This window comes from Perognathus longimembris, chromosome 23 (assembly GCF_023159225.1).
Source record: "Perognathus longimembris pacificus isolate PPM17 chromosome 23, ASM2315922v1, whole genome shotgun sequence".
NCBI lineage: Eukaryota > Metazoa > Chordata > Mammalia > Rodentia > Heteromyidae > Perognathus > Perognathus longimembris.
The window spans coordinates 36,645,209-36,789,387 of NC_063183.1; the positions used below are offsets into that span (position 1 = coordinate 36,645,209).

General features: G+C 40.8%; 8 protein-coding genes across 8 annotated transcripts; 1 reads left to right on the forward strand and 7 right to left on the reverse strand.

Moving 5' to 3' along the window:
- Positions 1–591: 591 nt before the first annotated feature.
- On the reverse strand, positions 592–1,563 carry LOC125340464 (olfactory receptor 4F15-like). Its single transcript, XM_048332080.1, has one exon. It carries the CDS (start codon positions 1,561–1,563, stop codon positions 592–594), a length of 972 nt encoding a protein of 323 aa, XP_048188037.1.
- A 19,406-nt stretch (positions 1,564–20,969) lies between these two features.
- LOC125340465 (olfactory receptor 4K3-like) lies at positions 20,970–21,905 on the reverse strand. Its single transcript, XM_048332081.1, has one exon. It carries the CDS (start codon positions 21,900–21,902, stop codon positions 20,970–20,972), a length of 933 nt encoding a protein of 310 aa, XP_048188038.1. The 5' UTR covers positions 21,903–21,905.
- Positions 21,906–27,021: 5,116 nt separating this feature from the next.
- LOC125340466 (olfactory receptor 4F15-like) lies at positions 27,022–27,957 on the reverse strand. Its single transcript, XM_048332082.1, has one exon. The coding sequence runs from the start codon at positions 27,955–27,957 to the stop codon at positions 27,022–27,024; it is 936 nt and encodes a 311-aa protein (XP_048188039.1).
- Positions 27,958–43,746: 15,789 nt separating this feature from the next.
- Positions 43,747–44,685, forward strand: LOC125340680 (olfactory receptor 4F15-like). Its single transcript, XM_048332439.1, has one exon. The coding sequence runs from the start codon at positions 43,747–43,749 to the stop codon at positions 44,683–44,685; it is 939 nt and encodes a 312-aa protein (XP_048188396.1).
- Positions 44,686–56,116: 11,431 nt separating this feature from the next.
- LOC125340467 (olfactory receptor 4F4-like) lies at positions 56,117–57,052 on the reverse strand. The gene has a single exon (XM_048332084.1). The coding sequence runs from the start codon at positions 57,047–57,049 to the stop codon at positions 56,117–56,119; it is 933 nt and encodes a 310-aa protein (XP_048188041.1). The 5' UTR covers positions 57,050–57,052.
- A 7,721-nt stretch (positions 57,053–64,773) lies between these two features.
- On the reverse strand, positions 64,774–65,697 carry LOC125340468 (olfactory receptor 4K3-like). Its single transcript, XM_048332085.1, has one exon. The coding sequence runs from the start codon at positions 65,692–65,694 to the stop codon at positions 64,774–64,776; it is 921 nt and encodes a 306-aa protein (XP_048188042.1). The 5' UTR covers positions 65,695–65,697.
- A 537-nt stretch (positions 65,698–66,234) lies between these two features.
- LOC125340469 (olfactory receptor 4F4-like) lies at positions 66,235–72,520 on the reverse strand. The gene is made up of 3 exons (XM_048332086.1): positions 71,531–72,520; positions 69,174–69,251; positions 66,235–66,315 (listed from the first exon to the last, which is right to left on the reverse strand). Exons 1-3 carry the CDS (start codon positions 72,443–72,445, stop codon positions 66,235–66,237), a joined length of 1,074 nt encoding a protein of 357 aa, XP_048188043.1. The 5' UTR covers positions 72,446–72,520.
- Positions 72,521–80,686: 8,166 nt separating this feature from the next.
- On the reverse strand, positions 80,687–81,616 carry LOC125340470 (olfactory receptor 4K14-like). The gene has a single exon (XM_048332087.1). The coding sequence runs from the start codon at positions 81,611–81,613 to the stop codon at positions 80,687–80,689; it is 927 nt and encodes a 308-aa protein (XP_048188044.1). The 5' UTR covers positions 81,614–81,616.
- Between the last annotated feature and the right edge of the window lie 62,563 nt (positions 81,617–144,179).

A 144,179-nucleotide genomic window follows, 5' to 3' on the forward strand; every position in this document is an offset into this window, starting at 1 on the left:
CTTAAGGAACACTGTCTTTCTTAGAAATCCTAGAGGGTCTATCTATATTTTTATTTACCTTTTTGGTTCAGTGGGAGTTGAGTTGTGCAGGGAAAATAAAAGGTGATGAAACTGAGAAAAAAATTGCAGGAATACTTAAGTGTTGACTTAATAAGTTATAATACAAATGCTTTGAATTCAACCATTAGAATTTCATGCTACCATGTAACATAAAGTATATCTCAGACAAGAATTATTTCTTCACTAATTTAAATATCTGTATTTAAATCTGTATTTTATCCATTGGATCCACCTGTTTCCTTAGGAAACACTTATTATTTTCTAGTGAAGTATAAAGATGCTGATAAAGTTACATAGATATTTTTATATGTTTATGGAGAGATAAAAAAACATAAAAAGCAAGTGAATTCATTGCCAGTAGCTACAATTTAGATACGCAGATTATACAGAAAAGTATAACACTTTATTATTTATGATTAACAAATAGCTGCAGCTTGGAATATTTTGATTGAAAATCGCCTTGTCTGCCGCTGTCTCAGAGTTCTACATGCGTGCATGTGTGTGTGAAGGTGTGTGAACTGTCCTGCATTTCTAGTGATCATGGCGGTGCTGATGCAGAATATATGGTGACATCTCCCTAGAACTTGCCACCTGTCTACTCAGCCTTCTTATGGCCAGCTTCATATCTTTATCCCTTAAAGTATAGGTGGTAGGATTTAAAACAGGGGTCACAACAAAGTCCACAATAGCAAAAAATGTATCTAGTGACTCTGTAGGGAAAGGCCATACATAGAGAAACATGCATGGAGTGAAGAACATGATGACCACAGTGATGTGAGCTGACAGAGTAACGAATGCTTTGGACAAATCGCTGGAGGAATGTTGCCAGACAGTGACCAGGATAAAGATGTATGATACATCTAAGGAAAAGAAGGTGCCCATTGATATGAAGCCGCTGTTGGCAGTCACCACAAATTCTAGTTGGTATGTGTCCATGCAAGCAAGTTTCATAACTCTAGGAAAGTCACAATAAAAGCTCCCCACATTGTTAGGGCCACAGAAAGGTAAGTTTATGGCAAATACAAACTGAGACGCAGCATGAATCATACCAATGGCCCAGGCAGCTGCTACCAACAGCATGCACGTTCTGGAATTCATAATGGTCAAGTAGTGGAGAGGCTTGCAGATCGCTGTGTATCTGTCATAGGCCATAGATATGAGCAGCACCATCTCCACCCCTCCCATGACGTGGATGAAGAACATCTGAGTCATGCAGCTGTGGAAGGAGATGACGGTGTGAGCAGTGAGAAGATCAGAGAGCACCCTAGGGACAGTGGTGGATGCAAGGCCCAGGTCAACCAGGGAAAGGTTGGCCAGCAGCACATACATGGGGGAGTGTAAGTGAGGATCAAAAATTACTGTAAACACAATGAAGAGGTTCCCCAGAACAACTCCCACATAAAATAAAGAGAAGAAGAGGAAAAGGGAAAACCTCATTCCCAGGGATTGTGCAAGCCCCAGCAACACAAACTCAGCCACCACAGAGTCATTCATGTGCTCCATTGAATCAGACAGAATGGAAGATACTGAAAAGACCTGAAAGACAAGAAGACACCATAGGGGGTCACTGATTCAAAATCAACAACCAGACTGGGGTGTAGCTCAGTAGTAGATCTGCCTGCCTTGCATGCACGAGGCCTGGTGCTCTATGTCCAACAGCATAAAATATGTAAGCAATAAGTAAATGTAAAAATATTTGCCAACCAATGTTTTATTTAGTTGTTAGGAATTATCTACAATATAGTAGGATGCCAGGGTAGGAAAAATTCAGACACAATGAATAAAACTGCATTCAGAAGTGATCTATTGTATTAAAGGCATTCATTTGCGCAAATATCCAAAGTTATAAGGCAATGCAAGAAGTTAGAAAAGAATACATAAAAGCAAGTTATTCAGGAGAAAGAAAAGATAAAGGTTTGAAAACATATGAATGAATATGGTGCCCTAGAGACATCGAAGAGTCTTCATAAACACGTAAACAACTTCTCTTCCTCCTCTTCTACTTCCTTCTCCTCCTCTTTCTCCTCCTTCTAATTTTCCTCCTCCCCCTCCTCTTCCTCCTCCTCCTCCTCCTCCTCCTCCTCCTCCTCCTCCTCCTCCTCCTCCTCCTCCTCCAGCTTCTTCTCTTCCCCTTCCTCTCCCCCCTCCTCTTCCTGTTGATGGTTTGAACACAGGGCCTTGCACTTATCAGGCAGGAGCTCTTCCACTTGATCCATGCCACAGACCTTTATTTGAGTTAGACAGTTTTTCAGAGCATCTCAAAATTTTTGCTGACGTTTTTGATGATGTTCCTCCAATCTATACCTTCACATAGCTGGAACCATAGATGTGAATCACAAGGTCTGGCTTTATGGTTAAGATGGGGTCTTGGCCCAGCCATACTACTCCTAGGCATCTATCCTGAACAACAGGTCTCAGGATATCATAAAGACATCTGCACATCCATGTTTATCACTGCACAATTTATAATAGCCAAAATATGGAAACAACCCAGATGCCCCACTACAGATGAATGGATCCAAAAAAATGTGGTACCTATACACAATGGAATACTACATAGCGATTAGAAATGATAAAATATTGGTATTTGCAGGGAAATGGTCAGAACTTGAACAAATAATGTTGAGTGAGACAAGCCTAGAATACAGAGAACAAAGGGGCATGGCGTCCTTGATATATGACTGTTAGGGTGGGGGGACAGGGCGACAGTAGAGACCAGGTCTGCAAAACAACAAACTTCTTTTCAAATGGTATTTCCACAGGTTTGTGTCAGTGACTGTACATTATGTATCTAAAACCAAAGAACTACTAAACATAAAAAGGTCTAGAATAGACCTATTAGTGGATCACAATAGCTCAACAGCTATGTATACATGATCATATAAGATGAGGATAAGCAAAAACAACTCCAAGAAAAGGACACGGGAGGATTCTATTGTTGACGTTACATTTAAAGTTCTAGGTGAATTTCCTTTGGCGTACCCTACGTGGTTACTGTATATGATTTTGGTACACTGGATATTGTATATATGCCTACCTGATCTAGGGAAGGGAAATTAAAATGAAGGTGTAAGATATCACAAGAAATGTACTCACTGACTTTTTATGTAACTGTACCCCTTTTGCACAACACCTTGTCAACAAAATTTAATTAATAAAATAAAAAAAAAGATGGGGTCTTGGTAACTTTTTGCTTGGGCTGCTTCAAACTCTGAGCCTTCCAGTTCCAACTTTCTGAGGAGTTGGAATTACAGCATGTACTACCACACCTGGTCTATGTGATTTGAAATAAAATAAAAAAGCATATAACCTTCAAAAATTCAATCAAGAATAATAAAACTGAATACAATTTTGTATGAGAACATAAATACAAAACAATAGTTTAGGTATCTCCAAAAGCTATTTTCTTCAGATGCAAGGCAGGGACCATGGCTCAGTGGTAGAACACTGGCCTAGTATATGTGAGGTCTTGTGTTTAATTCCTAGCACTGACAAAAAATGTCACCTGTGTCTAAAATATCTGTCTCCTAAACTAACACATATGTCACCTTTACTTAAGTTAGAATGCTACAGAGAAGCGAAAGCTTGATATTTTCACAATAAAAAAAAGTGTTGAAGATTTCCAGATCTCAAACACTCAAGAAATAAATGAGCAAATTATATAAAGAGAACGGAGAAAGCTAAGATAAGTGTGTGTGTATAGATGTATGTCTACATGTAGGTGTTCCTTAGCAATAGAAGAAATGGTAAAATGTAGTACTATTACTTTTCTATTAATTTAAGGAGTATTACTAGTACTACTACTGCTACTACTACTATCACTACCACCACCACCACCACCAATAATAAATGGCACAGATTCAGAGGAAAAGATACATCTATATGCTCCTGGAAGAAAGATAAATGGACGTTAAGCCTCAAAGAAAACATTTTGAAATGATGTATTGAGAATATTGAGTCTATACCTTTTGACCCAGTATTATTTCTTCTGGAATTCTATTTGTTACAGAAGATGTCTTCAGCACACAATTGTTCGTTGACACTGGCTAAAGCTTGGAACAATTTAAATACCAAGCATTAGGTATAAGTATATTGGATGTTCATGATAGACTTTGATATAACAGCAATTCATTTCTTTTAAAAAAGAGTGTAATAAATTAAGTAAATTATGTTTAACATTTTAAGCATCAGTAATGGCTTTTGAGTTTTTAGAGTACATATATATATATATATATATATATATGTAAAACCTTTTTGTTGAGGCATGAAATGGTATGGATAATTGACTCTGTTGTTAAAATGTTTGTAAACTTGGCTTCACTCAGTCTCCTCAAGACAAACTGAGGAAATAATACTTCCTTCATCCAATCACCCATTTTCATAAATGCCTTAGTGAATTCTTCGAACATTCAATCCAGGCAGCAGACAGAATATCTCCCACGATTTGTTTCTATCGTTCCAAATATATTCTGGTAACAATGAAATAATTTTAAGAAAAGGGATGCTCTGGTTCCCTCAGCCAGTCAGTTATCGATGTTGTAATAAGAGACAGACAATGTGTGGTCAAAGGAGTAGAAGCAATAAAGTGTCATGGGGTAAGAAGAGATGGCACTTCCACAAGAATATGGAGACACATTGGGTTGATTCCTTTCCATTTTCTTTTTTTTTTTTTTTCAAATTTTATTATCAAACTGATGTACAGAGAGGTTACAGTTTCACACGTTAGTCATTGCATACATTTCTTGTACTGTTTGTTACCTTGTCCCTCATTTCCTCCTCCCTCCTCCCCCTTTTCCTTTCCCCCCATGAGAAGTTCAGTTCACTTACACCAAACATTTTTGAAAGTATTGCTTTTGTAGTTGTTTGTCTTTTTTTTTACCCTGTGTCTCTCGATTTTGGTATTCCCTTTCAATTTCCTAGTTCTAATACCAGTATACACGGTTTCCAATATACTCAGATAAGATTACAGAGATAGTGTAGATACAACCCGAGGAAGGAGATATAAGAACATAATCAATAATAGAAGCTACAGATACACATGGGACGTTGAAAGTAGTTACAACAGTGATACAATGCCCATTTCCATGACATGGAGTTCATTTCACTTAGCATCATTTTATGTGATCATAAGGGTATAGCTATTGGGCTCTTGTGATCCTCTGCTGTGATTTGCCTAAACCTGTGCTAATTATTACTTGTGAGGGAGACCATAGAGTCCATGTTTCTTTGGGTCTGGCTCACTTCACTTAGTATAATTTTTTCCAAGTCCTTCCATTTCCTTACAAACGGGGCAATGCCATTCTTTCTGATAGAGGCATAAAATTCCATTGTGTATATGTACCACATTTTCCTGATCCATTCGTCTACTGAGGGGCATCTGGGTTGGTTCCAGATTCTCGCTATGACAAATTGTGCTGCAATGAACATTGTTGTGCTGGTGGCATTACTGTGATTTTGTTTGTGGTCTTTTGGATAGATACCCAAAAGTGGGGCTGCTGGGTCATAGGGGAGTTCTATATTTAGCCTTCTGAGGAAACTCCATACTGCTTGCCAGAGTGGCTGAACCAGTTTACATTCCCACCAACAATGAAGTAGGGTTCCCTTTTGGCCACATCCTCTCCAACAATTGTTATTGTTACTTATCTTTTTTCTTCTTTTTTTTTTTTTGGCCAGTTCTGGGGCTTGGACTCGGGGCCTGAGCACTGTGCCTGGCTTCTTTTTGCTCAAGGCACTCTGCCACTTGAGCCACAGCGCCACTTCTGGCCATTTTCTGTATATGTGGTGCTGGGGAATCGAACCCAGGGCTTCATGTATATGAGGCAAGCACTCTTCCCACTAGGCCATATCCCCAGCCCGAGTTTTCTTGATATATGACATTCTTACTGGGGTGAGATGGAATCTCAATGTTGTTTTGATTTGCATTTCTTTTATGGCCAGTGATGTAGAGCACTTTTTCATATGTTTCTTGGCCATTCTCATTTCCTCATCAGAGAAGTCTCTTTTTAAGTCTTTAGCCCACATGATGAGGGGGCTATTGGTTCTTTGCAGTTTTGTTTTGGAGGAAGGTAATTTTTTTAGTTCTGCATATATTTTAGATATTAGGCCTTTGTCCGTTGAATGTCCGGTAAAGATCTTCTCCCAGTCTGTGGGCTTTCCGTTTATCTTGCTAGTTATGTCCTTTCCTTTCCATTTTCTACAAAATGCAATCATTTAGCTGCCTCTCTAAAGATTCACCCATTATTTCCTAGCCTTTTCTACCCAGTGGTCATACAAATGCTCATTTTTCGCATTGTCTCAATGTAATATAAAAATTTTACCCTTTATACCTTTGTTTACCATTTTAGTCAGTCCCTACGACCCTTCCTGAGCTGCTCGCCCATGTTTAGGTCATCCAGACAGAGCACGAGGCATAAAGAGTAAGGATGTGGGGACAGGACCGAACGAAGCACAATCGCAGTGAGATCACCCCAATAAGTGTCCTGGCAATGATTTCTACTGTGCTAATGCTGTTGATATAGTGTTATCTTGAAGTGTTAGTTGATAAGCTTTTAGAGAGTGATACAAATTACATAAACGCATTGATCACAAAACTAAAAATTCAATTGATCTTTAGTTATTCTAAAATGTGACAATCACTATAAAAATTATGGAACTATGAATGCAATAAATGCCAATGGCAAGATACAATAAAAGATATACAAGAGGGTCCACAGAGAGGAATGATAATGGGTTGGGAGATAACTAGAGAGTAAGATCAGTAATGGGAGAAAGAACAAGAAAGAAGAGCTCTAGAGGAGAAACGCGGAGGAAAAGATATGGATACTCGATTGCCTGTCATGAGGTAAGCCATCATATACTATTGCGTTATGAGAATTGGGGAGAGGAATTCCTTTGCACTTTTATAAACTTCTCATGTGTATTTTTTCTGGAAAGTTCAAAAGAAATGACTAGCTTAGGGAAAGTAGTCATGGATATGAGGAGAAGTTGAGTTTAAGCCTGTGAGTGGATGGATGTGACAGTCAAGTGCGTTGGAATGGAGTAGGAGTTGGAAATATTCTGGGGTGTTTCAGTAAACCGACAGGGATGTCATCTCCTAAAACACTAGGAGTAAGAGATCAAATAGACTTTCTTCCCTCAGGCAGTATTTTACTTACCCTGGTTCTAATATTCATGCATTCCAAGTAAAGTTCAGGGGTTAGGAGACATTCCTGACTTTGTCCAGTCTTATTAGCTAAAGCAGTGTCTGGAATATAACAAAAGCTCAATAAATATTACATAATATATTTCTAAAGTTAGTTTGAATTGTCAACATCAAAATTGAAATTACAGTCCTTATATTTTAGGGAAATCACATTTAATAATTTTTCCTCCCAAACTTTTACTTTCTTGTCATTAAAAAGTGACTAGTTAAATAAGTGAAAAACTTCTCTTTCTTTTACAAGTGTCTGGGATTATTATATATGGCCATAGAAGAAAGTATAATTGTCTATGAGAGCCAGTTTGCAAAAATGACTGTGTGTTTGGCTATTGCACCTCCTTAGGAAACATGGATGGCTGGCAGAAGTTGCTAGAAGTCACTCAGGAGAAAGCCCCTTTGGGTTTGCCATCTTTCTTAGTGATAATGTAAACCCTGACAGTCATTAAGAGTCTGGGGAGACAGACTTTCAAACGGGAAATGCAAACACATTAAACAAAATGTATTACCAGAGTCACTGTTTTGTATACTGGAAATGGAGTTTGAATCACTCATTCAATGACTTGGTTCTATAGGCCAACAACTCAGGGTGTTTGAGTAGCCAGTATATTCAAAGAAATCACAAAACTAGAACCACATGCTTAGTGTTCTGGATTCTGTTCATGGTCTTCCCCAGGGAGCTTTACACTCATTAAGCAGGGCTTTCTGAACAAAGTTAGAATTGTTTATATTTGATAGGATCACCTTTACCTGTTAGAAGGATATCCTTAGTCAGTGAGTTCTTATTTTGTTTAGTATAAACTTAGTCTCCTCTAGTTATTTGTTTAACTGTTATCTTTAAGTAGTTGTACAAAAGGGTTTCAATTCAATGAATCAGTTTATGAGTAAAATGAACCTTGATCAATGTCACTCATCATTCTCCTGGCCTTCTCTTTTGAAGTGAATGTTTCTCTTTTTTCTACTGGAATCACACATCTTGATTTTTCTTTGCTATTTCTTCAGTCCTTCCTTGAACATTTTAGATCTAAAACCCACCAGCTTGTCTGTACTATCTCTGGCCACAGGCTAGAATATTTCTGAATTTGAGCTTAGTCCCTCAGCCAAGAAGGCTAGAGCCTTCTAAAACAACCGTGCCAGAACCACACCAGAATATTGGAGGTCTAAGCTTGGGATTTTTTCCCCTTTGGTTTTAAATAAGGATCTGGTATTCAAGTAGGTGGGAAGTACCTTAGACCAGATGTCTTCCTTGCACAGTTGAAAAATGAAGTTTACAATGATTTGAGGAGTACAGAAAATACAAATCCTTCTTCATAGTAGATATAGAAATTGAAAAATATCAAGTGGGTACATGCATGGAATATATGTTATAGGACAATACAACCAAGTGAAATTTCAAAAAAGAAAAGTATACAGAGTAAAAGGATGAATATTTTTGTAAAGGGGATTTCTAACATGAATATTTTATGAACGGACACACATCTAAAGGGAGCAGAAGGATGCGAGAAGACAGAACGAGGGCTGCTCTGTCATTGCAAAGCATTTCTTCTACCTGTCTGTTGGGTCATAAGAGGTGTATTTTTAGAGATGGAGAAATTCAGGTAGCTTAGTCTTCATACCTGTAAATGAGCCTCCTGAAGACAAAGATATAGACAGGGTTTTTTTTTTTTTCTTATAAGGGGAAGAGAGTTAATTAGCTGTACAGGAGAGTGACCCACTGGTTCTGTGGATACAGCTGGAACCCAGCTCATTAGGTTCACCTTGGGAACCAGATCTCTGAGTCACTCTGCTTTTCCCAAGAGAGAAGTGTGAAAGGAGTTGCTTGGCTAGAGCAAGGGGAAGAGGGAAGGGTTTGAGGCAATCATTTGTTAGTGTAAAACAGTGCCCATGTGGTAGGAGTATGGGTTGCATGCAGTGACTGAGATGAGGGAGTTGGAGTGCATCCAGTGAGACATTCCTGCACTCACCACACTATAGAGGAAGTTGATAGATACATCTGGAACACAGTCTGTAAACATACAGACTAACTTACAGTTGAAAATAAGGGAACAAATAGGTCATTTGTCTGTTATCAGTTGACAGGTAATATGTGGCCTTGGATACCTTTTTATGACTCAAAAAGATCTACTTGACCCTGGCCTTTTGAGTTGATGGTATGTAAAGCCTGTAGGCTACTGGGTTAATTTGTTCAGTGACATTGTGAAACAGATAAAAATATAAAGGCAGGAAATATGTGAAGTTATGCTGAATCATATATAACAAGAGTAGAAGAATGAGAGAGAGAGAGAGAGGGAAAGAAGAGAAGGAGAAAGAGGAGGATGAGGAGGAAGAAGAAGAGGAGGAGAAGGAGGAGGAGGAGGAGGAGGAGGAGGAGGAGGAGGAGGAGGAAATGATGAAGAGATGATGAAGAGAATTGTGGAGGAGAGAGAAGAGTAGTGAAGCATCCTCCAGAATCTGTGAGGTCATTGAGATAGCCCTAAGGGGACTTGCTGGAGAAGCCAGGCTTTATCATTCATGTACAGATAGACAGCGAGTCTATTGTCTGTGTTCCATGGAAGCCTGGAAGGACCCAGACTCTATTAGGACTCTCTTAGGACTGTATTTGTTTAGAACTGAATTTTGTTTTCTCTTGTTTAGAAGAGATGGAAATGGTTTTCCTTAGATCAATAGAAGAATTAAGAATGTTGGTTGATTCAAATTAATTTTTGAAAAACACTGGCACATGCTGTCATACGTGGAAGCTAAATGTAAAATACAACTATGATCATAACATACCCAGGGCTCAGTGCATTCACACACAAACAAACTGATGGAAGGAGGGTATACTTAGGAGAGGAATCCAAGGGAATAACTACGCTAAATGACAAATGTACTGTTTATCAACGCAAACAACAGGAAGTAGAAAGGATTTTGGGGGTTGGGCAAATCGGGAAACAGGACCAAATGGAGGAAGAGTGAGCAAATATAGTCATTTTATTCAATGACCACTATGTAAGAATATGTAACTTGATGGTAGGGACAGAAGGGAGAAAATGGGGAAGAACACAGGAGGGGGTGGCACTGAACAAACAGCATTGAACTCATCACCTGACTTATGGTGTTGGGGTCCATCTTCCCCCCTAGATGGAAGGGGCCTGATGCACCTCCCCCAGCTGGGGAATGCGGCCCTTCCATCTTCTCTACATTGGAATCCGGAGAAACCGGTCAGGCAAATAGACCCCCAACTTAGCTGGCAGCCAGCCTGGTGCCTACCAGCCCCGCCCTGGTTTGGCGCGCTCAGAGTGACGTAGCCCCTTGGAGGTCAAGTGACCAGCCCCTTGGAGGTCACCTGACAGCTCGTGGCCTATGGGAATCCTGGCCAACCCCCTTCCCCCGATCATCTCCCCTTGTCCCTCTCTCAATAAAGTTAGTTCGCTCTCAGAAGCTGACTCCGTGGTCTATGTACGTAGCTCCCAGGGTAGGATAGTGGTCACATTGCCACGCGGGTCGCGCGCACGCCAGACTGGAGCCGCCCCTACGTCTCACCCTGACAGACCTGCAGGCCGAGGGTTAAGGGAGAGGACGATACGAGGGTAATAAGAGAGAAAATAAGCATTTGAGCCGGAGCAGAGAAAGCAGACCCTACAGAGTGGCGCCCACGTGGGTTGCACGAATCCACGCGAGAAAGCCCGGCTCCCGACCGGCCCTGACGGAAACAGGTTGGAAATCCTGAGACGCGCGATCCTCCCACCCCAGGTAAGAGGATGGGACAAATCCAGAGTCGGCGAAACAATTCGCCCCTTAAGATCCTAAAGTTCACCCTCCAAAACGCGGGGATTAATATCTCATAGCCCTGCGCTATACAAATTTGGGAGGAATTGACCCACAGGGTCCCGTGGCTAACTGTAGCCAACCCACTCTCGTGGGAAACTTGGGACTGACTAGAGCGGGAATTACAAGCGACAAAATGTGGGGGAAAATTCCCACTGCGAGCCATTAAGACTCTCAAGGCTTGCCTCTCTTGGGACCCGGGCGGGGAGTCCCTGGATTCAGGAGAAGGACGGCCAGAGGGAATTTTGATCTGGAGGGGGCCCCATGCCCTACTCCGCGAGAAGCCCTGGGACGAAAGCTCATTTGGTACCCAGGAATCCAAAGCCGAGGCTGGCAGGAGAGGAGCAGAGCAGCCGCAGGCTTGCTACCCCTCCCCCATATGAGACTCAGCTTGACTCTATACATATGCAGATTTCAGCAGTCCTGAGCCGCAGCTTTTCTGCGGCAGTGGCGGCGGCGGCGCCCCCGCAGCAAAAAAAAAAACAAAACAAAAAAAACTGGCCTGGCCACTTTTAAATTCAGAGGCCTTGAAACTACAGATTTTCATGAGTCCAGGAGGATGGTTCTTGAGAGAGGCAGGCCGAACACGTCCTGGACAAAACATCTACTTTACAGCCTGACTTTCAGATTCCCCACCAACCAAGGCAATAAATAGCCTAAAGCCCCTTGCTGGGCAGTCCCTATTGCCAGAGACAGTAATCATGATATTTGGAAAGGAGTTCCGATTCTTAATTAATACAGGAGCAGATCGGACCATATGCATTTAATTGGACAATATCATTATTGGATCAGTAGATGCCCAAGTACTAGACTTGGCCTATAGCAAGGCCCAAACACTCCTTCAAAGAGGAGGGCTGCATATAGCCAGTGACAAGGTTTAGAAAGTATACCCCTTCAAGATCTTGGGGGCAGAGCTTAAACTAGACTCTGTATACCCACTCAAGCCCCAGTTATCCTTCCAGGCAACTTATACCCTGGTGGAGATACAAAGACTGTTAGGTGAAATTAATTGGCTAAGATCCTGGCTTCAACTGCCTACAGAGGAGCTGTTACCGCTCCATGACTCTTTGAAGGGCAAAGCGCCCACTGATGTTATTACAATAACTCCATCACTCCAAACAGCCTTCCAGAAAATCCAATTGGCCTTAAATAAGGCACAGCTGGCACGCTACAAGCCTAAGTGCCCACTTTGCCTTTGGATCCTCCCCGGATCCGAACTTTCTTCAGCTGCAATTACGCAATCAGGCGAGCCCCTTCAGTGGGTGCACGCATCAGTGGGAGGAGCTCCCAGAGTTTATTCCCAGTTAGACCAGCTAGTTGACTTGGTAATTAAGGGCAGGGTTACTTCCCTGCGACATTATGGAAGAGATCCTGACGTGCTAACTATTCCCTACCGGTTGTCAGATTTTGAATGGGTCAGAAGAAATAATGCACGTGTCTCTAGTGCCCTGGAGGGCTTTATGGGTAAGATAGATTGCCATTATGGCACTTCAAGATGGGTGACCTCATTTTCCAGGCTACAATGGATACCCCCTGTGCTTTTCTCTACCAAGCCTCTTGTCAAGGCTGCCAATGTCTTTACAGATGGTGGGCGAGCCGGCTCTGCCGTAGTGGTGCGCTCCGCCTCGCCCCCTGCCGGTGGGAAAGATAACACCCATTACTTTGAAGCCGTCACTGGCTCTGCACAGTTTAAAGAGCTGTACGCAGTTGCCTTGGCACTGAACCATGTTAAACAGCCAATGAACTTGTTCTCTGATAGTCTATATGTGGTTAATTTGCTACCCAACCTGGTATGTTCACATATCAAGTTGGATGGAAACCCAATCACTCCTCTGATGATCCAAGTCAGGTCTCTGTTAAAAGAGCGGAGTGAGCCTATTTTTTTACAGCACCTTCGTGGACACCAAGGACTGCCTGGGGACCTGGCACAAGGTAATCGTAGGGCTGATCAGCTGGCCACTAATGGAACCATCATAGCTCTGGCCATTGTACAACCTCAAAACCTCCAAATGGCCAAAGGGCTTCATGAGCGTACTCACTTAAATTGGAGAGGGTTACATCAGAGATTTCCTTCAATCCCTATAAAAGACTTAAAAAAGATTATAAGGACTTGCAAATCATGTATGCCTTTCGTGCAAGTCCCTCCCTTACAATCTCCAGGTGTGAATTCAAGAGGTTTAAGACCCAACTTAATTTGGCAGACTGATGTGACCCATTACGCCCCCTTTGGAAGGCTAAAATATATATTTATGTCCATTGACACCTGCTCTGGTGCATGTTGGGCCTCTCTGCATACCGGTGAAAGAGCACGGCATGCTGAAAGCCACTTCTTACAATGTTTTGCTATCCTAGGACTGCCTTTACAGGTTAAAACAGATAATGGACCTTGTTTCACCAGTAAGCCTTTACAGGCATTTTTCCAAATGTGGAATATTAAACATACCACTGGAATACCTTATAACCCAAAGGGTCAAGCCATAATTGAGAGGCATAATAGGACCCTGAAGGATCAATTATTAAAACAAAAAGGGGGGGGGGAAGCCCCCAGGACCAGCTGAGGACAGCGATGTTTACATTGAATATTTTAAATTTCTCTAAGGACCAACCTCTGTCGGCTTTCCAGAGACACTGGTCAAGCCAAACACCCTACTTAAAAGTGGAGGCCCGGTGGAAGGATTCTCTGACAGGGGCGTGGTGTGGACCCGACCCAATTATCAGCGCAGGAAGGGGATTCGCCTGCGTCTTCCCTACTGGGGAACCGAATCCAATCTGGATACCAGCTAGAGATGTAAAATATTGTCCAACAGAATGACCACCCAAGGGCACCTGCCCTTGAGGGATGTCTCCCCTTGTTTCCTCTCAGGAAAGCAAAGACCGAGGTGGAATTTTCTAAGGAGAAACGGGAAAGCCTGCCTGCACCAGCGATGGACCTGGACCCAGTGTTGGCCCTGTTTCTTCCCTGGACCCTGCCTGACGCCCTTTGGAGTAACGTTTGCTGTGGCAGCGTGGCCCACAGCCTTGCACAAGGACCAAAGGGAAATTTTGCACGGTTGTCCCTCCCTTTCGCTCCCCCCTTTGCTGCTTATCTCGGGGGTCCCCATTGGAGGGAAATAGGAGCTAAAGGACTTGGACACTTTAATGTTTCATTATAAATGTTTATAATAAGTAAGGTATTGGCACCTTGCTGTAATGTTTACTGTGAAGTGTTTTACTAACCTCAGTTGTTAAGTTACCAGCATCCTGGCTGCCACATCACCAGGACCTGAACCTGCCCCTCTACCTCACCATCGAGGGAAGGAAGAGCCATCTGCGCTGCCTTGAGCGACACCAGACTGGACCAGAATTCCTGTTTTCCGTGGACTGACCCCGATAAGAGACCCTCCATTGCCTTGTGCCTTGTTGTAATTGCTCAGGTGTTACAATTGCTCATGTGTTACAGTTGCTCATGTTTGCATTTGCCTTGTATTACGATTGTTTATGCTCATGTCTGCTTTATGCTCCCATTTACCTTATGTTTACATTGGGTCTCTTGTTGTAAGCGATGGGCCAGAGCTGTCTAGGTACCAAGTGGCCTTTGGCCTTTTAGCCATATAAGAACCCCAAGAGGCTCGTCACTCAAACCCTAGGACCTGCTGCTCAGTAAGGTCCGCCGGCACCGGAAAAATTATCAGGCTCTCTTTCGAGTGCCAATCCTACTCTCCCCAAGGCCTCTCATCGGGCCCGCCAGCCCGGCAGGAAGGTCAGCCTGAAGAGCTAGGGCGTTAGCCCGAGACAGGTAAGACTCCCCTTGGGGGGGGGGCAACCTAAGACATGGCACGCTCTCGAGTAGGGCGCCTCCTGCTGTTCGAAAAAAAAAATATAAAAGAGGCAGATGTTGGGGTCCATCTTCCCCCCTAGATGGAAGGGGCCTGATGCACCTCCCCCAGCTGGGGAATGCGGCCCTTCCATCTTCTCTACATTGGAATCCAGAGAAACCGGTCAGGCAAATAGACCCCCAACTTAGCTGGCAGCCAGCCTGGCGCCTACCAGCCCCGCCCTGGTTTGGCGCGCTCAGAGTGACGTAGCCCCTTGGAGGTCAAGTGACCAGCCCCTTGGAGGTAACCTGACAGCTCGTGGCCTATGGGAATCCTGGCCAACCCCCTTCCCCCGATCATCTCCCCTTGTCCCTCTCTCAATAAAGTTAGTTCGCTCTCAGAAGCTGACTCCGTGGTCTATGTACGTAGCTCCCAGGGTAGGATAGTGGTCACATTGCCACGCGGGACACGCGCACGCCAGACCGGAGCCGCCCCTACGTCTCACCCTGACAGACCTGCAGGCCGAGGGTTAGGGGAGAGGACGATACGAGGGTAATAAGAGAGAAAATAAGCATTTGAGCCAGAGCAGAGAAAGCAGACCCTACATTATGGAATTGTGGCACTTTCTATAACTACTTAATAATAACAAGAAGAATAAAGAAAAATAGTGATATTGTGAAAATAAGCAAGATAAAAACTGGAGCTTGGCATGGGTGGCTCATGCCTGTAATCCTATCTATTTAAGAGGCTGAGATGTGAGAATCTCTGTTTGAAGCTAGGCTGGGCAAGAAAGTCCATGAGACTCTCATCTCTAAACAAAGCTGGAAGTGGGACTGTGGTTCAAGTGGTAGAACACCAGCCTTGAGCAGAAAAGCTCAGGGACAGTGCCCAGGCCCTGAGCTCAAGCCCAAGGATGAACACCAAAAGATAAAAAAAGATAAACAATGGAGAATTATTTGGGCAGAAATGCTTAAAAATATGCCAGATCAAAAGATGGGGTAGCATTTTCAGTGCTCAGGGGGAGAATAATTACAGTGAGATTAGAGGAAAACTCCATTGTACTGACTCACACAGGACTCCTCTGTAACTGAGTTAGCAATAGAATAATCCATGGTAACCTGGAGTGTGGACTGTCCAGCCACAGGCTGTGAGGAGTTGGTCACTCTATCCTGGAGGGTGGACTGCCCAGCTATAGGCTGTGAGGAGTTGCTCACTCTATCCTGGAGGGTGGTTTGTCGAGCCACAGGCTGTGAGGAGTCAGGTACTTGTGCATTTGGCTCATGACAGACAGAGACACTTCTTACCAGGCTGTGGCCATCTGCCTCTATTGATCATTTTGTATGGCCAAATAAAAGATGTTATAAATACACAAATGGCCTTTGGCAGGGAAAGTTTCCCTACCAATGCAAGTCAACCCCTGTGCTAGTGTGTCCTTGTGCACGTGGGCATTGAGGCATCAGGCATAACAGTGTATTAAGGTAAGCAGAGCCAGTCGGGGTGTAGAGCATGCTGATTTGAAAGCTCCTTCCCAGGGGGAGATCCCCACACAGGGATCTGCACAGCAGTTGCAGGCTTTGGGGGCATCCATGGAGCATAAGATGCTAGTGTTGAGTTCATGGACCCAGTAGAACCAGAGAGAGTGAAGGCATTCGGCTGAGCTGTTCAAAGCTATTCTAGACAAGATTGCCTTAGTTTTTATGTTAAAGTCAGCCTGCCAAAGTATCTCATCAGTATTTTGCCACAGGTACTTGAGAAGATAAAGCTAGGTAAAATTAACTGAGGAGAGGGAAGTCAGAGCCAGTGACTTATTTATCCAAAATTTGGCTGAATGTAAGAGGAAAGCCTAAGAAATGTTCACTAAATTGCTCACATTGTAATTTTTAAAAACTTTCATTGTGTTCTTGAGTTTATATCAGTGTAGCTTTACTCATATGGAACTTCAAATATAATGAGACAGACAGATATTTCTTTCTTTTTTCTTTTTTGCCAGTCCTGGAGCTTGAACTCAGGGCCTGAGCACTGTCCCTGGCTTGTTTTTGCTCAAGGCTAGCACTCTACCACTTGAGCCACAGCGCCACTTCTAGCCTTTTCTGTATGTGGTGCTGAGGAATCGAACCCAGGGCTTCATGTGTAAGAGGCAAGCACTCTTGACATTAAGCCATATTCCCAGCCCCGGGACAGACAGATATTGAGTATAGAAATTCAGTGTGAGTGATGTTATAAAATGGAGACCCTTGCATCGAAACAGGTTTAGGGAAGCTTTCCCTTGTAAAATGATAAAACTGGTGACCTGAAGAATGAAGATATGTTAATAGATAAATAGATTAAATACAGAATGCTTAGCCTGTGCAAAGCTTCAGAGATGAGAAAATCTGAAGCTTCCAACAAGGAAAAAAAATCCCATTACTCAGTTAAGTAAGCCAATGAAGGCAAATAGAGATGAAAAGACTAAAGGCTCATTGAGAGCAAAACCCATGAGAAGGGTGATAATGCAGTTTGATGCTGGGCAATTAGGTTGGGCACCCTACTTATCTATGAAGGCATAGATTTCACCCTGAGGATTTCAAGAGATGAAAAGTAGAACTTGTTCCTTTTAAATTCATTGTTACATTCCAGTAAGATAGTTATCAATAAATCTTATCCCTTAGGAATGAAACTAATTGGCAGAACTGGGAATAATGACCAACATAGACTCCATTACTGATTTTCCATAGATAAGACTTCTATGAACTTTCATTTTCCCAAAGGTCAAGTCCCATGAGACATAATGAGTAGCAGAAAATTGACCAGTTCTGTGTCTGAGACTTAATTTTGTGTCTCTATAATATCATCTTAAATCTGTGACTAGATGTTTGTTGAATTATGGAAAGTTACCAGAATCAGTGACAATATGATTTTGGCACCAGTATCTGGCTAAGTACAATGTTCACTTACCACAATGCATTCCTAACTGTTCCTTCCATGCATGTTTTAATAAATGACAAGTAATCATTTGAGAAATATGGCAGTGTTAAGGACAAAAAAGTGTTTCAATTCCTGATATTATTTTATGTGGATTTTTTCTGTAAAGTACCAGGGTGTTTTCATGGGTTAAATGTACTTACATGGGGTTTCTTACAAGTTCACAGAATCCATTTCAGAAGCATTAGTGTGACTGACCCTGGACTGCTTTTCAGGTTTTCCCTGACTTCCATTCGTGCATGTCCGTTTCATAAGGAAACAACACAGGGAAAGGATGGTATTTCATTAAGGTAGAGGCATTAACTTCCAGGAAGTCAATGGTGGAAATAATGAGGCTTTTTATGGTAAATGTATTGGCCAACTCCTTGGGTATAAGCTAGAAAACAGTATGTCACTTAAGAATTAGAATTGAGGGCTGGGAATATGGCCTAGTGGCAAGAGTGCTTGCCTCCTACACATGAAGCTCTGGGTTCGATTCCCCAGCACCATATGTATGGAAAACGGCCAGAAGGGGTGCTGTGGCTCAGGTGCCCGAGTGCTAGCCTTGAGCTGGAAGAAGCCAAGGACAGTGCTCAGGCCCTGAGTCCAAGGCCCAGGACTGGCCAAAAAAAAAAAAAAAAAAAAAAAAAAAAGAATGAGAATTGAAATATAAAAGGAACATGCATTTATGAGTATTACAGAGAAATATCTTTAAACAGTTACTATAGACTAAACAAGAATAACAGGATTTAAAAGTTTCTACTGGGTAGTGGGTATCACTGGGAGGGGCAGGGGGAGTGAGGGTGAATAGGATCAAACTACTTTACATACTTGTTGAAAATAGAACAATGAAAATTACTGAATTTTTCTTTTTGAGAAGGGGACGGTGGGGATCAAGTACAATTATAGAGGGATAAACTGACCAATGTACATCATAGAAATGTAGAGAAATAGCACAATGGAACCTCCTTGTACAGCTAATTAATGGCAATCAAATGTTTAAAAAATAAGCATTATTGATTTAAAAAACAACATACTCTAACTTGCTTTAGTGAGTAGATTTTAAATAGCAATTGTTCCATTTCATACAAAAAGTTAAATTTCTTAATATATTGTGTGATGGTTTTTTTTTGCCATATTTTTCCTTCTTGGCTTTATTTGTGTACCTTTTCATTTCATTCTTAATAAATCTTGTAAGTTTTGTTAGTATTTGGAAATAATGTCTGTATTTTTGTTGATTTGTTTTGACTTTCAAATAGAAACTTCAGTTTAATCTGGTTTCCTTTTATATGTAAGCTTTTTTGATATAGGTACTTTATTCATTAACATAAAATTATCTTTAAATATCTAGCAATCCTATTGGGAGCATGACAGAGACTACACTCTCCGTATTTTCTACACTTAAACTTTTTTAGTATTCAGATTCAAAATCATTTTAAAGGCTCCATTGTGATTCTTTTTGAAACACAACTTTTTAGGACATGTATATACTTACATTGAACTGATGGTGAATTAAATAAAATTCCTTTTCTTGCAAACCAGCTGGACCATAGGATCTTACTTTTAAGTTTTCATGAAATAATGATGTGTTCTAGCAAGAACTTGGTCAAGATGCTCAGCTGTTGTATTGTTTCCGCAACCAGGTGAGAAAAGCAATTATACACAGGCTTCACATCACTTATGAAATAACTCTTCACAGTGAAGATCTATATTACTGAGCAAAGGAAAAATAAGTTCACCCCAAATGTATCCTAAAGTTTCACCTCATGTCTTCAAGCAGATCTGTACACAGACACGAGTGATGTTGCCACAATAATCTGGCTTGTGGCTACCACAACTACAATTATTTACATGATTTTCTTCAGTAAATCATATTGGTATCAAAAGTCCTTCATTTTATTGGCATTAGAGAAAAAAGACTGATTTTAACTATTGTTTGTAGATATTAGCATAGACATGAGATCCAAAAAATTCCAAGATTCTTTAGTACATGGGGAATAAAGTAGATAGTAAGATATTGTAAAGATGTCATATACTTATACCCAGAAAATGCCAGACATCATAAAATAGCATGCAATATGAAAAATTATTAAGATACTATATTTAAAAAGACTGAATGTTGGCATACCTGGCATTGCCTAGTGCACCCACAATGCTATTCAGACACCAGGGATTTTGCTTTTTGAAGTATTTTAATATATATCATATATTAGTATATATTTGCATATATGCCAAATGTGTTTTCTATCTATGTGTAAGTGTGTTAATGTGTAATGGACATGGGTGTTACAGGCAAGGGTTTCCTTCACAAGCAGGATGAGTGTTAGGCCTCTAACCCATCGCCATGGGGTCTGATCTCTGCAGCTGCAGTGCGTTGTCATCCACAGGTCTTCCTATGCTCTCTTCTCATCTTTCTGCATTTCTTTTGCTTTGAAACAATGAACACCCTTCTCCTTTCCCATACTCCTGCTTTGATATTTCTTCAAGTTATACAAAACCAATCATAAAATAATTTACTAACAGAAAAATGTTTCATATTATACAAATAATTCTTCCTACATATTTAAGGAAAAACTCTCAAAGGATGCTCTGCACTTACATGAATAAGAGTTAAACAATCACAGAAATTATAATATAGAAAAGAAGGGTAAGAGTATTGTGGTTTGATGCAGTTATTTTGTTTTCCATATGGATGTACCACTTCATGCGTTAGTATCATCTCTAGATAAGTTAGACATATAACTTATATAGAAATGGGAATAATGACAATTCAGAGTGATTTTGAAACTAATATCTGATCTATGTAAAATGCCTTGCATAGTGTTAGAAACATAAATAGGTGTTAATAAATTGTGGGAAATGGTACTTTTAGTTTTCATTATTGTTACCCTGTAATCTTTGGGCACACAACAAAAGAATATTCTAAAAGAGCTATTGTTTTCACTAAGGAGTGTGATTCTTAGTATGTAACAGGTGAATATATCTTCATAATGGAAAGCATGTATGAGTGTTGTATAAAGTTCAATTTACAGGTGAAAATGTAGCTTAACTGGGCACATAGAGTGAATTTTTGATTATGTGATATGTCTAACAATCATACCTTGGGTTCGTATAATGATATGTCAGTTTTTTTTATGGTATTCTTGTTTTATTTGAGGTACAGGGATTCAAAATTAGGGTTTCATGTTTGATAGCGATGCCCACAACCTCTTTATGGCATTCTTAATCTCTTTATTTCGCAGTGTGTAGATGGCTGGGTTGAGGACAGGTGTGATGAGTGTATAAACCACGGACAGAAACTTGTCCACCCAGGTGATGTTGACTGACCCTAAAAAGATGACAATGCAGGGTCCAAAGAACAATACCACCACAACAATGTGGGAGGTACAGGTAGAGAGTGCCTTTGATGCACCGTCTTTAGAACGAAGGAAGACAGTTAATAGGATGTAAGTGTAAGAGATCATCAACAGAATGAAGCAAGTTGTGGCATAAATGCCACTGTTAGTATTTATCACCCTTCCCAAAGTGTCAGTTTCCATACAGGCTAATTTCATAACCAAGGGAATGTCACAGAAGAAGCTGTCTACTACTCTGGGTCCACAGAAGGGCAAACCCACAATTGTGACCATTTGAATTAGAGAATGCAAAAAGCCAATGATCCATGCTATCCAAACTAACCAGATGCACTTTTGCCTGTCCATGATGCTGGAGTAATGGAGTGGCTTGCAGATGGCCACATAGCGGTCATAACCCATTGTCACAAGAATTGTCATCTCAGCCCCTCCAAAGAAATGCACACCCAGTATCTGGCTCATGCAGCCCCCAAAGGAAATGGTCTTATTCTCCTGCAGGAGGTCTGTGGTCAGCTTGGGTGTGGTTACTGAGGAGAGGCAGAAGTCAACAAAGGAGAGATTAGCTAACAGGAAGTACATGGGCGAGTGGAGATGGTGGTCCCTGATGATCAGCAGCACCACGAAGAGATTACCCACGACAGTCAGCAGGTAGAGTGTAGAAAATGTCAGAAGGAGGAAGATCTGCAGCTCCTTGGAGGCACAAAGCCCCTGGAAAATAAACTCAGACACCACAGACTGGTTTCCTTTCTCCATTTCTTGAACTCTGTTCCAATGAGATGGGAAGAGAACGTGGTGAACCAGAAGGTCTGGAACAGAAACAAAAACTTAATGTTTAGGGTCCAATGAGTGGGAACAAAACCAAACAGAAACCTTAGCATTTCAGCAAACCTGGAATTTAAAATAAGTGTCCCTTTTTCAATAGTTTGTTTGTAGTCAAGGCCTGGTGTTTTCTAAAATGGTGCTCTACCACTTCAGCATTGTCCACAGCCCAAATTCACTGTTTCTTGCCTGTGGATTTTGTGCCTCATGGCTAAGAAGGGAAGAATTTCAGGATAGAAAGGAAAGTCAGTAATTTTATCTATCAGAACAGTATATCAAGGTGTTAAAATGTGTAGTTAAATTTAAAATGCCGGCAGTAAAATTTCTCTGTCAACAATTTTTCTAAGCCAGAGTTTATATCTTTTATAGAGAATCAGAAATAAATGTCTTTAGTGAATATCTGCAAGATGTATTTGGAACCTGTTTATTTTTTACCAGTGTGAAAACAGGGAACTCGTGTAATGATATATGACCAACATTATCCATAAGGCAGGGAAACAAATCTATTACTAAAGGGATGTTTCTGAGCAGACTGAGTTGAACCAAAGCTTACTATAAACTGTAGAAACAGTTCAGCAAATGACTAAAGATAGAATGCTTTTACAAAAGAGCCTGCTAATCAGGCTATTCCTAGCAATAAATAGTTTTTATTTATTTATGAATTTTCCCATTGAGTGTATTTCTGTAAAACTATTGTTTCCTTGGTCTGAGCAATGCCATTTTTATTATTCATTGAATCACCCTCATTGATAAGATTGGTAAGACTAGTTTAAATGAAACACAGATGACAGCTACTTTCATTTCTGTCAATCATGGGAGATAGCATAAATTCTCTATGTTCATTCATATTTAAACTCTTCCCTATGTTATTTAAATTGATTTCAGGGAAATATTTATATTAACCAGATAAGTTCTTTATCAGTTCTTCCTTTTCCCCCTCTCCTTGCCTCTAACTTTTTCTTTCCTTCCATGTTTCCTTATTATTCTCTTCTCCTTTCACTCCTTGGTTACTCATTTCTTTTTCTTTCTTTTTTCTTCTATTTCCTTCTTCATCTTATTCAACTGTCTGATAATAACCATGTTGCCCTCAGTTCTGAGACTGAAAACTTCTAAGATTGTGGGATGTTGGCTGGTATGTATAAAACTATTACATGGGGTTTAGAAGTCTTAAGAATTAGTTTGTTAAATCTTCACAACTTTGGTAAATATACCAACTATGTAACATATTCAGAATGGCACAATAGATAGAGAGCTACAAAAACTGCTAAAAAAAACAACAACCCTAAAATTATTCTTAAAGTAGTCATTGCCATAGAAGTATACAAACAAAACCCAAAATGTGTCATGTACTTACCTGCAGAATTCCTTCTGTGATGAGCAAGGTGGTCAATCTTGGTTTCATCTTGCCATGGTATAAATACTCTGAAAAAATAGATATGAGACTGGAATGCTTCCAGACAGGCATTTAAATTAGGCCATATTTGGAAAGACTTTTACTTCCATATTCCTTAGGGAGCATTAGCTTAGAACTTTCACTGAAGTACATTGTTTCTGTGAATGAAGGTAGCAAAATGAAACTCACTAAAAGCTGTTGAATAACCAGGGCTAGGGGAGGTGGGGAAAGTGAAATTGAAGTCATCAACCTGAGTAAAATACTGTGTGTACCTATGTGAAAAACTGTGGACTACCACTCTTAACAAATTAAAAATGTGAATGACTGGAAAGTAAATCACCTAATTTGCAGTATGTGGGTCCTAATGTACGTGTAGGCAAATGCAGAGACTAAAGAGAGTTGACTATAGTAAAAACTGTAGTAAAAATGTACAGCATAAATATGTGAAAATAGAACAATAGAGCAAGTTCAAACTGGTTTGACAAGGAAAATGAAGAGTTATATAGGGACTGAGTTTCATCAAGATACAGTGCATCCATATATGGACATGTGAATATGAAATGTCCTTATACAGCTAATTGACACTAATGACAATGTGGGAAAAAAGTAAAAACAAAACTCTCTGAATTGAAGGCTTCATGTAATACTGCACACTTTTCAGCACTGCATTCAAGTTAGCCTAGTTAAATACAAGTGACTATGGAAGATAAGAATGTTAAGACGGGGCTGGGAATGTGGCTTAGTGGTAGAGTGCTTGCCAAGCTTGTATAAAGCCCTGGGTTCGATTCCTCAGTACCATATACACAGAAAGTGCCAGAGGTGGCACTGTGGTTCAAGTGGTAGAGTGCACTTGAGCCTTGAGCACAGAGAGGCTCAGGGACAGTGTCCAGGCCCTGAGTTCAAGCCTCAGAACTGGCAAAAAAAATTTAAAAAAGAATGTTAAGACAGAAGAATAACAATAAGAATAATGATATCTGGTTCAAGAATGGAGAAACTGGAGCCCTTGCACACTGGTCATATACTGAGCTGAAATGGTACAAAGTTATGAAAAAGTGCAGAAACTCCTTAAAAAGCTAAAATGTAATGACCCTAATACCCAGAAATCCCACCCCTGGGTATAACTACAAAGCAAATGGAGTCAGAATTTTAAAGAGATACCTACATTCTCCTTTATTTAAACCGTCTTCACAATAACCAAGACATGGAAACTGTTTAGTAACTATGTAGAGATGACGCAAGGAAAAATGTGTTCCAAACATATAGACAAGGAATATTGCACCTTGAAAAAGGAGTGTGGCCATTGTGACAGCATGGAGGGATCTTCAAGGTCCCATGCAGATCACCTCTCTCTGCATCCTTGGCCAGCCTAGTCCTGGTCACCAGAATCCTGCTCTGCTTCTGTTCATTCAACTTAAGCGATGCTCTGCTTGTAAGTGAGAGCATGCATCCTTTCCTCCTATGTGCACAATATCTCCACCTCCACCATGTCACCAGTAGCATTGTATCCTTCCCTTAAAGTCAGAACTTGTGTTTGCGTGTATACACATTGTATGTGCCCACATCCATTGTCTATAAGAAGATGGATTTCCAGAGTCTGTGTGGAAAAAGGAGTAAAAACCTATCACCATACAAGAAATGTATCCAGTGCCTAACGTATGAAACTGTAACCTTTCTGTACATCAGTTTGATAATAAAAATTTGAAAAAAAAAAAACCTATCACCACAATGGCAAAAACCAGTTAACAGTTTTCTGTAAAGTGCTCTGAGATCAAGACAAAGCTGTGTAAACCAGATTTTGTTTTCTGTTACAAATGGTGGAATATGTTAATAGTGCAACCTGAGACTTCAGTAAGTCATTACAAATGTTGATGGTACAGCTTTCTTTAGGAAACTCAGGATGTGTGTTTGAATTAGATTTATAAAGATAACTTCAAGAATTTTTGCATCTATGTTCATAAAGACAATTGGCTTATAATGTTCTTGTTGGCCTGTGCTCATCTAGTTTTAGTATTGGGTAATACTGGCTTCATAGAATGCAGAACAGCTTAAGGAGATCTGGTATTCTTTCTTTTTTGAAGACTTAGTAGCATCCAGCAGAGAATCCATGTGGTTACTTCCATTTGTTTGATGAAAGACTTTATTCCTGCTTCAATATAATTGCTTTTTGTAGATCTGTCTAGTTGGTTAGTATGCTCCTGGTTCAATTTTGTCAGGAACATACTCCCAGAAACCTAGCCATTTCTCTTGAAACCTTATGTATCAGAACACAAATGTTTGAAATATCCCTAATGATCTTCTGAATTTCATTCACATTTATTTGATATCCCCTTTTAACTCTAGTTTTATTAATTTAATAATTTATCTCGGTCTGTCTGTCTATCTCTGTTTGTTCAGAGGGTTTTCAGTCCTTTTGCTTTCCAGTTAATATTTTATTTTATTCTCTGTGTTGCTCTGAGGGAACCAGAAAGTCTGCACCATGATGCGCGTTGTCAGTCACTGGGCATGTCTGACAGGATTCTTCATTCCCATCCACTGAACTGTTCCTCTGTTTCTGGGTGCAGTAACTGGGTGAACCGCCCTTATGGTGGTGGATGTCTTGAACTCTGGCTTGGGTAAATGGGTGCTGAGGAGATAGCATGTTCTCAGAGGACAGGATTGGCTTTGCCTGTGAACCAGTGATGCTGTACAAAGTAAAATTAAGAAGAGGGAAACCTGTACCTCTGTAAGTTTACTTTTATTTCTGAGTGATTTTAGTGTGACTAGAACAAAATCTACTTGCCAGTCTGGATAGCTTGCTTTTGTTGTTGTTGCCCTTTGTGGGACTTGAACTCAGGGCCTGGGCACTGGCCCTGAGCTTTTTTGCTCAAGGCTAGCACTCTACTGTTTGAGCCACAGCTCCACTTCTGGCCTTTTGTTGTTGTTGGTTTGGGTGGCTAAATGGAGATGGAGTCTCATGGACTTCACTGCCTGGGCCAGCTTTGAACTGTGATCCTCAGATCTCAGTCACCTGAGTAGCTAGGATTATAGGTGTGAGCCACTGGCACCTGGCCTTGGACACACCTTTTAAAATAAACACACCTATTTTTTTTTCAGACAGAGTAGATGTGGCAAGAAAGTCATACATCTTGGAAAGTTTAGAAAAACTCTAGATGCCTTGTCCTTCAGTAAGACAATTCTAAATTAAATAAAAGTCTGGTAGATGGGGCCACAGACACATAACATTTCCTATTATCTTTCTTCAAGTGATGCCTTAAAAATCACTTCTAAATAAGACACCCATGAAGTTATTTTCAGTGTACTTTCGAAGGAAAAAAAGCCTCGTATTGGTCCTTATCCTAAATGTATATCCATTTGACCTGATGGCTCCTGTTAGGGCACCATGCAGGTTTGGAGATTAATAGCTCATGGGAAAAGAGAATGGATGTCATTATATCCTTTCTTATGCTCAAATGATCACATTTTAGATCATACAACATATTTTTTGGTTTCCAGAAATAAGAAAATGGATTCTCATTTCCCACAGTAGAAATAGCAAGTGTATGCCAAAGACCAGAGTAGATTTCAGTGCAGTGAGAGAGATGCATATTCTGTTGTGTCAGGCAAGTGGTAAGATACTCAGTAAACACATCAATGTACTCAGAACTCCAAAAACAGATCTTGTCAGCAAAGTCTGCCAAAATGACCCTGTTTCCTCAGTCTTTGAACTGCTACCCTTATGTCTTTGTTTCTTAATGTGTAGATGACAGGATTTAAGGCAGGGGTGATAGCAAAGTCAGCAATAAACAGATATTTGTCAATTGATGATGTTGGAAAGGGCCATGCATAGAGAAATATGCATGGGGTGAAGAAGAGAACAACCACAGTGATGTGAGCTGACAGAGTTACGAGTGCCTTGGATACGTCCCCTGCAGACCGTTTCCACACCGTGACCAGAATGAAGGCATAGGACAGGAGCAGCAGGAGGAAGGTGCCCATGCTCATGAACCCGCTGTTGGCAGCGATCACCAACTCATACTTGGCATCATCTGTGCAAGCAAGTTTTATAATCCGTGGGAAATCACAATAAAAGCTATCTATTTTGTTAGGACCACAAAAAGGCAAGTTTATGACAAATGAAAACTGAGACATGGCATGGATCACTCCTGTGACCCAGCCAAGGACCACAAACAAAACACAGATTTTAGGGCTCATAATGGTTAAGTAGTGAAGAGGCTTACAGATTGCTGTGTATCTGTCAAATGCCATCGTTATGAGCAATACCATCTCCACGCCTCCCATGATGTGGATGAAGCAGATCTGTGTCATACAGCTTTGGAAAGAAATTACTTTGTATTCTTTTAAAATATCTGAGATCATCTTGGGAATTGTGGTGGAAGAAACCCACACGTCGTTCAAGGACAGGTTGGCCAGCAGGAAATACATAGGAGAGTGCAAGTGAGAGTCAGCAATAACTAAAAACACAATGAAGAGGTTTCCCAGAATAATTCCTGAGTAGAGCAAGGAGAATGTCAACATGAGAAAAACCCTCATTTCCCAAGAATCGGAGAGACCCAGTAGCACAAACTCAGAAACCATGGAGCCATTGAGTTGATTCATTACTGGGCAGAGGAGCTGATTTCAGACAGCCTGAGTACAGAAAAAGATGAAAAGTCATGATTAGTGGTACTGTTTTCCTCACTTACTATGCTACCTCAAGTTTATAATCAAGAGTTCAGTAATATCGAACTGGCTGGAAAAAGTAAGTAAATGAAAAATCAAAGGGTAGAGGTGAGAATTCAGAAAAAGAAGGAAGGAGTATAGGAAAAGAATGAAAACAATGTATACTTTAGATGGAAGAGAGTGTTTTCTTTCATATTATTCCATGACATTTTACTGTTCCTCTTCCCTTGCAAGGATTTATGAATATATTCTCAGACCTCATTCCTAGATAATTTCTGAATGTAATTGTCTCATGTCTATATGCTTATAGAACAACTTGCATTTTAGACTGCTGAATATCTTTTTTCATTGATAAGATGGAGATTTAAAAGATTAAACTTTGTAACAATTTTCATCTGTGTTGTTACAAAACAAAATAGAGTAATTTGAGTTGGGCATAAACACATATATGTCATATGTATATATTTATTTGTATGTTTTAGTGGAATTATGATGTTTCAGTGAGTGCCTGCAAGGTGAGTTGTTCTAACCCAGTTTCCTGTTATCTACCCTTTTCTCTCTGCCCCTCCCAAACTTTCTTAATCACTAGCATGTGTTGATGGTCTTTCTAATTTTAACTTTTAGGTAATTTTCTTTCTACATGTAGATTGATTTATTTAACATAGGCCTTTCACTTTTTGTTGTATATGATTGCTATATATGATAGCAATAAATATGGACAGGCAACTATGTCTTTGGTATGATAACTACATTTCTTGTGTGGTGTGTGTGTGTGGTGTGTGTGTACACATCCAGAGCCTGGTATTGTAGCATATGATAATTCTATTTTCAGGATCATTTTTTTTAGATTACCCATATCATTCTAACCAATTACTTCTTTATATTTAGTTGAAATTCCCAACAAAAGTATATATGTCCTTTTCCCTCATCTTTTGGCTAGCATTTGTTATTACTTCTTTTTGTTAACAGATGTTCTAATAGGGATGAAATGCTATTTCATTGTATTTTAATTATATTTTCATGAAGGCCTGTTGCTTATTTTTTTACATAGTTAGGGCCATTTGTATTTCTTCCTTTGGAAAGATCTATTCATCCCCTTTGCTAATCTTTGGTTTGATTGCTTATTTCTGTAGGAAGTTAGGAATTTAAAGTGACATATATTATTGATATTGATAAATGTCAGATAGTTTTTACTCTGAGTAAAAAATACATTCTGAGTAAAAACGTATGTTCTTTTCTGTACAGAAGCTTTACCATTTCCACTCCAAGTAAAACACATATTTTTTCTGTATAGATGCATTGTGGTTTTATGTAATACAATTTGTTCAAGTTTGCTTTTGTTTACTATGTTTCAGGGTTCGAGACAAAAAGAACCATTGTCTATTTAAATGTCCTGAGGTGTTTCCCTATTTTACTCTAAACATGCACACATTTTTTACATGTGTATGCATTTTGGTTGGGGTTGTATGTTTTGATTGTTGGTTTTATCACGTAGGTTTGTTTTTAAAATTGAGATTTCTTGCAAGTTTTAGCCTCATTACACATTATTGTCACAGTCAGTGCATGGATAGCGATATTTAGTGTATGAAAAGTAAAGATCTCTTAGTAAATAAAGTTTTATAAAATATGATGGACGACATTTATTTGATATCAATTTTGGCTGTAATAGGGTTTGAACTCAGGCCCTGCACTCACTAGTCTGACATTGTACTATCTGCGACAGGCCTCTTGCCTTGCCTTTTTTTTTAAATGATTATTTGAAACTTATCCTCTGATTTACAGTGAAACTTTCCTGCCTATGCTGGACTTGAACTGCATTCTTCCAGATTTCACTCACCTAAGTAGCTCAGATCACAGATGTGAGCCTCCAGCACCTAGTGGATAGGTGACATTTATTTACATGCTTCCTTCACTTGTTTAAACTACTAAAAATTCTGCATTTATCCCATATTATTGAACTGGATGTACCTTGTCAGTAAAGGGGTTGCGTCTGTCATCTTTAAGGCCCAGTCACCAGGGGCGGCCCAAGGTGTGGGGCACCACGACACACACTCCCGACAGGATTGCGGCACTGTGCTGGCAGATATAGGCTAGTGACTGTTCAAGTAGCCTCCAATTAAATACCCTTCAACGTTTTGTGCCCTTTTCTTTACCAACACTGTACAGTCTGAGGACTGGCTGAGACTCAAGTGATAGACAATCTGTCTAGCAAGCATGGGGTCCTGAGTTAAATGTGCAATGCATCTTTTGAATTGTTAGCAGAAGATGCAGATGTCCATTTCAATAAATAGGAAAAGTCTGAAAAGGAAAAACAATGGAAAATTTGGGGAGAGAATGGAAAGTTCTGTAAATCATATCTCAATATGTTATAACACTATAGAATGATAGGATTGACCTAAACATAGTTTAGTAGTTATACATAAATGTTAGAATCATAAAATTATAAAAATCTTCCACATACCTTATGAAAAATACTTCTGGATGCTTAGAAATCTTAAATGTAAGTCATAACAATTTTGTAGGTTGGGGGTTGGGGATTTAGCTCAGTGGAACAGCGCCTGCTTGGCAAGCGCACGGCCCAGAGTTCAGTCCTCAGCCCTGGAAAAGAAAAAAAGCTATAAATTTTTTGTAAGTTGGTATGAGTTAATATTTAAAATGCAGTTACAAGTCTTTTCTAAGCCCAGAAATTCAACAAGCAGATTCCATTTTATGTTATGGCCTGAGCACAGTGCTTAGCCCGGTGGTTATCGTGGCATTGCTTCTCCCTCTCAGGGATGGGGATGTGGAGTTGGCATTCACTCCAGAGGGCAATGGAGTTGCAGAAGAGAAAAGCTCTTCTAACTGTCACAAAGCAACCCTATGTCATATCATTTTGAAAGAACATAAGTACATGAAAGAAAATTGTATTTCCAACATTACTTAGTATTTCTGATACCTTGAACTAATTGATAACACACTAACTGTTCAAGGGAAAGGGACTGAAGAAGAAGACATAGTGGTAAAATGTAGCCTTTGACATTTGTAAGTCTGTAGTCAGTAGAAATAAAAGTTATCATTATGGAAAGCCTCATAGAAATCTTTGAACGTTTATCTCCAACCTGTTTTACTGGGGAATTATCATTTATTGTTTTCTAATTTTAACAGATGTATGAAAACTAATTCAGAGGAAAAGGAAAATTTATTTAAGAGCCATTTTGAACACACAATGAATTACAATATGTAAGAATGTGGTCATAGAGGGCAACTCTGCCCTGAATTTCCTAGCTGTATTTTCTAGGGAGAGTAACAGACACATAGTGCCTGTGTTTCTTCACATGTAAAGACAGTGCTAGGGGCTACTACCTCATTGGTTAAGATCAAAATGAGTTGAAATATGATAAGTATGAGAAAATGTTCTGGATGATACTAAGTACTAAAGTGAACTGACAGCATTTAGGAATAGGGGCTAGAAATTTTCTGGTTGTAATTAGTATCTAAACTCCTCTGGCAAAAGCAAAGGCAGCACACTTTTTCCTGTGGGTCCATTAGCATAAGATAACCAAGACATTAGTTCAGTCTTTATGATCCTAATAATTAGAGAATATGAAGATGGGAACTTCAAAATGTTGCTCACAGAATATTGATGAATACTTTATGTTCAGATGAAAATGTAATTTTATCTATGAAATAACACCGTAAGGATTTAAAGACTATGAGTAGAAGTCATAAAAAAGTAACAAAGAGAAAGGTGAGATGGGGAGATAGAATGGAAAATAAATTATGGGGAGCAAAAACAAGTGGAAAGGGTTATTATGGAGTGTGTGCACCCTACCTTTCAGTACAGGCTCAGGATGCATCCTCAGCATCTTTCAGTGATGAGAAACAGGAAAACTAACTTCTTTTGTTGATCAGCTGCTCAGTGTGCATGATTTCAAATAGTTCTTTTGGAATGAAACCAGTTAGCAGGAATTGATATGGATTGCTATCCATACCTGTCTTACACATTGACTATTGGTCTTCTATGACAAAAGGATTTTCATTGTTGAGCCTAGATTTTATGACAGACACATATTAGCTATTTTATTTTTATTATTAATTAGAAAATATGAATTTTATGTTCATCTGTTCTTAAGCAAATTATTTATGCCATCTTTATTGAGCATAGGGGGTAGAATAGTCTCTAGGTTAGATTTGAAGTTTTAAAAAGTATATTCTTCCTTCTTTCTTCCCTCCCTCCATCCACATTTCCTTCCTCCCTTCTTTTTCTTTGTCTATTTTATTTCCATTTCACTATCCCCCCCTTTATTTTTTAACTGTAGAATCAAGGGTGTTCTATGGTTCACTAGGTAGTATATCTTATGTGTCAGATCTGTGTTAACATGACATTTTAATAATCATCAGATTTATTTGGCAGATGTGAATGCATGACTTTCCTAATAATATAAATAGATAGACAAGCCTAGAGTATAAAGTGGGGGCTGCCTGACACCTTATTATAGCTTCTGATTGCAATCTGATATTGAGATAACTACATGATAAATGACAAGGTTTCTAAAATAAGACATTAATACTTCAGACTATTTAGAGAACACATACACACACAAATGTAAATAAGTGGCCAATGATGGTTCAAGATACTATTAAAATAATTTTAATGTGTTTTTTGTTATCAGTGCAGTGTATTTTACTCCATCAGTAGCAATAACTTAGTAGTTCTTATTTGCTACTTTAATTAAATGAAGAGACAAAAAGAAGAGACAAAATTTTAAAGTAATTTGAATATATCAGGCCAGGTCAGATGGCTTATGAATGCCATTTTTCTGCATGTTGAGGGTTTGGGAACTTGTCTGAGTATAGAACATTACTCTTGGCTATTTTCTGAAACTGCTCCAAGGTGTTCTGAAATCTTAAGTACATACTGGCAGAAAAGAATGTAATGTCTTTGTTAAGAACATTAACTAAATAACACCTTCAGAACTCTAAGGTCGATATAGAAAACGTTATAGAAAACATGATCAAATTGGTATATGGAATGAAAAGTGAAGGTCCAGAATCAGATAATTTGTTGTCTTACCTGGGGGAGTCAGACCTGCTTCTTAGCTGCTTTAGTTTGCACTAGATTGTACCTAGTATGTAATCTGATTTGTTTTCGGCAGTAATGGAATTTAGAGAAAATATGTCTTCTTCAGTGTAGAATATTGTGCCAGATAGCCTCTGGATGGAGAAACGTTTTAGCTGTGTTTTAAGTGGAGCCAAACATTGGAAAGAGTCTCCTTATCATTCTCTTGGGACATCCCTTAGCTATCTGCTTTCCCTGAATTTCGTCCTTATGTGATAAACCTGATCAAAGCCACATTCAAGTCACTCTAATAAAATACAGTAAGATTATTAAAAACAGAAAAGTGATACTTAAAACATGTTTTCTTGTGCTCATTAGAAGCATACCATACACTTCTATTTATTCTATACCCAGTATTTCCTATGACTGAGCTAGGATGTGATTTAAGATTTATATAGATATATGAATATATAAAATAAATATATAACACAAATATGAATATATAAAATTATATATAATAGTGTAGTGACAGTCTTGTGATTCAGAGAAGCATGTAGATTTCATCAATGTCATTTCTTAAGTAGCGTTCTAAAATTAACCTTTGAAAAATTTTTGTGTATATCATTAAGTGATGTAAAAGTAATGGAAAATATGTTGTGATGTACTACTCTATTAAATTATATAGGATCACTGCATACCTCTATTAGAATAAAGCAATGAAATAGATGCATTTTTAGTAAATAGTGAATGTTCTCTTCACCTGTCCTTTTTCAATGTTAAGGTTGTTGATGTTAGTACTAATATGACTGGGCTACAACATTCTACTTATTGCTATTCCCATAAATAGTGAGTATACATATAATAGCCATCATAATATTTAATGAGAAAAAGGCAGAACACATAATCACCAATCATGAGAGTAAAAAATCTAATTAGAGACAAAGTAATATTGCCTTTCCATTTAACTTTAGAACCAGTTAATATTCACAAGATAACTTAGTAGTGTTTTGTAGTTGTATTGAATATATAGATCAAGTTGTGGAGAGTGAATACTTGACAGTACCTTCTCTTCTCTGCTTAGGAACATGAAATAAATCTGTATTTATTGACTTATTCCTTCATCAGAATTTAGAAGTTTTATCATATATGTCTTAAATCTCATTTGTTCCATCATATCAAGTACTTCATTTCGAGAATATTATTATAAAAGTACTTACAAAGCATGAGTTTAAAGAATATTTCAAACTCCACACATCATTGCCAATATAAGGGAAAGCAATGGGCCTTTGCATACATGGATCTTATACCTGCAAACATGCTATATAGTTTATAAATCAGGAATTTATCACATTTTTGTTTTCATTCAGTTGACAATATTGTATTAATTCTTTAATTATCTATTTTACCCTGAGGTTGTTAAAAGAAGGCTGTGTATTTTCCAAATATATGAGTATATGTTAACGAATTTTTCTATTTGTTTTTCAATTATATGGATACAGCCTAACTGTGGCATTGATTTCCAAAGTAACTCCATACTGGTTGGGAAACATATGACATATAATTTCAGTCCAATGTGCATTCAGATGTTATACCCTTATGATTTCATTTCAAACATGTATCAATTAAGGTTCTGTAATCACATTGTTTAATACATAGGGAATCTTGAGGTTATATTCATAACTTTTGTTGTAAGTCAGTATTGTAACATAGCCTATGATCTTGCTTCCACATGGAATGCAGCTTGTGGTTTACATCAGTAGACAATGCTACCAGGGGCATCAGCAGACCAGAGGAAATCAGAGATGAGCTAGTGCCAGGACTGTGGCGCTGGTGAGCCCCACCCACCTCCTTCATGGGACATCAGTCAATGACAGCACACTTAGCGGGAGGAGAAATCAAGTACTCTTCCATGATCACTGACAACATCCTTGTGCAAACCCCAAGTTGTACTGGCAGAGATCTTTCCCTGAGAGTGTGAAGGTACACACTTGGCAGTAGTGTCTTCTTCCTCAGAGTCAGAAAAACATGACCCCACCCAAAGAAGAGAATAACACTGCATTAGCTGAGCAGAAAAAAGGGTTGTCTAGAATGTGTTGGACCAAAACCTTCGAATAACTGTTCTAAGAATTCAATGTACCTACAAGGAGCAAAAACTGACAACTAAATAGTTTTAAGGAAAAGGTACATTAAAAATGAGAAATTTAAAAAAAAATTCAAAGCCCTGTGCTGGGCTCAGCCCTGTAATCCAGGCTACTCAGGAAGCTGAGCTCTGAAGACTGCAATTTGAAGCCAGCCCAGACAGGAACACCCCAAAGACTCTATCTCTAATGAATCACCACAAAGAACCTGTGGTAGCTCATGGGGTATAGTGCCAGCCCAGTCTCCAGTAACCAGGCCCTGAGTTCAAGTCCCAGTACTGGCACAAACGAAAGGACAAAATTTCAAAAGCATTATAAAACAGAATTCAAAAGCTGAAGGAAACACTAAGCACACTTAGTAAACTTCAATGTGAACTTCAGTGGCAACATCAAAAAGTTGGTAAAAAAACAAGTGAGTATGAAACATCATCTGATGTTATATAGAATTTGAAAAAGTGTAAAGAAAGTCAGTGGAATGAATGGGACTCTAAAAAAAGTGAAAACAACATGCATATTTAGAAAATCCTAAAAAGGTACAAAGATTATTTAAAGAAACAATGACTGAAGATTTTCCAAATTAGGGAAGAAATACAGACATCATGGTTTATGATATCTAAGAATAACCAGGAAATCTAAACCCCAAAACATCCCAAACATATTCTGTAATTAAATTATCAAAAGAGAATTTCCAAAGCATTGAGAAAAAAGTAACTTGCCATATAAATGGGAGCTCAAATAACATTATCAGAGTATTTCTAATCAGAAATCTTACAGATAAGAGGAGAGTGAGCTGATTTTAATGACAGACACACACACACAAAGTCAAATATTGAATGTGCCAAAGATTATGAGAAAGGAATCCAAGCCTTGGGGGACAAAAAGCCATCAAATATTGGAAGATATAAACAAAGATATAAATAAAAAGAGAAATGATCAAAAGTCATAAACTTATAAAATGGTGGTAGCAAGCCTTCTGTGTCAAATGTTAAGAGAAACATAGAAGCTGAATGAGTAAAAACACGAGATTCAACAATTCCCTACCTAATCAAGAATATTTCCAAACTAATTCAAGAGCAACATTGTACAGACAGAAAATTAGATCTAGAACACACACAAAATTGATTTAGAACACACAAAAACAATCTACAAAGATCAGTTTGATAAACCAAAGAAAATCACTATAAAAACTATCTATTATTAGAACTACAAAAGGTAAATGGACCCTAAAAGCTAAGTGGACCACTCTGTGAATGATCTGTAATCCCAGCACCAGACAGAAGCAAAGTCATGTCCATGTGCTCATATGCTCACGAGTGGAATGGCTACTACAGAACCGCACATCTGCCTGTAGCCATGTCATTGAGTAGTATCATCTTAGATCTGACTAGTACAGGAAAGCGGCACACCCTGGAATGGAATGGTATTGTGCCCCCAAATGAAAAACCATCTCCATAACTGCTAAGGTAGAAAGTCACAAGCCAATACATGAGAGGATTCCTAAAAGAAAGCACAAGAGGGAATGGAAATGAGGCCCACATGTCACTGGATACATGACAGGGATGATTCCTAGTACAAAAACACTTTCCCAGTTCCACAAAACAATGCAGAAAAACTTGAAATACTGTTGTTCCAGATGCAGAAAGCTCCAGAAATACAAAGTCAGAAACCTCAATATAAATTGATTTGTGAATTGACTTTTTTGGTATTACCTAAGAGATCAAAATGAAGTAATTATTTTATTACCTTCAGCAAATGTGTATTAAACTACCGAATCCAAAACCTAGAGGAAGAATGTAAAGTTCTGGGGTGAGCTCATGAAACACTTGGCATGTAGGACAGTCCGTGGTGAACTGCAGCCTGCAGACAAATGTACTATGCAGCATAAAAAATGGTTGTATTGACTTACAGCCACAGGTGTGCACTTATGAATTACCATGGCTGCTGTCGTACTAGAAAAGTTAAACTGGTTGCTGGCAATGCCCATTTTAGGGCCTACAAACTGAGAAATGGACCTTTATCAGAAGAATTGTGCTGCTGCCTATGCTGGAGGGGCCCATACAGTAAAGATGATATGTTTAACTATAATTGAGTTTGGCTACTTTCCCTCCCTTCTTCCCTCCTCCATTCCTCCCTTCCTCCTTCTTCTTCCTCTCTTCTTCTCTCTCTTCTTCTTTCTCTTTCTTTCTTTCTTTCTTTCTTTCTTTCTTTCTTTCTTTCTTTCTTTCTTTCTTCTCTTTCTTTCTTTCTTTCTTTCTCTTTCTTTCTTTCTTTCTTTCTTTCTTTCTTTCTTTCTTTCTTTCTTTCTTTCTTTCTTTCTTTCTTTCTTTCTTTCTTTCTTTCTTTCTTTCTTTCTTTCTTTCTTTCTTTCTTTCTTTCTTTCTTTCTTCCTTTCTTTCTTACTTTTGCCAGTCCTGGGGCTTGAACTCAGAGCCTGAGCACTGTCCCCTGGCTTCTTTTTGCTCAAGGCTATCATTCTACCACTCGAGCCACAGTGTCACTTCTGGCTTTTTCTGTTTATGTGGTACTGAGGAATCAAACCCAGGGCTTCATGTGTGCTAGGCAAGCACTCTGCTGCTAAGCCACATTCCCAGCCTGCTAATTTCCATTTGTTCAAACTTAAATATGTTGATTTTGAAAAAAATACTTTTAGATATAGCACATTTTATTGTTATCTTAATGACATAAATGTGATCAAAAATAAATAAAATAAAAATGAAAGAAACAGGTTTAAAAGTTTTTTAAATTTTAAATGAAGAAAATGATGTCTTATAACCACAGTTTACTTTGAAAATGAACTTACTTAACTACAAAACAAATATTTCTTAGTCATCTACAACATGCTAGAAAATATGTCATATTTGGAGAGAAAAAAAATTGATCCTTAAAATAAATGATCAAATTATATGTGTAGTATGGGAATTAATTTGGCTCTACCTGAAATCAGGATCACATGTTTCACTTTGCAGAATCTAGACCTAAAAATTATGATATAATGAATAAAAAGGTGACTCATTGGATTCAAGAGCCAGAAGGAGGAGAAGGAATAAAAGGTGAGGGTGACGGGATATGAATATGATAAAGTACACTATACTCATGTATGAAAATAGCATAATAAAGTCCACTAAAATTGTAAAAGGGGAAGAAAAAGGGGACTATAAAGATGGAGATATCACAATGAAGTGTCTCTGTAAAATTAGTATGCACTAATACATAAGAATAATGTATATAATTATATATACTAATACATATTGTAATGAAAAATATTAAAACTTATATACTATTAATTAACATTTAAACTTGAAATGCTAAAAATAGTAGGAAATTATCTTCTTTGAGGGAGGAGTTATCTACATTACATAGATTATTTGTAAATATTTCTGGTAAGCGGTTTGCCTCCTTCACTTATTTATTCACTAATATTCTTATATCAAAACAGACTGATAGATATTTATTTTATGCTTTTAAAATCTGGATTATGCCTTATAAATGATGAATTATTCACACTTATAATCCAGTACTCCACGAGGGTTTTCTTCCCTCATATCTATAACTCTGGTCTATTCATGATAAAAACAGTAAAAAAAATTCTGATAGAATCCTTTGAAATATCTGACATGTATTATTCTAAGTCAAGGTCACCAAACACAAGTAACTTGAGAAACTGTGAAGGAAATGAGCAACTTCAAAGGACATAGCAATTAAGAACATCAAGTCAAATCAGGGAAATCAGAAGGAGCCAGGGAATTTAATTAATAAAATATGTCAATATTGATTCAGCCTTTGTACCAAATATAATGTACTTACATGACATGCTAAAAATAGTAGTTGTGTCGAGTGTGTGCATTGTCTATTCTTTTTCTTCATAAATATAAACTTTCTAAAATAGTTTATTAATGAAAAGAATCAATAAAAATACATACATAAGTTTATCTTATCCATGGAAAGGAAAGGGAATCACAGAAATAGCAGGACAAAGGATGAACTAATTCAACAACGATGTTCGCTAGACACTATGTTGGAAATGAACTATACAACTTGGTGGGGAGGGGAATAGGAAGGGATAAGTGGGAGAAAAGGAAGGAGGGGTAACAGTGTTTAAAAAGACATGTACTCATTACTTTATGTAACTGTAACTCCTCTGTTCACCTTTACAATATATATTCCATATATATACAATATATTAAAATATTTTATTAAATAACAGTTGGAGGAAAGCTGGTAGAACAGTTTTAATTTCACTCAAATATTCTATATTTTAAAACTTAAAGATGAATAAGTTTAGCCAGGTTCCAGTGACTCATGAATCACAGTTGGAAGGCTGCTTGAGCAGAAAAGTTCCAATGAGACTCCTATCTCCAATAAGGTATTCAAGAAAATCCAGAGGTGGTGCTGTGGCTCTACTGGTAGAGCATTAACCTTGAGCACAAATGGGCTCAGGAATAGCACCCAGGCCCCAAATTCAGGCAAAAAAAGAAAAAAGAAAAAGAAGAAGAAAGAGAAAAAGATGAACTAGTTTAACTTTGAATAAAACAAGTAAAGAACAGATTTGGGGAAATCACTCTATTTTCCAAACTTGCAACAGTTAAATAGTGTGCACTGGTATCCCTAGAACAGAAGAAATAAAGCCATACATGAAAGATAGTTGACTTTTTACGTGAGTGTCAAGCCTATTCAAGGTTAAGTGGAACCTGTCCAGCCATTGATGGTAAAGCAAATGGAATGTCTACATGTGAAATAAATTCCAAATCCTTTTGCATTTAATTTCTGTGTGTTAATGACTCTTTCCATTGGTCATTTGATCTATAAATTTAAACAAGGTCTAGATTTTATATTCTCTAACAGTTTGCTGGTATGCATTATCAGATATAATCTGCTTTCTGTTTGCTACTTTAGCAAAGGTGCTATTTCTTTTTCCCTTTAGTGCCATAGGGATTCAGAGTTGCACCCGGGCCCTGAGTCCAAGCACTAGGACTGGTATATAAATAAATAAATAAGCAAATAAAGCAGAATCCCCAAGATAAATGGTCTTGGGATTCAGAACACTGGCCAACAGGTGATGGATTACCCAGTGCCATTGTTAGCTGGAGCCATTGTGAGAAGTGTGAAACACACAGCATCAAACAGAAACATTTCTTGAAAGACCCAGCAACAGTGAAAGAGTGGTTTTGATTTCTGGTGTGATTTTTCTCTTCTTATCAGGTAAGGTGTGATGGGGCAACCAAAGTCAATAGCCTACTAGAATCATCAGTTAAATTTATTGTATAGGTAATATACAGTTCATACTCCACAACATTAATACTCTCATGTTTATTTGTATTTTTAATTTCAAAAGCACTTATTGGACATTCACCTTTACTATATTTCTTAGAGTAATTTTAGAATTTTCATTGATCCTTATAGCCTAGATATTTTTCTTGATTTTTCAGGTAATATATGGACATATTTATACTTCCTTAGTAATTCCAAAGTCCTTGGAAATTTGTTTTCAGTTACTTTTCTCCAATTAGTCATAAGAATGTGATCATTTCTAGAGTAATAATTACAATTTTCTTTTCTTTTCTTTATTTATTTATTTTGGCCAGTCCTAGGCCGTGAACTCAGGGCCTGAGCACTGTCCCTGGCCTTTTTTTTGCTCAAGGCTAGCACTCTGCCACTTGAGCCACAGCGCCACCTCAGGCCATTTTCTGTATATGTGGTGCTGAGGAATCGAACCCAGGGCCTCATGTATACAAGGCAAGCACTCTTGCCACTAGGCCATACTCCCAGCCCCAATAATTACAATTTTAATCTCTCTCAAATGCACCACTATTTCTGTAGGCCAAGATTTATAATTGCTGCTATTGAAGGCTTATGAACTGTGAAACAGATTAATATTTGTAAATGTGTCATAGACTGGTAAGTATGATATGAGGGTTAGAGGATAGATATCTAATCCAGACTGGAAATAGAAACATCTAGATGAGTTGACAAATAGGATGAAATGTTTGCACTGAGAGGTAATTTAGCTACGTAAGAAAGGCTGGGGGTAGTTTTAATGATTAAAAAAACCAACAAACCACCAACCAACCATGGGTGATCTGCACCATCATGAAAGAATAAGGACTATGTGTAGATCATGAACTTTTGAGGACCACAGGCCAGGTGAGAGGGCACAGGGCCTTCTGTGTACTGAGATGTCCTGAAGGCAGAAATCACTCAGGCTTTTAAGCAGTGACCAGGCAAGAAAAGATACAGGAAGTGTTCTGTTGGTGTGCTACTATAGCTACTCCTCTCATCATTTATGATATCCTTCCTTCCTTCCTTCCTTCCTTCCTTCCTTCCTTCCTTCCTTCCTTCCTTCCTTCCTTCCTTTCTTTCTTTCTTTCTTTCTTTCTTTCTTTCTTTCTTTCTTTCTTTCTTTCTTTCTTTCTTTCTTTCTTTCTCCTCTTCTTTTCCTGTTGTTGTCTATGCCTTTTCTCCTATATTCTACTCTGTTGCCTTTCATATCTTTACTGTTACTAACCATTTAAATAGCAAATAGATATTGTAAAGACTAGCAATAGACTACTCATGAATGTGAAGTTGGATCTTAGTGATGAATCTCTTACTAGAATCATTATCTGCTATCATTGTGATTTTTTAAAAATAAGAAAACAACTGTCTCAGGAATAAGAACTGTTCTCAAGAAAAAGAAACAATTGTTTCTCTTTGTAAAACCTTATTATGACTTTTTAATTATTTGAATGATTCAGAGATCACTATTTGAATGATTCTGATACTTCTGTGGTGAATTTGAAAGCAAACCTGGAATTTCTTCTTTTTACTTTGAATAATCAGCTTTTGAATTAGTAGTGAAGCAGCATTATTACAGATCATTTAATAAAGGTCTTAGAAAATGAAAAACCACAGGTGGAATCTTACTTTCTGGGTTCACTGCTGGTGGTACTTGGGTGGGTACTCCTGGAGAACTTTTTGCTTACTTAAATATACAGTTTTCATATTACTAACCACACACTCTCAGTTTTTGCTTATATTGTAAATATTTTCAGGATTATATACTTTAAAATGTTTAGTAATTTTAGTAGCCTATACTTTCCCATTCTACATGTGTATGATAGTATACTTAATAACTTCACTATCAATGGACACAATTCAACAACATCCTGTTTCATGTATTATATATGCATATATAATATATGCGTGTCTATGTAAATACATATAAATAAACATATTTATATATAAATATATGTATGTATATTTGCATGTGTATTGTCAGACCAACACACAGTTATCCAATGCTGTGCACTGAACTGTTTCCAAACTATGACTCATTTTGAAATCTTAAAAACACTGGAAATTCTCTCTTATTGGTTTCTTACAACACTCTCCCTGTCTTTGTCTTTCCCTTTTTTTTTTTTTTTATTTTGGCCAGTCCTGGGGCTTGGACTCAGGGCTTGAGCACTGTCCCTGGCTTCTTTTTGCTCAAGGCTAGCACTCTGCTACTTGAGCCACAGCGCCACTTCTGTCCATTTTCTGTTAATGTGGTGCTGAGGAATTGAACCCAGGGCCTCATGAATATGAGGCAGGCACTCTAGCCACTAGGCCATATCCCCAGCCCTTGTCTTTCCCTTTTGATTTTGTGTGTGTGTGTGTGTGTGTGTGTGTGTGTGTGTGTGTGTGTGTGTGTGTGTGTTCTGGTCCTTGGGTTTAAACTCAGGGACTGGGAGCTGTCCATGAGCTTTTTTTGCTGAAGGCTAGTGCTCTACCACTTGAGCCACAGTTCCACTTCTGGTTTTTGGTGATTAATTGGAGATAAGAGTCTCATGGACTTTCCTACCTGGGCTGGCTTTGAACTATAATCCTCAGATCTTCTCTTAAGTAGCTAGAATTACAGGCATGAGCCACAAATATGTGGTTGTTTCTATTGTGAGTTGTCTGTACATATCTTCCCACTATGTAAAATTGCACCTCTTCTTTGTGTTACTAATATATTTGTTCTTCTATCAAACATAGCAATTTGAATGATAATCATTTTTCCCAAAACTATATATCCACTATCAAAAAATAACAAAGAAAAATGAAATCAAAATCATATTATTTGCTTTCCCAATTATTCAGAAATCTCTTAGTATTCATTTTATTTATTTTTGTTCAGTTTGCAACCTTTTTTAGTTGGAAACACAGAATGTTCATTTTTATGCTGCCTTGAGTATAATTACTTTAACATATACTCTTTATGTGACCAAAACTTGAGGTTTTTGGTTCCCCCCCCCCCATTTTTCCCCTTTATTGTCAAAGTGGAGTACAGAGGGGTTACAGTTTTGCATGTAAGGCAGTGAGTACATTTCTTGTTCAACTTGTGACCTCTTCTCTCATTTTTCCCTCACCTCCCCCTACCCCTTTCCCTCTCCCCCTATGAGTTGTACAGTTGGTTTACACCAAATGGTCAAAATACCTTATTGAAGTTCATGGAGATTTATTCTAAAAGAATTTAACTTTTCAGTATTTACTTCTGATAAATTCTTTTCTTCTTGTTTTGTTTAGATATTTTAGGTAAAGACAAAGCATCCAATGTATGAAACAAATTACTCTGAAGTATCAGAATTTATATTTCTTGGACTTTCTACCTACAGACCAGTGCAGCGTTTTCTCCTTGCCTTCTCTACAGTGTTTTATGTGATCATTGTCCTAGGTAATGTCTCCATTGTGCTTATGGTGACTTTAGACTTCCATCTACATTCCCCCATGTATTTCCTTTTAGGAAACCTCTCATTTATTGACCTATGCTTGTCTACTTTAATAGTTCCCAAAATGATTTCTGACTTGTACTCTGGCCACAATACCATTTCATTCCAGGGTTGTGTCATACAGATGTTTCTCCTCCATGTCCTTGGAGGATCTGAGATGGTGCTGCTCATAGTGATGGCCATGGACAGATATGTGGCCATTTGCAAACCACTTCACTACCTGCGTATTATGAGCCCACGAATGTGTAGTTCGCTTCTGTTTGGGGTTTGGGTTATTGGACTGATTCACTCAGTGATCCAGTTAGCTTTTGTTGTACATTTGCCTTTTTGTGGCTCTAATGAGATAGATAGCTTTTATTGTGATCTTCCTTGGTTTATTAAACTGGCCTGCATAGATACTTACAGAATGGAATTCTTGGTAACTGCTAACAGTGGGCTAATTTCTGTTGGCACATTCTTCTTATTGCTCATCTCCTATGCTTTCATACTCTTCACTGTATGGAAACACTCTGCTGCTAGATTGCACAAGGCCTTCTCTACTCTTTCAGCTCATATGTCGGTGGTGGTTTTGTTCTTTGGACCTTGCATCTTTGTTTACATGTGGCCATTTCCTACAGTACCAGTGGATAAGTTTCTTGCAATTCTGGATTTCATGATTACACCCATCCTGAATCCTGCCATTTACACCCTGAGGAACAAAGACATGAAGCTAGCAATGAGGAGATTGAATGGTCTACTCTTGAATTTGAAAAGAATCTCCTAAAAAACTTACAAGAACACAAGTTGTGTCTTCAAAAAGCTCTACCATAAACTTAAGTATTTGGTGGACTCTTGTATTGTGAGACAATTTATTGTTCCTTACCCAGAAGATTGAAAATCTTGGGTAGCTTACTTCTAGTTTTTAACTGATATTGTGATTAATTGATTATTTCTGAAAAATTGTACATAGTTTAAGAGTTTTCAGAACATTTTTTATATTGTTCAAATTTGTATTGGTCTATAGAAAGTTTGAAATAATTTATAAATTCAGATTGAAAATGTGTATTTATAGACTTAATGCAATTAGTCAATACTTTCCTCTCATTGAGTTAAAAAAATCTCATTTACAGAGAATGAATGGTTCATTCTCACCACAGTTAATTTTAACAAATAAGACATAGTGACATTTTTCTGCTTTTTATTACTTTATTATATTAATCAACATAGTCATAAGAACTTAAGTTTTTATACACTATATGGAAAATGAACTCTATAACTTGAGGGCAGGGACAAGAAGAGGAAGTGGGGGGAAAGTGAAGGAAGGGTTGACATTGTTCAAAAAAGAAATGTACCCATTACCTGACTTATGAAATGATAATCCCTTTGTACAGCCCCTCTTATAACAACAATAAGATTATACATACATACATACATACACACACACACACACACACACACACACATTTTTTTTGCCAGTCCTTGGCCTTGGACTCAGGGCCTGAGCACTGTCCTTGGCTTCTTTTTTGCTCAAGGCTAGCACTCTGCACTTGAACCACAGTGCCACTTCTGGCTTTTTCTATATATGTGGTGCTGGGGAATCGAACCCAGGGCTTCATGTATACAAGGTGAGCACTTTTACCACTAGGCCATATTCCCAGCCCCTGAGATTATATTTTTAAAAATATAAAATTCTAAAGAAATGTAACACAGTAAAATAAATACTATTACGTTTCTTATGAAATAATGAAGTTGTCAACTATGAAATAGTCATGTTTTGACATCTGGTCTCTAAGAGAAAAGAGCTAGTCTTCTTGCCCTAAACTTGAATTTCACCATTCTTGTGACTGTAATTGTGTGATAAGTTATGAATTTAGAAAGGAGAAACATTAATTCAGGCCCAGGAATCTGTCCAGCACACAGAACAACACAGTATTTTTAGGTACTAACACTTTATTCTTATAATGAGAATTTATAATGAGAATGTACCATGAGAACTTGTTCACATGTACCTTTCATACTGTATTTTACGATCTAGAGCAATGAATAATAAAGTATCAACCACAGCTCATTTTTTCTTATTTAAAAATAAAAAATTACTATTAAGGCAAAATATTCCATGTGAGTCTAAATACATTGAAACTTACATATTTTTTATTTGAAATTTCCATCATAGATGTGTTATTATGAAACATTCTTTTAGGATGTCAGTTTAAAAGTTAATACCTAATAAGTGATTTAGCAACTACTTTATAATATCACTTATTTGGAAGTTAGAGAAAACATACATATAAAGTACAAAGGCTTCTTAGTCATGTGTCTACATATATTTCTTATATTAAGTTTAGTCGATTGGAAACCAGTTTGATGAATATTTAAGGCCATCTCAACCATGTTATAATTTACTGATAGTTTTGACTACATTCTCTGACAGTGTCCACTGTCTTCAGTGTTCCACTGAAGTAGTAATCAGCATCTCCAAGAAGTACATTAATGGTTATCTTCTGTTCATAAAAATGACAGTAGTCAGGTATTCTGCTGTGGAACCTGTTTTTTCTAGTGTCAGTAGATTGATGAAATTTCATAATAGTTCAAAACACTTGAAGGTATTTTACTATTAACTTTAAGATGGTCATAAATCTTGCAGTTTTCCCAGGAATGGCAACACCTACCATGTCTTCAAGTAACCATATTGTAGATGTGGTCTAAAGCTATGGTATCTGAATATAGGAGGGTTCAAATCCAATATTGTTGTCTCTGAAGCATAAAGCGGTACCAGTCATGTTCATGTATAGAGACTAGGACTTTAAAAGGAACTGCAAAAAGGCAGACATTCAGTAACCAAGGAATGATACTTCAAGAGAAATCAAATCTCCCAATAGCTTGACCTTGAATCTCTCAGACTTCAGAACTCAGAACAATATAAATTTCTTCTTTTTAAGTCACTCTGTCCAGGGCTGGGAATCTGATCTAGGGGTAGAGTGCTTGCCTCCTAAATCACTGTCTAGTTTATTGTATTATACCAGGTCTAATAAAGCAATAGATGGTATCTTAGTCAATTTTATACTTCTATAATCTATATCAGAGATTAGTCGATTATTTTTTTTTTTAAATTTTATTTATTTATTTATTTTTGCCAGTCCTAGGCCATGAACTCAGGGCCTGAACACTGTCCCTGGCTTCTTTTTTGCTCAAGGCTAGCACTCTGCCACTTGAGCCACAGTGCCACTTCTGGCCATTTTCTGTATATGTGGTGCTGAGGAATCGAACCCAGGGCCTCATGTATACGAGGCAAGCACTCTTGCCACTAGGCCATATTCCCAACCCCTATTTTCTTTTTTAAAAACCCTCTTATTCTATTGTTGTAGGGTCTTGAAAGTGCACGATCAAGTTGTCAGCTTCTGAAATCTGGTAGGGTCTTCTTGCTACATCATCCTATGGCAGATCAGAAGAACTAGCTAGCAGAGCTGTCCCAATGATCCAAAAGTCTGTTTTACAATGCCTTACTCTGTTTAATAAGGGAGGAGCCCTCATGATCTGATTGCCTGTTTCTGTCCCATCTCCTCCTGGTAACGCACTAGAGTTAACAGTTTGAGAGAGGATGTTTCCAAGCCACGAATGTATAGAACTGTAGGAGCGACACTTGCCTTGTGGCCAACATGGGGAATAAACTATAGTGCTTTTTGTGGTGGTGGTGAAGATGAACAGCAATGTATGGAGTAAGGTATTCTTTGCTCTTTATAACCTAATATAAAAATAGTCAAGAGTGCTACCAGTTGTTATAGAAACCATAATTCTTTTACCTAGTTGAGATTTGAGAGCTTATTTTAATGTGAATGCATTTCCAATACAAAGACTCTTGACTACTAACTGTTTGGGAAAAGACAATACAAAGACACCAAAAACGTGTACAATAAAGGTTCCCTGATTCTTTGACTAAGTAAAATATGATCATGGATGAATGCACAAAAGAGTATTCAGACCTTCTAAAGAATGTTATAATTTGGCTTAAACTGAGATTCATTCTAGCCATTAGGCATAAAAACACAAAATAGTCCCTCTCTTAAATTAAATATAATTAAATTCAAGATATGAAAGAAGTCTTTGAGTAAGAAATTTAGTCTTTGCACGAAAATCCCTGATAAAATAGAGTTGAAATGAAAGCTAACAATACAGTACAGAATTTGAGCAAACCAAACTTTTGTTAGCTATGAGGAATAAATTGAAAGATAAAAAAGGTAACAACATGGACAAAGTTCAATGGGTGATATCAGAATCAATGCAAATATAAAGAGAAATTTCCCAAGCCAAAGATTTTATTAGAGGACTAAGCAAAGAATGCAATTAAAATGTGGGATATAGGACAGACCAGAGTGACCACTGGTATGCCCAAAATAACACTAGCCTTTGCTGTTATTTGCTTTTCTGATGAATCCTATTCTGAGAGTGGAGTAAGCATTAGAATAGTTTTGTATTTCCTTTATGGCTAAGGATGGCAGGCCTTCCTTAATTTGTCTAGTAGCCATTTGCGCTTCTCCTTCTCAGAATTGTCAGCTCCATTCATTTTCCCATTTATTAATTGGTTTGTTCTTTCATTGTTTCAGTTTTGAGCTCTTTGTATATTCTGTAGGTTAATCCTTTATCTGTTAACAGCTGGCAGAGTTTCTCACATTTTTTTATTATTTATTTTTTGGCCAGTCCTGGGACCTTGGACTCAGGGCCTGAGCATCTTCCCTGGCTTCTTTTTGCTCAAGGCCCCTTGAGCCACAGCGCCACTTCTGGACGTTTTCTGTATATGGGGTGCTGGGGAATCGGACTCAGGGCTTCATGTATACTAGGCAAGCACTCTTGCCACTAGGCCATATTCCCAGCCCCATTTTCTCTCATTTTTAAGGTTAGTTTTTCTTGGTTTTTAAAGTTTCTCTTTTCTGCATAAAACCTTTTTAATTCCATGAATCAGCATAATTAATATAATGAAAATTGTCATAATACTGAAAAAAATCTGTAGATCACAATGCAATGTTTATGAAAGTTAATGTCATTAATCACAGAAACAGACAACCCAATCCTAAAACTTGTATGAAAGAATGAAAGTCCCAAGAGTAATCCTGAGTAGAGAAAACAGTATTTGAGGTACCACAATGCTGGGCTTCAAATTATACTTCAAAGCTGTAGTAACAAAAACAACAAGGTACCGGCAAGGTACCGGAAACAGCTATGAGGACCAATGGAACTGAATATAATACTTACCAATGAAACTACTCATCTACAGCCACCTAATTTAGGGGGGAATAAAAGCCAAAATGTACACTGGAAAAAATACCTCTTTAACAAATCATGTTGGGAAAATTGGTTATCTACATGGAGAAGGCTGAAACTAGATCTGCACCTCTCATCCTGCAGAACATCTACTCCAGATGCGTGGCGAATCTCCGTGCGAGTTCCCAAGCCAGCACGGGAGACACACGCAAAGCTCCACAGCCCGCAGGGCCTCATTTCCTGAACAGAAACAACGTTCGGATTTGTTTTCAGAGAAGCTACTGTTGAGTTTTTATTCCTTATTTTATGTTTCTGGTCGGTGGTGGGGCTTGAACTTGGCGCCCGGGCGCTGTCCCTGCGCTCTGCTCTTGGCCGCCAGGCTAGCGCTCTCCCCCCCGAGCCACAGCGCCGCCTCCTGTTTCTTTGGAGTCGTTCACTGGGTCCTGCCCGGGGTGGCTTTGAACCGCGATGCTCAGATCCCAACCTCCCAAGTCGCTGGGGCTCCGGGCGGGAGCCAGCGCGCCAGGCCGCCCCTGCGCTTGAGAGTTCGTGGATTGGTTCTAACGCTGTTTCTTCTGGTGTAACCTCCCGGCTGTGGTGGACACGGCATCGCCCCATTTACAGCCGGGTGAAAGTGCTTCCTTTCTCCTCCGGACGCCTGTTACTGTTTCTCTTACCTGATTCTTCTCTTCAGAACTCCCGGTAAGGAGAAAGAAGTCTGTGGAGCGCGGGGCGCGCGGCGGCCGGCGCGGCTCTGCAGAGCGGACCCGAGGCTCCGCGGGGCCCCGGGACCGAGTCGCCGGGCCCCACTCGTGTCGCCCCGTCGAGCGGGCCCGTGCTGCGCCTCTCCATCGCGCCCTCCCGGCCTGCTTCTGCGAGCCTCACCATCGCTCCCGGGCTGCCTCTCAGCGCCGCCCCCCTCCCCGTCGGGGCCAGAAGCGCGAGGAACCCCGAGCCCCCAGCCCCAGCCTCCTCCGGCACCAGGCCAACGTCCACAGGGGCCCCTCCTGCGGGCTCGGGCCGAGGTCCGGAGCAAGATCGCTGCCAAGTCAGATGGAGCAGGGGATGGGCGGGTCGAGGGCAGGAGCGCGGCGCCAGGAGGGGCCCGCGCTCTGCTAACTCCTCCCGGGACGGCAGCGGGCTCGGTGAGGAGCGCGGCGCCCACGAGGCCTCGCCCATGGGCCTCCCCTGGAAAACACCGGCCACGTTAGCAACGCGGTGGAGGCTCGCGGTGTGCAGCCGCGTGGCTTCCTTGCCGCAAACGACCTTCGTGAGGACGGAAACACGACCCAGGCCCCGTGGCAGGGCGGGCTGGAAGGAAGGGCTTGCAGGTGCCGTCGACGCCGGCCTCACTGCGGAGAAACAGATCCAAGGCTGGCCGGAGTGACCGGGCTGCAGACGGACACCCCCCGCGCGCGTGCCGGCCAAGCGGGCGCGACGGCCTCTGTGGACCCAGGATGCGGAGCCCGGGTCGCCCGCGGAGGGCGCCAGCGCAGGGATGCCGGCACCAGGCGCGGGCCGAGGAGGACAGGACGCCCGCCGGCACCGGGCTCAGCCCCGCAGATGGGCGCCGCGGAGTTGCCTCCCCGAGAGGCACGCGCGTGCGCGGTCCGGGCGCGGAGTGAGGCCCGCAGAGCCCGCCATTCACCACGGAAGCCGAGGCGCGGGGACGAGGCGCGCGAAGTCAGCGAGCGGGAGTGGCTACCAGGCCGACAACTCCGCTGAGACCCGGGCGGTGCCAGGACCCCGCGGTTAGCAGAGCCCCGGGGCTCCGCGCGAGCGCAGTCCGCGGAGTCCGTGCAGCGGGAGCCACACTGGCCTCAGTGATCCGTGACCTCGTCCTCCCGAGCCCCTGGCGCGCTTCTCGTGCCTTTCCAAGGTCGCCTGGCACACGCTCCTCTCCCCGTCCCGCCTCCTCCTCACACGCCCGAGAGGCTCAGCGCACAGCCAAGCACTTGCAAACGAAGTCAAAAGGAATACTGTCTTTATTAAAGATCTGTGCATTGTTTCGATCTTACACTGAAACTGCTGTTTTCAAACAGTAGGAAAGGTGGTTTTTATTCTCCGTACAGTTTTGCAGATCTGGTTTCTACACGGAAGACTAAACTGGTGTTTATTACTGCACGTGGCCTGTGCCAACTCCATCTAAGAAGCAGCATTTTAGAAATGTTCATATCAACGTCTACAGTTTTGTTTGCTGGTTGTTAAACAGCGTCGTGGGGGGTGTGCGTTTGTGATTGGATGTGGACTCATTCTCCCACTGAGGCTGACAGATCTTGGCGCAGTGGTTAGGCCTGGGGCGTGCGGTTGAAATCTTCATTTGTGCCAATATATCAATGTGGAGTTGCTCTGTTTTCTACAACTGTATTTATCGCTGCATATTTCAGCATGAACGTATCCCATTGTATTTTCTATAAACAAATACTTTGGGGAACATTAAAAAAGAAAAGCAATCAACCTCTTCAGAAGAAACAATTTCCACTTATCTCTGTGCAACATGTGTTGAGGCGAGGTCCTTTTAAATCTAATTTGTTAATTTTTAGGTCAATCATGAAGTGATTCTGCAATCTGAAATTCTTTTAGTGCATTTATTGAAATAATATTATCTGTCTTCTTTGTTAATATGATGACTCATGTTTATTGATCATTACGTATTGGGCCATCCTTGCATTGCTGAAATATATCCCACTTGGTCAAAGTGAATTATCTTTTTGATATGTTATTGAACTTCAACTGCTAATATTTTAATGAGGATTGTTGTATCTTTATACATAAGTGATACTGTCCTACACTGTCCTTGTTTGTTGTTTTCCTTGTCTACTGTTATTTAGGTAATGCTGGCCTCTTATCATTCCTTAGAATGATATTGAAGTATTCCTTTCTCTTCAATTTTTAGAAGACCGTGAACTATTAATTATATCACATTTTAAAATCTTTGAATCTTTAAAAGGCAATTCATTAGATCCTTTTCTTTTCTTTGATCTTGGACTTTCTATTGTTAATTTAATCAATTATTATTTTGTCCCAATAGTCCATATCTTCATTATTCAATCTGGTAGAATGCAAATTTCTAGGAATTTACTTAATTTACAGTATCTAAACTACATTATCAAACTTTTTTCTACATTATCTAAATTATTGTCATGTCATTATTCATTATAATCTCTCATCCTTTGAATTTCAGCAGTGTCAGTTGAAAGATTTCTTCTTAATTTATCCTTATTGTTATTGTAGAGTTGATATAGAGAGGGTTACAGTTTCATGAATCAGGTAATGAGTTCAATTCTTTCTGAACCATGTCTCCCTTCTCTCTCACTCTCTCTCAGTTTTCCCCTCTTATCCCCACCCACAAGATGTACAGTCCATTTTCCACAGAGTGTCTAGTGTTGTATTTATTTACCCTTTGTTCCACCTTACTTTTTTTTTGAGTCTTCTTTTTGCCCTCAGGTATTTTAGCCATAGTTGTTGGTTTTTTTTTTTCATATAGTTTATCTTTTCAAGAAACTATCTTTGTTTTGTTGCTATTTTTATTCTTTTCTAGGCCCCATTTTAATTCTTTTTCTTTCTTTCTTTTATAAGAGGAAGAAGAGCAAGCTGGGAAGGAAAGGGGCTGAGATTCAATTCTAAACAAGTGTTTTGTTTCATTTTGTTTGTTTTTGCACCAGCAGTTGGACTTGAACTCAGGCTCTGGGCATTGTTGCCTAGCTTTTTCACTCAAGGCTGGTACTCTACCACTTGAGCCACACCTCTATTTCTGGTTTTTAGCTGGTTAGCTGTAGATAAGAGTCTCTCAGGTTTATCTGCCAGAGATGGCTTTGAAGCTATTTTAACTCTTGATTTGTAAATATGCACCTTTTAATAATTTTGAGTTTAGTGCGCTCTTGTGACTCTAACTTCTTTAGCTCATCCTTAGGATCCTTACTTGAGATCTCCATTTTTCATGCAGACAGACATTCATGACTCTGAATTTCCCTCTTAGATTTGTCTTTCTTGTTTCCTACATGTTTTAGCGTGATATGTTTCCATTTTCATTCTTCTCCAGAAAAATTTACATTTGTACTCTTTCAGTATTTAGGGGCATATTGTTAAATTTCCACACATGGCTTTTTAAATTCCTGCTCCCTTCCTGCTATGGATTTCTGTTTCATACCATGCGGCCAGAGAAATACTTGATATAATATCAATTTTCATAGGTTTATGATGACTTTTTGCTTAGGCAATGTATGATCAGTTGTGCACAATGTTCAGTGTTTGAGAACAGGCATTCTGCTATTCTTGTATGGGATGTTCCTCAAATGTCCATTTCATTCATTTGATCTTCAGTGTAATTTAAGACTATTATTTCTTTTTTATTTTATGTCTTGATAACTTGCTTATTTGTGAATGTCAGATATGGACATATTGAACTATTATCTTATTATTATTTATTATTCCACTCAATCTTGTTATTATTTGTTTACATGTTTGGGTGCTCCAATGTTGGATGCATACATGTATGTATATACATACCTACATGTATAGACATCACAGTTACATATCTGTATATGTACATGTATTTGTTATATCCTCTTTGTAAATTATTACTTTATCATGATAATGACTGTAGCCATTTTGACGCAAATAGGTTTTTTTGGTTATAAATAATGGCATATAGGTTGTCTATTATTTACTTTTCTGCTTAGAATTTAAAAAAAACTATATTTTTAAATCACAAGTATGTCCTCAGTGCAAGAAAAAAGTAGGTATTGTGTAGGTAGCAAGCTGTTGATTTTGTGTTTTTTTAATTAATTCAGCAACAGAGTTTATTTTAGGAACATACTCTAACTATATTTTAAATAATTACTGACAGCTAAAGACTTATTACTGCTACTTTGTAACTGTGTTATGAGTTCATTTATATCTTGATATTTTCCTTCATGACTTATGTATTTATGTGAAAATATGCTATGCTTCCTTTCATATAATCTTTTAATATGTAAGTGTGCCTTTTGTTGTGGTTATTATAATGCTGGCTTACATAATTGTCTTCCACTTATAACATCTTATTTTAAGCTAAAAAGCGTTATACTTTGATTACAAACCAATATCATAATTTACGTCACGTCTCTATCATTATGTTTAGTTTAGTGGCAATGCAGGTGATATCATCGTATATATCTATCTTATAGATAAATATGTACTCAATAAGAGAATATTATGATTACAGTTATTTTTTATTACCTTTCAAAAACTTTAAAATAATAATTAAATGTGACTATCATCAAATCCAAATGATCTAGTTATACTACTCCAGGGTTTATATCAGAAGGAATCAAGAGTCCCACCATGTATACTGCAGCAGTGTTCACAATAGCCAAGTTAGCCTAGTTGTCCATCAACAGGTGAATTGATAAAGGAAATGCAGTAAACATATGCAGTGGATTACTATCTGGCCACAAAAGAATGAAATCACACCATTTGTAGGAAAGTGGATTAAATTGTAGATCATCATGTTAAATGAAATGACCCAGACTCTGGAATACCAGTCTCCCATATCTTTTATGCAGAAGTTAGTAGGAAATTTTTAAAAAGGACATGAAGGTGCAAGGGGAGGATTGTGAAGACTTGGAGGGGGAATAAGTTGGGTAATGGAGGCAATCAGTGTGGTTTAAGTTCCTTCTACACATGTATAAAATGTCATAATGAAATCCATGTTTTATTTAGTTAATGAACACCATTAAAAATGCTATTGCTTTTGAAACTTTTTTTCCTTCTGGCACCAGACTCCCTAGGCTTGCTTGTTCACTTAAGTCACACCATCCTGGGCTAGTTTTCAGCTGTAGTCTTGTGGATCTCAGCCTACTGAGTAGCTAGGATTATTGGTGTGAGCCGTTGGTGCTCAGAAGTAACTAGTTTTAAAAAATATTAATAGTTATGTTTTATGTAAAATTTAAATTTATTGACATAATGTTGTGCATAGTATTTGTTGAGTAGCCACTATTTCATTCCTGCCTTTATTTGTGTGCTTTTTTTTTTTTTAATCAGCTAGTTTTGCCATTGTATTTCCTTTTGCACATGTTTTACGACATATAATGTGCTATGCTGCACGGAGAGCAAGAGGGATGGTTTTCAGTTGAAATATTTCTTAGAAAGTAGAAAAGTTGGTGGGTACATGGCCCATAGCAATGTAGCTATCTGATGTTTGGAGAGAATTAATGGTCGACTATCCAATTATTTCTCTTTGGTTTTCTTGCATGAGCCTAAATTTCCTTTGCTTTGAAACAATAGTACTTCTCTGAGTACTCTTAGTTATCATTCTTCCATGTAAGAGAAAATATAATTATAAAGTAATTAATAAATTAAGAATAATTGTTTCAAAATATTACAAATACTTAAAACTAAGGAAAAAATTCAAGGGTAACTCTCTAATTATATCAACAATTAAGAACTGAAAAGCTATAGCTATTATGTCATGGTGGACAAGAATAATTTCATAAAAAGAATAATATCATTGTTTGGGTTATTATCATTTATTTTCTCTGTAGGTCCAGTCCACACATATATTGTAAATAGGCTCTGTAGCTAATTTAGGTATATGCTTTTTAAAAATGGGAATAATGGTAAATGATTCAGAGTTTTTTTTCAATAATTCATATCATTTTAAATACATTATGCATTTTAGTGTTATACATAAAGTATAAATATAGTATCACACATGTAGTAGTATACATTAGTATACTATGTAAAATGCTTTGTACAGTATTGGAAGCATATACAGTCTTTAAGAAAATATGACAATTGCTGTTTTATGGATTTTATTATTATAGTCTCTTATAATCTGTAAATACAATAGTAACATTTACTGAGAGTTTATTTCCTATGGCAAGAATTTAAGTATAGGGTTTTAGAGTATATTTTCACAATGAAAAAGATATAACACATTTATCTGTGTGCACTCATAGCTTATAGAAATTAATGAGTCATGTACTTGAAATAACATCCTTATTCATCAGGTATTTAATGGCATTTTTAATCTCTTTATTTCTCAGTGTATAAATGGCTGGATTCAAAAGAGGTGTAATTACTGTATAAAACACAGCAAGAAACTTATCCACCCAAGTGATGCTGACTGGCCACAGATAGATGAAGATGCACGGTCCAAAGAACAGAACCACCACTATGATGTGTGACGTGCAAGTAAAGAGTGCCTTTGATGTAGCATCTTGAGAATGAAGGAAGACAGTTAGCAGGATATGAATGTAGGAGATCATCACGAGAATGAAGCAAGTTGTTGCTACAACACCACTGTCAGCATTTATCAGTATTTCCAAAGTACCTGTATCCATGCAGGCTAATTTCATCACTAAAGGAATGTCACAGAAAAAGCTATCCACTATTCTGGGTCCACAGAAGGGTAAACCCCAAATCATGATCAGTTGACTCATGGCATGCACAAAGCCAATGATCCATCCTATCAAAACTAGCCAGATGCACTTCTGCCTGTCCATGATGCTGGAGTAACGAAGTGGCTTGCAGATGGCCACATAGCGGTCATAACCCATTGTCACAAGAAGCACCATCTCAGTCCCTCCAAAGAAATGCACACAGAAGATCTGGCTCATGCAGCCCCCAAAGGAAATGGTCTTATTCTCGCGCAGGAGGTCTGTGGTCAGCTTGGGTGTGTTTACTGAGGAGAGGCAGAAGTCAACAAAGGAGAGATTAGCTAAAAGGAAGTACATGGGCGAGTGGAGATGGTGGTCCCTGATGATCAGCAGCACCACGAAGAGATTACCCACGACAGTCAGCAGGTAGAGTGTAGAAAATGTCAGAAGGAGGAAGATCTGCAGCTCCTTGAAGGCACACAGCCCCTGGAAAATAAACTCAGACACCACAGACTGGTTTCCTTCCTCCATTTCTTGAACTCTGTTCCAATGAGATGGGAAGAGAACGTGGTGAACCAGAAAGTCTGGAACAGAAACAAAAACTTAATGTTTAGGGTCCAATGAGTGGGAACAAAACCAAACAGAAACCTTAGCATTTCAGCAAACCTAGAATTTAAAATAAGTGTTTTCTTCTCAATAATAAGTTTGTACTCAGGGTCTTGCGTTTGTTAAAACAGTTCTCTACCATTTGTATCACATCAGGAGCCCAAATTAACTGTATTTGAGTTTGGATTTATTTCTCATGACAGCAAAAGGTGGTCAGAAATTTTATCTCATAGTACCTTGTGTGTGTGTGTGTGTGTGTGTGTGTGTGTGTGTGTGTGTAAAACTGAATATTTTGATTGAAAATGTTCACGGTAAATAATCTCTATGAACATTTTTTTCCTAAGCCTTGATTCTACATTTCCCATAGGGAATAGAAAAGAACTCTTTTAGTGAATATTTACAAAATACTTTTGGAACCACTTTATTTTTACCAGAGTGAAAACAAGTAAATCATTTAATGACAAATGACCAATGTTACCACATAATTCTGGGAAATAAATTGATTATTAAGGGGGTATGCATGCACAGACTTAATTGAACCAAAATTTATTATAGGCTGTAAAAACTGTTCATGAAATGATAGGAGATAGAATGCTTATGTTACATACACTTTTGTAGCAACAAATACAATATTTACTTACTTTATGAATTTTCCCATGTAAATGTTTTTCAGGAAATAATCTATTTGCACAGCTATTTGTTATTATATATTGACTCATGCTTATTTTTAATTGGTAAGAGCCCTATGTCTAGGCTAATCGTATGGACTAGATGTGATAATGAATACCTGATCTCTGCCTTCATTATTTTAAGTCATGGAAATAACATAAATTTTATGCTCATTCATATCTTAATCTAGCTATTATTTATATTAATCTCATGGAAATACTTACCTTTCTTAATCAGAAGATTTCTATTGTTCCAAATTCTTTATTTCCTACCTCTCTCTTGCCTCTTTTTCCTTCCATATTTCCTTCATTATGCCCCTCCTTTAACCCTTCCTTGTTACTCATTTCTTCTCTTTCCTCTTTCTTTCAACATCTTTTGTTTTTACCAAATTTTATACAAGAAATAAAGAGATATAAAAACAATTAGCAGACATAGTAATTCTATGTTAGCAACTTAGGAATATTATACATTAGTAACCACAGCATTTTTAACCATTTGTAAATGTGAAACTTTAATTTTCCCAACTCATACATTTAAGAAGTGACACACTTAAATATAAAAGGAGGTAGCCTGACTCCCAAGATTTCAATATAACTTCTATGCTGGAACTAATGTGATTCGTCTCCATTTTGAGAAGACTAATACAATGAATATGTGTGAAAAAAGGCCTTTTACCTCCGTGAAGAAGAAATGTAAATGTAAACAAATTTAAATGGTGAGTAAAAGGAACAAAAATTAGTTTTTACTAACATAAGTTTAGTTTCATTATTTGTTTTCAAATTGGAGCATAAATGTTAATGATTGAGTTTTTATGCATTTTTCTCACATTGAGAAAATGGTAGGACAACCTACAACAACATAGGAAATATCAGGGTAGGTTAACTGATAAAAACCATGTTTCCAGTCTCATCTGTGAGACTGGAAATTAAACTTTGCATGACATTGGCTGCTGTGTGTACAACTGCTGCATAGAATTCCGAGTCTAAGGGATTAGCTTGTCAAAACACGACAATATATTGGTAAGTATATCAACTAAACAACATATTCAAAACTGTAAGACAGATATAGAACTAAAAATTATTGGTAAACACAAACTAAAGATTGCCAGGCATCAGAGGTTTGCCCTTGTAATCCTAGCTACTCAGGAGTCTGAGATTGTGATTTGAAGCCAGCCCATGCAGGAAAGTCTGCAAGACTCATCTTCAATTAGCCACCAAAAAGCTAAAAGTGGAGCTGCAGCTCAAGGGGTAGATTGCCAGACTTGAGCCAAAAAGCTAAGGGTCAATGTTTAAGCCCTGGTATGAAGGCCCAGAACTGGCACAAAGCCCACCAAACAAACCTAAAAAATTCTTAAAGCATGGATGTAATAGAAAGAGAATAACCCCAAAGAGTTTATGTTGTACTTACTTTCAGAGTTCAGTTTGAAATCTGATCTTTCCTTGAAGATAACTTTACTTTAAATTCTGCCTCAAATCTGAAGTGAAATGCAAATTACTTTTGTACTGTGAGCAACAAAGGATTCACCATGGTATATAAAGAAGAGACTGAGCTGGAAACTTTCCAGGTACATATTTAAATGCAGCCAAGTTTGGAAAAACTTACTCCCATGTACCTTGGGGAGTCTTAGACTAAAACATTGTCTGTAATACGGTGCATCTGTTAATGAAATTAGCAGAATGAAAGTCCATGAAAACTCTTGAAGAAGAGGAGGTAGAGGAGATGGGGAAATGAAAAGTGATCAATGTGATAGAAGTGTTGTATATACATGTATGGAATACCACAGCAGGCCCACTGAACAAGTAGCCCACACACACGTGCGCTTGCTCACGTACACCCAGAAAAAAACAATCAAATAAGTAAAATGCTCTGAACTGAATGCTTCCTGTAATACTGCACCCTTTCCAGCATTGCATTCAAGTTAGCTGAGTTAAGCACAAGTGACTATGGGAGATAAGAATGTTAAGACACAAGAATCACAACTGGCTCAGACATGGGGAAACTGGAGCCCTTGCAGACTGGTCATATACTGAGCTGAAATGGTACAAAGTTATGAAAAAGTGCAGAAACTCCTTAAAAAGCTAAAATGTAATGCCCCTAATACCCAGAAATCCCACCACTGGAAAATGGAGTCAGAATTTTAAAGAGATACCTACATTCTCATTTATTTAAACCATCTTCACAATGACCAAGACACGGAAACTGTTTAGTAAATATGGAGAGATGACCCAAGGAATAAAATGTGCTCCAAACATACAGACAAGGAATACTGCACCTTAAAAAAGGACTGTTGCCATTGTGACAGCGTGGAGAGATCTTCAGGGTCCCATGCAGATCACCTCTCTCTGCATCCTTGGCCAGCCTAGTCCTGGTTACCAGAATCCTGCTCTGCTTCTGTTCATTCAACTTAAGTGATACTCTGCTTCTAAGTGAGAGCATGCATCCTTTCCTCCTATGTGCACAATATCTCCACCTCCACCATGTCACCAGTGGCATTGTACCCTTCCCTTAAAGTCAGAACATGTGTGTGCGTGTATACACATTATATGTGCCCAAATCCATGGTGGAATATGTTAATAGTGCAACCTGAGGCTGGAATTAAGTTATTACAAATGTTGATGGTTCAACTTTCTTTAGGAAAATCAGGAATTTCATTTTTAAAGTTGTTTTTCCTTGGGTTATCTCACTTTGTCCCTGTCTCTCTCTCTCAGTTAGTTAGGCCAGAGGATCTTCAGGCTTTTAAGCTTTCCAATTAATACTTTAGTTTGTTCTCTGTGTTGTTCTTTTAGTTTCCATTACATTTTTTTCTGTCCTGACACTATTTCTTTCCATTGACTCCTTTTATTTGACTTACACTCCTTTTTCTAGTAGTTTGAGGTTTATCATTTGGTTTATTTATTTGAGTTATCTGTCTTTTTAGTGCTGGCACGTACGACTATGATTTTCTTGTAAAATTTCATTTTCATTTTACTTCTGGTAGGGAAGAGCATTCCAGTAACACATGATGACCCTTTCAGTTGCATATGTAATTTATTCGGTTGATTGGTGTACCATAAGGAGATCCTAGTCCTGGGGAGTTTAGCAGGTATGCTGTCAAGCTTGCCTTGGATTGTCTTGGATTTCAATCTACTTAACACACCTTCAACACAAGTGTATGGCCACAGCTCTAAATGTTGCTATTAATATTCTCTTTGTTGTGTCCTGAGGGTTCTTGGACGTTGTGTCTCCACATTGATTTCAATCTAGGATTGTTTTAATTTTGACTCACAGATCCTTCAGTCTGCATGTGTTTGGATATTTTCTGCAGTTTTGTTACTGATTTCTAGCTTTTACTATCTGAGTTTGATCAGTAGTGATAGAATAAAACATAATATTTCCCTTCCCTTGCATTTGTTAAAGTTTGCTTTAACAAATATGAACTAAGATATGAACTATATTTGAAAAAGTTTTGCAGACATCTAAGAACAATATGTATTCTTTTGACTAATGGATAAAATATTCTGTAGACATGTTAGTTCATTCGATATTGTGTCATTTCATTCTGAAGTTTAGCTTTCCCTTGTTGATATTTTGTTGGGATAACCAGTTTATTGGTAAGAGAGTGGTATTAAAGTCACCTACATGTGTATGTGTGTGTGTGTGTGTGTGTGTGTGTGTGTGTGTGTGTGCCAATCCTGGGGCCTGAACTTAGGTCCTGGGCACTTGGGTCCCTGAGTTTTTTTTTTTTTCTTTTCCCTCAAGGCTGGTGCTCTCTTACTAGGCCCACACCTCCACTTCTAGCTTTTTGATGATTAATTGAAGATGAGTGTCTCACAGTTTCCTGCCTAGACTAGCTTTGAACTGCCATCCTTAGATCTCAACCTCCCAGGAACTCACAGAGTTTACTCCAAAAGTTTTCTTGTTCATATTTGCAACTGGAATCTTGTTGAACATTTCCTCATACTTGCTGCTTTCTTAGTGTTCACACACTCTCTCAAGCACTTGATATCTTAGCTTTCTCCTAGAACGTGTTTAGTCTTCTTCAGAGTGATGGTATTCCTGCAACTTTTGTATAGCAGCCAGGCTTCTAGAACTTCCCTGTATTCTGTGTCTGTGGAGTTTCCTTTAAGAAGGATCCAGTAACACCCAGTGTTGCATAGAGTGAAGTTCACGCCACGTGCTTATAGGCTGCTGGCTCACATTCTAGCCTTGCCAATGTCCAGGTCCTCTCATGGCTCAAGAACTGGGCAGTCACAGGGGCAGCCACATGCCCGTATGCTAAGCTGGGACAAAAAGGTGCCCTTGCTATATTAGTGATCAAGTCATCCTTCTCTCATGTTTTCCGTATTCTAAAATTTTATTAGTTTCAGGCAAAATCATTTTTAAAGTTTTCTACTGATTTTTTATAGTAGAAATTTCTTTAAATGTTATCTGCATTGAATTGATGATGAATTAAATAAAATTCACATGTTTATAAACAAGTTGTGTTGTGAAACCTCATCTTTGATTCTTTATGAAATAATATGTAATTTAGAAAGAACTTGGTCAAGATGCTCAATTGTGACATTGTTTCCACAGCCAAGTGAGAGAGGCAATTGTACACAGGTGTCACGTTACTTATGAAATGACGGTGACTCCTAACAGTAAGGACTTATATCGGTGAGCAAGGAGAAGAGTCTATCTCAAGAGCATTATAGATACATGGGGCATACAGCGCCATATAGCCCCATGCAGATTTGCAAATAGACACCAGCGATGCTTCTATAATAATTGTGTTTGTGGATGCCACAACGGCAGTTGTTTATATGGTTTCCTTAGGCAAGTCATATTGGTATCAGGAGCCCTTTATTTTATTGGCAGAGCAAAAGAGATTGCTTTAAACTACTAGCTTGGAAGCTATTGGTATCGACATGAGATCCAAGAAATTATGAGTTCCTTTAGTATATAGAAATAAACTAAATACTAAGATATTGTGAATATGTGTCATAAACTTTTATACAGAAAATGGCAGACATTATCAAATGATATGCACTATGAAAGATTTTTAAAGCTGTTATATTTTAAGAGAATATATGTTGACATAATTGGCTTTGCCCATTGTATTCATACTACTAGAAAATGAGCTGTACATTTTCCTTTTCTTCTAATGTAAAAAATTTTTATTATAAAGGTGACGTACAGTGGGGTTACAGTTACATAAGTCAGGTAAGGAACACATTTCTTTTTGACAGTGTCACCCCTCCCTCACTCCATTTTCCTTTTCTAAATATTTTAATATGTATTAACACATACAAAATATATGTAGGCATGCTGAATGTGTTTTCTATCTATGTGTAAGTGTGTTAATGTGTAATGGACATGGGTGTTATAGGCAAGGGTTTCCTTTGCAAGCAGGATGAGTGTTAGGCCTCTAACCCATCACCATGGGGTCTGATCTCTGCAGTTGCAGTGCGTTGTCATCCACAGGTCTTCCTATGCTCTCTTCTCATCTTTCTGCATTTCTTTTGCTTTGAAACAATGAACACCCTTCTCCTTTCCCATACTCCTGCTTTGATATTTCTTCAAGTTATATAAAACCAATCATAAAATAATTTATTAACAGAGAGAAATAAACACTTTTTCTAGTGTGTTTAAGGAGAAAGCATTCATGGATGCTCTGCATGTATATACATAATTAAGAAATAAACAATCAGAGCAATTTGTTATAGAGGACCAAGGTAAAAATATTATAATTTGATTCACTTATTTTGTTTTCAATATGATATAGACTACTGAATACACTAGTGTCATTCCTAGCTAAGTTAGACCTATGATACAGCTTGCATAGAATGGGAATTAGCCTGGCAACAATGGCTCATGTCTATAACCCTAGCTCTTCAGGAAGCTGAGATTTGAAGACTGTGGTCCAAAGGCAGCCCAGACAGCCAACCTCAAGTCTGCAAGTCTCTTACATTCAATTAGTCATCTAAAAGCCAGAAGTAAAGCTGTGGCTCAAGTGACAGATCACCAGTTTTGAGTAGAAAAAATACTAAGGGTCAGCACCCAAGACTGAGCTCAAGCCCCAGTAACAGCACAAAAAATAACAACAAACAAACAAAAAGGAAATGGGAAAAAATGTCGGTTAATTCAGAGTGATCTTGTAACTAATATATAATCTAGATAAAATGCTTTGAATAGGCCCTGGGAATGTGGCCTAGCAGTAGAGTGCTTGCCTAGCATGCATGAAGCTCTGAGTTTGATTTCTCAGTACCACATACACAGGAAAAGCCAGAAGTAGTGCAGTGGCTGAAGTGCTAGCCTTGAGCAAAAGAAGGTCATGGACAGTGCCCAGGCCCCGAGTTCAAGCCTCAGGACTGGCAAAAAAAAGTTTTAGGGGGCTGGGAAAATGGCCTAGTGGCAAGAGTGCTTGCCTTGTATACATGAAGTCCTGGGTTCTATTCCCCAGCACCACATATATGGAAAACGGCCAGAAGTGGTGCTGTGGCTCAAGTGGCAGAGTGCTAGCTAGCCTTGAGCAAAAAGAAACCAGGGGCAGTGCTCAGGCCGAGTCCAAGCCCAGGACTGGCCAAAAAAACAAAAAAGCTTTGGAAATATAGGTAGGTTTTAATAAATTGTGGGAAATACTGCTTTTAGTTTGCACTACTGCTGTCATATGCTGCTTAGATGCACTCAAAAAGACATTTTTTAAAGAGTTATATTCACTAAGGTATCAAAAAATGGTCAGTATTTGATAGTTGAATGTATTTTTTACAATGGAAGCATACAAATCATAAGTCTGTGATCACTTACAGCTTACAGAAATGAAAGGTTTATGACTGAAGTTCAATTTACAGGTGAAAGAGCAGCTAAACCAGGTACACATAGTAGATTGTCTGACTACATGAGATACCAATCAATTGTACCTTGGATTCATGTGATGGTTAATCAGTTACACTTGGCACTCTCATTTTCTTTGAGGAACAAGGTTTTGAAGTTATTCTTATCTTTGATAGGGAGATGGTCTATCACTTGAGCCAGGCCCATAGCCTCTTTATGGCATTCTTAATCTCTTTATTTCGCAGTGTGTAGATGGCTGGGTTGAGGACAGGTGTAATGAGTGTATAAAACACAGCAAGAAACTTATCCACCCAGGTGATGTTCACTGCCCATAAATAGATGAAGATGCAGGGTCCAAAGAACAATACCACCACAACAATGTGGGAGGTACAGGTAGAGAGTGCCTTTGATGCACCATCTTTAGAACGAAGGAAGACAGTTAATAGGATGTAAGTGTAGGATATCATCAACAGAATGAAGCAAGTTGTGGCATAAATGCCACTGTTAGTATTTATCACCCTTCCCCAAGTGTCAGTTTCCATACAGGCTAATTTCATAACCAAGGGAATGTCACAGAAGAAGCTGTCTACTACTCTGGGTCCACAGAAGGGCAGATCCCAAATCACCACCATTTGAATTAGAGAATGCAAAAAGCCAATGATCCATGCTATCCAAACCAACCAGATGCACTTTTGCCTGTCCATGATGCTGGAGTAATGGAGTGGCTTGCAGATGGCCACATAGCGGTCATAACCCATTGTCACAAGAATTGTCATCTCAGCCCCTCCAAAGAAATGCACACCCAGCATTTGGCTCATGCAGCCCCCAAAAGAAATGGTCTTATTCTCCTGCAGGAGGTCTGTGGTCAGCTTGGGTGTGGTTACTGAGGAGAGGCAGAAGTCAACAAAGGAGAGATTAGCTAACAGGAAGTACATGGGCGAGTGGAGATGGTGGTCCCTGATGATCAGCAGCACCACGAAGAGATTACCCACGACAGTCAGCAGGTAGAGTGTAGAAAATGTCAGAAGGAGGAAGATCTGCAGCTCCTTGGAGGCACAAAGCCCCTGGAAAATAAACTCAGACACCACAGACTGGTTTCCTTTCTCCATTTCTTGAACTCTGTTCCAATGAGATGGGAAGAGAACGTGGTGAACCAGAAGGTCTGGAACAGAAACAAAAACTTAATGTTTAGGGTCCAATGAGTGGGAACAAAACCAAACAGAAACCTTAGCATTTCAGCAAACCTGGAATTTAAAATAAGTGTCCCTTTTTCAATAGTTTGTAGTCAAGCCTGGTGTTTTCTAAAATGATGCTCTACCACTTCAGCATTGTCCACAGCCCAAACTCACGGTTTCTTGCCTATGGATTTTGTGCCTCATGGCTAAGAAAGGCAAGAATTTCAGGATAGAAAGGAAAGTCAGTAATTTTATCTATCAGAACAATATATCAAGGTGTTAAAATGTGTAGTTAAATTTAAAATGCCGGCAGTAAAATTTCTCTGTCAACAATTTTTCTAAGCCAGAGTTTATATCTTTTATAGAGAATCAGAAATAAATGTCTTTAGTGAATATCTGCAAGATGTATTTGGAACCTGTTTATTTTTTACCAGTGTGAAAACAGGAAACTCATATAATGATATATGACCAACATTATCCATAAGGCGGGGAAACAAATCTATTACTAAAGGGATGTTTCTGAGCAGACTGTGTTGAACCGAAGCTTACTATAAACTGTAGAAACAGTTCAGCAAATGACTAAAGATAGAATGCTTTTACAAAAGAGCCTGCTAATGCAGGCTATTCCTAGCAATAAATAGAGTTTTTATTTATTTATGAATTTTCCCATTGAGTGTATTTCTGTAAAACTATTGTTTCCTTGGTCTGAGCAATGCCATTTTTATTATTCATTGAATCACCCTCATTGATAAGATTGGTAAGACTAGTTTAAATGAAACACAGATGACAGCTACTTTCATTTCTGTCAATCATGGGAGATAGCATAAATTCTCTATGTTCATTCATATTTAAACTCTTCCCTATGTTATTTAAATTGATTTCAGGGAAATATTTATATTAACCAGATAAGTTTTTTTATTAGTTCTTCCTTTTCCCCCTCTCCTTGCCTCTAACTTTTTCTTCCCTTCCATGTTGCCTTATTATTCTCTTCTCCTTTCACTCCTTGGTTACTCATTTGTTTTTTTTGTTTTTTTATTTCCTTCTTCATCTTATTCAACTGTCTGATAATAACCATGCTGCCCTCAGTTCTGAGACTGAAAACTTGTAAGATTGTGGGATGTTGGCTGGTATGTATAAAACTATTACATGACCCAAAGGAAAAAAAAAATAAACTATTACACGGGGTTTAGAAGTCTTAAGAATTAGTTTGTTAAATCTTCACAACTTTGGTAAATATACCAACTATGTAACATATTCAGAATGGCACAATAGATAGAGAGCTACAAAAGATACTAAATAACATATTCAGAATGGCACAATAGATAGAGAGCTACAAAAGATACTAAAAATAACCCTAAAATTATTCTTAGTCATTGCCATAGAAGTATACAAACAAAACCCAAAAAGAGTCATATATTTACCTGCAGAATTCCTTCTGTGATGAGCAAGGTGGGCAATCTTGGTTTCATCTTGCCATGGTATAAATACTCTGAAAAAATAGATATGAGCCTGGAATGCTTCCAGACAGGCATTTAAATTAGGCCAAGTTTGGAAAGACTTACTTTCATATTCCTTAGGGAGAATTATCTTAGGACTTTCTCTGAAGTACATTGTTTCTGTGAATGAAGGTAGCAAAATGAAACTCACTAAAAGCTGTTGAATAACCAGGGCTAGGGGAGGTGGGGAAAGTGAAATTGAAGTCATCAACCTGAGTAAAATACTGTGTGTACCTATGTGAAAAACTGTGGACAACCACTCTTAACAAATTAAAAATGTGAATGACTGGAAAGTAAATCACCTAATGTGCAGTATGTGGGTCCTAATGTATGTGGAGGCAAATGAACAGACTAAAGAGAGGTGACTATAGTAAAAACTATAGGTCCTGTTCTTTTCTTTGATCTTGGACTTTCTATTTTTAATTCAATCAATTATTATTTTGTCTCAGTAGTCCATATCTTCATTATTCAATCTGGTAGAATGCAAATTTCTAGTAATTTACTTATTTAACAGTATCTAAGCTATCTACATTATCAAAATTTTTTCTACATTATAAATTTTTCTACATTATCTAAATTATTGTCATGTCATTATTCATTATAATCTCTCATCCTTTGAATTTCAGCAGTGTCAGTTGAAAGATTTCTTCTTAATTTATCCTTATTGTTATTGTAGAGTTGATATAGAGAGGGTTACAGTTTCATGAATCAGGTAATGAGTACAATTCTTTCTGAACCATGTCTCCCTTCTCTCTCACTCTCTCTCAGTTTTCCCCTCTTATCCCCACCCACAAGATGTACAGTCCATTTTCCACAGAGTATCTAGTGTTGTATTTATTTACCCTTTGTTCCACCTTACTTTTTTTTGAGTCTTCTTTTTGCCCTCAGGTATTTTAGCCATAGTTGTTGTTTTTTTTCCATATAGTTTATCTTTTCAAGAAACTATCTTTGTTTTGTTGCTTTTTTTATTCTTTTCTAGGCCCCATTTTAATTCTTTTTCTTTCTTTCTTTTATAAGAGGAAGAAGAGTAAGCTGGGAAGGAAAGGGGCTGAGATTCAATTCTAAACAAGTGTTTTGTTTCATTTTGTTTGTTTTTGCACCAGCAGTTGGACTTGAACTCAGGCTCTGGGCATTGTTGCCTAGCTTTTTCACTCAAGGCTGGTACTCTACCACTTGAGCCACACCTCTATTTCTGGTTTTTAGCTGGTTAGCTGTAGATAAGAGTCTCTCAGGTTTATCTGCCAGAGATGGCTTTGAAGCTATTTTAACTCTTGATTTGTAAATATGCACCTTTTAATAATTTTGAGTTTAGTGCGCTCTTGTGACTCTAACTTCTTTAGCTCATCCTTAGGATCCTTACTTGAGATCTCCATTTTTCATGCAGACAGACATTCATGACTCTGAATTTCCCTCTTAGATTTGTCTTTCTTGTTTCCTACATGTTTTAGCATGATATGTTTCCATTTTCATTCTTCTCCAGAAAAATTTACATTTGTACTCTTTCAGTATTTAGGGGCATATTGTTAAATTTCCACACATGGCTTTTTAAATTCCTGCTCCCTTCCTGCTATGGATTTCTGTTTCATACCATGCGGCCAGAGAAATACTTGATATAATATCAATTTTCATAGGTTTATGATGACTTTTTGCTTAGGCAATGTATGATCAGTTGTGCACAATGTTCAGTGTTTGAGAACAGGCATTCTGCTATTCTTGTATGGGATGTTCCTCAAATGTCCATTTCATTCATTTGATCTTCAGTGTAATTTAAGACTATTATTTCTTTTTTATTTTATGTCTTGATAACTTGCTTATTTGTGAATGTCAGATATGGACATATTGAACTATTATCTTATTATTCAGCAACAGAGTTTATTTTAGGAACATACTCTAACTATATTTTAAATAATTACTTACAGCTAAGGACTTATTGTTACTTTGTAACTGTGTTATGAGTTCATTTATATCTTGATATTTTCCTTCATGACTTATGTACTTATGTGAAAATATGCTATACTTCCTTTCATATAATCTTTTAATATGTAAGTGTGCTTTTTGTTGTGGTTATTATAATGCTGGCTTACATAATTGTCTTCCACTTGTAACATCTTATTTTAAGCTAAAAAGCATTATACTTTGATTACAAACCAATATCACAATTTACATCACGTCTCTATCATTATGTTTAGTTTAGTGTCATTGCAGGTGATATCATCTTATATATCTATCTTATAGATAAATATATACTCAATAAGAGAATATTATGATTACAGTTATTTTTTATTACCTTTCAAAAACTTTAAAATAATAATTAAATGTGACTATCATCAAATCCAAATGATCTAGTTATACTACTCCAGGGTTTATATCAGAAGGAATCAAGAGTCCCACCATGTATACTGCAGCAGTGTTCACAATAGCCAAGTTAGCCTAGTTGTCCATCAACAGGTGAATTGATAAAGGAAATGCAGTAAACATATGCAGTGGATTACTATCTGGCCACAAAAGAATGAAATCACACCATTTGTAGGAAAGTGGATTAAATTGTAGATCATCATGTTAAATGAAATGACCCAGACTCTGGAATACCAGTCTCCCATATCTTTTATGCAGAAGTTAGTAGGAAATTTTTAAAAAGGACATGAAGGTGCAAGGGGAGGATTGTGAAGACTTGGAGGGGGAATAAGTTGGGTAATGGAGGCAATCAGTGTGGTTTAAGTTCCTTCTGCACATGTATAAAATGTTATAATGAAATCCATGTTTTATTTAGTTAATGAACACCATTAAAAATGCTGTTGAGGGGCTGGGGATATAGCCTAGCGGCAAGAGTGCCTGCCTCGGATACACGAGGCCCTAGGTTCGATTCCCCAGCACCACATATACAGAAAACGGCCAGAAGCGGCGCTGTGGCTCAAGTGGCAGAGTGCTAGCCTTGAGCGGGAAGCAAGCCAGGGACAGTGCTCAGGCCCTGAGTCCAAGGCCCAGGACTGGCAAAAAAAAAAAAAAAAAAAAAAAAAAAAATGCTGTTGCTTTTGAAACTTTTTTTCCTTCTGGCACCAGACTCCCTAGGCTTGCTTGTTCACTTAAGTCACACCATCCTGGGCTAGTTTTCAGCTGTAGTCTTGTGGATCTCAGCCTACTGAGTAGCTAGGATTATTGGTGTGAGCCGTTGATGCTCAGAAGTAACTAGTTTTTAAAAATATTAATAGTTATGTTTTATATAAAATTTAAATTTATTGACATAATGTTGTGCATAGTATCTGTTGAGTAGCCACTATGTCATTCTTGCCTTTATTTGTGTGCTTTTCTTTTTTTTTAATCAGTTAGTTTTGCCATTGTATTTCCTTTTGCACATGTTTTACGACATATAATGTGCTATGCTGCACGGAGAGCAAGAGGGATGGTTTTCAGTTGAAATATTTCTTAGAAAGTAGAAAAGTAGGGGGGTACATGGCCCATAGCAATGTAGCTATCTGATGTTTGGAGAGAATTAATGGTCGACTATCCAATTATTTCTCTTTGGTTTTCTTGCATGAGCCTAAATTTCCTTTGCTTTGAAACAATAGTACTTCTCTGAGTACTCTTAGTTATCATTCTTCCATGTAAGAGAAAATACAATTATAAAGTAATTAATAAATTAAGAATAATTGTTTCAAAATATTACAAATACTTAAAACTAAGGAAAAATTCAAGGGTAACTCTCTAATTATATCAACAATTAAGAACTGAAAAGCTATAGCTATTATGTCATGGTGGACAAGAATAATTTCATAAAAAGAATAATATCATTGTTTGGGTTATTATCATTTATTTTCTCTGTAGGTCCAGTCCACACATATATTGTAAATAGGCTCTGTAGCTAATTTAGGTATATGCTTTTTTAAAATGGGAATAATGGTAAATGATTCAGAGTTTTTTTCAATAATTCATATCATTTTAAATACATTATGCATTTTAGTGTTATACATAAAGTATAAATATAGTATCACACATGTAGTAGTATACATTAGTATACTATGTAAAATGCTTTGTACAGTATTGGAAGCATGTACAGTCTTTAATAAAATATGACAATTACTGTTTTATGGATTTTATTATTATAGTCTCTTATAATCTTTAAACACAATAGTAACATTTACTGAGAGTTTATTTCCTATGGCAAGAATTTAAGTATAGGGTTTTAGAGTATATTTTCATAATGAAAAAGATATAACACATTTATCTGTGGGTACTCATAGATTATAGAAATTAATGAGTCATGTACTTGAAATAACATGCTTATTCATCAGGTTTTTAATGGCATTTTTAATCTCTTTATTTCTCAGTGTATAAATGGCTGGATTCAAAAGAGGTGTAATTACTGTATAAAACACAGCAAGAAATTTATCCACCCAAGTGATGCTGACTGGCCACAGATAGATGAAGATGCATGGTCCAAAGAACAGAACCACCACTATGATGTGTGAGGTGCAAGTAGAGAGTGCCTTTGATGTAGCATCTTGAGAATGAAGGAAGACAGTTAGCAGGATATGAATGTAGGAGATCATCACGAGAATGAAGCAAGTTGTTGCTACAACACCACTGTCAGCATTTATCAGTATTTCCAAAGTACCTGTATCCATGCAGGCTAATTTCATCACTAAAGGAATGTCACAGAAAAAGCTATCCACTATTCTGGGTCCACAGAAGGGTAAACCCCAAATCATGATCAGTTGACTCATGGCATGCACAAAGCCAATGATCCATCCTATCAAAACTAGCCAGATGCACTTTTGCCTGTCCATGATGCTGGAGTAACGAAGTGGCTTGCAGATGGCCACATAGCGGTCATAACCCATTGTCACAAGAAGCACCATCTCAGTCCCTCCAAAGAAATGCACACAGAAGATCTGGTTCATGCAGCCCCCAAAGGAAATGGTCTTATTCTCGCGCAGGAGGTCTGTGGTCAGCTTGGGTGTGGTTACTGAGGAGAGGCAGAAGTCAACAAAGGAGAGATTAGCTAACAGGAAGTACATGGGCGAGTGGAGATGGTGGTCCCTGATGATCAGCAGCACCACGAAGAGATTACCCACGACAGTCAGCAGGTAGAGTGTAGAAAATGTCAGAAGGAGGAAGATCTGCAGCTCCTTGGAGGCACAAAGCCCCTGGAAAATAAACTCAGACACCACAGACTGGTTTCCTTCCTCCATTTCTTACACTCTGTTCTAATGGAATAGAAAGAATAAGTAGTGAACTAACAATACCGAGGTTAGAAACAAGAACTGAATAATCATGTTGTACTAAGCATGTAATAATAAATGAAAATCCTAGTATTTTATTAAACCAGGAATATAAAGTAAGTATTTTTGAGTTTGGATATATACAATATTGTACATTCAGGGTAGATATCTAATTGTAATAGGCAGGTCAAAACCTTACTCATTAGAAGTATAATATACCTATGTGTAAAAATGAATATTTTGATAAAAAGTACCAGTAGTACTGGTACTTGGTTTAAGCCTTTGTATGGGATAATTACGAGTATTTTCCAGTTCATAGCTGTAAAATACATTTGTAACCTCTTTATTTTACTAGAACAAGCACAGGGAAATAATCTAATGGCAAATTGTAGATGTGATCAAATTTACCAGACATAAATCTATCATTAAATGAATATTCCAGTGTAGACAGAATTAACAAAAATCTATTACAAACTGGGAAACCTGTTTATGTAATGACCAGAGGTGGATATTTTATGTTCTAAAGATACTACACACGATAACTGGACATTGCTGGTATCACATACTGTTTCTCATTACACTTGGATTTTTCCCATACGGCATAATTACCAGATCATATGTATTCCTTGGCTTGAGCAATGTAGTAGGCCTTTCTCTTAACTAACAGGTAGAGGAGATTTATTTTTAGAGACTAGCTTGTAATATATATGAGCTATTTTTTTTTTTACTAATTTATATTATTTCCCTCCTGGGGTGTAATACAAATTCTATATAAATTCACATTTAAGTTAGTCATCTATATTTCCTAGGTTGCTGTCATGGAAATATCCTTGTTTTATATGCCAGAAATCCAATACCCTTTTTTCTTCCTCTTTCTTCCCGTCTCTCTTTCTTTCCCCCTTCTTTGTTAGTTCTGCTTTTCTTCCTTGCATTTTTTCCTTTTCCTTTCTTCACTTCAATTTCCCTATTTTTCCTTTACCACTTGTAGAGTAGAAATTAAAGAAATGAAAATTTATTAACAAGCAGATATTGCATGCCAGTTGTAAGCATTTGGAAATTCTTTTACTCTAATCATGTTTTATTGGTATTTTGAAGATGCAAACACATAATCTTCCCAATTTATACAGTTAGTTTGACACTAAATTTGAATTAATAACTTCCTTACTAAAAGGAATACAATCAGAATCTTGACTCTGAGGCTACGAAGAAAATTAATAGTATTTTAAAAACAATATACTCCATCTTATGAAGGGGAAAGCCAAAAGAAATCAATATAAATATACAATAATAGTAACAAATGAATTATTTTTATATTAAAGTACCTTTAATTTTGTTCACTTTTTATGTTTTTATGTTTGTGTCATTTCTTCAGCATTGTACTCACTTTTTAAAAAGTGGTAGCACAGCCCAAATCCAAAAAGCATTAGAAAATATTAGGGTAAGTTAAACGTCCTGTAAAAACCATGCTTCCCCCAAGTGGGATCTGCAGACTTGTAAGACTGTAGAAAATATTGTCTTTTGTGTTTAAAACTGTCTTAAGGAGTTCTAGAATGACTTGGGAAAATGCTTCTAATAATGTTGGCAAACACATCCAGTAAACAACATATTCCGAACTCTCTGATCAATACAGAAGTACAAAATGCTAGACAAAAAGTAATTATTCTCAAAGTATCACATATTATGAAATTACAAAAATCAGAGTCAGAGAACTTACAGAAATATCCTCTGAACCCGTGTTCTTCCTGGTGGCTATGTTTAGTCTATGTATGACACTAAATTTGAACAGAAGTATAATTTCTTTCCTGCTGTGACCAGTGTTGGATACACTAGATTCACTTGGTGACTATTTATACCAAAATAATGTAGCATACAGGCTGGAAGCATTCCAGTTTTTCTTTTTAAATATGGCCAAGTATTTGGAAAGATCCTCCTTGGGGATGATTAGCTTCAAACTTTTTCTGAATCTAAAACATTCTATAATACCACATCACTTTTAGTTTTATGGTTAAGTTAGACCAGCTAAATATAAGTCAATATGTCAGATAAAATGTTTAGATGAAAGAATAGATGTTGCCTCAGATGTGTAGAAACTGGAATACTTGGATATTGTTGGCAGCATTGTAAAATGGTGCAGAAATCATAAAATAAACTGTAGAAAATTCTCATAAAGTAAAAAGTAATTAAAATTAAGTGAAATTAAAGAAGTTACAAGGATGAATTATACACATACCCATATATACATGTGTGTGTCAACATGCTCACAGAAGATACTTGTGTGTTGAGCAAAGAAACAATTCTAAGAAAAGTTACTATGCAAAGGGTATCAGCAAAATATTTGGAAAGAACATCTCGATAATAACAAACCAGGAGTTAATTTTTATAAGTGGTGAAATAAACGTGTCAAACTTCATTTTTCCAAGAGAATATCTCTTTACTGAAGTGATTGTCCTGTGTATGTTCTTTGATCCTTTCCAAATGTTAATCATAGATGCTTGGACTCATCTCTGATTACTAAATATGTTCTACTTGTCCTTGTGTCAGATTTTTCTGGTCAGTTCTACATTATTATCAATACTATTGATATAAATATAGCTTGAAATTGAGAACATGAGGCCACCATTTGTATTCTTCCTTTGTGCTTTCCTGAAAATTGTAGTATTTTTTCTACATCAGTAAAATTTGACAGTAGGATTTCATTAGAGCTTTTATTGCATCTGTAGATTGCTTTGCATAGTACAATATCAATTCCTGAAAATTATGAACATGTGATACCTTTATTTGTACTGTCTTCTATTTCCTGAATCCACCTTAGTTTCCAGTGCATAATTCTGTTACTTGTTTTTTTTAAAATTTATTCCAAGACACTTTATTCATTTAAATGATATTTTAAATGAAGTACTTTCTCTATTTGTTTGGCAGAGAAATTATTTGCAGAGTACAGGAATGCAATTGACTTTTGTAGATTGATTTTGTAACCATAAATCGAAGAGAAATTTATAGATTTTGTTTATGTTGGGTTGAGCAAGATTTTAAAAAATTAAATAGGGTATCAAAAGCTCTCGTGGTAAAATGCATGATATAAACTTTCTAAAAGATTAATTTCTGCATTTCAAATGTTTTCTGTAATGAATCAATCTTATTAATTAATAAAATATAGATTTTTACAAAATGTGGAAGTGGAGATTCAAAGTACTTAGCATGTTCAATAACAAATACAAAACAATGAGAAATAAAGTGAAACATTCTAGAATGTGAAAATGTTTTGTTTTGTTTTATTTGGTTTGTTCTATGCTATTATTTACTACTGGCATTTGAATTCAGAGCGTCATTCTTTCTAGGCAGGACCCTACCACTTGAACTACTTTGCCAACTCCTTTTTTGCCTTGGCTATTTCACTTTTTTTTTTTTATTATTTTTTTTTTTTTTGGCCAGTCCTGGGCCTTGGACTCAGGGCCTGAGCACTGTCCCTGGCTTCTTCCCGCTCAAGGCTAGCACTCCGCCACTTGAGCCACAGCGTCGCTTCTGGCCGTTTTTCTGTATATGTGGTGCTGGGGAATCGAACCTAGGGCCTCGTGTATCCGAGGCAGGCACTCTTGCCACTAGGCTATCTTCCCAGCCCCTTGGCTATTTCACTTTTTAATGAACACAGTGCTATTCTTATTATTAAGGTATTGCACAGAGGGGTTTGGCTTGGTTATTTATGAGGTCAGTTTTTGCTGCATGCTGGGTTTTCCTAGGCTGGAATGCTCCTGCTTGTGCTTCCCCACCTCGACCTTGGTGTCCAGCTGCTGTGCCTCCCCCTGCAGCCGGTGTGCATCATCGGGGCAGGTGGAGTAGCCAGCCATCGGTGAGATGGAGTCTTGCAGACTTCTGTTTGTCCAGGTGGGTCTCCAAGCACACTTCCTCAATCTCTGCCTCCCAAGTATGTAAGACTGAAGGCCTGAACCCTTGGAACCAGCTGAATGACTCTTTTCTCATAAAAGTCAAACTAATAGCATAGTACAAATTTTATCCCTTAGGTCTAACCCTTCTATTTTAGTAGCATCTTTGCTTGAGTTATATGTAAGTATTTATTAATTTACACAGTTCTTGATGTTTTAATCACAGCAGTGAGACAATGCTCACAAATTGATAAGTGGATAAAAAATGTGGTGTACATGGAAGTACAGAAATGCTATCATTTATGCAGCAGAGATTGAAGGGGAGATCATCATGTTAAATAAAACAAACATGCAAAGTTGTGTGCTGTATGATATCACTCACCCATGGAATCTAAAAATTTACACCATAAAAATTGAGAATAGAATGGTAGTTACTAAAGATTGAAGAGAGAAAAGCAAGAAACTTTTGGATGCCATTGCATAAGCAAAGTATGCTGTATATTTTCAACGTCTAGAACTAGGAATTTTGAATGCACTTACTTTTATAGATTTTTTTTCCCCCAGAGCTGAGGACTGAACTTGGGGCCTTGTGCTCACCAGGCAGGCGCTCTTTGCTTAGCTAAATCCTCAGCCTCTTGAATGCACTTACTGTAATAAAATTATAAATGTGTTGGAGGCATAGATATGTAAAAGTTGATTTACATATACATCTACCAAATGTAGCCCATTAAGATGTATAATTTTTGTGTCTCATGCATAAGTTAAAATAATAATATAAGATTAAATATTTTATTAGAGTGGTGATCTTAAAAAATAAGATAATACATAAAAGGGAAAGAAATAGATTTTTTTTTTTTTTTTTTTTTTTTTTTTTTGGCCAGTCCTGGGCTTTGGACTCAGGGCCTGAGCACTGTCCCTGGCTTGTTTTTTGCTCAAGGCTAGCACTCTGCCAATTGAGCCACAGTGCCACTTCTGGCCATTTTCTGTATATGTGGTGCTGGGGAATTGAACCTAGGACCTCCTGTATACGAGGCGAGCACTCTTGCCACTAGGCCATATCCCCAGCCCCGAAATAGATTTTTTTAAACTAAGCTTCAAGAAGAATATAAACAAGAGAAAAACTGAAACTACTGATTCTGAAGAAAATGCAAGTAAAGAAAAGAATTTATTATCTGTGAGTCACCTTCCTAGTATCATCCTGTTTAAATTCTTTGAATGACTTTACTCTTTGACAAAAAATGCAGGTTATCTTTTCCTGCCTAATTTTCCACTCTCAAGTATTATAATGTACTCTTTGGAAGAAAAACCTTGTTTTTGTTTGTTTCCTTTCTTGCTTATATGTTACTACTGAACATAGATGTGCAGGCTTTGGTTTCTGAATGTTGCTTCTTTTCTCTAAGTCAAATTAGTACATTATTTCTCAAGGACAATATCTTCACTTTCCTGAAATAATAGAATTCCTTTATGCTCTAAGGTTCTTTGTACAGTCATCCGGCATAAAGCTGCCGACAGCTTACATACAGCATTTGACTATCACACCTGTTGTTCTTGCTGTGGCTGGAGGAAAATAATACAGTACCTTATTGACAAATTCCATTCCTCAATAACTGTTCAATAACTGTAAGTGCAGAATGAAGCACGGACGACTATATGGGTGATATGAAAATAATAATTTCTTAGTCCATAATGTCTTACTCTATTTTGATCTTGCCTATACTATACCAAACTACATTGTCAACCAAGAAAAAACTGTTTAAACTCTAGCCAGATGAATTAATCCTTCAGGAGCTTCTTGTCACCAAATCTTAAGTCAAGACGTTGATCCAAGAAGTTTAAGAGAGATTCATGAAAATGACCATTTGAATCTAGAGTTAGTATACCTTTATTATGTTTTGATTGACAACAATAATTGATAAGGAAGACTTCATCAGGTACAAATGCCACAGAATAACACAGCATTCAGACAGAAAGACTTTGTAAGTGTGCGGATCTGCTGAAACCCACTCTCCAGAGAGCCTGCCCTCACTGTTCACTTTCCAACCCTCGACTCTGAGAGGTCAGTCTGCAGTCAGTCAGCTGCTCTTCTGAACACTGGTGCTGACACCCTTCCAGGCAGCTCCGTGCCCAAGGAGGCTCTGCTCTACTGCTTAATGGCTAAATGACTTATTCACTACATGTTTAAGTCCTCATTTCTTCCTTAGTAAATGCACTCCATTGTGATTAGATTCCTCTGTGATAACTATAACTTATTTTTCCACTCATCTGTGAATCTAATCAGTTTAGAGAACCTGGCAGGTCTCTTATCCTAAGGTACCTTTCATTTCTCTTTAACATTATATTACTTGCTCCTAGTGGTACTACTAAATCTCATTAAATGAAGCAGGAGCTAAAAATGGCAGTAGTAGTAGCAGCAGTAGCAATTGTAGATGCTATTTGCAAGGGACTAGCAATCACACAGTGATATTTCTTAATCATTTTTAACAAACTTTTTTCATTCATATTTTAAATATCTCCATCCTAAGATTGTAGTTTCTTTTCCATATCCTTCTATTGATACTTACACTTTTCTAAGCACTTTCTTCTTTCATAATTTATCCATACCATTGAGTATTTCAATGTGTGAAAATTGCTTTCCAGTATAAAAAGTGGTCAAAAAACAAACAGAAGGTGTTTTACAGCATCGCTTCTCTTCTGGTAATCTTAGTTAATTCAGAATGACTCAAATGTTTATTAGCTTGGTGTATGCTTGTAGTCCAAGCACTTAGGAAAAGCAGAAGGAAGAAGAGAAAAATGGGTCTGGGAATATGGTCTAGTGATAGAGTGCTTGCCTTATATACATGAAGCCCTGGGTTCGATTCCTCAGCACCACATATATAGAAAAAACTAGAAGTAGCACTGTGACTCAAGTGGTAGAGTGTTGGGGTCTCAGCCCCCAGAGCTCTCCCAGCTCGCGGGAGAGACGGGAAAGCTCGCCCCGACTGGGGCCGGCCAAGAAAGGAGAAGGGTCTCAATGGACTGCCCGCAACCAGCTCCCCCCTCACCTAGGACAATCAGACAGAGTAGTTCTCACTTTATTGGAAGAGCTCTGCTCTTAAAATAGGTCAGAGAGCAGCAGGAAAGGGAGGAGTTACGTGCACCTATCTAGGGACGGTGAAGGGCGGCCTGAGCTGTCCATCAAGGGTGGAGGGCCAAGGGACCAATCCTAAGAGGCGGCCTAATTCTACATCAAAGCTCACACCACCTCAGGGTTCATCACCAGGCGCCATCTTGGCCATACATGGTCCCAAGGCTGGGAGGTGGGGCCAGCTAGAACTGCCTTTCCAGGTTCCCCATAATAGCCAGCGGCCCCAGGACTGGGAAAACACGCTGGGCCAACTAATTGCCTCTTAATAATGCAAGGCATCCAGGTGGGCGTGCCCCACAGTAGAGTGCTAGCCTTGAGCAAAAAGAAACCAGGGACAGTGCTCAGTCCCTGAGTCCAAGCCCCAGGACTGGCAAAAATAAAAAATAAAAGAAGAGAAAAATGTTTATGAAAGTTTACATACAGTGTTCTTTAGCCATTCTTTGTTATTACTCATTTATCATTTCAAAGACATATTTCCTGTTTGTTATGTATTTCAATGAAGTTTTGTCATGGTTACATCCCTTATAAAAATTGCATCAGGAATTCATACAAATAGTAAATAATGATATAAGGAATGAACTTGAATTTATTTATTCATTTATTTCATTTCATACTTTCATTTTAATTGAGTCAATGAAACACAGCACAGTTAAATCCAGTTATTCCACACTTAGTATGTCATTTTTATGTAATCCTTTCTTTTTCTTTTTTCTATTCCTTTCCTCATTGGTATTTTGGTAGAAAGCAGAGATAAAGCAACATCTTAGCACAGTTTTCCTGGGAAAGCTAGGAAGAAGTTGACTCTGCACAAAAGGTAAATGAAAGGCTTAAGGGGAAATGTACAGAATACAATATTCAAAGGAAATTCATTGAAGTGTTCTCAGATAGGTGTATGATTTTGTTGAACACCATTTACATTATTATTTACCTTGTTGAAAACATAAAAAATATTTATTTTACAACGAGGAAGGAGTATTCATATTTGTATTTCAGTAATTAGTTCATACTGTTGCACTGTTTTGCTAGTAAATGTTTAATTCCTGGAAATTATAGTAAAATATGCTGGTATCGGGAGACTGGAGCTAATTTCACATGTCAACTAAATTTCCCGATTTTCCATCTATTTTGTCAGTGTAAAGTAGCTATAATGAAGTTTCTGGCATTAGGTAACCCTATAGCAATGCTAGAGTAACCCTATTAGGTTCTCTAGGAACTCAAGAAATAGTTTTTAAATCTTTTCATAGCATTTTTCATTTCTTTATTTCTCAGTGTATAAATTGCCGGATTTAACAGAGGTGCGATAACAGAGTAAAACACAGCAAGAAATTTGTCCAACCAAGTGATCTTGAGAGGCCACACATAGATGAAGATGCAGGGCACAAAAAAGATCACCACCACCGTGATATGGGCAGAACAGGTGGACAGAGCCTTCGATGCTCCGGTTTTGGAACTTTTGCGAATAGTGACAAGAATATATGTGTAGGATATCAGCAACAGAAGAAAACAGGTTACAATCACCATCCCACAGTCAATGTTGACTAACATGTCCAAATCGTGGGAATCCAAGCAGGCCACTTTGGTTACCAGTGGAATATCACAGAAGAAACTGTCTATTTCCCGGGGGCCACAGAAAGGCAGTGGTAAAATCACAGCCAGTTGGCTGATAGAATGCACAAAGCCAATGATCCACGAAGTCAATACAAGCCCAGTGCACCTTTGCAGGTTCATAATAGTGGAGTAGTGGAGTGGTTTGCAGATGGCAACGTAGCGGTCATAGGCCATGACCACAAGAAGCACCATCTCACCTGCACCAATGAAGTGTGCAAAGAAGATCTGGCACATGCAGCCTCCAAAGGAAATGGTCTTTTCCTCCTTGAGAAAGTCTGTGATCATCTTAGGAGTACTGACTGAGGAAAGCCACATATCAACAAAGGACAGGTTGGCCAACAAGAAGTACATGGGGGAATGGAGGTGAGAGTCAGTGATGATTAAGATCATGATGACAATGTTTCCTGATAGAATGATGAAATAGAGCATCAGGAATATCATGAATAGTAAAACCTGAAGATTCTGTGGGGAGCCAAGTCCCTGAAGCACAAATTCTGACACTGTGGACTGATTTTTTCCATCCATTATATTCAGAATGTCCTTGAAAATGACTTAAAGGATAAATTGTCAGTTAGTGAAATGAGAAAAGCTACTTAAGTTTTAGAATTTGATATTCACATTGAAATTTTACCATCAATACAAAAAATTAAGGCGTGTGGAAGGAAAAGTCCTGACCAAATGAAGATGAAATTATGCCCTCCAAAGAAAACAACTAAGTTATCTTTCCAAGAAGCAGAACAAAAGATGTGATTTTTGTTGAAATGATTTGTTGGGCAACTACTCTCACAGGAAGGGAATAGATTATAGCAGTAACAGGAAAGGCTAAAAATGATTATGGTTTCAGCTGAATGCTAGCTTCTTCCTCTAGTTCAGTTAAAAAAAAAAGTCTGTAGTACCAGAAGCCATTACACCATATGATAAAACTTGAGTCATAAACTTGGAAACCTGCAGTGAATTTAAATATAAATTATGCAATACCACCCCCAATATCACTTTGTGCTATTTATAATGAATTATTCTAACATTGGTGAAACTTTATATGTAAGATAGTATAAAACTTAAAAAATAGCTTTATTTCCCTATAATTGTTTGATACTTATTATGAGAGAAGCTAAATAGAAGTTCATATAATTAAAAGCCTTGACATCATAATGTGGATAAATAAAACTCAGATATTATCATTAAATGATGGTAATATACAGAATCTTTATAGATTCTATAATATAGTTCTATATAGTTTGCTCAGGAAATTAATTGGAAAAAATAAAAATTGAGAGTCATGTTGAAACAGATTAAATAAAGTAAAAGGCAACTTAGGGTAATTTAAGCTTGTCAGTAGAATATATTCTGTTATCAATTATATGAATGGATGCTTGAAATCCCTAAGATTTGAAATATCATCTCCATATTACTCATATTTTTCTGTAATGAAATATAGGTAGATAAGTATATGTATTATTTATCTACTATGATGAAATAATTATCATTATCATCTATAGAACCATCATCATCTCTGATTATTTATGAGAATAATTTATATATAAATGTTTGTAGGGGTGGGAATATGGCCTAGTGATGGAGTGCTTGCCTCATATACATGAAGCCCTGGGTTCAATTTCTCAACACCATATATATAGAAAAAGCCAGAGGGGCACTGTGACTCAAGTAGTGAGTATTAGCCTTGAGCAAAAAGAAGCCAGGTACAGTGCTCAGGCCCTGAGTCCAAGCCCCAGGACTGGATTGAAATAAAAATATGAAAAAAATAAATGTTTGTGTTAGTGAAGTGTATGTTTGCTAGTGTAGAATGTGAAGCTAGGCCCTTCAATTAGCACAATTAATTCACTTTTAAATATAATAATATTGCTTATATTGATTTGTAAGTAAATTTATAATTCTCAAACTGGATGGCAGAAAAATAGTTCCCCTTCTTTAATTGTCTCTTGGCACTGTTTCAGTTTATGAGTTCCATCTTGCTTTATCCTTTGATACCTCTAGGGTGGGGTTGAGGATAGCAATAAAAGCCATGAGCCATGAGCACTGCTTTTACCTTCTCTTATCAAAGCATAATAGACTAGAGCAAAATGAGAAAAATTGGTTTGAAATTAGGTAATACATCATATTTGCTATGGGAAAAGAAATATAAGATAGTAGTCTCATAACTTGCAAATAAACACAAATAGGCCCAATTTCTTAGGAAAGTATACAAATCTTCCCCCAAATAGAATACTGACATCTTTGCTCAAAAGTTAATTTTTTGTGAACACAAAAATTTCAAGGATACAATTTCAAAAACTATCTTTTTTGTCTGCCAGAGCCATTTTCACAGATGTTAATGAGATACTAAACAGGATTTCAAATGTGTTCAAGAGAATATGCTAAAAAATGCCAATGCACATTCTTAGGAAATGTTGGCCAATAAAAATCATGCAGCTTAAAAAGTTAGTTTTATGTCATGATTGTAAAAATATTGGTGGATTACTAGTATAGTAACAGTGCTACTTAGCAGAGTTCTTACACTAATTATAGGTTTTTGTTGTTGTTGTTTCTAGTCCTAGTGCTTGAACTCAGGGCCTAGACTCTATCCCTGAGCCTCTATGTGTTAAAGGCTAGTGCTCTATCACTTGAGCCACAGTGCCACTTCCGGCTTTTTCAGAGTCGTTTATTGGAGTTTAGAGTCTCGTGGACTTTCCTACCATTGACTGGCTTTGAACCCCGAGCCTCAGATCTCAGCTTTCTGAGTAGGTAGGATTACAGGCATGAGCCACTGCTAACTACAGGTTTTTAAAACAGTCAGACCTTATTTGAGCCTTACTCAATTATGTTTTGACCTTATAATAATAGTAATTGTTTCCACTTCATTATATATACAATGAAATGAACAGATGTATTATAAAGATGTAAAAGAAACTATATAGAAAAATGGAAGCATTTCACATACCAAGTTGGTTAATAAATATTAGTTATTTATTTTCTCCAGTCTTTATAATGGATGATGAAAGAGTACTATCTCCAAAGTTATTTGAAATAACTGTATTATTCGACTGAACACTTTCTTTAAGCAAAACACAAACTATAACCGCTATTAAAAATACTTATTACTGGGGCTGGGAATATGGCCTAGTGGCAAGAGTGCTTGCCTCCTACACATGAAGCTCTCGGTTCGATTCCCCAGCACCACATATATGGAAAACGGCCAGAAGGGGTGCTGTGGCTCAGGTGGCAGAGTGCTAGCCTTGAGCTGGAAGAAGCCAGGGATGGTGATCAGGCCCTGAGTCCAAGGCCCAGGACTGGCCAAAAAAAAAAAAAAAGAAAAAAAAAACTTATTACTTACATTTCCTCCAAGTATGTTACTACTGGGTGATCATGTGATGTGCAGATGTCAAGACTGTTTTAGACATGCTGTCTGCTTTCCAACAACACAAGAAGAGATTTTCCCTTTTTGTCTAAAGGAGGTTATCCACATTCTTGATGACCTAGAGGCAACAGGGCATCCTATTAGAGCACCTGTGGAATTCTACATTTTAATGTGAGGTCAAGTCTCATCAAAGGTGTTAATGTTGGTTTTGGATGAACAAAATTGAAAAATAAGGAAAAGAAACAAAGTAAATTACTTTTTCAGGAACATTTAACACAAAAATATATTTGTTCTCTTCTAGAGGTAATTTACAGATTGATTTTCTGTAATAGTACTAAACTCTGTAATACCAGTGTTTTTACTTTTACAAGCATATATTAAGACTTAAAGTAGATTTGAAGAGATGCAAACTGTTGAGGTACATAGCTGTACTCCAGTGGATTGTGATGCTGCCCTTTGTTTTCAGATTGTTTTAATCATATCTCTGCACTAAGTTTCTGCCAGTTCTCACTAGACTTGTAATCTCTTCTTTGCTTTTATCTGTATGCTAAAAGTTACTTTACACATTGCATACTCATGGTAATATAAACAAACTTTATTCTGTTAAAAGCCAAGGGCCATTTTGATAAGTATAGTTTGATGGTGCTCTTATCAACTAGGAAGAAAATAACTGTAATCTTTTTACATAGACCTGAGAGTACCTCTGAGGTCTCTGTTTTGGTGGTGTGTTCACTATTGTGAAGGTAATAGAAGTTGCTGGAGTGCTACCAAAGCTAGAATTCCATGGATTGTTTTCTGAAAATGTCAGAAGATAAAGAAGCTGTATTCAACTGGAAATATAGTGGGTATCTTTAAAACACACACAGAGAAATAGTTTATGAATTACCTCTTGGAAGAGAACCAGATAGACAAAATAACTTACTCATCATGTTTTTCTCTTAGACCAGATTCTATTTTTGGCTTATCTTCTATTGTGTGTTTAGGAAGATGTCCACATTGGCTGTAGAAAGTTTCTGTGGAAGCACCTCCTCAGCCCCAAATATACTCATTGTTTGAAGAATTTCCCTTGGGTGAAATTTACATAGTCTTTGTTCTGAACAAAACAAAAATTATGGAAATAATTGTCTTGAAATCTCTTGGGTATTTATTGTAAAGAATGATATCAAGTGCTACCTACTTGTGAAATCAGGAAAGAGAGATGAACAAACCTAATATAAGTCATCTCAGAATTAAAAATTAATGAAGTTTAAAAATCTATTAATTTAAACAATAATATTAGGGAGATTCCTCTGCAATCTTGATGTGTATCTATCTACATAATGAAAATACATTAAAATTTTAGTTCCAGTTGTGGGAAATCATAGATTGAAAAATGTGGCAGGTGACCACAGAGAAATCATGATGAGTATGGAATGCCTAATGTATTTTGAGGTTTTCTAAACAGTCAGACAATCTTGGTTTAGCTGATGTGTTTCAGTATATTTGATAATTGCTGGAGATAGTGATAGGTATGAACTGAATGTCAAATTATTTATGTATATTTAGGTCTTTAAACTAGGGCATTGAATGTGAACTTAAAATATTTACTTTGAACTTTTAGATTTAAGAACAACCTTATTGAGAAGAAAAGCACCACCACAAGATTGGTACAGGACTTGGTGGGGGCCTTCTAATGCCTGGAACGGGAAATGGTTGTACCTAGAACAAATCATATTAAGTGAAGTAAGTCCTACTCAGAGAGACAAATGGTGCATGTTTTCTCTCATACATGGAAACTGGATCTAAAATGCGATTGGATATGTTAACTTATACAGGGCGGCCACCCGGCGGCCTGGCGCGCGGGCAACCGGGTGACGGTGGTGTTCGGCGCGCACTGGGGCGAAGAGGGCAAGGGGAAGATGGTGGACCTGCTGGCACAGGACGCCGACATCGTGTGCCGCTGCCAGGGAGGAAATAATGCCGGCCATACAGTTGTTGTAGATTCTGTAGAATATGACTTCCATCTTTTACCCAGTGGAATAATTAATCCAAATGTTACCACATTCATTGGAAATGGTGTGGTAATTCATCTGCCTGGATTGTTTGAAGAAGTAGAGAAAAACGTTCAAAAAGGAAAAGGTCTAGAAGGCTGAGAAAAAAGACTTGTTATATCTGACAGAGCTCATATTATATTTGATTTTCATCAAGCAGCTGATGGGATCCAGGAACAACAAAGACAAGAACAAGCAGGAAAAAATTTGGGTACCACAAAAAAGGGCATTGGCCCAGTTTATCCTTCCAAAGCTGCTTGAAGTGGACTTCGGATGTGTGATCTTATGTCTGACTTCAGTGGCTTCTCTGAGAGGTTCAAACTTCCTGAGTCTCCTCCAGTGTAGGTTTTCTTCATTGTCATTGTGTGTTCCTTAGTTTTGCCCCCTATTACTGTAGATAGTAAGGACAATGCAGTTTTGCACAAGCATTTCTACATTTTGATCATTCTTTCACTGTAATCTTTGTTGTGAGAAAAAGTGATGGCAGGATTGTTTTGTAAACTCCATAATGCTATGAATTCTGTCTTACATAGGTGTTGGGGACTCAGTTTTGGCCTTGGTGGGGGAAGGGTGCCAAGAGCGAGATGCTGCCCTTCCCCCAGCCCTGGGACAGTGTAACAGCGAGTCCCTCCCACCTTCCGGCCTCAACCAGAAGAGAAGACCCCGCCCCTGGGGGAGACAGACACGTGCATGCCACCATGATAGGGATTGTTCAGCCCACAAAGGAAGTTTCATGACATCACCTGATGGGCAGCCCGGCTTAGCCAATGGCCCAAGTCCTTTCCTTTCCCGCCAATACCGCTATATAAACCCCCCTCCCAATTAAATCCTTTGAGACTCATTCAACCATCCAACCATCTCAGTGTTATCTTTATCCTGCGGTTCCTGACACATTATGGGGGGCCGAGGAAGGGATTTCGGCATCCCACTACAGCCTAGAGCAATCCGTTAAGGACACGCCTTACTTCTTCTGCCGGTATGAGGGGTAGGGCGGAGTTTCATCCATAGAATCGAGGTTCAGGCATTCCCCTGGGAGATGGGGGGAAGGGGTCCTAGAGACCCCAACATTTGAGCATCTCCTCCGGAGAAGTGAGGAGAAGTGGTCCTCAGAGATCCCGACACATATGAACTGTTACTTTTAGTGGAGACTATTACAAAACTGAGCTTTGGCGGGGTGGGGGGTATGTCATAACGGGTCCCTTAGTTTGTACAGAACTTACTTCTCTCTTCAGATTATTTAATGCATTAAATGTTCAAAGAGAAAAAATGGTTCCCCAGCAACAACCTTAATGTTTAAAAGAAAATAGTCATTAAAAGATCGATTATGATAAAAAAAAAAAGATAACTTATATAGGACTCAAGGCATCCACACAGACTAAAGGAGGGTACCCTTAGAGGAGGAACCCAAAGTGCTAACTATTCTAAACATTAAAAAATACAGTTTCATAACATAAATTCCAGGAAATGGGAAACTTGTTGTTGGTGGTGTTTGTTTTAGTTTTTGTTAGGTCTGCCTGGGAGAACAGCTCCTCCCCACCTTCCTCTTCACCTGCCTGAAAAGAGTCGTCATCACCTGACTGTCAATCACCTGACTGTGAGTCAGCAAAGGACCCCAGGCTCTGAGGTCACTTCCTCATCCACTGTGGTCCCACCTTCTGTCTTTCCCTATATTATCCGGTTCAAGACATGCCCCGTCTTTTTCTCATCTTCTTTCCTCTCTGTCTCTTCCCACCTCCATCTCTTGGGGGCCTGCAGTTTGCTCCCCACCCCAAACTCTTTTCTGCTTGAACCATGTTGCAGGGTGTTAGGGCTGACCTGAAAACTGGAGTAACTAAATATAAATTTTAGTGTTAAAATTATAGCTTCTAAACCCTGGTGATGACTCCATGACAGAGGGCTGCACCCCCACCCGTGAGACTAGGAGCTAGGTGGAAAAATGTAGCCTATATCTCTCTGCTTGTTAATTTGTGCCCGTCTAGAAGTGGCTTTTGTGAGTTTAGGCCCCAAACCAGACCATGTTAGGGTTAGGGTTAGGGCTAGGGTAGTTAGGGTTAGGGCTAGGACTAGGGCTAGGGTTGCTAGGGTTAGGACTAGTGCTATGGCTAGGCCTAGGGCCAGGGTTGTTATAGTTCAGGCTAGGGTTAGATCTAGGCCTAGTGCTAAGGCTAGGGGTAGGGCTATGGCTAGGGTTGTTAGGTTTAGGTCTAGGGCCTAGGGGTTTGTTTTAGGGCTATGGCTAGGTCTATGGTTAGGCTTGGGCTAGGGTTGGGTCTAGGACTGTTAGGGTTATGGGCAGGCGCTGGTGTAAGTGTAGGGTTAGGGGTAGGCTTAAGGCTACAGACTCTGGGTAAGGGTTCTATTTAGGGGTAGGGGTAGGGGTAGGGCTCGGCGTAGGGCTAGGCCTATTGGTATGGGCTAGGTGTAGGGCTAGGCCTATTGGTAGGGAATATTGGCAGTGATAGGCCTAGGGGCAGGGGCATAGGTCTAGGGATGGGGTAGGTCTGGGCAGTGGCAGATGTAGGGCTAGGTTTGAGGTAAATCCAGGGGCTAGGGCAATGTCAGGGCCTGGGACTGTCGGGATCTCTGAGGACCCCTTCTCCGCCCTTCCCCGGAGGAGATGTTCCAATGCCCTGGTTTCTAGGACCCCTTCCCCCCATCTCCTGGGGGGAAATTCCTTTACTTCGATTCTGTGGAAGAAACTCTGCCCTACCCATCATACCGGAAGAAGGAGTAAGGCGTGTCCTTTCTCGACTTCTCTAGGCTGAAGTGGGATGCCTAAATCCCTTGCTCCGCCCCCCCTAATATGTCAGGAACCGCAGGACAAAGATAACGGGGAGACGGCTGGATGGTTGAATGAGTCTCAAAGAATTTAATTGGGAGGGGGGCTTATATAGCGGTATTGGCGGGAAAGGAAAGGACTTGGGCCATTGGCTAAGCCGAGCTGCCCATCAGGTGACGTCACGAAACCCCCTTTGTGGGCTGGACAACCCTATCATGGTGGCACGCACGTGTTCGCCCCCCAGGGATGGGGGCCTTCTTTTCCAGTTGAGGCCGGAAGGTGGGAGGGGCTCCCTTCCACACTGTCCCAGGGCTGGGGGAAGGGCAGCGTCTTGCTCTTGGCGCCCTTCCCCCACCAAGGCCAAAACTGAGTCCCCAACATGGGAATAGGGCTTGAGATAGGGCCAGGGGCTACAGGCTGGGCCAGGGGCTCGAGGTAGGGCCAGAGGCTCAGGTTTGGGCCCTGGGATAGTGGCAGGTGCTGGGACGGGTGCTGGGGCCAGGGGCTCAGGTTAGGGAAAGGGGCTTGTTTCCATTGATTGCTGTAAAGGTCTAATAGACACCCATGTGATAAAAAAGGTATTTCCCCTTATACCTGGAAAATGTAGTAATGAATAAACATCAATAAATACCCAGCCTGCTTATTCTTGTTTTGTTTTGCTCTCAGGTCTTGTCTGTCCTCCTCTCTGTTCCCCCTCCCCTTGCCCCCTCATCTGCCAAGTCTGATTGTGAGGGTAAACTGGGATGAATGGAAGTGGCCATGTGATGCCCCTAGCTGCTGTCCCTAGCAGGTGTCCCCTTAAGCGTGCTTGTGGCAGTGGGTTTGATAGTTCTAGGGTCAGGAGAGACCCTGAAGACTTGTGGACTGTCCTGCACCACGCCCTGGGTTGGAGCAAAGGCCTTTTGCTAGGCAGGCAGTGCAGGAGGTCTGCAGGTGGGGCATCACAGCACTACAGAGGTGGGGCAAGAGGCAGGAAGCTAGTGGTGCTGGGGGAGGGGTAATGAGGCATCACAGCTTGAGGGGGAGGGGTAAGGGGACGAGGTGAGAGGTGCAGGGGCGGGACTCATGGGGACTCACAGCACAAGAGTGGCAGAGAAAGTGGGAGGAAGTCAGAAGTCAAGGGGCGTGGCCCTTGCACTGGACTGGTTTAGGTCAGTTCTGCCTGGGACTGGAAGTCCTGCCAGTAGCTCCATCTTTGGGTTTGGGCCTACAAAGCTGGTCAGGCTCACTGTGGTTTGGTAGTGGGTCTGGGCTTCCGTACACTCGTCCTATCTGGCACCACCTGCTTTTCTGTGTGGGGAAGTCTGAAGAGTGTGGAGAAGGCTGGACCCAGGTGCACCAAGCTGACTTTGAGGCAACTCCAGAAGACAGGCAGAGCTAAGCCGAGCTTCCTGCCAGGTGTGGCCCAAGTCTTGGGAGTGGGGTGGCTGTGAAAGTTTCTGACCCCCAGGTGATGGTTGTGCCTGAATTCCTGGAGACAGGTGTGAGCACTTTCCTTATAGATGACTGAACCTGTCCAGTGTTTTGGAATAGGAGCTTCCTATTACCCTGTTCCCTGACTTTACCTTATTTAGGCCCAGACAAGCACTGGTGCCATTACACCATACCACACATCTCCATGTTTGCATCTGGTATCCTGTCTCCTGGCTTATCTCTGGTCAACATGGTATCCCAAATCAGTTCTTGGAGCTGAATTGGTTTGTAGTATAGTTTTTGTTTTTTCTTTCCTCTCTGGCCTGTTTCCTAACAGTGATAAATATATTTGGGGGCAGCAGTCTTTGGTATCAATTGGCTGCCTATAGAGTGCCTGCATTCTAATAAAGACTCCCAGATTTGATCCTTCAAAATGGTTTCTCTGATAATTTACATGATAACAGGCCCAAACCAGGCTTCTGGATCCAGCTCCCAGTCACTGCAAAGACTTTAGATGGTGCTTTCAGTTTAGGCAGGCACAGGGCATGGTTGTAGGGGTATTTGTGTGTGGAGAAGTTCAGCCTGCCTCTCTTGTTTATTCCACATTTTACTTGGCATACCAAGCAAGATATTTTGTCTAGTTTTTGGAGCATGCCTTGCCAGCCAGGCAAGCACCTTTATACTGAGTCGTGTCCCCTGGTGGTCTCAGTGGATCATCACTGCCCCCAGGCCTGGCCTGAGATATGTCTCATATCTCATATCTGGATGGAGGTAGCATAAGGCAGGAGTAGAAAGTGTGGTCTAAATGTCCTTTTCCTGTTTTTCCTTCCATCAGACATGGCTCTGATCCCACTCGACAGAGGAGAGGCCTAAGTGCTGAGCATTGGAATAGTAGGTGTTGGATGTAGGTGTCCATTCCAATGTAGGATGGGCTCAGTGGACCCCAACAAATCTTGGTTAGGAGAATATAGACCGCAATCCAGGTCTTGCATAGGGCACATATAGGTTTGTTTGGAGGAGATGTGCGGAAAATGTTTTTTCCAGATTCCTGTAATCCTATTGATGCAGGAGGCCAAGATCTGTTGATGGCAGTTTCAATCCAACCCTGGTAGGAAAGTCCATGAGGCTCTTTATCACCAATCAACAAGGACAACCAAAAACCTCTAGTAGAAGCAGAGCTGTGTCTCAAGTGGTAGAGTGCTCATGCCTGAGTTCAAGCCCCAGGACCAGCACAAAAAGATTTTTGGGGGTGGGAATGTGGCTTAGTGGTAGGGTGCTTCCCTAGCATTCATGAAACCCTGCGTTCGATTCCTAAGTACCACATACACAGAAAAAGCAGGAAGTGGTGGTGTGGCTCAAGTGGTAGAGTACTACCTTTGAGCAAAAGAAGCTCAGGGACAGTGCCCAGAACCTGAGTTTAAGCTCCAGGACTGGCAAAAAAAAAATATTTTTAATTTTTATCATATAGGACTTACGCATATTTATTTTTATACTTTTATTTATTTAAAAAATTTTTTCTTTCCTGTATTTAGGGTGTGAGCTCTGTGCCTGGGTTCTGTCCTTGAGGTCTTCAGCAGAAGACTAGTGCTCTACCACCTGAGCCACAGCGCCACTTCTGGTTTTCTAGTGGGTCATTGGAGATAACAGTCTTATGAACTTTCCTTCCTGTGTTGGTTTTGAACCTGGATCCTCTTGTCTCAGCCTCCTGAGTAGCTAGGATGACAGGAGTGAACCACATTTTATAAGGCATACAAATGTATTTCACTTTCTTTTTTGTGAGTTCCAGTGGTATTGTGTTCCAGGGCCTCCCAAAAGCTAGGCAAGTACCTTAGCTCTTAGCCCTGGTTCTTTTCATGCCACCTTTGGTTTTCATGATGTCCAGCCTTTGTAGGCATTTTGAACAGAAATTGCACAGGGTGTCTGAATAAAATGTGTAGAGCCTGGAAGCTTGGAATCATGAATAGAGGTTCTGGCTCTATAGCCCAAGGTAGAACAGTGTGGATGGCCCCCATTCGAACTGGCTCTGGAGAACTCATGCCTTGCCCAGGCCCCTGGCCTCTGTTCAAGTCTGCATCAAGTTTTCATTTATACTTTCATATCCATCCTGGGGCCTGGAGAAGGAGGTGAAGGCATGTGTGAGGAAGGGCAGCTTATCTTTTTCTGCTTGGTAAGTTGGTGCTGATCAGAACAACTTAGGTGACTCTAGGCCCCTGCCCAAGCCTCTGAGTCTGTACTATGCATTCAGTTCTGGTTGTGGTCATGTCCTGCTCTGTGATTGTGGGTTAGGGGCTGAGTGGCTGTGTGGAAAATATTTTATTTTTATTACATAGGTCTTACACACATTTTGCTCAGTATACCAAGGCCTTTAAATTTCTTTTTGGTGAATTTAAAATTTATTGTGTTTCAGGGCCTCCCACAACCTAGGCAAGCAACTCAACACTGAACCTCACCCCTTTATTATAACCCAGTCAGTTCCTTTAGACTTGTTTTATTCAAGTTTTCTAGTAAGGAGCTTCTGTGTGACTTTGTGTTTTGTTATTTCCCAGTTGCCTATATAGGATCCTGCTTCCCTGTGGAGTAGTTCCAGCATGCCCATCCTTTGTTGCCTGTTGATTTCTTCTGACTGTAAGTACTTTGATTGCCAAATGTGTCTAGTATCAGAAGAAAACATGGAGTACATACACTTGGGATTCTGAGTGTAGTATCTAGAAGCATGGCCAAATGTAGAAAAGTGGCTTGAATGACACCCCTCCCTTGAAGAAGTGACACCCATTCAAAAACATTCTGAAGTTGGCATCACTGTAGGTCAAGGTTCAAAGACCCTCTAATCATTGAATCACAATCATATGAGGGGGCATCAGGGAGAAGGTGACAAGGACCTGGTATGAAAAGATGGCCACTGGGTTTAGTTTAGGAGCTGAGCGACCAGTTTGGCTGGTACTGAAGCACCCAGATCCTGGCTGGCCATGCTCCAATGTAGTACTGGGCAATGGAGGGACTTGAAAGCTATGCTGAAGTAGTGCCATGGTGTCACCAGGCAAATGGCCTCTCAAACCCTGGGATCTATCCCTTATGCTCATTAGTGCACAGTTTCAGACAGGCACTCCACCTAAGTAGCCACACAGATACCTGGGGCCTCAATTGCTGTTATGAGAAAGGATGCAGAATGAGACTTGGCAAAACACACATTTTAGCCATAAAGGATGCCATATGGACTGGATGTTTACTCCGGGTACTTCAACTTTGGGCCTGGGAGCTGTCCCTGAGCTGCATTTTGCTTAATGCTAGCACTCTACCACTTTTAACCATAGCACCATTTCCGTCCTTTTCTGTTTATGTGGTACTGTGTGGGGCACACCCGCCCGGATGCTTTGCATCATTACCAGGTGGTTCTAGCTAGCACCGCCTCTTTTCCCAGCCCAGGGGCTGTATGGCTGCTAACCAGCCCCGCCTCCCGCCTTGGACCGCGTGTGAGCCAAGATGGCTGCTGGTGGTGAACCCAGAGGCGGTCCTCGTAGATGTGGGCCGCCCCTTAGGGAGGTCCCTGGAAGCTCCACCCTGATGGACAGATCAGGTGTCCATTCACAGCCCCTACATAGGTGCATGTATCCCTCCCCTTCCGCTGCCCTCCGACCCATGTAAAAGAAAAGCTCATTGCCACCATTAAATGAGTCTTAGCTCTGACTTTGCTCTAGGACTGTCTGTGGGTCCCTCGACAAAAGGGGGGCTGGGGTGGCAGTTCATCCGCCCTTTCCTCTTCTTGGCCTGCGTGGGTGTCGCGCGTTTTTCAGTCTCTCCTGCAGGACAGGAGATCCCGGGAGGCTAAAAACCCCCGACAGTACTGAGGAATCGAACTCAAGGCTTCATGCATGCTAGGCAAGCACTCTACCACTAAGCCACATTCTCAGCCCAAGTCTAGGGTTTTGAGATGACACTTTAGTCACATCTGAGGATCAGACACTGTCACCTTTGAAGCAACAGAAGCAGGGGCCTCACTTGACCAACATGAGGGTTGTCTGATGGTAGAGAGTGGGGTGTCCCAGGCACATACTGAGCACTTGTAGACTCAGGCTGGAAAGGCCACCATGATGCTTGGGCTGGACAAGGCTGAAGCCTGGAGATTAGTAGGAGCTATCATGTGCTAGGCTTTGCTCTACCTCCCATTCGCGTGGAGGTCCTGGGCTTCCCTGTCTCTTCCATGTGGTCCTCTGTCGCTCTCATGCATCCCCTGGCCAGTAGGGATTAACTGCAAGAGCGATGGCCACGTGTAGCCTCGGCTAGCGTGTGGTTGCGAGAATGTCCTGCCCCCTCCCCATATTTCCCAAGGAAGATACGGGCGCGTGGACTTCTCGGAGAACCCTCAAGGGGTGTTCTGGTTTAATAAGGGAGGGGCTAACAGTCTTATACCAGCAGAGAAGCGTGAAGGAGAGGGACTGGCCAGGAGCCAGCGATAGGCTATGAGCGTGTCCATCACGGTAATATCACGGAACTTCCTCTATGGGCAGAGACCACAGCCCCCCAAGGACTGGGCCTCTGGGGTCTCTGGCCACCATGGTGGCACGTGTGCTTGCCGCTGAGGGGCGGGGGCTGGCCTGGCTTCTTTTCCAGTTGAAGCTGGAAGGAGGCGGGATGGGCTAAAGCCAGCTGTCCCCTCTTAAAGGCACAGCCATCCCCGACAATCATGGGTGACAGAAAATCCACAAGCCATTAAAAGAAAAGTCCCATAAATTGAAATCCTTTAAAGGAAATCAGTACAAACCTTCTAAGATTCCAAACATAAGCTGCAAAACTCATCAGACAAAGCACCCATTAATTCCTAAGTAAAGAGTGTCAATAAATCAAGAACAGAGCCAGGCACCAGTGGTTCACACCAGTAATCCTCACTACTCAGGAGGCTGAGATATGAGGATCATGGCTCAAAGCCATCCCAGGCATGAACGTCCTTGAGACTCTTATCTCCAACCACCAGAAAACCAGAAGTGGCACTGGCTCAAGGACAGCCCACGACTGACAACAACAAAAGAACAGACCACTGAATGACCTGAGAGACACATGGTCCAAACATGTGAACATGGAAGGAGATGCAAGTAACTGTTGAATCTTCATAAATTGTATATCATTGATTTTTCAACAGTGGCACAAGTTACTATTCCTTTTCTGATTCCTATGTGCAAATTCCTCGTGTCCATGGTGATTCTTAGGGACATTTTTGGTGGTTCATTATTTCTAGGATTGGCTTTATTTGAGTAGGTGTTGAAATGTTAACATGCAGAATACAGTTGATGTTGGATTCTTCTAGACCAGCAGCTTTTATGAATTAGTATACTGAAGAAAACTGCACTTGTGCCACCTAGTGGCTCACTTAAGTGGCTCTCTCCTCTCCCATTTCCCTCTCTTCTCTCCTCTCCTCCTCTCCTCTCCTTTTTTCTTTCTCCAGACATTGTATTGCTGCATTAGACCAGGCGGGTCTTGTACTCGTCTTCTTGCCTCAGCCTCCCAAGTGTTGGGGTTACCTGCATTTACCACCCTACCAGGCTCAATTTTATGATCTAAAAGTTTCTGAAAAGGAACATTGATTTTAGTTCTGTTTCAGTAGCAAGATACTTAGCTACAGAATAATGTAGGATGGGTTTTCATTCCCCTTTGCTCTTGAAAACTGCCTCTCTCCCTCCTCCCCTCCCCTCCTCTCCCACTCCCCTCTCCCCACTCCTCCTCCTCTCCTCTGCCCCTTTCCTCCCCCCCCTCCTCCTCTTCCTCCCTCCTCCTCTCCCCCTCCTCTTTTTCTTTCCTCCAGACATTGTATTTCTACATTAGACCAAGCTGATTTTGAACTCTCAATAATCCTGCCTCATCCTACCAACTATGAGGCCTACCTGAATTTGCCACCTTACCTGGCTCAATTTTATTATCTAAAAGTCCCTGAAAAGGGACTCTTTTAGGGGCTGGGAATATGGCCTAGTGGCAAGAGTGCTTGCGTCACCACATCACGGCACATCCTCACATCATGCCAACCCTACTTGAATGTGCCATCCTACCTGGCTCAATTTTATGATCTAAAAGTTCTTGAAAAGACACTGTTTTAGTTCTGTTTTAGTAGCTACAGACTTACATGTAGAATAAAATAGAATGGGATTTCATTTGAAAAATTTATTCTATCTTCTTCTCCTCCTCCTCTACTGTCCTTTTGTCCTCTCCTCTCCCCTCCCCTCCTCTCCCCTCCGCCTTTCCTCTCCTCTTCTCTGTTTTCTCCAGACATTTTATGTTTGAGGCACATTTTAGTAACTGTTGTTATTGAGGGTTACCTTTATTCCACTGTGGTCAGATATAATACATGGGATGACGTCAGTACTTTGTATTTGCTGAGGTTCTTTGTGTGGGCTATGACATGGTCTATTTTGGAGTATGATCCATGGACTGCTGAGAAGAAGGTGTATTGGGTCTCTGTAGGGTGGAAGATTCTGTATAGATCTGTCAGATCCATTTGGGATATGGTGTTACTTAGGTCCTCAGCTCCCTTGATAATCCTCTGTGTGTTGGATCTGCTTCTTGGAGAGAGTGGGGTATTAAAGTCACCCACTATGATTGTGTTTGGGTCTATCTTGTTCTGTAGTTCTGTGAGAATTTGCTTGACATATGTAGGGCCTCTTTTGTTCAGTGAATATACATTTATCACCGTGATGTCTTGATTCTGGACTTTTCCTTGTATTAAAATGTAGTGTCCTTCTTTGTCTTTTTGAGTTGATTTTAATGAGAAGTCCAGCTTGTCTGAGATCAGGATGGCTGCTCCTGCTGTTTTGGTAGGTGCGTTTGCTTGGAAGATCTTGCTCCATCCTTTCATTTGGAGCCTGTTTTGATCCCTTGCTGTAAGATGGGTCTCTTGTAGACAACAGATGGCAACATTTTGTTTGCGGATCCACTCTGCCAGTCTGCTCCTCTTTTTTTGTGTTTTTTTTTTTTGTTTTTTTGTTTTTTTGTTTTTTTTGCCAGTCCTGGGCCTTGGACTCAGGGCCTGAGTACTGTCCCTGGCTTCTTTTTGCTCAAGGCTAGCACTCTGCCACTTGAGCCACAATGCCACTTCTGGCCATTTTCTGTATACATGGTGCTGGGGAATTGAACCCAGGGCTTCATGTATACGAGGCAAGCACTCTTGCCACTAGGCCATATCCCTCCCCCCCCCCCCCCAGTCTGCTCCTCTTTATCGGAGAGCTTGTACTGTTTATATTCAAAGTGATCAAGGATAAGAGTATTTTTTTCCCCTTCCATTTTCCTGTTAGGCTGTTTTTCCTCTCTTTTTTTTTTTTTCTGAAGTGATGTTTTGTGATTTTGATTCTTATTTCCCTCATGGGTAATGTTGAACAAATTCTTTCTTTTGTGTTTTGGGGGGAGGGTTTCACTGTGTTGCCTTGAACTCATGATCTTTAAGGCACACCAGATGGCTGCAACCAACCAACAGAGCATGGGGCAACTTGATTGTGGAGTCCTGCTCACCTGTGAATCTGTCACTGAATGACCTGAGAGACATACAGTCTAAAGATGTGAACAGGGAAAGAAATGTAAGTAATTGTTGAAGCTCCATAGTTTATTCTAGGTATTAGTAAGGAAACTGCACAGCAGTTCTGAGTTCATCTACCATTTCTACATTCTAAACTACATTTTAGGGTTGGCTATTGAATCCTGGCCACTCACACGTGCTTGCCAAGTCTTCATGAATGACTTTCACATTTAGTTCATTTCTACATTCTCAGTCCTAAATTTGGGAAACCATTGTAGAATTAAAATAGATGTCTTATGCTGTGACCCATTTGCTCTGTCTTTAGGTATTTCCCCAATCGTTGGACTCTGCCCTATGCTCAGTGACTCCCTTCAGTGCTTCACTGAGAAGGCACCCAAGAGAATATCAGTAGGAACCTGCCATAGGGAGTCAGAGTGGGGCTCTATGTAGCTGTCCCAAGTGCTAGGGTGCCCTCTGCTGTTTACTTGGGAAATGACAGGTGTGACATGTGAACATGTGTGCAACATTGGTTTGTTTTTTTCTCTTAATTCTGTGTGTGGGTGCTGTTGATAGGGATTGAATTTAGGACTTGGTTGCTGTTCTTTAGCTTTTCCATATAAGATTGTGCTGCATTGCTTGAGCCACAGCCCGTCTTCTGGCTTCATTTTGTCTAAGTGTGTGTGTGTGTGTGTGTGTGTGTGTGTGTGTGTGTGTTTGTGTGTTTGTGTATTTTGTCTTTTGTCTCTGTGTTTTCCAGCAGAAATTTCATCCTTTAAGATCTCCTTAGTCGTGCTGGGAATATGGCCTAGTGGCAAGAGAGCTCGCCTCGTATACATGAAGCCCTGGGTTAGATTCTCCAGCACCACATATATAGGAAATGGCCAGAAGTGGCGCTGTGGCTCAAGTGGCAGAGTGCTATCCTTGAGCAAAAAGGAAGCCAGGGACAGTGCTCAGGCCCTGAGTCCAAGCCCCAGGACTGGCCAAAAAAAAAAAAAAAAATCTCCTTAGTCTGTTTCTAGAGTGTAATTTGGGCAAGCAGGGATGAGGTCAGAGAGAGGGACTGAAGGAGGCAGGGAGGGAGAGGGAGAATACAGGTTTTTCATTTGTTTTTGCAGTTTATGAGGGAGCATGAAGCTCCAAATAAACTAATCTTGGATGGAAGCTTTTTGTGAAGATAGCACTTGTTTTCTATGAATTCCTGGCCATTGTTTTCCATTGCTTTTTGCTTGCTTCCCTTTTTAAATTTTTGAAAGTAATATTGGTTGATAAGTAAGGAGAAGATTGAATGTTTTAATTTAAATTCATCCTTCACCAAGTAAATTGCTGTAAAGGTCTAACAGAGACCCATGTGATAAAGAGGTTTTCCCCCTTTCTATCTGGAAACTGGAAAACCAATAAATATCAATAAAAACCCAGCCTGTTTATTCTTGTTTTGTTTTGCTCTCTGGTCTTGTCTGTTCTCCTCCCTGTTCTCCCTCCCCTTGCCCCCTCATCTACCAAGCCTGTGACAGTGATCTGGGATGCCTGGAAGTGGCCATGTGATGCCCCAAGCCACTGTCCCTAACAAGTGTCCGCTGAAGCTCCAGGCCTGCTTGTTCCAGTTGGTTTGACAGTTCTAGGGGCAACAGAGACCCTTAGAGCCTTTATAAAATACTCCATTTCTTAACTGGTAATTACAGTAAGACTTAAAATGTTTAGACTGGGATATAGTCTTATTTTCTATTTTTCACTACACAAATGAGCCACCATCTTCTGAAGTCTATATATTTCACTTAGCTCAAAAGAGACATAAGGTCCTAATTGTTATAGATTATAATCTCAGGAAACAATAGAATTCAGACATAAAATATACCAGAGATAAGACAGAAATATTAACCATCTGTAGCATATTCAAGAGCTCTTTAGTAGTAACAGAAGCCAGGGATGAGCAATATACTGTGCCACAGGAGGTTGCGTTCATTTAAAGCTTTAACCCACACAGCAAAACCTTCATAAAATGCAGTTTCATTAGACTCTAGTGAATAGTGCTTTAACTATAAACACAGAACTAGTACTTTATGAACTATGTAGTATGACAACTACAATTTTTTAAATTGTGGATAAATGACTGTAAAACAGCAAAATATCATTTTAAAACTACAATTTTAAGCCAGCTGCCAGTTCCTCATGCCTGTGATCCTAGCTTCCTAGGAAGCTGAGATCTGAGTATCTTGGTTCAAAGTCAGTCAGAACAGGAAATCCTATGAGAATTTTTATCTCCAATAAGCTACCAAAAAGTTGGATGTAGAGCTGTGATTCAGGTGATAGAGTGCTAGCCTTGAGCACAAAGGTCAAGGATAGTTGATCAGGGCCTGGGATCAAGTCCCAAAACTGGTACACACACACACACACACACACACACACACACACACACACACACACCCTGTAACGTTATTTTTAATTAAATTATTTATTTATTTATTTATTGCCAGTCCTGGGCCTTGGGCTCAGAGCCTGAGCACTGTCCCCAGCTTCTTTTTGCTCAAGGCTAGCTCTCTGCCACTTGATCCACAGCGCCACTTCCTGGCCATTTTCTATATATGTGGTGCTCAGGAATTGAACCCAGGGCTTCATATATATGAGGCAAGCACTCTTGCCACTAGGCCATATTCCCAGCCCCAAACCTACAACTTTGTAATGTAGATTTTTTTCTAATTTAAGGTATTCATAAATTTATATAGCTAAATTGTGCCCTAAAATTGTAATTTTTGTATACAAATATTGAGTCACTTGTCAAAATGTAGGGGACTTAACTATTATAATAACATGAAATCTACATTTGAATAGTAGTGGACTACAGATGAAGATCCAGATATGGGCACACATGTAAGTAAAGTAGATTGCCCAAAGTTTTCATTGTAGTTCTTCATTTTCATATTATAACAAATTCAGTGACTTCTTCTACTGACATTAGTTGTTGGGAAGAAAGATATTCCTTTAATGCAAGAGATAACTGTTGTAGGGAGTAGCTGACTCCATCTTGATTAGGGAAACTCTTGGGGAGATGTGGAATCTCCTCTCTCCAACCCCGTAACAACAACAACCTCAGACTGTTGTTGATGGCTCATACTCTGCTGATAAAGAGGCAAGTAGAGCCTGGGGGGCTGGTGACTGATCTTTAATCCTAGCTACTCAGGAAAATGAGATCTGAGGATTGTGGTTTGAAGCCAGGCAGGGCAAGAAAGCCCATGAGACTCTTCTCCAATAAGCTACTCACAAAAAGCCAGTGTGGAGCTGTGGCTCAAGTGGTCAGAATCCTTGAGCAAAAGAAGCTCAGTGACAGAACCCAAGCCTTGAGTTCAAGCCAAAGGACAGGCTTGGAGGAGGAGGAGGAGGAAGAAGAGTGAGGAACAAAGTGCAAAGAAAGGAATTAAGAAAAACTGGATCTGTGGCTGGTGAGTCCTGCCTGTAATCCTAGTTATTCAGGAAGCTGAGATCTGAGGACCACAGTTCAAAGCCAGCTCTGGTAGGAAAGTCCTGGAGACTGTTATGTACAATTAACCACCAGAAAGCCGGAAGTGTCACTGTGGCTTAAGTGGTAGAGCACTAGCCTTGAGCTGAAGAGTTTAGGGACAGCACCCAAGGCCAGAGTTCAAGTGCAGTGACAAAATAAATAAATAAATAAAAAGAAAAGAAAAAGAAAAATTGGAATCACTGTCAAATCAAATAATAATTTGACAATAGTAGTCACAGTGCTTGATAATCCATAAGAGCAATTAATTCCCCAGAAAGAGGATCAGAGTGACTAATGTCTAATTAAACACTGAGCTAGTTTCCTCAGCTGTAAATAGAAATAATAATCTCTATGCTCACTGTACAGGGCTGCTAAAATTCAAATGCACTTACTCTTGTATCTAGTGCCTTACACTGCACTTACAGTGTAAGTCTAGTGCTGGTGGCTCATGCCTGTAATCTTAGTTACTCACTAGGCTGAGATCTGAGGATCTTGGTTAGAAGCCAGCTTGGTGAAGAATAGCTCCTGATATTTTTATCTCCAATAAACTACTACAAAAAATCCAGAAGTGGTGCTGTGGCTCAAGTGGAGAAGGCTAGCCTTGAGCACAAGGAGGCTCAGGGACTGTGACCAGGCCCCGAGTTTGAGCCCCACAACCAACAAAAAACAAAGCCCAAGGACTTGGGGGGGGGGGGCGGACTAGTGTACACTTCATGCTATAATATCAAAATGTTTTTGTTTTGTTGTTATTTATTTTTACTTTTATAGTTTAAAGAGCTATTTTATACTCCCATTAATCATGTTGTTACTTAATCAGGTATACTTTTGCTATTGAAAGTTCTAGATAATATTTGAAGTACTGGAATATGTTAAATTTTACTGTGGGGAAGAGTATGAAATTTACATCCTCAAACATTTTCAGGGAATTACTTCTAGCAAATTGGAATTAAATGTAGGTGTCAAAAAATAGTTGGCACTTTGTCCCAGACCAGGGCTTTTTATTAGCCAGCAGGCCTTCAACAAAGTCACTCAACTGAGTCTTCTCAGCATCTCTTAGGCTCACTATCATAGTGTATATAGTTTTAGTACTGGATAGTTAACATAATCACTTGTAGTTAACAAAACTGTAGTCTTATAAAAACACTTCTATGTCATCAAACACTGGAACTCCTACTATGCAAGATATGTATTATCATGTAAAAAAGAACAGGAAAATGTACAGAAGTTAAAAATGTTTCTGAGTCATAAGAGTCATGTACTACACAAACAAGATTCAGAGGGAAGGGTGACATTGCAGTAACTGCGTGCATCAGGTTTTAAGATAGTTTTGCTATAATGATTACTTTTTATAATTAAAGTGACACAGAAGTGTTAATTTATTTAAGAAAAAGTAACTTAGAAATGCAATATGGAAATTTTGGCCAGAAACAGACCTTAGCAAATTTTTGTCTACTTTTTTGCTTTTGCTGATAAAGTGTCATTTTAGTATTAACATTTTTAAGTTTAAATGTATGTACAGAAATATTTGTAACTGTACATCAACTTCATTTTGACTGATCTCTTTCAAAAGTACAGAAATTTAATGCTTTACAAAGTTAAAAACATTTGCAACAAAGAATATATATAAGTAATTAAGAATGGATACTCATAAAAGTTACCCTTTAAAAACATAAAAATAAAGTAGAATTCTCATTTTTTTCTATTGATTTTCTATAGTCCAAGGCCACTGGTCTCTTTAATGCAACTGCCAAAAATTTGTGGATAACTTACAAGGCATGTTTTACAAGGAAAGCATGAAAGTTTTGGAAAAATAATTTTAAAAGTAAGCTATGACAGAGCTGGTTCCCTGATGATGGAGGGGCCTTTAATCCTAGCTACTCAGGAGACTGGGATCTGAGGATTGTGGTTCAAAGCCAGCCCCAGCAGGAAAGCCAATGAGAATCTTAGCTCCAATTAATCACCTAAAAGGTGGGGAGGGAGCTGCAGCTCAAGTGGTAGAGTGCTAGCCTTGAGCAGAAAGCTCAGAGACAGTGCCTAGGACCTGAGTATAAGCCTCAGGACTGGCACAACACACACACACACACACACACACACACACACACACACTTTCTGGGCATAGTTTTGGGGCTCAACAAATTGGCAATGATATTGCATCAAACTAAAATGTTTCTGTGCAGCAAATGACATAGTTACTAAGCTAAAAAGGCAGCCTACAGCATAGGAGATCTTTACTTTTTGATTAGACCTTAATATCCAGAATACACAAGGAGCTAGCTCCTCCATTAATTACCCAATAATAATGGGAAAAAGGGCTAAATAGAGACTTATGAGAAGAAAAAGTAATAATGGCCTCAACATATGAGAAAATGTTCAACATCCCTATCCATAAAGAAAATGGAAATCAAAACTGTATTTAGTGGGAAAAAATGAAGAGCGAGTAACACTGTTCGACAAGAAATGTAATTATTACCTTATGTAACTGTAACCCCTCTGTACATCACCTTTACAATAAAATTTAACTAAATAAAAACAACTAGGGCTGGGAATATGGCCTAGTGGCAAGAGTGCTTGCCTCCTACACATGAAGCTCTCGGTTCGATTCCCCAGCACCACATATATGGAAAACGGCCAGAAGGGGTGCTGTGGCTCAGGTGGCAGAGTGCTAGCCTTGAGCGGGAAGAAGCCAGGGATGGTGCTCAGGCCTTGAGTCCAAGGCCCAGGACTGGCCAAAAAACAAAACAAAACAAAACAAAACAAAAAACAACTATATTTAGATTTTATCTCACCCCACTTAGATTGGGCAGCATAGAGAAAATGAGCACTAAAAAATCTTGGTGGGGATTTTGGGGGGAAAAGGAGCCCTGGTGCACTGTTGGAGGGGATATAAACTAGTGAAACCACACTGGAAGGCACTTTGAAGATTCCTCAAAACGCTAAATATAGAACTTCCCTATGACCTAATGCATCTACCTAGAACATTGCAAGTCAGGATATGGTAAAGACACTTGAACATGCATACTCCTTATGGCACTATTCATGACAGCCAAGGCATGACACTAGACCAGATGCCCTACAATGGATCAATGAGTCAAGGTAAGAAGATATTTGGATTCGGATAGATAGATACAAATTTTACCCATCTTCTAGAAAGAAAAATGTGGTATCATTTTTAGGGAAACAGATAGACTTAGAAAAATTATTGTTAAGTGAAGTAAGTCAGGTTCAGAGAGACAAACATCAAGTTTTATTGTTGTTGTTGTTGGTAATGGGTCTTGAACTCAGGGCCTGGGCACTGTTCCTGAGCTTTTTCACTCAAGGCTAGTGTTCTTCCACATGAGCCACAGCCCTATTTCCGGTTTTCTAATAGTTAATTGGAGATAAGAGTCTCATAAAAGCTGAGTCAAGTTTTAAAGAAGTGTTTGTGAAAATATTAAACAATAAAGTCAGTAACACAAAACTATGCAAGGCCCAAACAAAAAGATTTGTGTGTACTGTTAAAAAGAAATCAGTTAATTTACTCTTTACCTGACTTATGCAAGTGTAACCCCTCTACACATCACTTTTATAATAACAATAAAAATACAGTTTCCATTCCTGTGAATTGTATACGGAGCAGTTATTTTTAGCTTTTCATTGTAATACTAAGTATCCTCTCAATGTAAGCATTCTTTTGCTCTGGTTTATTCAGATAGGTTTGTGTTTTGGTTCTGAAACCTTGTACTGCTCATCAAGTTGTAATATTTTTGACATTAGACATTTAAAACATGAAAAATATGAATAAATTGTTGCAGTAGGGTCTTGATAATTTAAAGGATAGATCCTTCCCAGCTTTACCACAGTTGTTCTGTGAATGAATTTCTAGTACTACTTCTTGGAATTTTCCTGAAACAGAATCTCCCAGTGCAGGGGATTGTCCTTGGGAATGTAGTTGTGTGCCTGGTGATATGTTATTTTATGTGGTAGTGGCTGGGTATGGAGTTGGGTAAACAACTGTAAAACAAAACAAAACCAAAACATCTGTAGAAAACTGCAAGGTTTAGCTGACAGCTCTTAAACAGAAGTGACCTAATTGTCTTTCCTTTTTATACACTTTACCAATGAAAAAGGATTTCTACAGCTCAGATGGTTTTGTGGAAAGACTTGAAAAGATCATTTGACACCATTAACGGTTCGAGAACTAACACGCACACCTCCCCCTAAGATTTCCCACCACAAATGTACTGAGCAGTATGGAGAGATGCTGTGGATATGTTTGTGAACTAGAAATGTCGTTTGAAGGCCAACCCTTCCTATAGTTGGAAGAGCAATGCCTGCCTGACACTTGCTTTTTTGGCTCGCACTGAAAATGGAGAGTTTGCTTTCCATGGGGATTCTTATTTCTTTCTCCGTTAAAACCCATCTTCTTTACCTCGGGTATTAATATTTGTTTTCACCTGTTTTGCTTAAAAGGTAGGACAAAGGTACTGTGGGGTAATCAATGCACAGTTCACAGCTGTAAGGTCTTCTCCCAGAGGGTTACATACTGATGGAAGCCCCTCCTGACTGTCTCTGCCAGGTTACTTAGGTGACCTGCACACCTGGGGGCGGTTGCCTCCCCGACCCAGAGGTCACATCCGTGCCCCACCTCCCCACCCCTGCCCTACAGAAGGCCTCGCCTGGGGGCGGCTCGCTCTCAGTCCTGCTGTGTGCATGCCCCTTGAGAAAGCCAGTGAGAATCTTAGCTCCAATTAATCACCAAAAAGGTGGGGAGGGAGCTGTGGCTCAAGTGGTAGAGTGCTAGCCTTGAGCAGAGAAGCTCAGAGACAGTGACTAGGACCTGAGTATAAGCCTCAGGACTGGAACCATGACAGGAACTTTCTGGGCAGAGTTTTGGGGCCCAACAAATTGGCAATGAAACATGAAAATGAGATTGCATCAAACTAAAAAGTTTCTGTGCAGCAAAAAACATAGTTGCTAAGCTAAAAAGGCAGCCTACAGCATGGGAGATCTTTACCTTTTGATAAGAGCCTAATATCGAGAATATACAAGGAGTTAGCCCCCTCCATTAATTGCCTAAGAATAATGGGAAAAAGGGCTAAATAGAGACTTATCAGAAGGAAAAGTAAGAATGGCCTCTTAATACATGAGAAAATGTTCAACATCCCTATCCATAAGGAAAATGCAAATCAAAACTATTTATTGGGAAAAAATGAAGAGGGAATAACACTGTATGAGAAGAAATGTAATCATTACCTTATGTAACTGTAACCCCTCTGTACATCACATTAAAAAAATATTTATTTATTTATTTATTTATTGGTGCCAGTCCTGGGACTTGGACTCAGGGCCTGAGCACTGTCCCTGGCTTCTTTTTGCTCAAGGCTATCACTCTGCCACTTGTGCCACAGTGCCCCTTCTGGCCGTCTTCTATATATGTGGTGCTGAGGAATTGAACCCAGGGTTTCATGTATATGAGGCAAAGAGCACTCTTGCCACTAGGCCATATTCCCAGCCCCTGTACATCAACTTTATAATAAAATTTAATTAAATAAAAAATATTTAGAGTTCATCTCACCCCACTTAGATTGGGCAGCATAGAGAAAACGATCACTAAAAAATCTTGGTGGGGATTCTGGGGGGAAAAGGAACCCTGGTACACTGTTGGAAGGGACATAAACTAGTGAAACCACACTGGAAGGCACTTTGAAGATTCCTCAAAACACTAAATATAGAACTTCCCTATGACCTAATTGAAGTGCCAGACTTTGAAGTCAGGCCCCATTTTACCACGTGAACCCCATTTTACCACGCAAACCCCACTTTACCACGCGAACCTGAGATAAGCAGGCCCTGTGAGCAGACCCAGGACAAGCCCATTAGGGCCCAGTCGGTCTAGAACTCTAATCGCTGGGAATGCTTAACTCTGACTGCCCCTAGAATGCCTCGAGCCCTGAGCCAATCAGATTTGTACCTGTATCCTAATCTTGCTTGCTTGAACACCTGATTGTTGTAACTTTGTTCTTTGCCTTTATAAGCCCTGTGTAATCACAGCTTGGGGCTCCCTCCTAACCTCCGCTGTGTCAGTGGGTAGGACGAGGCCCGAGTTGCAGCTCGCCTGAATAAAGCCTTGCCTTGCTTTTGCATTTCCGAATGTCTGAGTCTCGGTGGTCTTCTTGGTGTTGGTTTTGTGACTTGGCACAACACTAATGATAGCACTTTGGGGCATCTGCCTAGAACATTGCAAGTCAGGATATAGTAAAGACACTTGAACATGCATACTCCTTATGGCACTATTCATGCCAAGGCACGAAACTAGACCAGATGCCCTACAATGGATCAATGAGTCAAGAAAATAAGATATTTGGATTCGGATAGATAGATACAAATTTTATTCATTTGCTAGAAAGAAAATTGTTATATCATTTGCAGGGAAACAGATAGACCTATAAAAATTATGGTATGTGAAGTAAGTCAGGTTCAGAGAGACAAACATCACTTTTTATTGTTGTTGTTGTTGGTAATGGGTCTTGAACTCAGGGCCTGGGCACTGTTCCTGAGCTTTTTCACTCAAGGCTAGTGTTCTTCCACATGAGCCACAGCCCTATTTCCGGTTTTCTAATAGTTAATTGGAGATAAAGTCTCATAAAAGCTGAGTCAAGTTTTAAAGAAGTGTTTGTGAAAATATTAAACAATACAGTTAGTAACACAAAACAATGCAATGCCCAAACAAAAAGATTTGTGTGTACTATCAGTTAATTTACTCTTTACTTGAATTAATGCAAATGTAACCCCTGTACACATCACTTTTATAATAACAATAAAAATACAGTTTCCATTGGTGCGTATAGTATACAGGAGCAGTTATTTGTAGTTTTTCATTGTAATACTAAGTATCCTATCTGTGTAAGCACTCTTTTGCTCTGGTTTATTCGGATAGGTTTGTGTTTTGGTTCTGAAACTTTGTACTGCTATTCGACTTGGAATATTTTTGGCATTGGACATTTAAAACATGAAAAATGTGAGTAAATTGTTGCAGCAGGGTCTTCCCAGCTTTACCACAGTTGTTCTGTGAATGAATTTCTAGTACTTCTTGGAAATTTCCTGAAACAGAATCTCCCAGTGCAGGGGATTGTCCTTGGGAATGTAGTTGTGTGCCTGGTGATATGTTATTTTATGTGGTAGTGGCTGGGTATGGAGTTGGGTAAACATCTGTAAAACAAAACAAAACCAAAACAACTGTAGAAAACTGCAAGGTTTAGCTGACAGCTCTTAAACTGAAGTGACCTAATTGTCTTTCCTTTTTATACACTTTACCAATGAAAAAGGATTTCTACTGAAAGACCCCCCCCGAGTTTGGGGAAGTCGATCAGTCAGAGAGACCCCTCCAAGGAACAGCGAGACACACGATGGATGCAAAAGCAAGAGGTTTATTATGGGACGGGTACCCGGGCGTCCAAGTCCTCGCAGGGATGGCGCGCCCGGGGCTCGGTTTCTAGGGGTTTTTATGGGGGTTGCAGAAGCGGGTTTACAGAAGCTAAAGGCATAGTTACAGGATTCTGATTGGACAGCCTAAATAAGGCAAGGGACAGGGTTCAGGAAGGGGTCAGGAACTGACCTGAAGACCCCTTCACGATCTCTCCAGTACTCAAGCCATAACGGCGCCAGGGACTGACCTAAAGACCCTTTTACGATCTTTCAAGCCATAAACAATTTGGTATCTCCCTCCACAGGCATCCTATTTTGTTTCTGGCTCTTTCCAGCTGCAGCTCTATAGATTGTTGAGGTACAGAACGGGGCTGTTCATGCCTAATCTATGTTTGCGGTCTATGCTGGCTGGAGGACACCTTTCATTCCCCCCTTTTTCTTTGAACTGAATAAAATCTTTTATTCAACCAGGAGAGCCGTTTCTCGGCTGGTCTCAGGCTCTTGTTGCCTTAGTTGGTGATACTGTTGGGTAAGTACTAAGGCTTGTATAACAGACATTCTATCTTTCATGAACTGTACTAGCCTATTAAGAATGCAAGGGCCAAAAAGCAGAATTAACAGAACAATGGTAAGGGGTCCCAACAAAGTGGAGATTAGGGTTGTAAACCAGGGGGACCTGGTGAACCAACTCTCAAACAACCCTGCTGTTCCTAAGGCCACACATGAACAAATCCAGGCTTTACCTACAAAACCATCTCAGCGAGGGAATCAAGCAGTTAAAGATATGAGATCTTTCTGGTTAACATTTAGATGGCATCACATAAGTCCCTTAACCCCGCAGATGCAGGTACAGAAGTTTCACATCGAACCCCCAATTCTGGCCCTATTTACCTATTTATATTATAGCCTGCCGGGAGCCAAAATAGCTGTCTGGATGTAACTTAAAGAAACTACAAAACTTAGCTGATAGGGACACCTGGGTCTGGCTTTCATGTTGTAAATAAAGAAACTCTAAGACTTAACCGATAAGGACACTTGATACTTTTACAACTTTGCCTGTTAAGCCTAACATCTGGTCCAGCTTTAATCAACAACCTTGTGAACTTATCCAGTCCCTGTCCTGAGAAAGAACATCCCACAGTTCTGTAACCTAGCAACCTAATGACGCTGTCTATGTGAGTTACCCTTTGCTGATTACTATATAAGCTGCCCTGCAAAAATAAAGTTTGAGACCTTGATCAGAATCCTGTCTTGGTCTCCCTCCTTGTGTCTGGTTTGTCTCTCATTCAGGTCAATTCCCCCTCGGGCTCCTGTTGACGAAACCCCACGGGCTGGGGCAATAGCCAATTTGATTATATACCAACTTTACTCATAAGCTCTAATTTTAAGACATATTGATATCATTTGCTACACACTCAAACTTTCTAGGGATTGTCATTCTTACTTTTAGCATGCCAAAACCGTTTCATCTAAAGGAAATGTTTTTGCTTCCCTAATTCTCTTTTCTAAAGTCTTTCTTTATACAGTTTAACATATCCCTACTCACACCACCTTTTACTTCCTCACGCCAGCAGTGACTTACTGGAACATTCTGTAACACTTGACTTTTTAAATCCCTTTCTTATTCTCCAAGGCTTACTATACTAACTTTCCTCTTTACAGTTTCTGGGGCTTCTTTGCTGCTAGAGTTTCTCTTCCTCTGGTTTGTAGAATCTAGTTTATCTCAGCTACATCAAGGCAATTTACTGTGACTCTACCCACAGGCTGTTAGGGAAAACAAAGGTGGGGCAAGGGTCAGCCTGATGGGGACTGCTGCTTCTAAAAAGCCAGACCAGAGCCAACTATCATGAGTTACTATTTTAGAGTGGATTTCTCCTGATTCCAGTGCCTTTAAGTGCCTAAGGTTGGCCAGTGGCATCTGTAAGATCCACCCTCAGGAGGGCTCCATGAAGATGCCCCCAGACAGTTTAAATCACAGTTTAAATCTCTGTCCAGTTACCTTGGTATCTGGCACACCTGATGGCAGTTACCTCCCTTTCTTCTGAGGTCACACCCTAATTCATCTGGACACATTTTAATACCCCACTCCAGGCATTGCCTGGAAGTGACTCTCCAGCCTGTCATATATGCTTCGATTTTAGCAGCAGGCCAGTCTGCTTGAAAATTTCTTACAATATCCAATTTTCTTAATAGAGCTAGTTATCTCCAGTCAACTCAAGAATATCCCCCCAAAATTTTAGTTTCAGCAGATCCAAAGCACTTTCCAGCAGAAATCAGCTGCTCATGATAAGAGTCCCATTTGTTTTACCACGATAGGGCTACACAGGGTGAAAATGTAGATTCTTCCAGATGACTGTTAGACTCTCCTTGATCCTCACTCAAATGCAATGGGCAGGGGTCATGGTGGTATCAGGCAGCAGTGGCTTCCAGTGGTTCCAGTAGAATGTCACACCTTCTGGGTTACCTGCAACTTTCTCCATAGACTGGTTAGAGAAGCTTAACCTAAGTTAACCTAAGGCATAACTTTAGTCAAATTTCCTTGTATTTTCCTGATTCCTTCTTAAGCACACTAGCTTTTGTAGGCTGGCACATCACTGAATGTCAAGACAGCTTTAGGCAATCAATGGCCCTTGGGTCATTTTGCCAGAACAATAAGTTTAAATCAAATGTTTCCAATAAGGCTAGGGTTTTGTTTTTTTGTTTTTTTTTTTTTAACCAACATAGAAGGTTTGGCCTGTAACCATTTCTCACAAGTGCAGTTTCTGTACACTGTTAACCCTGTTGTCCATGCCCCTAATTTATCCTGTCTCATCTTTCCGAAAACAATTCTGGTCCCTTGGCCCTAAAAAAAGGGGGGGGGGCTGATGGGCGAAGATCATTCATCTTCTGTAACTTCTTCAGGCTGACTCAGGGACGTTGACCTTACCTCGCCAGGAATCTATAATCTTATTCCACTTTACCAAGGGGCTGCAGGATCAGATGTCCATTAGGAGCTTTACTCCAAACTGGAAATTATCTTTACCATTTAACTTTAAACAACTACACAGACTTCTTTTTGAGCTACCGCAGTGTAGCCTTCTAATATCTTAGTTTGCGAAAGCATTTTCCCGACTGGCTGGGGAACTGATCTCTGATGACCTAACAGTGCCTACATTACCTTTGCAGGCCTTTAACAGATCTCAATAAGGACACAATCTCAGGTCCACAAACTTTCTTTCCTGAACAGATGTATCAGCTTAAAATTCTCACTGCCAGTCAGGGCTTTGAGTAGATGCAGGGGGTTGGGATTTTCAAACTATCCCCTATTTAACAAACTTGGCTTTACTACCCACTACCGCAGATGACTGGCAAGTTCCTGTCCAGTTACAAAATAGATAGACATGGGCAATAAAAGGCATGCTTACGAACTAGTCTTCTAGGACCTCCCGGCTCTGATTAACTTTTGAAAGGCCAAACAGGAGTGACTCTAGGATCTGACACGCTCTCTGTCATCCAAGCAGTGGCTTACTGCCTCTGGATGTGCAATCACTCTGTCCCAGGAGTAACTTTTCCATGCTGGTATAAATGCACCTTTGTCATTTCTCTTGGTCCATCACTGGACTTGGACTCAGGGCCTGAGTGCTGTCCCTCAGCTCTCCAGCTCAAGTCTAGCACCCTACCACTTTGAGCCTCAAAGCGACTCACGACTCTGTTCCCAGCACTCTGCTAGCTGATTAGAGATGAAGACTCTCACAGGGACCTTTCTTTACCCGGGCTGGCTTTGAACTGCAGATTTCAGATCAATGAGTCTTACAAGAGGCCACTTTACTCCAATTAAAAGCAACAAGGTGGTCCACAAATAAGTAGTTTTTAAGCATGCTCTTACCTGGAACTTATTAAGGGCCAATGTTAGATCTTGACAAACTTGTAGAACTCATTTGTCCTTCTCTGTGGGGCCTGCTGGAAACTGTTACAAAAAACCTACAAAGAAACTGGAATGGCAATTAAACATTTTGGTAGCCATAATTCTCCTTTTCTCACTTTGCAATAATCATTTAGGACAATTTTACTTCCAAATTTCTTATCTAGAAATGCATTCTTGATTTGCAAGGTCTTTTACTAACCTCTGTTTAACACTAACACTTTAGCTCTTTAGCTCTTATCTGTGTTGGAAAAACTCTGAAGCTTAGAGGCATTCTGAAACCGGTACTGCCCTTTGCCTTTGGGCTGCCCGTTTTAAAAGAGCCTTTTTTTTTTTCTTTTTCTTTAGTCCCAGTTACCACATGGCATGAAGACCTTTGGACTCAAATGACAATTTTTCCTTAATGCAAGAATTACAATTACAAAATTAGAAATACTTATCCATTCAGCTTTCCAATAAAGTAGTGAGATAGCCCATTTTGCCATTTCCTCCTACATACAGAGAGTTAATGAGAGTTTACTTTTATACTTGCCTCATTATGTGTAACTTAAGATAGTTACGAGTCTTACTATTACATCACATAAAATTCAGTACCTGAATCATTAAACTGATATCCAAAACAATTGTAACAAAAGTTAAAACAGTCACCAAAATTACAAACACATGAAATCCAGTCTCAGCATCTTTGCTTTTTCAATACATCCGAATTACAAAATAGCACAGGAATCAAATTACATCAGATAAATATACTTTTTAACCATTTAAAAAACTTTTTTTTTTAATTCTTAGTACCTCAAGGGGCAGTTTTTTTTAAAAATTCCAGCCAAACCATTCATTTTTACCACCAGGTTTCCAAAGTTCACCTGAAAACAAAAGAGTCAAAAGAGAGGCCTCCATGGCCTGTCCTGCCAAACAGCCTATTTTCATCCTTTCATCCTACTCCTCAGAGCTTGATGAACTGTCTTGGTGCCGGCCCCACTTCTCTTCCACCATGCAAGGACACCCCCTTTTTGGCTGTCCCACCACGTGGATTCCCTCCAGGGCCTGTGCCACCACGTGGGCTGGCTAAGCTGTACTGTTGCCAGACCACCCCTCACTCCTGTGGATAGGCATACAGGCCCATTTTTTTTCTTTTTAGAAACCCAAGCAATTTTCTCTTTTTTTTTTTTTTTTTTTTTAACAGTGATAAACCTTTACATCAAAATTTCTGACACTTAACCTTAATAATTTTTTTAATTAATGAAACATTTTCTTTAACTACAGTTCCTCTTTAAAACAATGCAATAATCCTTTAAAGCATTTGGTAACGCCCAAACTTAATGACCATTTGAATTTAAACTTAAACTCACTCAATTTTACATCATGCTAACAGTCTTGTACATGTTCACACTCACACATGCACACACACACACACACATTTAAAAGATCTTAAAGCGCGCAAAATAAACATCGGCCGTACATTTTCCAGTGGCAGGAGGTATTTTTGCCAATCTTACTCCTGTAACTCCCAAATTTTAAGACAAAGCTTTTAACAAATGATTTTAGCATTCTCCAGCCTCATTTTCCAGGGCTTGATAACTTTAGCAAAACATTTTAGCACACCAAATAATTTTCTGCTGAAGAAGGCTGGGTGGGGGGGTCACCCAGAGTTCTTTTTGCAGACACTCACACTCTGATTGTGAGCTGTCGCCTGCATATCTTTCAAATGAGCTAAACATAAATCCACGGGGGTAGAGGGAATCTGTCCCATTACGTCCGTCACAGTCAGGAGATACAAAAACAGGGAAGAACAGTCCAGACCAGACAATTTTTTCTACAACATAATCTTTTCTAGTATGTAATTGGATTTACTATTACTTTCTTTTCTAATTTACCACCAGACCTAGTCTCCTCTATACTCACTCTCGTCCTAGGCCCTTCTGCTTTCAATTTCACTTTCTCTTTTACATCAAAGTCCAATTAACCACCTCATTTAGACTTCTCAGAGCATTTTACATAAACCAGACAAACATACAAAAGTGGCGAGAGTAAAAGCAGTTTGACAAATCTGGAGAAGCAACGCTGCTAAGGAAAGGTAGGGAGGAAAATTCTGCTGGGGACATAAAGAGAAAGAGAAGGAGTCATCCCTGGAAGTCTTCTGTTTGCCACATTCTCAGCTTAATCCCCATGCCTAGGAGGAATTCAACAAACGCAGGACAAGGTAACAAAACAGGTTATGCAGGTTTGACACAAAAGAGATACACAGAGTCCTAGGACAGACAAAGCGAACAGCAGGGAGGCGAGACCAAGACAGACTTTCGCGGCGCGGCTTCGGTACCGAAAACAAAACTTCAGATGGAGACCTAGTGAGAGCCCGGCTACTCTCGTCTCCCAGAAGAACCACGTACCCGTCGGACAGCTGAGATGCCCCAAAAAAGTCCTATTTGGGTAGGATTCACAGAATGCTGGTGGGCCAAATACTTGGCCCCAGACAACAGATGGGCCACCTTGGCCCCAGACTACAGATGGGCCACCTTGGCCCCAGACACCACTGGGACGTCTCCCAGGGCCGCGGTCGGGAGTCCTGAGCTCGTCAGCTCCTCCACGGGTCCGCCAGATGCAGATCTAGTTAGCCAACTAGTGCAGATGCAGACGCAGGCGCAGTACAGAAACCTCACAAAAACAACACAGAAACAACACAGAGTGCTGGCCAGCTTACCTCCCATCGGTGGGTCGGTGGTCCCTGGGTGGGGGTCTCTATCCCGGACGAGCCCCCATCTGAAAGACCCCCCCCGAGTTTGGGGAAGTCGATCAGTCAGAGAGACCCCTCCAAGGAACAGCGAGACACACGATGGATGCAAAAGCAAGAGGTTTATTATGGGACGGGTACCCGGGCGTCCAAGTCCTCGCAGGGATGGCGCGCCCGGGGCTCGGTTTCTAGGGGTTTTTATGGGGGTTGCAGAAGCGGGTTTACAGAAGCTAAAGGCATAGTTACAGGATTCTGATTGGACAGCCTAAATAAGGCAAGGGACAGGGTTCAGGAAGGGGTCAGGAACTGACCTGAAGACCCCTTCACGATCTCTCCAGTACTCAAGCCATAACGGCGCCAGGGACTGACCTAAAGACCCTTTTACGATCTTTCAAGCCATAAACAATTTGGTATCTCCCTCCACAGGCATCCTATTTTGTTTCTGGCTCTTTCCAGCTGCAGCTCTATAGATTGTTGAGGTACAGAACGGGGCTGTTCATGCCTAATCTATGTTTGCGGTCTATGCTGGCTGGAGGACACCTTTCACTACAGCTCAGATGGTTTTGTGGAAAGACTTGAAGAGACCATTAACGGTTCGAGAACTAACACGCACACCTCCCCCAAAGATTTCCCACCACAAATGTACTGAACAGTATGGAGAGATGCTGTGGATATGTTTGTGAACTAGAAATGTCGTTTGAAGGCCAACCCTTCCTATAGTTGGAAGAGCAATGCCTGCCTGACACTTGCTTTTTTGGCTCGCACTGAAAATGGAGAGTTTGCTTTCCATGGGGATTCTTATTTCTTTCTCCGTTAAAACCCATCCTCTTTACCTCGGGTATTATTTGTTTTCACCTGTTTTGCTTAAAAGGTAGGACAAGGGTACTGTGGGGTAATCAACGCACAGTTCACAGCTGTAAGGTCTTCTCCCAGAGGGCTACGAGCTGATAGAAGCCCCTCCTGACTGTCTCCGCCCAGTTACCTAGGTGACCCGCACACCTGGGGGCGGTTGCCTCCCCGCCCCCGAGGTCACATCCGGGCCCCACCTCCCCATCCCTGCCCTACGGAAGGCCTCGCCTGGGGGCGGCTCGCTCTGGGTCCCGCCGCGTGTGGGCGCCGTGAGCGTGGGTGCCGTGAGCGTGGGCGCCGTGAGCTTGTGCGTGGGTCGGCGGAAGGAGCTCTCCTCCCCTGCCTGAGACCGCTTGGCGTCCTCCTTTCCCGGCTCCTGCTCCACACACCCAGCAGCCATCAGGTAACGAATGCGCCGTGAGGGAAGGCGGAGGTTCTCGTCCTCCTTAGAGGGTTCTTGAACTTTCGGTGGTTCGTGTCTGGGGGAGGTGGAGTGAACTTAGTTTAACCGAGGCTCTGAACTCCAGGTGGCCGCGGCTTCTCCCGCGTCGTCCCCGGGTGTTTACCCGCCGCCTCCCGGCCTGGTGTCTTCTTTATGACCCGCATTTGCACTGCGGGCGCCGCCGGGTGGGGCGCGGGAACTCGGGTGTGGAAGGGGCGACCCCCGCCCCCATCGCCACCGGGACCGGGGGAGATCTGCCCTCCCCTCGCCGTCCTTCCAGCCCCCGCTTCCGGCGGTCCCGCGGCCCCCGCCGCCGGCACGGACCTGTGGGTCGGCGCGCGCCGCACCGAGTCTGGGTCCTCCCGGTTCCGGGGCGCAGGCTCGGGGTGCTGGCCAAGCCCACCTGAAACGCCTGCTCGGGGACGGGCGGCGCCGGGCCGAGGGCGCACCGACCAGGGACTGGAGGCCTCTGGGCGCCGGGCGCCGCCCCTCCCCGCCTTGGGCCCGGCAGGCGCGCGCGCCTCTTCCAGCCCGCCGGGCGCTCCCGGAGCCGAGCCCCAGGCCGGAGCTGCCCCAGCCGCGCTCCTCCGCCTCCAGCGCCGGCCGCAGCTCTTCTCCCTTCTGCCCGCACAGCAGGCGGCCCTGGCCTGGCGCGGGGTCCCGGCGCCTCCCCGAAGGCAGCACCGCTGAACCACGCGCTGGGGGGAGCAGAGGCCCCGGAAGGACTCTGGGCCCTCAGCCCTCAGTGTGCTCAAAAGACGGAGAATGAGACGAAAGGGGGAGAACTGAATGTCTGCTTTTGGTGAGTCAACACGCTGCCTAAACCACATGCTGTTGAAAATGAACTTTGGCAAGATAGGGGATATTTGGGGTACGCTTCAGGGGTAGGGCTCGGTGTCAATGGTAGGGTTAAAACTTGATTAGGGTAAGCAAACCCTAATACATACCCTAAGCCACTCAGGAATCCTATGCCTTACTTGAAACGTTTCATTAACTAAACCCACACAATAACTGTGCCCAACACAGCAACCCTAACCCAGTCCTCAAATCTGGGAGAGAGAACTGGTTTGCTGGTATGTTTTTTGTTCTTTCCTCCCTCTTTGGCCTGTTTCCCGACAGTGTAGAGGGTCTGTGTGGGCTGCAGGCCTTTGTATCAGCTGTCTGCCTGCAGACTGCTAATGCTCTGATAAACACTCCAAGATTCCCTCCTTCAGTATGTGGCTTCTCAGATAATTTACACATATCTAACAATATGACTGGGTTAGGGGTCGGTTGTTGATGTCAATAAGGACTGGTGGTAGTAGGGCTACTCAGAGTGGGCGTCAGCATTAAGATTTAGTTAATGGTTTGGAAATAGATTAGGCAGGTGTTGGGTTTTCCATTAACCTTACAGAGCAGGTGAGTGTTAGGGACTAAGTTAGGGTTAGGATCACTATTACAGACAGATAGTAAATGATGGTTAAGGAATGAGTCAGGCTTAGGGTTAGGGAATGTGGTAGACAAAGGATGGGGTTAGTGAGCCTTTTAGGGAAGATTTGAGGATCATGGTTTAGGAAGGGTTGAGGGTTAGGGAATGAGAATTAACTTTGTGGAATGAGTTTGAGTTATGAGATGTGTTTTGGAGTGGTTTACAAAACGACTTATGGAACAGGTAAGGATTAAGAACATGTTAAGGAAGGGGCTAGGGTGAGAGTTAGGCAATGTGTTCTATATGAATGTGTTAGGTACACAATTGTGCGGAGTGTGGTTAGTGAATGGCCACAATTGTATGGATTTTGGTTAGTGAATGGCTTAGGGTGAGGCATGAGGTTGGTGAGTGTAGCTTAAGGTGTGGGATTTGGTTGGAGCACATTAGGGTGTGAGTACTGGCTAGAGTTAGTGTGCACAGTGGGGATCCATGTTATGGTATGGGGTAGGGGTAGGGTTAAGGTTGGGTTGAAGCTGTATTACAGTTAGGGTACATGTGAGTGTAGGGTTATGGTTACGGTTAGGATATGTGTTTTAGTATGGGGTAGGAGATAGGGTAGGGGTTAGAGTCTGTGAGTGGCCTCAAAAGTCCATGTCCTCTCACTGGAAGGCCTGCTTTTGAGGACTTTTGTGTAAGCAAATAATTTAAAGCTTAAGACAAGGGTCCTAGCTTTGAACAAAGCCCATCTGTACTCTCAGAAATACCTCTGAAGAACCTAGATAGGTGAGTATGAAGCTGTGAGGATGGGTTGTGTTTTCCCCTGGACTGTGTCGTCCTGTTTAAAGGCCCTGTACTCTTCCCTATGGTAATATGGCTCCTGCTAGGGTGACCCAGACCCTTGGGTGGTCTGGTTCTCTATGTATGGTTCACCTCTCAGGAGCAGTATAGTGATGGAGGGTTCGGTCTGTGGAGAACATTTTGTGGAGTTGCTGGTACCCCAAGGGACCAGTTTCCTTTTTTTTTTGGTGTTAATGCCCAGATTTCGCGTCTCCAAAGACCACCAAGGAGCCGATTCCGATGCAAATGCAAGTCTTCATTGCAAGTTGGAGCCTGGACTCTAAACCATCACTGACACAGTGGATCTGCATTGAGAACCCCCCTCCCCACCCTCAGATAAGCAGAGTTTTTATTGTGATTACTACAGGGGCAGGGTATTTCCAACTTGGCAGATACTTTATTGGATGGCATTTAGCAAGCAAGTCTTGTCCTATTTCTATTGGTTATCAACCCTTTCAGTTATCTATTTTGGCTTTTTTTTTTTTGACCAGTCCTAGGCTGTGAACTCAGGGCGTGAGCACTGTCCCTGGCTTGTTTTTTGGTCAAGGCTAGCACTGTGCCACTTGAGCCGCAGCACCACTTCTGGCCATTTTCTTTTCTTTTGGCCAGTCCTGGGCCTTGGACTCAGGGCCCGAGCACTGTCCCTGGCTTCTTTTTTTTTTTTTTTCTGGCTTCTTTTTGCTCAAGGCTAGCACTCTGCCACTTTAGCCACAGTGCCATTTCTTGCCATTTTCTGTATATGTGGTGCTGGGGAATTGAACCCAGGGCCCCATGTATACGAGGCAAGCACTCTTGCCACTAGGCCAGATTCCCAGCCTCTGTTTTTGCTTTGATAATGGGAACTGGCCTTGATACCGGGAACTGACATCAGGTGGTCACATAGCAGTGATGCAGGGGGTTAATGCATGGGGTAGAGCAAGTCACAAATGGGTTAAGTAAGCCATTTAGAGAATCAGAATTCTGCGGTCAGGCTGACCGAGTACCAACTTTATTTTATTTATTTGTTTATTTGCCAGTTCTGGGGCTTGGACTCAGGCTCTGAGCACTGTCCCTGGCTTCTTTTTTTTTTTTTTGCTCAAAGCTAGCACTCTGCCACTTGAGCCATAGCACCACTTCTGGCCATTTTCTGTATATGTGGGGCTGGGGAATTGAACCCAGGGCTTCAGGTATACGAGGCAAGCACTCTTTGCCACTAGGCCATATCCCCAGCCCCTACCAACTTTATTTTAACAATTGCTACCATGTTTTCCCATTACCACTAAGCAAGCTAGAGTGGGCTAAAACAATCTAGTAGTCAATCATAAGTAAACTAACCCAACAGTTACCATGGCATTTCTACTACTGTTATTGTTATTTCTATGGTCTATGACTATGATCATTTTTTACTGTCCGTTACCATGGTTGTTACCTATGTACAGAGGGGAACAAGGGCTCCCTATATTTTTAAATGTCAACTACAAAAAACTAGTCTCACGGTGGGGGTCCAGCCCTCTAGCATGGAGTCATCACCATGGTTTAGAAGCTGTTATAATTGTAACACTAAAACTTGTATTTAGTCACTCAGGTTCTCAGATTAGCCCTTACAGTTGCAGGACCTCATGTGCCTCCACAGAAGTATCCTGACTTTGTTTCCTGTCCTGTGTTTATACTGGCATAGGTATCCACTTTCAGTTGCTGCTTCAAGAAGGCTGAGGACAGTTCTTCATCCGAGGTCTTCCTTGTCTTTGGTACTTGTAAACGTTTGCACCAAGGTACAGACTACCGAGCTAGGGCTGGGGAGCAGAGAGGGACTTGAAGGGACTCGTTTCTTGACTGAGACCAGGCTCACATCTTCTCAGGGATATATAGTCTTGTGGGTATTGGTGACACTTGAGCAGTGGATTTGGACATGGAAAGAGCTTCCTAGAGAAGAGCAGGCTGCTATTGTCAGAGTGGGTCCCAGCATGCTGCCTGAATCCTTACCTGCACCCTGTCATCTGCTTCAGGCCTGGGCAGGGGCTGATAGAGGCTCTCTACAGCCTGCCAGGATATATATATATATGCTTGTGTGAAGCCACTGGTGTTGGAGGATCACTGAATCTGTGCAGATAGCCACGCCATGTCCATCCCCGGAGACATGGAGGTGGAGGCTCACAGTATCTGGCTGTAAGGAGATGCTGTCCATCTGGAGCACAATCTGCAGAAGGGCATCCATGAGCATCTAGCCTCTACCGGTTCCCACTGAGCACTGAAGCTTCAGAGGCTAAACAGAAGAGGTCAGGAAAGGCTATTGTGATGTTTGCGCTGGACAAAGCTGAAGTGTGGAGATTATTCGGTGCTATGATGGGTGATAGAAAATCCAGTAGCCATTAAAGAAGAGTCCGGTAAATTGAACTGCTTCAAAGGAAATCAGTACAAACCTCCTAAGATTTCCAAGAAGAGAAGTTGCCAAAATCTCCAAAGCACCCAAGATAGGCTGCCAAACCCTCCAGAGACAAAGCACACGTTAATTCCTAAGAATGGAGATTCAATAAATTTATAGTAAGCCACTGAATGACCTGAGAGACACACAGTCCAAAGATGTGAACAAGGAAAGAAATGTAACTACTTGTGTTGAATCTCCATAGTGTATTTTAGGTATTAGTAAGGAAACTGCCCAGGAGTTCTGAGTTCATCTACCATTTCTACTTTCTATACTTTAGGGTTGGCTATTGAATCATGGCCACTCACACGTGCTAACCAAGTCTTGAATGACTTTTATATTTTGTTAATTTCCACATTCTCAGTGTAAAATTTGGGAAGCCATTGTAGAATTAAAACAGATAGCTTATGCTGTGACCCATTCGTTCTACCTTTAGGTATTTCCCCAATTGTTGGACTCTGCCCTATGCTCAGTGACTCCCTCAGTGCTTCAATGAGAAGGCACCCAAGAGAATATCAGTAGGAACCTGTGGAAATTGTCCATACAGAGTCAGAGTGGGGCTCTATGGCGCTGTCCCAAGTGCTAGGGTGCCCTCTGCTGTTTACTTGGGAAATGACAGGTGTGAACATGTGTGGAACAGTGGTTTTTTTTTTTTCCTTAATTCTGTGTGGTTGCTGTTGATAGGGATTGAATTTAGCACTTGGGTGATGTTCTTTAGCTTTTCTACGTAAGATTGTGCTGCACTGCTTGAGCCACAGCCCTGGCTTCTGGCTTCATTTTGTCTAAGTGTGTGTGTGTGTGTGTGTATTATTTTGTCTCTGTGTTTTCCAGCATGAATTTCATCTTTAAAGATCTCCTTATTCTGTTTCTGGAGTATTATTTGGGCAAGCTGGGATGAGGTCAGAGTGAGGGAAGAAAGAAGGCAGGGAGGGAGAGGGAGAGTACAGGTTTTTCATTCGTTTTTGTAGTTTACGATGGAGCATGAAGCTCCCTCATAAACTAATCTTGGATGGAAGCTTTTTGTGAAGATAGCGCTTGTTGCCTATGAATTCCTGGCTGTTGTTTTCCATGGCTGTTTGCCTGTCTTCCCGTTCTAAATTTATGAAAGAAATACTGGTTGATGAAGTCAGGAGAAGATTGAATGTTTTAATTTAAATTCATCCTTCACCAACTAGATTGCTGTAAAGGTCTGACAGAGTCCCATATGATAAAAAAGGTATTTCCCCCTTCTACCTGGAAAACGAGTAATGAATAAACATCACTAAAACCCCAGCCTGCTTATTCTTTTTTTGTTTTGCTCTCTGGTCTTGTCTGTCCTCTTCTCTCTTCTCTCTCCCCTTGCCCCCTCATCTGCCAAGTCTGATGGTGATAGTAATCTGGGATGAATGGAAGTGGCCATGTGATGCCCTTAGCCGCCGTCCCTAGCAGGTGTCCCCTCAAGCCTGCTTATGCCAGTGGGTTCCATAGTTCTAGGGGCAGGAGAGACCCTGAAGGCTGTGGACTGTCCTGCACCAGGCCCTGGGTTGGAGCAAAGGCCTTCTGCTAGGCAGGCTTGGCAGGAGGTCCGCTGGTGGGGCCTCAGGAAGCTAGAGGTGCAGGGGCGGGGCTTATGGGGCATCATAGCAGGAGAAAGGTGGGGCAAGAGCCAGGGAGCTAGAGGTGCAGGCCTGGAACTTATGGGGCATCACAGCTGGAGAGGGGAGGGGCAAGGGCAAGAAAGCTAGAGGTGCAGGGGCGGGACTTATAGGTCCTTACAGCAGGAGAGGGGCAGAGAAAGCTGAAGGAAGTGAGAAGTCAAGGGGCTTGGCCCTGGCACTGGACTGGTTTAGGTGGATTCTGCCTAGGACTGGCAGTCCTGCCAGTAGCCCCCATCTTTGGGTTTGGGCCTACAAAGCTTGTCAGACTCACTGTGGTTTGGTGGTGGGTCTGAGCTTCTGTACACTCATCCCATCAGGCACCATCCGCTTTTCTGTGTGGGGAAGCCTGGAGGAACGCTGACCCTGCACAGATGTGGCTTGTATGTGGAGAAGACCTGACCCCGGTGCACTGAGCTGACCTTGAGGCAACTTCGAAAGACAAGCAGAGCTAAGCCAAGCTTCCTGCCAGGTGGGGCCCAGGGCATGGTTGTGGGGTGGGTGTGAGTGTATGGAGAAGCGCGGCCTGTTCCTCCTGTTTGCTTGTTTGTGTCCTTCCTGATGTGGTTTTGGTGAGGCTAGGCCTCTGGAGCCGCCTTGGTGTCAGTGCAGAGCTTTTAGCTGGTGCTTTTACTCTTGACAGGCCCAGGCCACTGTTGTTGGGTGCGTGTGAGAGCATGTGGAGAATCGCGGCCTACTTCTCCAGTTTGCTTGTTTGTGTCCTTCCTGAAGTGGCTTAGGTGGTGTGGCTAGGCCTCAAACCATGCCTCCAAAGCGGGCTTCCAGTCAGTGTAGAGCTGTTAGCTGGTGCTTTCAGTCTTGGCAGGCACAGGCCATGGTTGTGGGGTGGCTTATGGTGTTGAGCTTATGGGGCGTCACAGCAGTAGACAGGTCTGCTAAAGCAAGGAAGTAGAGGTGAAGGGGCGCTGCTTATTGGGCTTCAATGCAGGAGAGGGGAGGGGGGGCAAGGGCCAGAAAGTGAGCGGTTAAGGGGCGTGGCCCTGGCACTGGACTGGTTTAGGTCGGTTTTGCCTGGGACAAGCCAGTCACTCAGCTCCTTACTGTGAGGTCCTATTTTTGCCTACAGAGCTGGTCAGGCTTAGCGTTGTTTGGTGGTGTGTCTGGGCTTCTGTACTCCCGTCCCATCAGGCAGCAGCCGATTTTCTGTGTTGGGAAGCCTGTAGGAATGCTGCACTGATGGGGCTTGTTTGTGGAGAAGGCCGGACCCAAGTGCACTGAGCTGTCCTTGAGGCAACTTCGGAAGACAAGCAGAGCTAAGCCAAGCTTACTGCCAGGTGGGGCCCAGGGCATGGTTGTGGGGTGGGTGTGAAAGTGTATGGAGAAGTGCGACCTGCCCCTCCTGTTTGCTTGTTTGTGTCCTTCCTGAAGTGGCTTGGGTGAGGCTAGGCCTCAAACTAGGCCTCCGGAGCTGTCTTCGTCAGTGCCGAACCTTTCTTTAGCTGGGGCAGGCCCAGGCCACAGTTGTGGGGTGGGTGTGAATGTGTGGAGGAGCTCGGCCTGCCTCTTGTGTTTGCTTGTTTGTGCTCTTCCTGAAGTGGCTTTGGTGAGGCTGGGCCTCAAACCAGGCCTTTGGAGCCTTCAGCTGGTGCTTTCAGCCTTGGCAAAGCCAGGCAATGGTTGTGGTTGGCTGTGAAAGTGTGTGGAGGAGTGGGGCCTGAGGTGCAGGGGTGGGGCTTGTGGGGCATCACAGCCGGAGAGGGGAGGGGTAAGGGTGAGGAAGTGAGAGGTGCAGGGGTGGAAGGAGCATCAGAGTGGAGTGTGGGGGCGGTGGGGGGGTGGGGGGGTTGTGGGGAGAGGTGGAGCAAGAGCCTGGAAGCTACAGGTGCAGGGGCAGGGCTTATGGGGCATCACAACATGAGAGTGGAGGGCCAAGGTCTAGGATGTGAGAGGTGAAGGGGCGGGGTTTATGAAGCGACGCAGAACAAGAGGGGAGGGGAAGTCAGAGGTCAAGGGGCATAGCTTGGGTGCTGGACTGGTTTAGGATGTTCTGCCTTGAACAAGCAGACCTGCCAGGTGGCTAAGGAAGAGCTCCTTTCTCTGAGGGTCCTCTAGTTGTGTTCGGGCCTACAGAGCTGGTCAGGTTCACTGTGGTTCGGTGGTGGGCCTGGGCTTCTGTACACCTGTTCCACCAGGCAGCAGCCGCTTGTCTGTGTGGGGAAGCCTGGAGGAACGCTGACCATGCGCAGGTGCAGCCTGTTTGTGGAGAACGCCTAACCCAGGTGCACCAAGCTTACCTTGAGGCAACTCCAGAAGACAGAGCTAAGCTGAGCCTCCTGGCAGGTATGGTCCAGGGCATGGGTGTGGGGTGCTTGTGAATGTGTGTGGAGAAGCATGGCCTGCCTCTCCTGTTTGCTCCATTGGGCCCTTCCTGAAGTGGCTTCTGTGAGGCTAACGACTCAAAACAGGCCTCCAGAGCTGGCTTCCAGTCACTGCAGAGCCAGTGCTTTCAGTTTGGAAGGCCCATGGCATGGGTGTGGGTTTGTATTACCTGCCTTCCTGCCTCTGTCTGTTGGTTTGTGTCCTTCCTGAAGTCACTTTTGTGAGGCCAGTACCCAAACTAGGCTTCTGAAGCTGGCTTTTGGTTGGCACTTTCAGTCTAGGCAGGCCCAGGGCATGGATACAGGTGAGGGACAGTGTGTAGAAATACCATCTGCTTCTCCTAAAGTGGCTTGGGCGAGGCCAGTCCCCAAACCAGGTGTCCATAGCCAGCTTCAGTCATTGTCAAACTTTTAGCTGGCACTTTCAGGCCCAGAACATGGGTGTGGGGTGTTTGTGATTGTGTGTGGAGAAGTGCAGCCTTTCTCTCTTGTTTGTTCATTTGTGCCTTTCCTGTAGTGGCTTCAGGGTGCCTAAGCCCTGAAGTAAGGAGGTCAGGTCTCTCCGCTGCCATCTTGGCCACATGTTGAATTGTAGGGTCTGGCATCTTGTCTTTATGGTGGATGGAGGGATGGAATTCTGACCCCCAGGTGATGGTTGTGCCTGAATTCCTGGAGACAGATGTGAGCACTTCCCTTGTAGGCTACTGAACCTGTCAGTCCAGTGCTTGTGAATAGCAGCTTCCTATTACCCTGTCCCCTGACTTTATCAAATTTAGGCACAGACAACCACTGGTGCCATTACACCATGCCACACATCTCCATGTTTGCATCCTGTGTCCTGTCTCTTGGCTTATCTCTGGTCAACATGGTGTCCCAAATCAGCTCTTGGAGCTGAATTGGTTTGTTAGTATAGTTTTTGCTTTTTCTTTCCTCTCTGGCCTGTTTCCTTACAGTGATAAATATATTTGGGGGCAGCAGGCCATTGTAACAATTGCCTGCCTATAGACTACTAGCATTTTAATAAAGACTCCAAGATTTGATCCTTCAAAATGTGGTTTCTCTGATAATTTACATTATAACAGTCCCAAACCAGGCTTCTGGATCCAGACTTCCAGTCAATGCAGAGACTTTAGATGGTGCTTTCAGTCTAGGCAGGCACAGGGCATGGTTGTGGGGGTATTTGTGAAAGTGTGTGGTGAAGTTCAGCCTGCCTCTCTTGTTTATTCCACATTTTACTTGGCATACCAAGGTATTTTGTCTAGTTTTTGGAGCATTCCTTGCCAGGCAGGCAAGCACCTTTATGCTGAGTCTTGTCCCGTGGTGGTCTCAGTGGGCCATCACTGCCCCCAGGCCTGGCGTGAGATGTCTCATTAGGAGCTGGATGGAGGTAGCAGAAGGCAGGAGCAGAAAGTGTGGCCTAAATGGCCTTTTCCTGTTTTTCCTTCCATCATCCATGGCTCTGATCCCACTCAACAGAGGAGAGGTCTAAGTGTTGAGCGTTGGAATGGTAGGTGTTGGATCCAGGCGTCCAGTCCAATGTAGGATGGGCTCAGTGGACCCCAAGAAATCTTGGTTAGGAGAACATAGACCCCAGTCTAGGTCTTGCATAGGGCACAGAGGTTAGGGTGGAGGGGATGTGTGGAAAATGTTTTTTCCAGATGCCTGTAATCCTATGTACTCAGGAGGCCAAAATCTGTTGATTGCAGTTGAATCCAGCCCTGCTAGTAAAGTTCATGAGGCTCTTTATCATCAATCAACAACAACAAAAAACCTCTAGTAGAAGCAGAGCTGTGTCTCAAGTGGTGGAGTGCTCATTCCTGAGTTCAAGCCCCAGGACCAGCACAAAAAGATTTTTTGGGGTGGAAATGTGGGTTAGGGGTAAGGTGCTCCCCTAGCATTCATGAAACCCTGTGTTTGGTTCCTCAGCACCACATACACAGAAAAAGCAGGAAGTAGTGCTGTGGCTCAAGTGGTAGAATTCTACCCTTGAGCAAAAAAGCTCAGGGACAGTGCCTAGACCCTGAGTTCAAGCTCCAGGATTGGCAAAAAAGGATTTTCATTTTTATCATATAGGTCTTACACACATTTGTTTTTAAACTTTTATTTATTTAAAATTTTTTTCTTTGCCGAATGTGGGGCGTGAACTCTGTGCCTGGGTTCTGTCCTTGAGGTCTTCAGCTGAAGACTAGTGCTGTACCACCTGTGCCACAGTGCCACTTCTGGTTTTCTGGTGGGTCATTGGAGGTAACAGTCTTAGGAACTTTCTTGCCTGAGCTGGCTTTGAACCTAGATCCTCTGGTCTCAGCCTACTGATTAGCTAGGATGACAGGAGTGTGCCACATTTTATTATGCCTGCAAAAGTATTTCACTTTATTTTTTGTGGATTCCAGTGGTATTGTGTTTCAGGGCTTTCCACAAGCTAGGCAAGTACCTCAGCTCTTAGCCCTGGTTGTTTTTATGCCACCTTTGGTTTCCATGATTTCCAGCCTTTGTAGGCATTTTGAAGAGAAAATGCACAGAGTGCACAGCGTGTCAGAATAAAATGTGTAAAGCTTGGAAGCTTGGAATCCTGAATAGAGATTCTGGCTCTATAGCTCAAGGTAGGACATAGTGGATGGCTCCCATTAGAACCTGCTCTGGTGAACTCATGCCTTGCCCAGGCCCCTGGCCTCTGTTCAAGTCTGTGTCAAGTTTTCATTTATACTTTCATGTCCATCCTAGGGCCTGGGTCTGGGATCCGATTGGGTGGCAGGGAGGGTGGTGGGGTTGTGTTAGGGGTCAGGGCACTGCTGGCACGCTGCTGATGCACAGGCCTCCTCCCCGCACGTGCCACCCGTGACGTCACCAGCCCCTTCCGTCACACACGCGCGGGAACACTGAACTCGTGCGGGTGGCAGCGAGGGCTCCAACGCACGCGCCCGTCCTCACCTTCCTGTGCATGCTAGCGCACTGTAGGCCAGAGAAGAGCTGCGGCTCAGCGGCGGGGCAGGGACAGTGAAGGCCTGGTCTGACTGCCAGGCCTGGCCTGAGGGCGAGGCCCCACGGGGTGAGTGCCCGGCCCGGAGCATGCGGCCCTGAGGGCAATGGCGATGGTGATGGCGTGGACAAGTGCATTTGCACTGGTCAAGGGTCCAAAGTCCTAACCCCAAACGTGGAGATCCCTGCCCTGAAAGTGTCTCCGCCTTGCCCCACAGTGGCCGCACAGACCCGCCCCACTGTCTTCCTGGCCCCGCCCCTGGTGGCATCATGGCCCCTCCCCATGCCATCACCACGGCCCCACTCCTCATGGCATCACAGCCCCGCCCTATGCCTTTGTTACCAGGGCGGGGGGTGGGGGGCCCTGCAGAGCATGGGAAGAGGCTTTGCCTCACGTGGAGGGGATTGGAACCTCCACCATGGGAGGGCGGGACTTCCGGGAAAGGGAGCAGAGGCTCGGGAAAGCCACCGGCAGGAGAGCCTCGTGCAGCTGAGCTGCCACAGGAGCGACCTGCAGTCCCGCGGGCGGGAGGAGAGCGAGTCCCCAGGCCTGAGGACGGAGGACAGGAGGTGAGCCAGGGCCTGCGGACAGAGGAGGCCCGAGCCCCAGGCCTGCGGAGAATGGAGGCCAGCTGGCCGAGCTGTGGGCGGGAGGAGAGCCGAGGCCCGCGGAGAGCAGCCTGGGAGCACTGCGCCTGCCGACCTTGAGGCGACTCCAGGGGACGATCTGAGCGCAGCCAAGGAAGCGGAAACTCCTGTCAGGTGGGGCGCGGGTGTGGGGTAAGTGTGACTGTGTGGGAGAGCGCAGCCTGCCTCCCTGCTTGCTCGCTTATGCCCTTCCTGTGGTGGCTTCAGGGTGCCCAAGCACCGCAGGAAGGAGGTCAGGTCTGGCCGGCGCCATCTTGGCAGACACATGTTGAATTGTAGGGTCTGGCATCTCGTCTTCATGGTAGAGGGAGGGAATTCTGACCCCCAGGTGATGGTTGTGCCTGAGTTCCTGGAGACAGGTGTGAGCACTTTGCTTATATGTGACTGAACCTGTCAGTCCAATGCTTGGGAATAGCAGCTTCCTATTACCCTGCCCCCTGACTTTGCCTTATTTAGGAAGGTAGAGTTACAGGGCTTATTTGGGCATCATAGTATGAGAGGGGAGGGGCAAAGTGGAGAAGGTCAAGGAGCTAGGCTTATGGGTGCATCCCAGCATGAGCGTTAGGGAAAGAGCCAGGAAGGTAGAGGTGCTTATGGGGCATCACAGCAAAAAAGGGGAGGGGCAAGGAGGAGGAAGTTAGACGTCAAGGTGTGTGGCCTGAGCCCTGAACTGGTTTAGGTCACTTCTAGGGGGAACAAACAGGCCTGCCAGAAGCTCCTTTCATTGGGAGTCCCATCGTTGGCTTTGGGCGTACAAAGCTGGTCAGGTTTACTGTGGTCGGTGGTTGTGCTGGGCTTCTTCTGTACACCCATCCCATTTGGCACCAGCAGCTTTTCTGTGTGGGGAAGCCTGGAGGAATGCTGACTGTGTGTAGATGCTGCTTGTGTGTGGAGAAGGCCAGACCCAGGTGCGCTGGGCTGATCTTGAGGCAACTTTGGAAGACAAGCAGAGCTAGCCAAGCTTCCTGCCAGGTGTGGCCCTGGGCATGATGGTGGGGTGTTTGTGAAAGTGTGTGGAGAAGTGTGGCCTGCCTCTCCTGTTTGTTTGTGCCCTTCCTGAAGTGGCTCTGGTGAGGCTAATCCTCGAACTAGGTCTCTGGATCCAGCTTCCAGTCAATGCCCAGCCTTTAGCTGGGGCTTTCAGTCTTGGCAGGCCCAGGCCACGGTTGTGGGGTGTCTGTGAAAGTGTGTGGAAAAGTGCGGCCTGCCTCTCATGTTTGCTCCTTTGTGCCCTTCCTGAAGTTGCCTCGGTGAGCCTAAGGCCTCAAACCAGGCCTCCAGAGCCGGCTTCCAGTCAGTGCTGAGCATTTAGCTGGCTTTCAGTCTTGGCAGGCCCCAGGACATGGTTGTGGGGTGTTTGTGAAAGAGTGTGGAGGAGCGCAGCCTGCCTCCCTGTTGGCTTCAATGAGTCTAGGCCTCAAAAACCAGTCTTCTGGAGCTGGCTCCCAGTCAGTGCCGAGCTTTTAGCCAGTGCTATCAGTCTTGGCAGTCCCATGGCATGTGTGTTGGTTTTTATTTCCTGCCTACCCCTCTGTGTTTGTTTGTGTCCTTCTTGAAGTGGCTTTGGTGAGGCCAGTCCCCAAACCAGGCTTCTTTTTTTTTTTTTTTTTTTTTTTTTTTGGCCAGTCCTGGGCCTTGGACTCAGGGCCTGAGTACTGTCCCTGGCTTCTTCCCGCTCAAGGCTAGCACTCTGCCGCTTGAGCCACAGCGCCGCTTCTGGCCGTTTTCTGTATATGTGGTGCTGGGGAATCGAACCTAGGGCCTCGTGTATCCGAGGCAGGCACTCTTGCCACTAGGCTATATCCCCAGCCCCTAAACCAGGCTTCTTGAGGTGGCTTTTAGCTGGCAATTTCAGTCTATGCAGGCCCAGGGCATGGATACAGGTGAGGGACAGTGTGGAGAAATAAGGCCTGCTTCTCTTGATGTGGCGTGGGTGAGGTCAGTCCCCAAATCAGGCCACTGGAGCTGGCTCCCAGCCATTGTCAAGCTTTTAGCTGGCACTTTCAGTCTACGCAGGCCCAGAACATGGGTGTGGGGTGTTTGTGGTTGTGTGTGGAGAAGTGCAGCCTTCCTCTCTTGTTTGTTCATTTGTGCCCTTGTAGTGGCTTCAGGGTGCCTAAGCCCTGAAGTAAGGAGGTCATGTCTGGCCGGCGCCATCTTGGCCATACACATGTTGAATTGTAGGGTCTGGCATCTCTTCTTCATGGTGGAGGGAGGGAATTCTGACCCCCTGTTGATGGTTGTGTCTGAATTTCTGGAGACAGGTGTGAGCACTTCACTTGTAGGTGACTGAACCTGTCAGTCCAATGTTTGGTATTAAGAGCTTCCTATTATCCTGTCCCCTGACTTTACCTTATTTAGGCCCAGACAAGCACTGGTGCCATTACACCATGCCACATATCTCCGTGTTTGCATCCTGTGTCCTGTCTCTTGGCTTATCTCTGGTCATCCTGGTGTCCCAAATCAGCTCTTGGAGTTGAATTGTTTTGTTAGTATTGTTTTTTGTTTTTTCTTTCCTCTCTGGTCTGTTTCCTAACAGTGACAAATACATTTGGGGGCAGCAGGCCTTTGTAACAATTGGCTGCCTATAGACTGCTAGCATTCTAATAAAGACTCCAAGATTTGATCCTTCAAAATGTGGTTTCTCTGATAATTTACATTACAACAGTCCCAAACCAGGCTTCTGGATCCAGACTCCCAGTCAATGCAGAGACTTTAGATGGTGCTTTCAGTCTAGGCAGGCTCAGGGCATGGGTGTGTGGGTATTTGTGAAAGTGTGTGGAAAAGTTTGTCCTGCCTCTCTTGTTTATTCCACATTTTACTTGGCATACCAAGGTATTTTGTATAGTTTTGGATCATGCCTTGCCAGCCAGGCAAGCACCTTTATACTGAGTCGTGTCCCCTTGTGGTCTCAGTGGACCATCACTGCCTCCAGGCCTGGCCTGAGATCTGTCTCATTAGGAGGTGGATGGAGGTAGCAGAAGACAGGAGCAGAAAGTGTGGTCTAAATGACCTTTAACTGTGTTTCCTTCCATCAGTCATGGCTCTGATCCTACTCAAAAGTGGATAGTCCTAAGTGCTGAGCATTGGAATGGTAGGTGTCTTGGTGTCCAGTCAAATGTAGAATGAGCTCAGTGGACCCCAACAAATCTTGGTTAGGAGAACATAGACCCCAATCCAGGTCTTGTATAGGGCATGGATTTTAGTGTGGAGGGGATGTGTGGAAAATGTCTTTTCCAGATGCCTGTAATCCTATCTACTCAGGAGGCCAAAATCTGTTGATTGCATTTCGAATCCAGCCCTGGTAAGAAAGTCCATGAGGCTCTTTATCGACCGTCATCAACAAAAATGAAACCTCCAGTAGAAGTAGAGCTGTGGCTCAAGTGGTAGAGTGCCCATGCAAGCCCCAGGACCAGCCCCAAAATGTTTTATGGAGCTGGGACTGTGGCTTAGTGGTAGGATGCTCGCCTAGCATTCATGAAACCTTGTGTTTTATTCCTTAGTACCACATACACAGAAAAAGCAGGAAGTAGTGCTGTGGCTCAAGTGGTAGAGATTAGCCTTGAACAAAAGAAGCTCAGGGACAGTGCCCAGACCCTGAGTTCAAGCTCCAGGATTGGCAAAAAAAAAAAAAAAAAAAAAAAAAAAGATTTTCCTTTTTATCATATATGTCTTACACACATTTATTTTTTTACTTTTATTTATTTAAATTTTTTTCTTTTCTGGATGTGGTGTGTGAACTCTGTGCCTGGGTTCTGTCCTTGCGGTCTTCAGTTGAAGACTAGTGCTCTACCATGTGAGCCACAGTTCCACTTCTGGTTTTCTGGAGATAACAGTCTTGTGAACTTTTCTGCCTGAGCTGGCTTTGATCCTGGATCCTCTTGTCTCAGCCTCCTGAGTAGCTAGGATGACAGGAGTGAGCCACATTTTCTTAGGCATACAAAAGTATTTCACTTTCTTTTTTTTGAGTTCCAGTGGTATTGTGTTCCAGGGCCCTCCACAAGCTAGGCAAGTACCCCATCTCTTAGCCCTGGTTCTTTTTATGCTGCCTTTGGATTTCATGATTTCCAGCCTTTGTAGGCATTTTGAAGACAAAATGCACAGAGTGTCAGAATAAAATGTGTAAAGCATGGAAGCTTGGAATCATGAATAGAGGTTCTGGCTCTATAGCACAAGGTAGGACATTGTGGATGGCCCCCATTAGAACCTGCTCTGGTGAACTCATGCCTTGCCCAGGCCCCTGGCCTCTGTTCAAGTCTACATCAAGTTTTCCTTTATACTTTCATATCCATCCTGTGGCCTGGAGAAGGAGGGGAAGGCATGTATGAGGAAGGGCAGCCTATCTTTTCCTGCTTCACATGTTGGTGCTGATCAGAACAACTTCAGTGACCCTAGGCCCCTTCCCAAGCCTCTGAGTCTTTGCTATGCATTCAGTTCTGCTTTTGGGTATGTCCTGCTCTGTAATTGTGGGTTAGGGACTGAGTGGCTGTGTGGAAAATATTTTTATTACATACATACATATTTTTATTACATACATGTGTGTCTTACACACATTTTGTTCAGCATATCAAGGCATTTAAATTTCTTTTTGGTGAATTTAAAATTAATTGTGTCAGGACCTCCCACAACCTAGGCAAGCAAGTCAACACTGAACCTCACCCACTTAATATAGCCCAGTCAGTTTCTTTAGACTGGTGTCACTCCAGTTTTCTAGTAAGGAGCTTCAGTGTAAGTTTCTGTTTTGTTCTTCCCCTGTCGCCTATATAGGATTCTGCTTCCCTGTGGAGTAGTTCCAGCATGCCCATCCTTTGTTGCCTGTTGATTTCTTCTGACTGTAAGTACTTTGAGTGCAAAATGTGTCTAGTATCAGAAGAGGACATGGAGTACATACACTTGGGATTTTGAGTGTAGTATCTGTAAGTATGACCCAATGTAGAAAAGTGGCTTGAATGACATCCCTCCCCTGAAGAAGTGACACCCATTCAAAAACATTCTGAGGTTGGCATCACTGTAGGTCAAGGTTGTAAGACACAATCATATGAGTAGGCATCAGGGAGAAGCTGACAAGGACCTGGTATGAAATGGTGGCCAGTGGGTTTAGTTTAGGAGCTGAGTGACCAGTGTGGCTGGGACTGAAGCACCCAGACCCTGGCTGGCCATGCTCCAAGGTAGTACTGGGTGATGGAGGGACTTGAAAGCTATGCTGAAGTAGTGCCATGGTGTCACCAGGCAAATGGTCTCTCAAACCCTGGGAACTATCCATTATGCTCATTAGTGCGCAGTTTCAGACAGGCACTCCACCTAAGTAGCCACACAGATACTTGGGGCCTCAATTCCTTTTATGAGGAAGGATGCACAATGAGACTTGGGAAAACACACATTTTAGCCATAAAGGATGCCATGTGGACTGGCTGTTTACTCCGGGTACTTCAACTTTGGGCCTGGGAGCTGTCCCTGAGCTTCTTTTTGCTTAATGCTAGCACTCTACCACTTTTAACCATAGCACCATTTCCGGGGTTTTCTGTTTATGTGGTACTGAGGAATCGAACTCAAGGCTTCATGCATGCTAGGCAAGCACTCTACCGCTAAGCCACATTCTCAGCCCAGGTCTGGGGTTTTGAGATGACACTTCAGTCACATTTGAGGATCAGACACTGTCCTCTTTGAAGTAATAGAAGCAGGGGCCTCACTTGATCAATACGAGGGTTGTCTGATGGTCGACAGTGGGGTGTCCCAGGCACATACTGAGCACTGTAGACTCAGGCTGGAAAGGCCACCATGATGCTTGGCCTGGATAAGACTGAAGCCTGGAGATTAGTAGGCGCTATGGTGGATGACACAAAATCCACAAGCCATTAAAGAAATGTCTGATAAATTGAAATCCTTTAAAGGAAATCAGTACTAACCTCCTAAGATTCTAAACTTAAGCTCCAAGCAAAACTCTTCAGAGTCAAAGAACCCATTAATTCCCAAGTACAGAGGTTCAATAAATCAAGAACAGAGCACCAGTACCTCACACCAGTAATCCTACCTACTCAGGAGGCTGAGATCTGAGGATCATGGCTCAAAGCCGGCCCAGGGAGGAATGTCCTTGAGATTCTTACCTCCAATTAAGTACCAGAAAACCAGAAGTGGCACTGGCTCAAGGACAGCCCACGACTGACAACAACAAAAGAACAGACCACTGAATGATCCTAGAGACACATGGTCCAAACATGTGAACACGGAAGGAGATGCAAGTAACTGTTGAATCTCTATAAATTGTATATGATTGATTTTTCAGTAGTTGCACACGTGACTGTTAATTCTTTTTCAGATTCATATGTGCAAATCCCTTGTGTTGATGGTGATTCTTAGGGACAGTTTTGGTGGTTAGATATTTGTATGATTGGCCTTATTTTACTAAGTGTTGGGTTGTTAACATGCAAATACAGTTGATGTTGGATTCTTGTAGAGCAGCAGCTTTTACTAATTACGAATTAGTACACTGAAGAAAACTGCACTTGTGCCACCTAATGACTCACTTAAGTGGCTCTCTCCTCTCCCCTTTCCTTCTCTTCTCTCCTCTCCTCCCCTCCTCTCCTCTTTTTTCTTTCTCTAGACATTGTATTGCTGCATTAGACTAGGCGGGTCTCGAACTTGTCTTCTTGCGTCAGCCTCCCAACTGCTGTTACCTGCATTTACCACCCTACCTGGCTCAATATTATTGTTTCCTCCCCCTCCTCCTCCTCCATTCCTTCTCCCCCTCCCTCCTTCCTCCTCCTTCCACCTCTCCCCCTCCTCTTTTCTTCTTTTCCCTTTTTCCATACATTGTATTTCTACATTAGAACAAGCTGATTTTGAACTGTCAATCTTCCTGCCTCATCCTATCAACTGTGGGGTTACCTGAATTTGCCACCCTACCTGGCTCAATTTTATGATCTAAAAGTTCCTGAAAAGGGACTCTTAGGGACTGGGAATATGGCCTAGTGGCAAGAGTGCTTGCCTTTTATACATGAAGCCCTGGGTTCGATTCCTCAGCACCACATATATATATATATATATATATATATATATATATATATATATATATATGAAGTGTCAGAGGTGGTGCTGTGGCTCAAGTGGTAGAGTGCTAGCCTTGAGTAAAAACCCAGGGACAGTGCTCTATCCCTGAGTCCAAGCCTAAAGATTGCCCCCCCCCCCCCAGGCACTCTTTTTATTTTGTTTTACTAACAGATTTACCTGTAGAACAAAATAAAATGGGATTTCATTCCCCTTTTAATTTGAAAGCATCATTCTCCTTTTTTTTTTTTTTTTTTTTTTTGCCAGTCCTGGGTCTTGGACTCAGGGCCTGAGCACTGTCCCTGGCTTCTTTTTTGCTCAAGGCTAGCACTCTGCCACTTGAGCCACACCGCCACTTCTGGCCGTTTTCTGTATATGTGGTGCTGGGGAATTGAACCCAGGGCCTCATGTACACCAGGCAAGCACTCTTGCTACTAGGCCATATCCCCAGCCCCTATTCTCCTCTTCTTATCTCCTCTGTGTCCCCACCTCCCCTGTTTCTTCCTCTGCCTTCTTCTTCCCTCCACTTCATCGCTAACACGAGAACATACCTCAATTTTTCTTCACTTAATGCCACTCATTCTTCTTACAATTTACCCAAGCCCTATTCTTGGCCCTACATGCTGTAATTATAGTTTTAACAATACATTAGACAAAGAATTATAGTTCTTTTAATTACCCGAAAAAGTAAAGAGGAGCTGCTAACTCCTCCACCCATACATAAAAGTATGGCTTTTTTATTAACTTTTTTTAGGCTAATAGTAATCTAGTGTCCTTAGGAGCCAAAAATGTGGTGCAAATCCAAGATTAAGTAGCCTATAATGCTTACCCTATCATTTATATTCATATTAGCTATTCTCCTAAAACCCCTAACAAAAGTTTTAATAGGTCTACCAACAGTAACGTATTCTGATCAAATTAGTAAATCTATAAAATGAGCTTTAATTATTAGTCTGATTTCACTATTCCTATTCATCTATATAAATAAAGAGACAGTCATCTCTATATGGAGTGAATAACTATTCACTCCATAGAATTACACATAAGGTTTACGTTAGATATTTATGCTTTTTTTTTTTTTTATCTACAGCCTTCTTCGTCACTTGGTCCATCATTGAATGTTCTACATGATATATACATTCAGATCCAAACCTAAACTGATTTATGACCTACCTCCTTATATTTCTTATCACTATGATCATCCTAGTCACAGCTAATAATATGTTCCAACTCTTTATCAAGTGGGAGGGTGTAGGAATTATATCCTTTCTATTAATCAGATGATGTTATGGTTGAACAGATGCTAACACTGCAGCTCTACAAGCTATTATCTGTAACCACATTGGAGACATTGGCTTTAATTTATCTATAGCATGATTTTATAATAATTGTAATTCATGAGAACTTCAACAATTTTTTTTTTTTGATAAGTAATGAAACTGCCTTACCCTTACTGGGTTTAATTCTAGCAGCTACTGGTAAGTCAACTCAATTCGACTTCCATGTGCCATAGAAGGTCCTATACCTGTATCTGCTCTACTACACTCAAGTAATATAGTTGTAGTTGGAATGTGTCTGCTAATTAGTTTTTAATCCCCTTATAGCCAATCACCCAAATATTATATTACTGTTTCGGGGCCATTACAACCTTATTCACAGCAATCTTGTACTGACCCAAAACGATAGTAAAAAAAATTATTGTATTCTGTATCTCAAGCCAACTAGGTCTGATAATAGTAACTCTAGGCATTAATCAGCCTTATTTATCATTTCACATCTGTACACATGCATTCTTCAAAGCTGTCTTATTTATATGTTCTGGCTCAATTATCCACAACTTAAACGATGAACAAGACATTCGAAAAAGAGGAGGAATCGCCCCATGTCTACCATTTACAACATCTCCTCTAATGGTAGGTAGCCTAGTTTTAACTGGCACACCCTCCCTTACATGATTTTACTCAAAAGACCTAATAATTGAAGCAATAAATCTATCATATACTAATTCTTGGGCCCTAATCACCCTAATTGCAGCATCTTTTACAGCTACCTGCAGCTCACAAATTTTCTTTCCGTTCATAGGACATCCCCGAATTTTACCAATTAATTCCATCAATGAAAATAATCCAAGCCTAATTAATCTGATCAAAAGCCTTCTAATAGGGGCTGGGAATATGGCCTAGTGGCAAGAGTGCCTGCCTCATATACATGAGGCCCTGGGTTCGATTCCTCATTACCACATATACAGAAAATGGCCAGAAGTGGTGCTGTGGCTCAAGTGGCAGAGTGCTAGCCTTGAGCAAAAAAAAGAAGCCAGGGACAGTGCTCAGGCCCTGAGTTCAAGCCCAGGACTGGCCTAAAAAACCCCAAAAAACAAAAACAAAAGCCTTCTAATAGGAAGCATCTTTGCTTCTTTCCTATTTTCCAACCTTATTAATCCTACCAACACCCAAACTATAACTATGCCTATTATAATCAAATGAACAGCTCTAACAGTAACTATAGTAGGTTTTATTACTGCAATAGAACTAAACATTATATTATCTTATTTAAAATTATATCCAAAATCGTATTCATTCAACTTCTCTAACCTGCTAGTATTTTCTCCAACCATCATACATCCACTCGTTCCTAATGTAGGTCTCACATTTATCCAAAAATTAGCAACATCAACTATAGAATATACATGAACTGAAAAAATTATCCCTAAAACCCTAGCTACCATTAATACATCTGCTTCTGGCTCTGTGTCAAATCATAAAGGCCTATTAATTTTTCATCATTCATCTTATCCACCCTACTTCTACTAGTTATTGTTAACTAAATGCCACAAGTAATTTCAATAATAAGATAAACAGCTATAGAGTTCAACCACCAACTACCATAATTCAACTCCCATAACTGTAATTAGCCGCCACTCCAAGTGAATCCTCCCGAACTTTTAATACATCATCTTCACCAAATGCTAAAATATCATCTAAATTATATAATCCACCTACACCTTCTAACTCCTCAACATGCACAACAGTAATTACTAAAACGACTTCTAGTAAGATTCCTGATAATAGTAAAAATCATAGTCATAAACTTGAGCCTCAAGTTTCATGATATTCATCAGTTGATATAGCAGTTGTATAACCAAATACTACTAACATCCATCCTAAATAAATAAAAAATACAATCATACCATTATAAGAGCTATCATTTAGAATTATTAGACCACACCCAACAGCCCCACTATCAATCCTACACCTGCAAAAATAGGTGAAGGTTTAACAACCACACCAACAAAAACTAAAACCACTAATATTAAAGTTAAGTAAATTTGTCATAATTTTCACATGGACTTAAACCATGACCAATGACATGAAAAATCGTTAATTCAACTATAAAAACAGTTTATAATGACAATCATACGAAAGTCTCATCCTCTCATAAAAATAGTAAACCACGCTTTCATTGACCTTCCAACTCCCTCTAACATCTCAGGATGATGACTTTGGATCCCTTCTTGGAGTATGCTTAATTATCCAAATTTCTATTGGCTTATTCTTATCTGTGCACTACACATTTGATACACTCACGGCATTTTTTCAGTTGCCCATATTTGCCGAGATGTTAATTATGGTTGATTAATCCGATATATACACGCTAACGGAGCATCATTATTCTTCATTTGCCTTTATCTGCACATCGGATGAGGTATTTATTATGGCTCCTACCTCCACAAAGAAACCTGAAATACTGGAATTATTCTTCTATTCCTAGTAATAGCTACAGCCTTTATAGGAGATGTACTTCCATGAGGATAGATGTCATTTTGAGGAGCCACCGTAATTACCAATCTATTATCTGCAATCCCTTATATTGGCTCAGACCTAGTAGAGTGAATTTGAGGGAGGTTTTCAGTTGATGAAGCTACTTTAACTTGTTTCTTCGCATTCCATTTTATTTTACCATTCATTATTACAGCAATGGCAATAGTTCATCTTTTATTTCTTCATGAAACAGGATCTAATAATCCACTAGGCATCCTATCTGATTTTGATAAAATTCCATTCCATCCTTACTACTTGTTCAAAGATCTTAGGAGGAGTAGCATTGCTAGCCTTTTTCTTTACGATTGTTTTATTCTTCCCATATGCCTTAGGAGACTCAGTTAATTGTATACCAGCTAACCCACTTAATACACCACCTCATATTAAACCAGAATGATATTTCCTATTTTCCTATGCTATTTTACGCTCCATTCCAAATATACTAGGAGTACTTGCCCTGATCCTGTCAATCCTAATCCTTGCCCTATTCCTACTCCTCCATACGTGTAACCAATGTGGATTAATATTCCGAACTGTTAGCCAAATCCTACTTTGAATTTTAGTCTCAGATTTATTTATTTTAACCTGAATTGGAGGACAACAAGTAGAACCACCCTTTATCATTATTGGACAAATCTCATCCATTCTCTATTTTTCTGTTATCCTTCTCTTTCTCCCAATTGCCAGATTAATTGAAAATAAAATACTTAAATGAAGACTGCTTTAATAGTATAAGAATTATATAGGTCTTGTAAACCTAAGACGAAGATATTATCTTAAAGCATTCAGGGAAAGAGTACAATCCTATCTCCAACCCCCAAAGCTGGAATTCTTAATTAAACTATTCCTTGTACTTGGGAGATTTAATAAATTTAAACTGTTTCATCAGGCTTAATCTTAAACTCTCCCCCAAAAAATTATCGTGCATATTATGGTTAATCATTCATAAACCATTAAGTCCTTATTCCACATTTAATACATACATATTTATAAGCAAGTAATAACCCCCATAAAGTACATTTATATCCTGTTATATCCACATTAAATGCTCCACAATATGAATATTGTACAGTATAATAAGTTAATGCTTGTCAACCATAATACCACAACCACATTAGTCCATTAAATTTCGTTAGTCCTTGAACACATGGTTATCCCCTACTATTTGTTGTCTCTTAATCTACCATCCTCCGTGAAACCATCAACCCGCCCACTCTGCCTACCCTTCTCACTCAGGGCCCATAAAACTTGTGGGTAGCTATTGTGGGTACTATACTTGACATCTGGTTCTTAGCGCAGGGCCTTAAATTTAAGATCACCCACATGTTCCCCTTAAATAAGACATTTCGATGGATTATAGCCCATGACCGACATAACTGCTCTGTCATAATCCTGGTATTTTTTTATTTTTGGTATGCTGTGACTCAGCTAAGTTGTCAAGGCATGGACGCAGTCAATTGATCTGTAGCTGGACTTATTAACTAACATTCTACGACCCCATAATTATCAAGCAATTGACATACTAATGCTCGAGGACATAAATTTTATACTGAAATATTCCTCTAATGCATACACAGAAATAATACTTATTCTTCCCCCCTTAGGAGATTGGCACTTTATTAACAATCATTTCCCTAAACATTAATAGATGCAAATACCAACATAGCCCTAATCTGAACTAACTATAAAAACTTAGTTGACACTCAAACTCCTAAGGCCACCGGGTTAATGTAGCTTATAAGCAAAGCAAGGCACTGAAAATGCCTAGAAGAAATGTTTAATTCCATAAACACAAAGGTTTGGTCCTGGCGTTTTTATTTGCTGTCACTAAAATTATACATGCAAATATCCGTACGCCGGTGAGTTTTACCCTAAAATTTAAGTTAGAATAAAAGGAGTAGGTTTTAAGCTCTCAATATAACAATTGAAGCTCATAACGCCATGTTTAACCACACCCCCATGGGCTACAGCAGTGCTAAAAATTAAGCTATGAATGAAAGTTCTAGTAAGTTATACTGACATAGGGTTGGTAAACTTCGTGCCAGCCACCGCGGTCATACGAATGGCCCAAGTAAATAAAGTTCGGCGTAAAGAGTGTTGAATTAAATATTCAGTAAAATTAAAGTACAGCTAAGCTGTAAAAAGTCCTAGCTTTTATGAAAAACAGTGTCAAAAGAAATTTTATCTAATTTAAACACTAAAACTATAACACAAACTGGGATTAGATATCCCATTACATATAGTTGTAAACATAAATAGGTTTAAAACAAACCTATTCACCAGAGAACTACTAGCCACAGCCTAAAACTCCAAGAACTTGGCGGTGCTTTATATCCATCTAGAGGAGCCTATTCTGTAATCGATAAACCCTGATATACCTCACCATTTCTTGCTAATTCCGTCTATATACCGCCATCTTCAGGAAACCCTTAAAAGGCCCACACGTAATCCTAATTATATTATATAAAAAAGTTAAGTCGAGGTGTAACTCATGAAATGGGATGTAATGGGCTACATTTTCTGCTCCAGGACATACAAAACCTTATCTGAACTAGACAAGATAAAGGAGGATTTAGTAGTGAACTAAATATTTTTAGTGTTTAGTTGAATAGAGGAATGAAGCATGCACACACCGCCCGTCACCCTCCTCAGTATTTGATACAGATAAGTACATAACTTTTAACTACAAGAATTAAGAGGAGATAAGTCATAACAAGGTAAGCGTACTGGAAAGTGCGCTTTGGTTAATCAAAGTTTAGTTTAAAGCATCTGACTTACACTCAGAAGACTTCAAAATACTTGAATACTTTGAACTATTGCTAGCCTAGCCTTCCATAAACGAAATTATTCTTAATGTATAAAATCATTTACCCCTAAACTAGTATAGGAGATAGAAAATTTATTACTAGAGCTATAGAAACATTACTGCAAGGGAAAGATGAAAGATATAATTAAAGTATAACAAAGCGAAGATAAAGCCTTCTACCTTTTGCATAATAGACGAACTGTAATAAATTTGACAAGAAGTGTTTTAGCCAAACACCCTGAAATCAGACGAGCTACGTTTAAATAGCTAACCAGAGCCAACTCGTCTATGTCCCAAAATAGATAATTTAAAGGTACAGGTGAAAAGCCTACCGAGCCTGATGATAGCTGGTTGCCCAGTCAAAGAATTTTAGTTAAAATTTACCTAAAATATTAATAAATGTAAATTTTAATGTTAATCTAAAGAGGTACAGCTCTTCAGAATTAGGATTCAACTTTTTCTAGTGAATAAATAATTAATCACAGTTGGCCTTAAAGCAGCCACCAATTAAGAAAGCGTTCAAGCTCAACACGAGTTAAATGTAAATATTACTAAAACCTATTACAATTCCTAGAAATACACTGGGCCAATTTAATTACATTAGATGCACCAATGTTAGTATAAGTAATAAGAATTTCTCCTGACATAAACCCGAATAAACCACTGATAATTAACATTGAAAAAACCCCATATTAATCTTAAACCCATACAAATCAATGTTAATCCAACACAGGTATGTCACCAAGGAAAGATTTAAAAATGTAAAAGGAACTTGGCAAACACAAGCCCCACCTTTTTGTCAAAAATATCACCTCTAGCATTACAAGTATTAGAAGCACCGCCTGCCCAGTGACTAACGTTAAACGGCCGTGGGATCCTGATCGTGCAAAGGTAGCATAATCACTTGTTCCTTTATTAGGGACTTGTATCAACGGCATAACGAGGGCTTAACTGTCTCTAACATTTAATCCATGAAATTGACGAGAAGACCCTATGGAGCTTAAATTAACTTTCTACTAAAAACTTAAACTCACTCTAACAGAGGTAAACAGTAACAAGCTGGAAAGAAAATTTTCGTTGGGGTGACCTTGGAGAAAAAATAATCCTCCGAAAGACCTAGACCTGGACTTACAAGTTGAAGTTAACCTACATCATCTTTGATCCAGAATTTTTGACCAAGGTACCAAGTTACCCTAGGGATAACAGCGCAATCTCATTAAAGAGTCCATATAGATAATTAGGTTTACGACCTCGATGTTGGATCAGGACATCCAAAAGGTGCAGCAGCTATTAA

What these genes read in the sequence shown, in the direction of transcription:
- LOC125340464 (XM_048332080.1), bottom strand. Translation starts at nt 1,563, where the DNA reads ATGGAGCACATGAATGACTCTGTGGTGGCTGAGTTTGTGTTGCTGGGG.
- LOC125340465 (XM_048332081.1), bottom strand. Translation starts at nt 21,902, where the DNA reads ATGGAGAAAGGAAACCAGTCTGTGGTGTCTGAGTTTATTTTCCAGGGG.
- LOC125340466 (XM_048332082.1), bottom strand. Translation starts at nt 27,957, where the DNA reads ATGAATCAACTCAATGGCTCCATGGTTTCTGAGTTTGTGCTACTGGGT.
- LOC125340680 (XM_048332439.1), top strand. Translation starts at nt 43,747, where the DNA reads ATGTATGAAACAAATTACTCTGAAGTATCAGAATTTATATTTCTTGGA.
- LOC125340467 (XM_048332084.1), bottom strand. Translation starts at nt 57,049, where the DNA reads ATGGAGGAAGGAAACCAGTCTGTGGTGTCTGAGTTTATTTTCCAGGGG.
- LOC125340468 (XM_048332085.1), bottom strand. Translation starts at nt 65,694, where the DNA reads ATGGAGAAAGGAAACCAGTCTGTGGTGTCTGAGTTTATTTTCCAGGGG.
- LOC125340469 (XM_048332086.1), bottom strand. Translation starts at nt 72,445, where the DNA reads ATGGAGGAAGGAAACCAGTCTGTGGTGTCTGAGTTTATTTTCCAGGGG. An exon ending in AAAACCTGATGAATAAGCAT is followed by an intron (nt 69,252 to 71,530) that starts GTTATTTCAAGT and finishes TTTTCACATAAG; the next exon opens with TACATAAGTCATGAAGGAAA. An exon ending in GTAACAATAAGTCCTTAGCT is followed by an intron (nt 66,316 to 69,173) that starts GTAAGTAATTAT and finishes CTGTTTCTACAG; the next exon opens with TTTATAGTAAGCTTCGGTTC.
- LOC125340470 (XM_048332087.1), bottom strand. Translation starts at nt 81,613, where the DNA reads ATGGATGGAAAAAATCAGTCCACAGTGTCAGAATTTGTGCTTCAGGGA.